The following is a 144179-nucleotide window of genomic DNA, read 5'->3' as shown; positions in this document are numbered from 1 at the left end:
ACAGGGGACAGCCCGAGTTTGCGCACACAGCTATAGACTCCAAGGACTTATTCTGCTCCAAATGGAGCATGTATATTGGCCAAGGCTGCCAAAAGCCATACGGTTCATTAGCTTTTACTACAGAGAGAATGTGCCAGGTCTGGTGCTAAAATGACATAAGGAAGCACATTTGACAGCAATGGTCAAAGGAAAAAGCACAGTGGGAGCAGAACTGCTCTGTGGGCCACTGCTCACACCTTTGGAACAGGAGAAAAATACCTCTGCCTCTCCATTTGGAGGCCCAGGCTGGTTGGAATCTGACAAGGACTTATTACTTTAGAAATTTTTTTCAGGGATTTGGTTTCTTCCCCTGGATTCTACTTGCATGGTGATGGATGTTTTTTCCCTGAGTATTTTTGATACTATGATTATTTGTGTGGTTTGTGAGTTACATATTGGGAGAGGGTCAAGAGACAGAAAGGAACATAGAGAGAGAAAGCACCAGAAAGAGACAGAGAGATTGAGAAGGTTAGGAGGAAGAGAAAGAAACATAATTTCAAGTAGAAGGAAAAAGGCAGAGAACAGTAGAGAAAGGTGGGAGGAGTCAGGTAAGGGTAGAGGGAAGGAAAGCACCAGGCCAAGGTTCCTCCTTCTTTTTGGTTCCTTATACTCAAGGATGGTCATTGTATCCTTCAAAAGGTACTTACACAGGACACCCCTTAAGCCCTACAGGAGGCACAGAACTAGCCTGCTGGGTCCTGCCCTCAGCTCTAATCACTCACTTTGTGTTCTCACATTGAACTCTCACTCCTATGTTGTTTCTGCCACCATCACTCTCACTTTCTGGCTCAGGTGCATTCACATTTTATGGGTTAAAACTCAGTAGTGGTTGGAATAATCAAGATCTAGTCTCTTAGTAAGCTTAACAGTTACAATAGTGTTATCTATATTCGCTACACTGTGCATTAGGTCTCTAAGGCTTATTTACTACTTGCTTCAAATGTGTATCCTTAAACCACATCCAACCTACCCCCCAACCTGCATCCCCTAGAAACCATTTTACTCCCTGTTTGTACAAGTTTGGCTGAAAAGAAATGATACTTAATGACAGGATAGAGGTGCTAATTATAGTGCCCTACAGTGGCAATCATAATAGGTAGTGTTTGAAGTCAACATGGTGCACATCTTAAAATCACACAGTGTTACATGTCAAATGTATGTCAATAAACAAAACACTTCCTCGGGCTATTAGAACCCCACTTTATCTGATCCTGCTACGCTGAAATCTCCTTACTGAGTTCTCCCCATGCCTTCAACAATCTTCTCTGCCCGCAGCCTGTGATAAGATCTCAACCTGTGCTTCCCACACCTCCCCAACCCATCCAAGGTTTAGATACCACATGGGATTTTACCAATAGCTCCCTGTTTCCCAAAGTGTGTGCCCTGGACTAGCTACTTCAGAATCACAGAGGCAGGAGTAGAGGAAGAAGGGAGGATTTTTTTTTTTTTTTTAACCTGCAGGTTCCTGGATCCAACACCCCACACTACTGAAACACACTGGGGAGGAGGGACTTCAGAAAGCTGCATTTCTAATTTCTGACCCACAAGATTCTGATATACAGGATAGTTTGAAAACTTCAATAAGACTAGCTTGGGGCACCTGGGTGGCTCAGTGGGTTGGGCCTCTGCCTTTGGTTCGGGTTGTGATCTTGGGGTCCTGGGATCGAGCCCCACGTCAGGCTCTCTTCTTGGCGGGGGCGTGCTTTCCCCTCTCCCTCTTTGCCTACACTTGTGATCACTCTCTGCCAGATAAATGAATAAAATCTTACAAAAAAAAAAAAAAAAAAAGACTAGTATTGCAGGCTTCTCAAGTTCTTCCTTCAAGACTCAAAAGATCAGAGACCACCCTCCTCCTTTCCCCCAACACACAGGGTCCTATCCTGAACCTGGGCAGACACACAAATCACCGAATCCCTCCAGCCCTACATTTTCTCATCTAAGAACAGGAGGCGGCATCTAAGTGAAGAGAAACAGGGGAGGACAGATAATAAGCACAGGAGTGCAGTGAGCCTGATGGGAATTAGGGGAAGCTAGAGGATTCAGGCTCTGAGGGCACCACTGCTCCTCTCCTCCATCACAGTCAGTCGTGGCTGGGTGGAAGTGCTACCCAGAGATGCAAAATATTTTGAATTTTTAAGGGATGCCAGGAATTTAGATTTTTATATTAACTTTTCTGACTTTTAATTTCTGGCTAAAAATGTTACGAGGCCAAACAAATACATGTGGGGCATATTCAGGCCGTGAGTCCACATTTGCACCCTCCAGACTAGAGCTCTTCAGGGTTACCTTTAGCACGAGAGTACTGGGGGATATGCTGACCCTGAACTTCCCTGGCTGAGTTAAGTTGTTCTGTGCTGGTTGGCGCATCTCTGCTGCCCTCTGTCTTTTCCAAGAAAAAACAAAGTTTTTTACTACCCTGGGCCCAGTACATGGGTATCTGATTTTTGGAATGTGCTAGACCAATGGTTCTCAAACTTTAGCACTCACCTGGAGGGCTTGTTAAAACATAGACTGCTTGGCACAAGCTCCAACAATTGTGATTCAGAGAATCTGAGGTAGGACCTAAGAATTTGCACTTTTGACAAGATCCTGGGTGATGTTGCTGCTGCTCACGGTCGGCACTTTGAGAACCACTGCTGTAAAGCCCTACTTACTACCTAACATGTGTTCTTTCCCCTTAAGTTTAGCACTCAGTTCTTAGCTTCTCTCTCATTCCTGAGTCACTTTATCAGCAGTCACTTTGAGCATTTCTGGGGTTGCTCCCATGATCAAGAGCAGTTTGACAATTGTAACTGTCACTGTTGAGTGTTTGCTGGGTGCCAACCAATCGTCTGAGCTCTTCACTGTATTAGCCTTAATCTTCATCATGACTCTCTCTCTCTCTCTCTCTTTTTTTTTTTAAGATTTTATTTATTTATTTGACAGAGAGAGATCACAAGCAGACAGATTAGGCTCCCCGCTGAGCAGAGAACCTGACACAGGCCTCAATCCCAGGACCATGACCTGAACCGAAGGCAGAGGTTTAACCCACTGAGCCACCCAGGCGCCCTCATCATGACTCTCTTAGGAAGGCATTATCACTCCCAGTTTCTACAGGAGGAACTAAGGCCCAGAGAAGTTAAGTCACTTGCCCAAAGTCACACAGTGAGTGGCAGAGTGGGCATCCAAACCAAAAATATCTGACTCCAGACTCTGTTCATTCTAGTATTCACAAACCAACCTGGGAAACTTTTGAGAGCAAAAGGAGACCCTAATAATCATTACATCTAGAAAACAGGGATAAATCATGACTCTCACAGGCAAATTGGGATATAAGTTTCTTTGTACTCTGTCATTCCAAATGTACTCTTTGAGTGGTCTACAACTTCCTGAAAAGGGTACAGATTTTGCAACTATTTACATTCTAGCTCAACTGAGAAAAATGTGAAAGGACCTAGCTCAGGGCCTGCTACATGGTAAAAACCCAATGTCTGTTTCCTTCAGTAGAGCTTCTAAATCCTTCCTGGCGAATATGGGCAAGTGTACTATCTGATCCTGATTCTTGAAGCCTTCAGAGTACAGTGGATAGGAAAAAAAAAAAAAAAAAAGAATCTCAAAGCAAACCCTTAAAAGATCATACTAAGACTATGGGCGCCTGGGTAGCTCAGTTGGTTAGGCAACTACCTTCAGCTCAGGTCATATCTGAGAGTCCTGGGATGGAGTCCCACATCGGACTCCCTGCTCCACAGGAAGTCTGCTTCTCCCTCTGACCTTCTCCTCTCTCATGCTTTCTCACTGTCTCTCTCTCAAATAAATAAATAAAATCTTAAAAAAAAATCATACTAAGACTAATAATCCATGACTCCGCATAACAGTTCAAAGAGGGTGACTCCCTCAGGTCTTAAATTTTTAGAGTGGGGTTTGTATTGAGTTTTGAAGACTGAGAAGAAGATAGGACGTGTAGAATCAGAGAAAGCTAGAGAGAGACAAAAAAGTTCATGCAGAAGCTAAAGAAAGACTGAGAAGCATTTCTGTGTTGGAACTCTATTGGATATTTTAACTCCATCCAAACTTTGAAATATTCCAGACGACAAAATAAAGAAATATCTTTATTTTATGTATTTATTTATTTATTTTTAGTTTTGTATACTCTGTCATTATTTTGCACCCACTCAGAAACCCCTAGAGAACCCAATGAAGATTTCATTCTCCAGGGCACAGAAGTACAGACAGAGAAACTTCTGAGGAGAATTGGCCTGTGGTTTTTAAGAACTTATGAATTTAGGGATTTTGAACCAAATCCTGCCCATCACAATGATTTTTACAGTAAGAGCAACAGCTGCTGGGTACTTAGTCCTCCTGTTTTATGTAAAAAGGAAGGGCAATTTCATCATACTTTCTCTCAGTTCTAAGAGCGGGAAATTCTAAACAGGCTCAATACTGCCCTCTAGTGTGCGAAAGGGGCAGAGGAGAGGATCATAGAGCATTTGGTTGCGCCAAAGCCAGCTGGAAGACTGGAGGAGACGAAAGAGACGTTCTTGTATCTGCAGAAGGTCTTTGAATTAATAAATATATCAAACTGCCCTAAAAATACAAATAATAAGGTCTATTATGGTGTTTCCCATAGAATATAATGTTCTGTGAAGCACCAGTCCCCCATGATAATCCATTGACACAGCCCCTCCCAGGGCTCATGGTTAACTAAGGAGTTTTCTGCACATAAGTGTCAACTACAGAGGTTGTGTTCAGTAAAGCCTCAAACAGCAAAGGCTCTGGGAAGTTATGCAAGTGATGAAATCCCATTTCCCACACATATGTGACCACTGAACATTTTTCTGTTTTGTTTTCTTATAAAACTATGTCATTCCTTTGGACGGCTGCTCATGGAGCATATTTTGGACAGTGTTAGAAGAAAAACCACACTGTTCTTGCCTCAAGCTCTCTATACGATGAAAGAATTCCTGTCCCTTAGGCTTGCGAAGATAGAACTCAGTAGTAAATCAGTAGAGCTAAGATACAAAAGGGCAGAAGAACAGGTGATGACAGAAACCAAATACCTAGTCCGTGGCACCAACGACTGGAAAGTCCCACAAGAGGCTGAGAGACCATCCAGTTCCTTCCTAACCGCCACCCTATCTTGGTCTTTAGGTAGGACACAAAGCTTCTCACAGTTCTCCTAACGTATCATACTCATTCTCAATCTGAGTTCAACTGAGGTTGAGTTCAAATGTCCCCTTCTTCAAATTTTCTCATGACTTTAGGCATATCAAACACCTACTATGTGCACAGCATAACACTAAGAATACAGATCTGAAAGACAAAGAGCATACTCTCAAGGAGCTCATAATTTCTACCGTTGGAGAAAGACGTGAGGTGCAGAAGACATGAGTTCTGTTCTAAGGAAAACCTCAACAGATGAAGAAAGAATATGTTGCAAATACATTATCTTTTAGAACACATCCAACATGGTTCTCTCTGTGATCACATGGAATTCCTAGAATAAACAAAGCCTTCCTCATGGTAAGCATTCTGAAGATATCAGCTTGCATTGTTGTTGTTACTACTGCTATATCATATGTTACATTTATTTGGAATTACTTCATTCTCATTTTGTTGTCCAAGGAAATAGAAGGGTAAGATACTAATCTACTCCACAAGTGGTTTAGTTGGTGAAATCACTTCTTTACCCAATACCAAAAGCAATGAGACTTGAGTTCTCTATGTGTAAAATGATGCTACCAATAACTCTATTTTGGCTAAGTCCCTTGATTCATCATTTTCTTCCTTCATTCATTTAACCAAGTACTTATGGAGTTCCCAATATATGCCGGACTTTGTGCCAGGGTTAGGGAATACAGTAATAAATAAGACAGTTACGGTCTCTGTCTTCCTGGAGGTTGCTATACTCCAGGATTTTGGAGAAGATTTAAGATGACATTATGTCATATGAACATATTTTGTGAGATGTAGGTCTGGATAAATGTAAAGTATCATTATCATTTAACAACTTATTAACTGCTGTTAAGCTTTACCTCCTGTTTCTGGAATAGAGCATACCATTGGGCTTACTTGGCACTATGGTTTCACAGGCACCTTCAGAAATGTCTGCTGAGTGAATTAATGAGTGGGCGAATTAATTAAAAGTATCATTACTGAAATTCCATTTGCTGCATAAGTAGTAATAATGATGAAAAGAAGGGAAATCAACAAGAACACATATGAATCCATGAGCTCCTCTTATGTGATAAATATGACACCAAGGACTTTATAATCATTGGCATCTTAACATTTGGTATCATATTCCCATTTTAGAAATGAGAAAAAATGAAGTTCAAGGATATTAGGTCACTTGCCCAGGGCCTCAAACGTGTAAGCATGGATAGTAAAGGGACCAGTGACCTGAGAACACATTCACATTTTCCTTCCTTTTAAGGGGAAATTTCATTCTTTCCTCAGATCCCATTTATTATTGGGGAACACAGTCTTCTTTTTCAAACTAAACTTAGAAAAGATGAAGCAGTGCATGCTACCTAATATGTTGCAGCTGGAGAGGAGTACCTTGGCAATTAGCTGAAATTAATTTCCTGAAGGCAATCCTTACCAGCCCCAGTCTAATAGGAACCCAGGGCATCTCTGATAATGCAGTCTTGATTCCTTTCAACATTTTTCCCAATAAAGTGAAACAAACAACAGATTCCTTCATACCAAAAGGCCAGGAGTCTCTGAGATGAGCTGAGACTTAATGCAGAACTCACAACTCTGGGGCTGGAGAACTCACTCTTTGGAAAGTCTGCTATATGTTGAGTTGAAACCTGCCTCCTGTTGCTTCTACTAATTGGCTTTGATTTGGGGGCCGGTCATCCAGGACATCTGATGTGCTATTCACATGATTAGTGTTTCCATATTGTTCTAATGTCACTTGTCATACTACACACTAATACTACACACTAAGACACCTATGTTAATCTCAAAAATTAAGCAGTAATATGTGTGAAATCATTGGTTTGATGTGTTCACTTCAAAATTTTCTAATAAATATTAATTGTACTATCAACATTTTATTAATTAAACATATTATGTGTATTATGGTTTTGTTAAGTATTAGTGGCAGTATAGCTATCTCATTTTGAGAAACACCATACATGTGCCTTCTCTACACAGTAATTCCCTCCTTATCCATGGGGGATATGTTCCAAGACCCCCAGTGGATGCCTGAAACAGCAGATAGTAATGGACCCTATATATACTTTGTTTTTTTCTTATACATACCTACCTATAATAAAGTTTAATTTATAAATTAGGCACAGTAAGATACTAAGAATAATAATAATAACAAAGTAGAGCAATTGTAACAATTTATTGTAATAAAAGTTATGTGAATGATCTCTGTCTCGAAATACTTCATTGTAATGCGCTCACCCTCTTCTTGTGATGATGTGAAAAGATAAAATGTCTATATGATGAGATGAAATCAAGTGAATGACGAAGGTATTGTGATGTATGTCAGCCTACTACTGACCTTCTGAGTATATGTCAGAAGGACCAGCTGCTTCTGGACTGTGGCTGACTATGGTAACTGAAATCATGAGAAACAAATCTATGGATAAGTGAAAGATACTGTGTATATACTATTTGAAAATAACAGATGTTTCATTAGAACAAACATACCCAGTACTTTCAATCACATAATATTATTAATATACCACCCTGGTTATTTGCTCTAGTTTTTTATGCCTGTTTCGGTTTGGGGAGGCCAGTCTCATATAAAATTTTCTCATTATATATGGTTGGTTTTATTAATACAATCTGTGTTTTCATTACCTTTCCTAGTCATCCAACGACTGCATGTATTTCTAAAGAGTTCACTGGTCCTTCCAATCAAGAAATGGGCAGAAGACATAAACAGACATTTCTGCAAAGAAGACATCCAGATGACCAACAGACAAATGAAAAAGTGCTCCACATCACTCAGCATCAGGGAAATACAGACCAAAACCTCAATGAGATACCACCTCACACCAGTCAGAATGGCTAAAATTAACAAGTCAGGAAACTACAGATATTCGCGAGGATGCAGAGAAAGGGTAACCCTCCTACAATGTTGGTGGGAATGCAAGCTGGTTCAGCCACTCTGTAAAACAGCGTGGAGATTCCTCAAAAAGTTGAAAATAGAGCTACTCTATGACCCAGACTACTGGGTGTTTACACTAAAGATACAAAATGTAATGGCTATTTACCCTAAAGATACAAATGTAATGACCCAAACATTTATAGCAGCAATGTCCACAATAGCCAAACTATGGAAAGAACCTAGATGTCTATCAACAGATGAATGGATAAAGATGTGGTATATATATACAATGGAATACTATGCAGCCATCAAAAACACTGAAATCTTGGGCACCTGGGTGGCTCAGTTGGTTAAAGCCTCTGCCTTTGGCTCAGGTCATGATCCCAGGGTCCTGGGATCGAGCCCTGCATCGGGCTCTCTGCTCTGCAGGGAGCCTGCTTCCTCCCCTCTCTCTGTCTGCCTCTTTGCCTAGTTGTGATTTCTCTCTGTCAAATAAATAAAATAAAATAAAATAAACACTGAAATCTTGCCATTTGCAATGATGTGGATGGAACTAGAGGGTATTATGCTGAGCGAAATAAGTCAATCAGAGAAAGAAAATTATCATATGATTTCTCTGATATGAGGAATCTGAGAAGCATGGTGGGGGATTGTGGGAGGTATGGAAGGAAAAAATGAAACAAGTTGGGATCGGGACTCTTAATCTCAAGAAATAAATTGAGGGGTTTGCTGGGAGCTGGGGGGTAGGGATAGGGTGGTTGGGCGATGGACATTGGGGAAGGTATGTGCTATGATGAGTGCTGTGAAATGTATAAGCCTGATGATTCACAGATCTGTACCCCTGGGGCAAATAATACATTACATGTTAATAAAAATAATTTTTAAAAAAGAGTTCACTGGTCCTTAAATCTTTCAACCTTATTTTATCCATGCTAGTGTTATAACATCTTTTCTCATCTTGTTCATTTTTTTTCCAGTAGAGAATCTTCTTTCCCTGCCCTAGCTTGTTTTTTTTTTAATTTAATTTTTTTCAGTGTTCCAAAATTCATTGTTTATGTACCACACCCAGTGCTCCATACAATACGTGCCCTCCATAATACCCACCACTAGGCTCACCCAACCCTTCACCCCCCTCCCCTCCAAAACCCTCAGTTTGTTCTCAGAGTCCACAGTCTCTCATGGTTTGTCTCCCCCTCTGATTTCCCTCAATTCACTTCTCCTCTCCATCTCTCAATGTCCTCCATGTTATTCCTTATGTTCCACAAGTGAAACCATATAATAATTGTCTCTCTCTGCTTGACTTATTTCCCTGCCCAGCTTATTGAGATACAATTGACATATAATGTTGTGTAAGTTTATGGTGTACAATATTTGATTTGATATACTTATAGCAAAATGATTACCCCCATAACATTAGCTAACATCTTTATCACCTCACATAATTATCATTTATTTTTATGGTTTAAGATCTACTCTTTTAGCACTTTCAAGTATATAATTCAATGTTGTTAACTACAATACCCATGATGTATATTAGATCCTCAGAACTTTTCTCATACAACTGGAAGTTTGTATCCTTTGATCAACATCTTCCCATTTCCCCCATCCTCCTAACCCCTGGAAATCCACCATTTCCTCCTCTGTTTCTATGATTTCAGCTTTTTTAGATCAACATGTAAGTGATATCATACATTGTGTCTCTCTTTCTGGTTATTGCACTTAGTATAATGCCAAATTGAAGAAGATACAAAATAATAAAAAAGATATTTTGTGTTCAAGGATTGGAAGAAAAAATACTTAAAATGTCTGTATTACCAAAAGCCATCTATAGATTCAATGCAATTTCTATAAAAACTCCAATGGCATTTTTCACAGAAATAGAAAAACAATTCTAAAACTTGTGTGGAACCACAAAGATCTTGAATAGTCAATGTAATCCTGAGAAGGATATCGAAGCTCCAGGAATCACACATCCTGATTTAAAATTATACTACAAAACTATAGTAATCAAAGCAGCATGGTATTGGTACAGAAATAAACAGGTAGACCAATGGAACAGAATTGAGAGTCTGTATATGTATATGGTTATGTATATGTATATGGTATGTATGTATATGGTTAACTAATGTATGGTTAACTAATATTTGACAAAGCAACCAAGAACACTCAGTACAAAAGTCTCTTCAACACTCAGAGGGAAAGTCCCTTCAATAAATGGTGCTAAAGAAACTAGGGCGCCTGGGTGGCTCAGTGGTTTAAGCAGCTGCCTTCGGCTCAGGTCATGATCTCAGGGTCCTGGGATCGAGTCCCACGTCGGGCTCTCTGCACTGAAGGGAGCCTGCTTCCCTCTCACTCTCTCTGTCTGCCTCTCTGCCTACTTGTGATCTCTCTCTGTCAAAATTAATAAATAAAATCTTTAAAAAAAATAAAAAAATAAATGGTGCTAAAGAAACTAGATGTTCACATGCAGAAGAATGAAATTTCTCCCTATGTGATACCATTCACAAAAAATAACTTAAAATGCATTAAAGACTTAAACATAAGACTGGAAACCATAAAACTTCTAAAAGAAAACATAGAAGTTTTTTTCTTGATTATGTCCCAAAAGTTCATTTTCACTTTTGTTTCCCTTGCCTTTGGAGACATGTCTTAAAAGAAGTTGCGGTGACCAATGTCAAAAAGGTTACTGCTTAGGTTCTCCTCTAGAATTTTGATGGACTCCTGTCTCACATTGAGGTCTTTCATCCATTTTGGGCTTATTTTTTTGTATGGAGTAAGAGAATGGTCGAGTTTCATTCTTCTGTATATAGCTGTCCAGTTTTCCCAACACCATTTATTGAAGATACTGTCTTCTCAAAAGATGGCTAAAATTAACAAGTCAGGAAACTACATATATTCATGAGGATGCAGAGAAAGGGGAACCCTCCTACACTGTTGCTGGATATTTGGATATTTAGATATATCCAAAAAATTGGATATTTTTTCCTACTTTGTTGAAGATTAGTGGACCACAGAGTTGAGGATCCATTTCTGGGCCTCTATTTTGTTCCACTGATATATGTGTCTGTTTTTGTGCCAGTAACATGCTATCTTGGTGATCACAGTTTTGTAATATAGCTTGAAATCAGGTAACATGATGCCCCCAGCTTTGTTTTTATTTTTCAACATTTCCTTGGCAATTTGGGGTCTTTTCTGGTTTCATATAAATTTTAGGATTGTTTGTTCCAGCACTTGGAAAAATGATGATGGTATTTTGATTGGGATGGCATTGAAAGTATAGATTGTTCTGGGCAGTGTAGATATTTTAACAATATTTATTTTTCCAATCCTTGAGTATGGGATGGTTTTCCATCTTTTTGTGTCTTCTTCAATTTCCTTCATAAGTTTTCTGTAGTTTCTAAAGTATAGACCCTTTACTTCTTTGGTTAGGTTTATCTCAAGGTATCTCAAGGTTTTATTGCTATTGTAAATGGAATCACTTCCCTAATTTCTCTTTCTACAGTTACATTGTTAAGTGTATAGGAAAACAACTGATTTCTATGCATTGATTTTGTATCCTGCCACATTACTGAATTGCTGTGATGAGTGCTAGTAATTTGGGGGTGGAGTATTTTGAGTTTTCACATAAAGTATCATATCATCTGTGAAGAGAGAGTTTGATTTCTTCTTTGTCAATTTGAATACATTCTATTTCTTTTTGTTATCTGATTGTTGCTGCTAGGACTTCCAGTACTATGTTGAACAATAGTGGTGAGAGTGGGCATCCTTGTCATGTTCCTGATCTTAAGGGAAAGGCTCTCCAATTCTGCACAACAAAGAAAACAGTCAACAAAACAAAGAGACAACCCATGTAATGGGAGAAGATATTTGCAAATGACACTATAGATGTCATTTGCTGGTATCCAAGATCTATGTACTATGGTGAGTGCTGTGAGATGTGTAAGCCTGATGATTCACAGACCTGCACCTCTGGGGCAAATAATACATTATATGTTAATAAAAATAAATAAAAAAAAGAACTTCTCAAACCCAACACCCAAAAAATAAATAATCAAGCCAAGAAATGGGCAGAAGACGTGAACAAACACTTTTCCAAAGAAGACATACAAATGGCTCACAGACACACAAGAAAATGTTCAACATCATCAGCCGCCAGGGAAATGCAAGTCAAAACCACATTGAGATCCATCTTACAACAGTTAGAATGGCAAAAATTGAAAGGAAGGAAACAAGAAATGTTAGAGAGGTTGTGGAGAAAGGGGAACCCCCTTACACTCTTGGTGGGAATGCAAATTGGTACAGCCACTTTGGAAAACAGTGTGGAGGTGCCTCAAAAAGTTAAAAATAGAGCTACCCTACGACCCAGCAATTGCACTACTGGGTATTTACCACAAAGATACAGATGTAGTGAAAAGAAAGGCCACATGAACCCAATGTTCATCACAACAATGTCCACAATAGCCAAAGTGTGGAAGGAGCTGAGATGCCCTTCAACAGAAGAACGGATAAAGAAGATGTGGTCCAGGGGCACCTGGGTGGCTCAGTGGGTTAAGCCGCTGCCTTTGGCTTGGGTCGTGATCTCGGGGTCCTGGGATCGAGTCCCGCATCGGGCTCTCTGCTCAGCAGGGAGCCTGCTCCCCTCTCTCTCTGTGCCTGCCTCTCTATCTACTAGTGATCTCTCTGTGTTAAATAAATAAATAAAATCTTAAAAAAAAAGATGTGGTCCATATATAAAATGGAATATTACTCAGCCATCAGAAAGGATGAATACCCAACTTTTGCATCGACATGGATAGAACTGGAGGAGATTATGCTAAGTGAAATAAGTCAAACAGAAAAAGACAATTATCATATGGTTTCATTTATTTGTGGAACATAAGGAATAGCATGGAGGACATTAGGAGAAGGAAGGGAAAAATGAAGGGAGGGGGGAATCAGAGGGGGAAATGAACCATGAGAGACTATGGACTCTGAGAACCAAACTGAGAAGGGAGAGGAGAAGGGGGATGGGTGATACTCGTGTTGAGTATTGATACTTGTGTTGAGTATTAAGGAAGGCACAGATTGCATGGAGCACTGGGTGTTTTACACAATGAATCAGGAACACTACATCAAAAACTAATGATGTGCTGTATGGTGACTACATACATGGTGACATAGTAAAAAATTCTGCATTTGCAAAACTAATACATAACAGCTATCTTGAAGAATATCAAATCCACTGCTAAGCGATTTGATTCAGAAACACTGAAAACCTTAGTCACAGTATCTGCACAAAACAGAGGCTCATATAGAATGAAGATGAGGTAGACTTTGACCTTGTGAGGAGTCTCACTGTGCGCACTAGAGTGATACTTCTAAAGGCTGGTCTGCTAAGCCAGAAAATAGAAATTTAAATGAGTTTGTCTTTAATCTTTAACTGTAGCACAATTCCATTGGAAGAGGAAACAAATGTTTTCTGGATTGATCCCCCAATCCTGCAACTACTGCTTCTGTAAGCTACCACTATCTTGTTTCTACTGGATGAGTAACACAATAATGTCATCTCTAACCACTGGGCTTCTCCAACCACATTCAAGGACACATAAGAAATCCAGTTCCTTTCCCTTAAGAGTTGCTGTCCTAAAAACAGGGATACGATCTTCTTCCCATCCTACAGAAAGTACAGAGGGCCAATCAGCATGGGAACCATTTCAAAGTGATGTAGGAGACTGATGGCTCCCAAAGGAAAGACAGGCTGCTGGTTGTGCCATATGGACTTCAATTCCTGGACATTCATTCACCCCTTTGGGAGAGAGTTGAGATGGCAGCTTTTCAATGGGTACAGCCTTTCTGCAACCTTGGCTTTATTTCTTAGCTCTTAGAGGGTGGGTAACAAGCAAACTTTTCCAGTAGAAGGCTGTGTTTCTGGTTGCCAAAAATGCACTTGGACATGGAACTGTTGCAGAAGGCCTCTGGGGGAGCCTCTGTGTTTTTGCATGGTTGTGGGTTGCTAGGTCTGGGATAACCTGGGGCAGGCTGCATTGCTCACCAAATCCTTAAATGAAGTGCATCGGCAGAGGAACACAGAATAAACTTCCCTGGCTTTTCTGTCATGGTTGGCAAAGTCAGCTATAGGGCTGCCATGTCAAAGACCTCATGTAAGGTATGTCCAGCTGAAAGCATGGAACGACTTGGTCAGACCAGATGGCTGGTCAGGGTGGGAGAGAGCCAGTCATCTACCAATGCTTGTTTAAGGTAATTTGAAACATTTTTTAATAATAATTTTATTAAAACAACTTTCCACCTGCTTCTAAATAGCAGAGAAGCCAAGTCTACATAACTAGGGAGAATTTCATTACAGTGGAAACTGTTTTACACACATTGTTTTCTTTTGCAGTCCAGTAACTCTGCAGAGACATCAGGCTGAGACTTCCCAGGATGCACCACATCAATGATGCTGGATTCTCAGAGAACCTGAAATCTGATTTGATTTATAATGTGAGCTTCTTGGTTGCTAGAACAAACAGAACGTCTTCCTGCAGCCCTAATGAAAGGCTTATGTCAGCATCTGGATATACCCTCTGGATATAGTCCCTCTACCCAGTAAAGTGAATCTTCCCTGCATTGGATGGAGGCTTCTGAAGACACCAGCGTGTCTTAACAGTGGCTAGCTGACTCAGAGAACTTTAACTTGTGGGAATTGTTATTTGAGGTTCCAGATCTGTTCCCGACCTAACAGCATGGAAAGTCTATCTCCACAGCTGCCCAGTGTGCTCTGATGAACATGGAAATAAAGGTGTATTTAGATGTCCACACAATACAATGTATACAATAATTGTGTTATTTCGCCAAGTGGCTGTTTTGATGCCCTTCCCCTTCTCTGGATGAATTACTGCCACAATCTCCTAATGATGACCCTTCTTCCCCCCACCCTTAGTCTGTTATCAACATAGCAGCCAAAGTCATGGTGTTCAGACCTAGGTCAGATCATGTCACTGCTCTGTTCAGAACCTTCCAAAGGCTTCACAAATCACTCAGAGTAAATTAAAAGTGGAAGAATAAATGAAACAAGACGGGATTGGGAGGGAGACAAACCATAAATGACTCTTAATCTCACAAAACAAACTGGGGGTTGCTGGGGGGAGGTGGGGATGGGAGAGGGGGAGGGGGCTATGGACATTGGGGAGGGTATGTGCTATCGTGAGTGCTGTGAAGTGTGTAAACCTGGCGATTCACAGACCTGTACCCCTGGGAATAAAAATACATTATATGTTTATAAAAAAAAAAATTGGAAGGGGAGGCGAATCATAAGAGACTATGGACTCTGAAAAACAACCTGAGGGTTTTGAAGGGTCAGGGGTGGGAGGTTGGGGGAACAGGTGGTGGGTAATAAGGAGGGCACGTTTTGCATGGAGCACTGGGTGTTGTGCAAAAACAATGAATACTGTTACGCTGAAAAAATAAATAAATTTTAAAAAAAGTTAAAAAAAATGGAAGTTCTCGAGCTAACATATAAGACATTGATTCTAACATCATCTCCTGCTGTTCTTCTCTTTCATCTTCTCTGCTCAGTTACACTGGCCTCCTTGCTCTTTCTGGGCACATTCCTACCTCGGGTCCTCATTCTCACTTTTTTGGGGAGGGGGGATCAATCACGCGAGTTGCTTTAGATTTGCTTCAATACAGTCTTCTCAGTGAACCCTTCTCTGACCCCTCCTAACCTACTAGCACCCCCCTCTCTGCTTCTTTGCCTAATTTTTCACTCTGGTATTTATCAATGTCTAATACACTATAAATTTCACTCATCTGTTTCATTTATTGTCTTTTCTGGACAAGTAATCTCTGGGAGCAAGGATTTTTGCCTAATTTATTCTCTGTTGAATCCCTATGATCTAAAGTGTGTTTGATATAAGCACTCAGGAAATATGTGTTCAATAAATGAATTCTATCACTTAATTCTCTCAAAAAACATGTGAATCAGACTCTGCTATGTTCATCTTACCGACAAAGAAAATAAGGCCTAGAGAGGTTAAGTGACTTGCCCAAGGTTACATTGGTTGTCATCAATGTTTCCTTGCCCTGTTCATTTACTGTGGGGTACCATTATACTGCTTCTCCTGGCAGCATGCATACTATGCAATATTCCTAAATTCAGTAGCTTTCAGATATAGTCCTACCAGCTCTAACAATACCTAGTTGCTTCCACACCAGTTTCTAGAGACTAAAGTTATAAGCACTTGACCATAATTTCTCTCAGACTTTCCAAAGTAAAAAGCCAAACATTTTTTTTTTAATAAAATGAGCACTCTTTTTTTTTGTATTTTTTTTATTTGTTTATTTACAGCATAACAGTGTTCATTGTTTTGGCATCACACCCAGTGCTCCATGCAGTACGTGCCCTCCCTATTACCCACCACCTGGTTCCTCAACCTCCCACCCCCCCCGCCCCTTCAAAACCCTCTGGTTGTTTTCCAGAGCCCATAGTCTCTCATGGTTCATCTCCCCTTCCAGTTTCCCTCAACTCCCTCTCCTCTCCATCTTCCCATGTCCTCCATGTTCTTTGTTATGCTCCACAAATAAGTGAGACCATATGATACTTGACTCTCTCTGCTTGACTTATTTTGCTCAGCATAATGTCTTCCAGTCCCGTCCATGTTGCTACAAAAGTTGGGTATTCATCCTTTCTGATGGAGGCATAATACTCCATTGTGTATATGGACCACATCTTCCTTATCCATTCATCCGTTGAAGGGCATCTTGGTTCTTTCCACAGTTTGGCGACCGTAGCCATTGCTGCAATAAACATTGGAGTACAGATGGCCCTTCTTTTCACTACATCTGTATCTTTGGGGTAAATACCCAGCAGTGTAATTGCAGGGTCATAGGGAAGCTCTATTCTCCACACTGTTCAGGAATCTCCACACTGTTCTCCAAAGTGGCTGCACTAACTTGCATTCCCACCAACAGTGTAAGAGGGTTCCCCTTTCTCCACATCCTCTCCAACACACGTTGTTTCCTGTCTTGCTAATTTTGGCCATTCTAACTGGTGTCAGGTGGTATCTCAATGTGGTTTTAATTTGAATCACCCTGATAAGCCAAACATTTTCATGTGGTAGCTCATTCTCTGTCCACAATGGAATGGGAGAGAATGCTCTCTTTTAGCCCAGTCCAGTCAGATACTAAATAGAAATCACAAATGAGAGCTTCTAACTAATACTTTCTATAACGTATTGGTTATAAAATGTACTTCGTAAAGCTTTCTTATTGTGCGTGCTTCCCAACCACTTCAGGTAAGAATGTTGACCTTAGCCTCAGAAATTCCCACTTCAAATTTCAATTCTGCTGTATGTTAGCTGAGTGATCAAGGGCAAACTACTTAGGTATCTGTTTGACAAGACTTCCTCTAACTATTTAATATTTTTTTAATATTTTATTTATTTATTTGACAGACAGAGATCACAAGTAGGCAGAGAGGCAGGCAGAGAGAGGAGAAAGCAGGCTCCACAATTGAGCAGAGAGCACGATGCGGGGCTTGATCCCAGGACCCTGAGATCATGACCTGAGCCAAAGGCAGATGCATAACCCACTGAGCCACCCAAGTGTCCCTAACTATTAAATATTTAAATATAAAATTTATAGTACATCATTAGTTTTTAGTATAATGTTCAATGATCCATTAGTTGCATATAACACCAGTACTCATGACATTACAATAAAACAAGGAAAACAAACACAAAACACAAGACTTCCTAACCACAGAGGATGGTTTTAAGTAGTGAATGAGATTATGTTCCTGAAGCACTGGTGAACATGATGAGAATGCACAGAACATTCAGATATAATAAGGACATGGTAGCATAATTATCCAGAGTAGGGATCTAAAGAAGACCCATGGCTAGTGGTTTGTCTCCATTTCATGGTTAGAGCCACACTCTTGATCCCAGAAAACCTATTTAATAAATGAATCTACTACTGATACATTAGCCCAAGTTAGAGTGTGTGAAATAATTCATTACTATGGCTAAAAAGAAAAGAAAATCTCAAATCATCAATCAATTTAAAAAAAATGTTAACAAACTTCCATTATGTTCTTTTCATTACCAGGTCCTGGGCTTAAAAAAATAAATCCACATAAAATACAGTACAGTAGTATATTTGTGGAGATGAATATTTGTAAGGGAAAAAAAAACTAATAGTACCCTCCAGTAAGTAGGTACGGCCAAAAATACCCCAGTGGCCATCAGCATTAAAGAGGTACAGATCCTTCCCAGAAAAGGAGGATTCTGAGTAGAGGTGAAACTTTGGGCTAGCCTTACACGGGAGCTGGATCTGAATAAGTAGCAGGAAAGCAGATGTATCTTTAGAGAAATAGGCTGGCCTGAGAGCTGAACCTGAAAAGAAGGATAGGGTCAGAAACTAGAAGTCCTTAAATAACAGTTGAGGAACTTTGGCCTTGATCTTACAAGCAATGGGAGAGTGGGTCAATGTTTAAGAAGAAGAAAGACATGGAATCAAAGAAAGCTGGAATGTTGGAGCTGGAAGTTGTCTTGTCCAGTTCAGCCTCCACCAGGGAATGAGGAGGAAACTGAGGACCGAGAAGTGAAGTGACTTGACCAAGAGACCATGTCAGTCAATCCTTGACAAAACCAAGTCCCACTCAGGTCTGATTCCTAGTCTGGTATGCTTTCTACCATGTGATCTTCATAAAAAGGCAGCACATCCATGACTAATTTTAGAGCTCATAAAACAAACAAAAAAAAAAGTCTTGTATTACTCATCCTATCTCCTTATGTGTGAAAAAACCATAAATATACAATGTACATTTCCTGTTGCTAAACTTTAAAATCATTATATGATCTAAGATAATTAGGTCCAGTGTTCTAGCGAGCAAAAGAGAGGAACAAGAGTTAACACAATTATCTATGCTTGTCCTTCCAATAGCCTGAAATCAAATGACACTTGCTTTTTCTTCGCATTTGATCCTCTTCCCTTGAAATCTCACTTCTTCCCTTTATCCATTATTCAATCAGAAGGTTATTATTTTTTTTAAAAGTATTAATCCCAGATTCTGTCCCTTGTCTGAGCCTTGCAACTAGGTCCCGGCGTGCCAAGAGCCAAGTTGTTTTGCTTCTGGTTTTTTGGGGTTTTTTTGTTTGTTTGTTTGTTTGTTTTTTTAAGAAACTAGAATTGATTGGGTCTTAGTTGGAATAAAATTTGTTTTTAATTTACATATTGAAATAAAATTTAAACTTCTGCCTGGTGTATTGAGAGGAGTCAAATAACATATTGACAGTGAAAGTGTATGCCTTTTTGCATTGTCTATGTTCTTATGCCTCATACTATATGCCATACTCAGAGACTACACAAAGTATTAGCTTATTAAAGGCCCCAAGAAGTTCTACGATAAATAAACTTTGCTCAAACAGCTGTTGCCCAAACTTATTTGATCATGGAATCCTTTCTTTTCCCTTAAGAAATTCCTAGTCTGGTTTTCCTAAGTTTGTAATTTAGACAACAATGAGTGAAAAACAAAAGAATAAATACTGTAAGAACTTGTCATATTCCTTATCTGTTCACAAAGGAACATGACTCAGTAATTCATGATAGCATTCTCTATAGAAGAAAAACACAAAGTGGTAAATATGATCTGTAATCACATAGAAAAGGCTACATGAAGGGATAATTATGGAAAAAGATAAACATGACAAGTTTTGACTTTCAAAAAATGATTCCAGAACTGCTCACCTATTGGCTTGTTACAATAATGTTATTTTAGAAAGTCCACATATTCTGAAGGTAAATTTCTATATAAAACAAATACTATATTTGTATAAATACTTTCAAATATAATGAAGAATTCACAGCAGAAACACAAAAGTCATGTAAACTCCCTTTAGTATCAACAACCCCCACTTAACCATGTTTTCAAGAAAGTCTCTTCTTACACATTATCATATTTGAGTCACTCAACTATTCTGATTCTCCAGTTTATACATAAAGAAATGAAAACTCAGAGAAGCTAAGTATAGGGGATGTGGTATGCTAGCCACATTTCCCTTAGCACCAAGTGTCCCTTCTTCAGACAAAATTGTAGGCTACTGATGGATCCTGGCTGAGCCCCGCCCTAGAAAGGAAGTTGATTTGTAGAAAGTCAGGTCCCCTACCCAAGATAACCCTCATCTACTGACCTGTCAGGATAAGGATACAAAACTTCATCCCCTTGCCTCCATTCAGAACATCTCTGAAGGGCCTTCCCACATTCACTGTTTCTAAACTGTAGCAACTTTGCCACAATTCCCTTTTACCTTACACCATTTCTCATTCCCTCTTTGGTACGGGTGTTTGGGCTTCCCCAGTTAAAATTCGGCATGCAAATCTCCACCACAGTGCCTGGTGCCTGGGGAACCAAACCTAATGTCTCCAACTAACCTGACTAAAGTTACCATACTAGCAAATAACAAAAACAGAACTTGAATGCAAATTCCATGCTCTGTCAGCACACCAATCTGCCATGTGGCAGGTGGACCTATGAATGGATGTGACCTCTGCCCCCACATCTCCTGCCATAAGGCACCTCATTTGCTAACTTCAGTCACACTGGCCCCCTTTGCCTTCCTTGAACATGAAGCCATACCCAATCCCATCTTAGGGCTTTGCATTACCTCTTCCCTCAGTCTGGAAATTTCTTCCTCCAAATGATTACATGACTGGTTTTCTCATCATTCAGTGCTCAAATCCAAGGGCGGCACATCAAAGATGCCTTCCAAATTAGGTAATTTACCTATTTTAGCCTTTCTTCCCTAGCACACCACACTGCTGTATATTAGACCTTACTACTCTAGCTTATTGTTTTATTTGTGTAATGTTTTCTCCCCCAGTGCTTGATCTCCAGAAAAATGTCATTCCTATGAGAGAAGGGACTTTATGGTATTTTCAGTGTTTTGAATAATGAATCTCAAAGTGTGGTCCATAAAACTCTGATCAAATTATTTTCAGAATAAGACATTAAATGTCTTTTTTTTTTTTTTTACTGTGTTGACATTTTGCTGTGATTATGTGAAAGCAATCGTAGGTAAAACCACTGGTTCCTTAGCACAAATCATGAAGTAGCCATAAAGCTGTACAGATAGACATTCCTCACTGTAATTTCCTTCCAGCAAAATAAATGAATAAAAGAAAAAGTTTTTTAAAAAGATTTTATTTATTTATTTATTTAACAGAGAGAGAGAGAGCACGAGCAAGGGGAGTCGCAGAGGGAGAGGCAGAAGCCAGCTCCCCGATGAGCAGGGAGTCCCATGTGGGGCTTGATCCCAATACCCTAGGGTCATGATTTAGCCAAAGGGAGATGCTTAAACAACTGAGCCACCCAGCTGCCCCATAAAATAAAAACATTTATTATTAAAGAATGTTCTCAACAAAACAACAAAAATTGTTTAAAAATTGTGACTTTGGAGTACACATCCCTTTTATATTCTATGTGATAAAAGGAAAGCACCTATACAGCATACCCCCTCAAAAATGGAGCATAATGGTTACCTTGAGGAAAAGCATTTCTGCAATTGTTTGGTTATAAGCAGCACCAGCTACATTTTTCATGAAACCCAATTGCTGCTTGAAAGAACAACAAACAGTCAAATTATGGTCATTTACATTTGGATATATGGTAGACATTTTCTCAAAAATGAATGAAAATGACACTTTAAGGAAAACAGCTAACAGTATAGTTGTTGATGATAAAATTGAAATTTTCCCGTGAAAATGAGAATTTTGAAAATCACATCTACCACTATCATTTTGACAGCATTGAAATACTTAAAGACTTTTTTGGGTATGATAGTGATGTTAGCAAATGTGTGATTTAAAAATATACATAGTCTTTTGTAATGTGTCAACTTTTAGACTATATGGATAACTCAGTGAACTATCATTTTCCAAGTGAATGACGGATAAAGTTACAAAATTATGCATGGTTAAAGGGTCAATTTCAAGTGCCACAATAGGCTAATGCATTTTAATGTAACAGAGTATGAAAACATAATTGATATGGTTTCAAATTCCTCCTTGCAACTAAGTTTTTTTTTTAAGACGTATTTATTTATTTATTGACAGAGAGGTTGAGAGAGAGCACAAGTAGGCAGAGTGGCAGGCAAAGTGGGCAGACAGAGGGAGAAGAAGAAGCAGGCTTCCCACTGAGCACGGAGCAGGATGCAGGGCTTGATCCTAGGATCTGGGATCCTGACCTGAGCCGAAGGCAGCTGCTTAACCAACTGAGCCACCCAGGCGCCCTGCAACTAAGTTTTAAGAACTTACTATGGGGCGCCTGGGTGGCTCAGTGGTTTAAGCCGCTGCCTTCGGCTCAGGTCATGATCTCAGGGTCCTGGGATTGAGTCCCGCATCAGGCTCTCTGCTCGGCGGGGAGCCTGCTTCCCTCTCACTCTCTCTGCCTGCCTCTCTGCCTACTTGTGATCTCTCTCTGTCAAATAAATAAATAAAATCTTAAAAAAAAAAAAAGAACTTACTATGAATTGAGTTTTATTTTAGCATCAAAGAAGATTATCTACAATCATCTGAAAGGCTATTAAAATACTTTCCCTTTTCCAATTGCATAACTATATGAACAGATTTTCTTTATATACTTTAACCAAAACACATATCACAACAGATTGAATGCAGCTATCAGATGAATCCAGATACTAAAGAAGTTTGTGAAAATGTAAAACAATGTCATTCTTCTTACTATTTTTTTGTGGTTTTGAAAAGCAAAGCTATGTTATGATATTTATAAATGTTATTTGTATTAACATGTTATTGATTTATTATTGATAAAGTCAATTGATCAATCTTTAAAAAGTTTTTGGGTTTTAACTTCTACATTGGTAAATACTGGTAAATGCTGACATAGACATGACCCACATAACAGAAGTTCTTTGGGGTCCTCATAATTTTTAAGTGTGTAAGGGGATCCTAAGACCAAAAATTTTGAGAAACTCTGGCTTGGAATCAGTGCTGGCATAAGATTGACTTCAAAACTATTTATTGAATGATTCCAATATTTGTAAAAGGAAATAGGTAATAAAAATACACTCCCAGTTGGATTATAGATCAAGTCTCTGCACATTACAAAAATAGAATATTGTATTCATCTGAGTGAATGAGTATACTATCCTCGTAACTCAAATTAGGTAGCTGTCAAGAAAGAGCATATCCATCCCAAGTTTGATGGCCTTGAAAGGAAATCTCCATTTCCTACAGACAGCCAAAATCTCAGGTATTTTTAGAATGCAAGAAGTCTGTCGGCTTAAAATTAGTTCTCATAGGCCTTGCCTTGCCCAGTAGTGTTCTTTACACATAGACAAAGAACATTTATGAAAGGGAAGAATTCATCACAGTCCCAGACAGCTAATGAGTTCATATCTATTCTCTACCCATCAGATTGCCTAAAGACATGGCGGGAAGTGCTGTTTGAACAGGAAGTGTGCTTTGGGGACCCAGACACTTGAAGTGTCTCTTTAATGGAGATGTGTCAAATCAAATTTATGGTCAGGACCACCAAGCTGCCCTTTTTCCTCAAGCTACCCTCCCAAACTAGGGCATGATAACTAGAGGGAAGAAAAACAACAACAACAATAAAATTGGGATTATCATCTGAATAGGGGACTCTTTGGCAGTGACAATGTTATGAAAGCTAAAATTAATGAGCACTGAAGGGCGCATTCTGAATATGGAGACTCAAAGATGACAATGGGGATTTCTGCCCAACATTTCCTGGAGCTGGCCTGGGGACTTTTAACAGTTTTAAAGCAAGATTTAGAAACAGATTTTTTTTTAAAGCAAGATTTAAAAACAGATTAAAAACAAAGCATATTTTTAGCAATAGTCCAGACCAGCCTTCATAAGAAGAATGCAGGAGACTTGCCTCAAATTTTGGGACAAGAAGATTGCTTTACCTGAATTATAGCAACACCTTAATTAACTAGAACCAAAACAAGAAGATCTTTCAACTGGACACTTTTTAAATTTTTTTGTTATGATGTTCAATTAGCCAGCATATAGTAGTACATCATTAGTTTTTGATGTAGTGTTCACCAATTCATTAGTTGCGTCCTACATTTAAAAAATGAAGTGATCAGAAAACCTAGAGACATAAATAAATTTATGAGGAAAGGACTACTTTCAGAGAGTATCGGTGGTTAAATATTCTTTCAACTCAGTCTTCTGTACTTTCAGCATTCAGTGCAATTGACAGAGTTGCAATTATGGCTCAAAATGATGATTCAGAGAAATGAGGCACTCACCAACTCCTTATGCATCTTACAAAGTTAACAGACACAATTTATTATTGAAAACTTCTCATTATGTCTTGAGATAACTGGGAAGCCCATGAAGTTTTAAAAGGCTAGACTACAAATTAGCTAGACATAACACAGTTACACTGACAGACACTATTAGTTAATAAATGGTTTGTTACTAATAATAGCTAAGATATTAAGGTGGATACAAGATCATCTTTATCATACCAAAACAGAGATAATAATTTTTTAATGTGTTTTACTCTCCTTTCCTTCTATGGACTTGACCTTCACTCTGCTTGACCTGGTCATTTATTTGATGGGGAAGTGGGGATGTCACAAAGGAGTTCACAATTAATGTTCATTCAAAATAAGATTTCAAAGCAAGAAATAAGGTGTGGTATTGGATTTTTTTTTAAAGATTTTATTTATTTGACAGCTAGAGATCACAAGTAGGCAGAGAGGCAAGCAGAGAGAGAGAGAGAGGAGGAAGCAGACTCCCTGCTGAGCAGAGAGCCCGATGTGGGGCTCAATCCCAGGACCCTGAGATCATGACCTGAACTGAAGGCAGAGGCTTAACTCAGGTGCCCCGGTATTGGATTTTTTGTTCAGAAAGTTTTCCAATCCTTTTATCTCCTTTTTACCACGGGCCATTCCCAGAAGATTCAGCCCTAAGACTTCTGTGGAGTGGTGAATATACCCCTTAATTTGTTACCGAAGCTTGGAATTCATAGTAATAGGGTATGATATAAAAAAGTACAAGATAAAAGTCAGATCTTTCCCTCAATATGCTCAGGCACCAATCTCAGGAAAAAAAGGAAGGTAGAGACAGAAGGCAAAACGGATAGATTACATGTCTTGATATTCTCTTCTCCCACCTTTGGCTTCAAAAAGGGAAGTTACTTTAGGAAAGTGGAAAAAACTCGGAAGAAAGAAGGGGATCTCCTATCTCTCACACCCCTTTTGAGGCTCTGGAAGGTGCCACAAATCACAGGCTTCCCCATGGCATCTGAGCATAGTCACATCAGAGCAGGTTTGACAGCCGTGTGGTGAGGCTGAAGGTGGCCTTGAGTTGAGGTTATTATTAAAGATTCCTTTTGTACCCATTTAGGGTAAATGTGGTATTGAGAGCCTAGAGGACTGTGGTAGAGTCTTTTCTATGTCTAGTGCGTGAAATGATCCTGCAACAGATGCTAGGTGGGCCTTTATACCAGAGGAGAAAGAAGAAGCCAAGTTAGCAAAGAGGGAAATGGACAGTCCTCCCCAAGAGCACTGACCAGGTCAAAGAATGCTCAGCATTAGAAGCCAGCTCTTTGCCTTCTCACAAGGTCACATGAGTCATCTCATCCTTCCATCCCCCTATATACCTAGACTCCTCTTGCAGAATAATCAAGGAGGTGACCAGAAAACTAAAAACTCTGAGACACTGAACACTGTCTAAAGGTAGTATTTCTGTGAACAAGTGTTACTGAAGTGTTTAAGTAGCTAGGACTAAAATTTATTTTACCCCCTGCTATCAGAAATAGTTTGGAATTAGTTATAGATAAAGTAACAAAATTGCATTTTCCTTACACATTTCAGTTGTTGGATGAGTGAATTTGTGGCCAGCTATGCAGGTGGAAGCATGCTGAAATCAACTAGGATTTCAAGGGTCTGTGGATGTCCTATACCTATATCTTAGGAAGATTAACAAATGCCCAAATTAAGATTAGGGAGACAGATGTAGAATAATCAGCAGATGGGCAGAACAAGATAAGTTATCATGAAGCTCTTTCTTGAATTCTGAAAATTCTAAAAGACTAATTGTTATCCCACAAAAGAACCCTCCAGTTCTTGTTTGGACTCAGACCACTAATTCACTGACCTGAGACATCTTCTAAGACACTGTGGAGAAAATGACAGGACTCTATAACAAAGTCAAAAAGAATACAGGTAGTAAAGCGGCTGCCAAGACCTGCTTAAGAAATCCCTGAGAAGCAGAGTGAAAGCCACATTGATCCTACAAGGGCTAACTCATCTAGTACCACTTTGTCACTCAAGCCAAGCAAGCAGAGGTTAGGAGGGGGACATGATAGATGATTGGGTAGAATTACCAACAAACAAGCTACTCACTCCCAGTGCTGTAGGACCCACTGTGGTTCAGCTCTGCTGAGTATACTTTATCTGCTCCAGTGGTGAGCAACTTGGGGGAGTCATGGAGTCAATGTCAGGAGATCGCCAAACCTCTTTGGGGCTTGAGTAGTGACCCCTAGTGGTAGGAAGTGATCTAACAACACCAGGGTTTACCAATGCAGAATTGGAGGGCTTGGAGGATGGAGAGAAAATTAGATATTCAATACAGACCTGGGGCAACCAACTTGAAAAAGGTGTCTCTTACACGTAAGTGAAAATTATTTATGAGTATGTCAGAGTTTACCAAGGAAGAAATGAAATAGGGTACTATTTTGAAAAGAGCAGTGTGTTTTACTGCTGCTTTTCCTGGTGCATGGTTCAGCAAATCCATCTGCAGAGGGGAGAAATTAGGAATGCTGCAATTAGAATGCAAAGAAAAAACACATTAATGATTTTCAAAATTGGTCCCTTTTATAATAGCCTCCCTCTCGCTCATTTGCATAACAATGTGCTTTCTGGCTTGTGGAAGGGGTGGAGTCTGGGTCTCAGCCGTGAATTACACATATATTATACATACCCCACAATAGAGCTCATCTATTTCACAGTGTTTGATCTTGGCACATCTCAGGGCATCTGTCAAAAACGCAAGTGACACCCACCACCTGTGCTTTGGCAGGAAACGGATTCAGAACGACTGCTTGAGACAATGAACCTGTGGTTTGGATAATAGGCAGCTTGGAGGACTATTAAGACTGGTGTGGGGCACGTTGGGGAAGACCGAGCAATGGGCATGTGATCTGGGTCCAGTAGCTTCACCTCTCTGAGTTTCAGTTCTCACTTCTCTGGAAGGAAAGAGTTGAAGGCCATTTCTAAGAGACTTTCCAGAGGGAAGAACCATGAACTCTTCAACTCCTCAGGACATGGGATTGAATCCCCTGAGGAGTTTCCAAGGATACCAGAAGAAACATAACCGTGTCCTGGTCTATAGAAGGGACCCCTAAGAAGGGCTTCACTGGGTCCCACAGGATGGCTTGGGGGGAGGATCACTTAGTTACCTGGCCTCTGGCCTCTGCTTTCTTCTCTAGTTCCTCATTACTTTCTTCCAGCCCCCACCTCAAATACGACAAAGCACTCAAGATGTCACCTTCGCAGAGACACCATCCTTGAACAGCCTGAACTTGAAGTCCCATCCCCCAGTTATTCTTTGACTTTATTTTAATTTCTGCCTTACACCCACTACTCTGTACAGTTATTATATTCACATAGGTGTTTCATGTTTTTCATTTGTCTCTCCATAAAGCAAGGAAGCTCTGCCACCTGGCTATATGGTTTACCCAGCTACTGTCAGAGTTTCCACTAGAATCCAGGTTGCAGGTCTAATTTAGGTGCCTTTCCTCCCGTTTACCCAGAATGTAAGTTGGGTGCTGCAACCAGCCAGCCCTTGGCCCGCATCCTCATTCAGCTTCCTGGTAGCCCAGTGTCACCAATAAAGTCATTCTATCTCTGAGCCTCAGTTTCCTTGTCTGTAAAATGGGAGCAGCTATATCTGTCTCACACAATGCTTGGAAAGCACATACTGTGTTGTAAGGAATCAGCAAACATTAGTCATCGCTAATATGACTGCTATTGTTATCCTCCTATTTCAACTCCAGAATATTTTGCTTGGCTTACTCCAAATTTGCATACTGAATGCTGAATTTATTTTGTGAGAGCTCAGACCCAAATCTATGCCTCTCAAGCCCCTATATACTATTTCTACCCTAGCCACATGCAGCTCTGCCACCAAACTTCCTAAAGGATGGCTGACCTGGCCAGAGTTACCCATGGTTCCCTAAAGTAAGTAGATCTCTAATACAGTGCTTGGCGAAAGAATTACTTCTCTTAGCAATTTTATGATGGATTAGTGATCTCACCAGAGAAACCCTCTCTCAGGGTCTTATGGACAATCCTATTAGGAGTCTGGGGTACCTTCCTGCTTTGATGACACAGAGGTGAGGGGAATACTGTTGAATTGTAGTGATTCTGAACCTACAGTGTAAAAGGGGTTACTGTGAACCTGAATTGTTACAATTATGTCCACTGTTGTTAATCTGAGCTGTAGACAGGATTCTAGAAATAATGACACTAGGAGGTTAACGATAAACAACCCATTTATCAAACCCTGACACCAGCTGTCTCCTCACTCTTACTTCTTTCGCCTAAAAGTAAAGAAAAAAAGGTGTCTAGTTAACTAAGTACTATTACTTACCAAATTTTCATTAACTGAGTTTTACCATCATTCACACCAGGCAAACCACCTCTTTCATCCTTTGTCTGAATCAACCTTAAAAAAGGGAAAAGAATCTATTTTCGTCACTTGATTATCAGTGTGTGTTGACCTGACTTCCAATGGTCTGTGGACTTCACCCTCTGTGTCTGTACCCAAGGCTCTGGGTTAGAATCTAGAGTCCACCTGAAACATTTGCATTTTTGGATCCCAGCTAACAACAAGTGAATGTTTCAATTGTTCAGTTATGCAATTTTCCATATTTCTGAAACAAGAATGTCCTGCTTGCCAGAGAGGATCCATGTGGACAGATAGTCGATGAAGGAGTCTAGAAGAAAGGGAGAGGGATGAGGCAAGGTGGCAGGAGGGTCAGCAGAAAGGCAACAAGGGCAAGAGAAATGATGGGAGAGCTGACCAAAGCACTTGGCTGGGGAGAGCTTGCAGTGTGAGCACAAGGTTTCACTCTTGGCCTAAGAAAACCTTTGCAGGGGCCTAAATAAAACTTTTTAACTTAAAAAACTTCAGCAGTAATGAGTTCCAGCTGTGTGGCAGAGTATATTCCCAAGTCCGAATAGTTTCCCTAGAAAGAAACAACTGTGTCTGCCCCTGCCTTCTTAACTCTTTCATCCCTGTGGGAGAGACTCTCTCAGGTCTGTTCTTTGGTTCTTGGAGGTGGCATGGGTTGAGTGGCTCTGGCGTCCTTTGCAAGGTGGGCCTGAAGCAGGTTCAGGTAGCTTCTCCCATGCCAATGAGATCTCTCAGGCCGAGGCTTTGCCCACTATTTGCCTCCAACCCTTTTACAGCCACCATCTCAATCAGGAGGCTGCTGGCCAAATCCTGCATGTTGTCTGTTGCCTGTTTTTGTCAATAGAGTGTACCGTACTGTGGCTAAGGTACTGTCTATAACTGCTTTCCTGCTACATTGGAGTTGAGTAGTTGTGAAGTCTAATATATTCACGACCTGGTCCTTTACAGAAAAAGACTATGGAGTCCTGATTAAACAAAATGTACGTTTACCCGAGGCTCACTTGTCTATATCAGTATCAAAGCTTCAGTCTTATTTCACCATTGAATTAGGCAAACAAGTATCTTCAGAGATCATAGAGTTCAATCCATTTATGATAAAAGCTAAGGTTCTCAAAGTAAAGGGGCTCATCCAGGGTTAGGTAATGGTTGAGTTGGGGTTAGTATGAAGTTCCCTTCCCCAGCCCCCTGACTCCAAGACCAGTACCCATTCTGTTAAAAATATGGCGGCTTCCCTAACATGGGAGCTCATTCACACGCGAATGAACCAAAGTGATAGACAGGACATTGCTTTCCATGACCAATAGCAAAATACCCACACCAACCTGGTTTTCAGAAGGGACATATGATTAAGATCTTTATGCTGTTTTCTCATGGAAATACTCCAGTGTTTGCTAAAACATATTTTGTAACTTGTGTGTGTGTGATGCTTTGGTCTTTTAATAGTTTAGTATCCGTATCACTAAATCCAACAGAAAAAAAAATGCTCTTTGCTCATTTGATCAAATACTATGAACAGTGGCAAGAAATTACATAGTAATTTTAATGTGCTACTGCACACATATATCAAATACGGAATATGATATTTTTTCCTTTAAGTTTAAAAATTTTTTTTCCTACAGATCTTTCAAGGATAAATTTTGCCTCTGCCTAATGGACCAAAATTTCTTAAGAAAGCAAGTAACAGATATTTTGAAATACCTGCATTCCTTTTAGCTTTATTGGAATTTTGATGGTATACTCACACAATAAACTTACAATTGAACTGGAGTCAGTCTAAGTCAGAGCTCTTGAACAACTGAAATTCAGTTTTCCGGACCCCTTTCCCATCACAACATGTAGGGAAAAGAACCTCATAGTAACAAAATAAATGGATGTAAATTTAGTTTAAGAATTGACAAAACAACCTCTGGAAAATGTCTCTAGAGTCAGTACAGACATGGAATGGGGAAGATGAGTAATTTCCTGGGGTCCCTACAGTTTGTTAGGTATAAGACCCTTGGGGGGCTGGGGCACTGGATTATGGGAAGCGGCCAGTAGAAAAGGTAGAGTTACCAGCTGGAACAGACCAAGAAACAAGACTTGTGTTCTTACAACCAGCCCTGAATCATATCATTCCAGGCATGAAAGCTCCTTTTAACTCACACCCATGGGCTTCTCCAGGCTTGTATCTCACTATCTCTAACCCCAGTGTTGAGGATCTACCCAACTGGGTTCTCGTAAAGCATCCATTCTCTCAAAAGAGAGGAAGAGGGGAGTAGTATGAACTCAGTAGCTTGATTCTCTGGGTTCAAAGGCTAGGTCTATTCTCTACCTGTTTTGTAACTTTGAGCAATTTATTTAATCTCTCAGTGCCTTTGTTTCCTCATCAGGAACATGATGTCCTCTCATGTCAGTGCCTGTCTCATGGGGTGATTATAAGGTTTAAATAAATAAATACATGTTAAGTGTGGAAGATACAGCTTATTACCTCCAGTGTTATAACATGCTGTTCCTTCAGCTTGGAACACTCGCATGCTACCTGTGCAGGAAAGTGATTTTTACTGACTCTCCCACCTTGTCTGTTCCCATAAAAGCCTGGGTTACATTTCCTGTCTCTGGGTTCATATGAAACCCTACACTAGTATATTTTATCTACTTGTCTGATTCTTCCATTGTACGTCCTGAGTACCCTGGCAACAGTAATTTGGTCTTAAGCATCCCAGTGTCAGGCACAATGTCTAGCACTAACTATACACCAAAGTATACTTTTTAACCCGCTGAGCCACCGAGGAACTCCCAAAGTATACTTTTTAAATGAATGCATAATGTACAAATGAATGTATGTATGAATAAATCAATAAATAAATAAATGAAAACCAAATTTCTCTTCCATTGATCTGGACCCTAGATTATGTTCATGATACTCACCTATCTGGCTTTGAGTGGGTTAGCATGAAGAAATTTCCTCCTCTAGACATTTCACTTCCATCTCAAAAAAAAAATGGTATAGTACATTGATTTTGATAGAACAAAGCATTTTACTGACATCTTCCAGAAATTCTTAGTAGCAAATATATAAATATATAGTGCCTCTCATGTCAGTGGTACTCCCTGGGGTTGTGAAGGGTCAAACCAACACTGCACATGGTGGCCTGGCTGTCCTTCCTAAGGCAAGAAGCCAAACTCATATATTCAGAAATAAGTATTTTGCTACCTTTAAAACTTAAAAATCAGACTATTCTATGAACCTACTGCTTGGTCTGGATGGGTACTCTTCTGTGGAGAACTGAGAATCTGTCTAATGCCACACTGGGACACAACACGTGTCAGTCTCTTCATTTGGTTTATCCATCCTCCTTGATCATCCTTACTCTGGGACTTCTGTAGGCTTTTCCTCCCAACAGTGAGATATGCAATAAAAAGAGCATGTACTGGAAGCCAAGATACTCAGTTTTTGTTTCCGGCTATACCAGCAATCACTTGGGTGATCCTGGAAAAATCTCTTACTTGATCTGAATCTCAGTTCCATCCTTAGAAAATTAAAAATAAAACAATCTGAAGACCACAAAACTCTCTGGAAAGATAAAGTACTATCATTATCAACATCATCATCAATAATAATTATTATTAACAAAGAAAAATTATATTATTATTTGGTAACTAATAATTATATTTAAAATATTTAAATGTTATTTAGTAATAAGTGTGTTACTAATACTAAGAATAAATGCACCATGAATGCCACATTTTACATCAATTTGAATATTCTATAAATCAGGTTAGACAGCATATTAGTTCAGGGATGTTATCTAATACCATCCTTACCTCAGAACAGAGAGCCTAGGAAGGAGTGACACTTCCAAGTGTTGATCAGTAAGAAAGAGAAGAAGAATATGTAATACCTCCATACCAGAACTTGAATCAGGGGAGCAACAGGAAGGCATGGGAAGCCTAAAAATAGATAGTAATCTTGTCCCAAAAGGATTGTCTCAGTATTTGGCACAAGGATTTCTCTGGACACGGTGTTCAGGGCCCTGAGTTTTTTTCTAATGGAAAACTCAAAATTGTGTTGTGCACTATAACTTGTACATTGTTTGTGAACCAAACACTTCAGTGACCCTATTGATCTCAAAGGGTCAGTCCTAATTCTGGTTAAGGGAAAGATTATAACGAGGGCATTGTCTAAACAGAAATCTCCCACTTAAGACAGAAAGTTCCAGATCTTAGTGAGACCTTGGTCATGCTTTGGGGTTCAGAACAATGTCACAACCTTACAATTAAGATGCTTTGATGTAAAGATACTAGTGTCAGGACCGAGAACACAGATAATGTAGCCCAACAACATTTCTCCTAGAGATGAGGAATCTTAGGTAACTTGCCCAAAGTCCTACATCAGATCAGTATAAGTTACCCCAAATTGATATATTAACCAGTCACTTTACTCCAAACATCTATACACCAATGAAGAGCAAATAAGAGTTCTTTAGGAACATCTGCACACTCCATTAACTGGAGTTTTCTGAATGCTTGTATCCAGTTGCTCCCTGTGTAGTCACACAGACCCTGAGCACCCACAGTTTTCCCCTGAGGTTTGTGACTACATATTCATGATGTAGCAATATAGACTGACAGGTGGGGGAGGCAGCAAAACAAAGACAAAGAACATGATGGACTGAAAAAATGATGTTGGAAATAATTCTTATGCAGGGTCTTTAGAACTAGTGTCAGGGTAGGGAACAGGCACAGAATTCTGGCCAGTGCTAGTCCTCTTTCTTGTCCCTCCTTCCCACTTGTCTTTGGGAGAAGAATATACCACCAAGTGGATGTTCCTTTTCACTCCTATATGTGCAAACTGGGGCTCACCATAGTTCTAAGTGATGTTCTGTTTTTTGCTGGGACAATCAGCATTCATTGTTACTGGTTTTATGATCTCCCTTGAATCTCAGGAGCTGTAAGCCAGAGAACTACATTTCCCAGACTCCTTTGCCTCCAGTGTTATATCCAGTGTGATTGATTTCCAGTGTGCTAGTGAGATCCACTGACTTAAGAAGTGGAAGAGAGGTTGTAGCCATCATTTGCTTCTGGAAGGAGCAACTTGTGATGCCATGCAGACAGGAGGTTTTGTAGTAGGCTCCTGAAACTTACATGCCTCAAGCCTGGGAAGGAGCTGGTTTCCAAGCTCTGGACAGCTTCCAAGTTCTATGACTCTCGAAACCACAACTTAAAAGCTAGCGACAGTGCTCCTGACTCTTGCCCTTTCAGCCTTAAATGGTTTTGTAAGTGCTTATTTCCCCCATGTTAAATACTTTTTTACTTCACAAATCTAGAGTGATTTTATTTTCTTTTCTGAATTCTACCTGATAAAACCAGTCTGCCACTTATCATTGTGTGATTGTGAGCAAGTGACTTCTCCATTCTGAGTCGCAGCTTCCATTCTGTAAAAAAGGGTTTGGAGGGTCTAACCCTTGAAGATTGCTTCTAGTTTTAAGATCAGTAAAACTCCATGAAACTATAAGTTCTCTTTCATAGGTTTGTGAGAAAAGGGGAGAAGGGAAGAGAAACTTGCCTTTCAAGAATCTAAATATGTCCTGCAGGTTGAGGATACAGTCCTCTGAGTAGCCACAGAATATCTCCAGTAGCTGAAAGATATCCAGGTACTACTTATAGGCATGGGTTTGATACAGACTACTCAGTTGGTGGTACACTTCTCTCCTGGAAAGAATACTAGTTGCATTATCACTCCTTTATGAACGTGAGCTCATCTTACCCAGAATCCCAAGAAAAGCTCACATATCTGCCTTATCTAAACAAAACTCATGTGCTCCTTTCCACCACCAAATCTCAACTTCCTCTCTTATTTCCCAACCTAAATATGAGAGGCATTAATTTGAGTTAAGGCATTATTCCACCTGAGCTCTTCTTCAGGAAGTCAGATCTCTAAGATATTTGTGGCAAATGTCATCAGCCATTTCACTCTGTGAGATTTAGGGTGGTCATTGCTGTCAGTGCCCCACCCACAATCCTTCAGCTTTCCCTATTCAATGTGCCCAAGTTACCTCCACATGTAGGCATCAGCATTGCTTTGCCTGAGTTCTTTCTCTAAAACAGAAGAAAGCCAATATTCCCATGTGCAAGAAAGTCTAGAAGTGCTAAAGAATTAATACCTTTCAATTAATACCCTTCAATCAGTGACTGACAAAGTGGTGTATAAATCTCCCAGCTCTCTTGTCCCTGGGTGGGATAACTTGGAGTAAGGTGGCATATTTCCCAGAGTTTTTCAGAATCTCCACATGGAACTTGCCTACTGTAAATAACTCATAATACACACTTTATTGGTTGTCTTCCCTTCCAGTTTCTCTTCTCAAGTAAACCACATGAATTTGAATCCTTGCCTCAGGCTCTGCTTCTGAGAGAACTCAACTAAGGCACTCAGTTTATCAAATTATTTTCTTCATGACAGTCAGTTTCATCAGGGGACTGTGATAGTGGGATTTTTTATAGGTAAAGAGAGAAAGTAAATTCTGGAGTTAGGGTTGGAGACCAGCCTGTGTCAGAGGCTGTAGCAAGCACTTGGATGCCCCCAAGGGACTGTAGAAAAGCCAGATTAGAACAGGAAGCAGGTTGAAAAACATGTAACACTTCTTCAGTGTCATCACATAAAAAGCTCTGATATGTAACAAGGGCTCAGAGTGTTCATAGTCTTACTGGGTAGTCCACTTTCTGTAATCCAAGCCCTGAATATCAGATTATTCATTTCGTTCCTTCATTCATTGATTCTGTCACATATTCACTCATTCAACAATCAAAATCATTTCTTAGATGCTTTTGTTGTGTTAGGGGCTGTGTTTAGTGCTAGGAAGAAAAGATGAATAGGACACAGCCCCTGCCTTTGAGGTGTTACCAGTCAAAGGGCCATGAATGGAAGTCCTTACTAGAACCAAGGATACCTTCCCATTCAGGCTTGCTTAGCTGGACCCTTTGTAAAGAGGTCTTTGCTTGGTTCTGGAAGGGGTGGGCTGCACACTATATTTTGCTCATTCAAAGCAAATAAGCAATAATGTAATGGCAGGAAGCCTCATAAAATGGTTATTTCTATTCCCGGACTGCTCTGGGGTTCCATCTAATTTATAAACATTGTTTTATGAAAAATTGAGATCATTCTTGGAAGTGCCTGGAGAGAGTGACCTTTGCTTGTTTTGGTGCAGTGTTTGTGTGTGAATGTGTACACAGCTATTGTTGCTAAGGAGGCAATAGCCAGCCTGGGTTAATGGCTGTCTTTCCATTCTGCACATTTCCTTAGTCAGGGCGGGTGTGACTGATATCCCCTCCACACCCAGTTCTCCCCAGAAAGAAATGGAGTCAGCAGCCTGAGTGCCCGGAGAGGCTGGCCTCCTTATGGCACAATAAGGGTAAATTCCAACAATGCCTCTAGATGTTTTCAGACCCAGAAGTCTTTGGGCACATGAAACAGAGCTTCTATCAGCTCTGAGTTCTGGAATTTGATGCAAACCCCCACAGACAGAGCTTGGCAGAAGCTTAGGATGGTGGGAGACTATGGCTTATGTGGGGGGAACAGAGAATCAGACTCAAGAGAAGTTTAGGAATGTTTAGTCCCAGAAACAATTCACCATAAGAAAGAAGAGTGCTTAGGAAGAATCACCTTCCAGCTCTGCCACTTAACTTGCTATGTGGCCTTGGGCACATCTCTTAACCTCTCTGAACCTGTTTCTCAAATGTCCCTAAAAATACTTGTCTTCTATTGTATGAACTAGTTCAACAAATATTTATGAAGTGTATAAAATAGCAGCTCGCCAGGCGTTTGGTAGGGCTCTTTCCTTTGTGTGGAACGTTCTTTCCTCAGATATCTGCCTAGATCACCACCTCCCTTCATTTAAGTTTAGACTCAAATGTCTCTTCAGGTAAGAAGTCTCCCTTGCCCCCCAGGTTGATGAGCAGTCCTGTTTCTCCTTATTCTGTAAACCTCTTCTCTGTTTTCCTTTTCTTCAAGGACTTATCATTACCTAAAATTATGTCATATATATCTTTTTAGATTAAATAGTTTATTTTTATTTCTGTCTTCTCTAACTAGAATGTATATACCATGAGGGCAAAGACGCTCTGTTCAAGCTTGCATCCCAGTGCCCACAATGTTGCCAAGCACATAACAGTTGCTCAATATAAGTTAAATCAACAGCTATTATGTATTGCTATTCCTTCCTATATGTAACCCAGAGCGTATATTTTGGGCCAACTTAGTAATAGGAAGCCCAGATTAAACGTTAATGTTCATAAAAATACCCCATCAGAATTTGCCAGGCTCGGTTAGGCTTGTAATTGGAAGAATGCATATTTTCCCTTATCCGCAAATGTCACTGTCTTCCCATGGGTATCATTCTATCTCCTTCTTCCCACCAGTCTGCCACCACAGTTTGTTTTAGCCCTGGGGCTGTTTTGGAAGTGGATCTTTTGACTCTGGGTTTATTTTTTTCTTTTTATGGACCAGTGACACTACAGAGGAAAAGCATCCTGCCGCCACTCCTCTGAAAGCCCTTGGAGGAGGTTGCAGTAGGCTGCACAGCTCCCTGGGGGCTTTGCTGGAGCCATCACACTCATGAAGTAATGGATGTGACCCTCTCACATCGCCAGAGCACGTAAGAGCTAATTTGGAGAGCAAATTTCAAGAAGGGGTTGAAGTAATTGGCCCCAGGGGTCCCTGGGTGGGGCCGTGCGGAGAAGACAGCCTTTTCACTGGGCTTGCATGGCCTAACTCAGAATTAAACAATAATTAATTGGCAGGAATACAGAGGAAGACAGAAGCAAAAATGCACATGGTAGCCCACCACTCTCAAAGACTATTGGTGTTTCTATAGGGGTACTGCTGAACTAGATAGAACTTAAAATAAGATGGTGGGAAAGTAGCTGATCCAAGATCATACAGCTTGTTAGTGGCAGAAATAGAATTAAATTTTTGTTTGCTCTATCCTGGCTAGATTATAAGCAAATTTAAGACAAGACTGTCTGACTTATCATCATGGATCCCTCAGCACCCAGGACAGTGCTTGGCACTTACATATTTAGAACATTCTATATGTCCATATATTCACCATTTTGAACTAATGTATTTAGAGAAAAAGAAGTCAAAAAGGCAGAGAGACCATAAGGTTGAGTGGCTGCAGTGGTTATCCCTGAGGATTTATTATAAAGTCAGCATTTCTATCTCTGTCCTCTGTTCCACTCCATCGCAGTTGTCTCCCAGCATCTTGGGCAGGAAGTCCAAGGTTCTTCCAAGAGAGCTTTGCTGAAATCTAAGCATTATTGTTTATTCATTCTAGGGTCATTTTTAAAAAGGAAATCATTTGGGGCGGCTGGGTGGCTCAGTCGGTTAAGCAACTGCCTTCAGCTCAGGTCATGATCCCAGGGTCCTGGAATTGAGTCCCACATCAGGCTCCTTGTTCAGCGGAGAGTCTGCTTCTCCCTCTCTCTCTGCCTAATTGTGCTCTCTATCTCTCTGTCAAATAAAAAAAATCTTTAAAAAAAGGAAATCTTTTTAGACTTATGTCTGTATTACCAACAGGTTCTTCAACTCACTGGTGGCTGAATGGCCCTACCACAGCTGACTAGCTAAATAACTAATTGCAAAGGGGAAAAATGATAGGCAGCACTGTGTGGGGATTCATGCAGATTCATGGGTTTGAGCCTGAGAGGTTCTAATTCAGTAAAGCCACTGTATAGCCTATGAATATGCATTTTCACAAGCATCCTTATGAATCTGAAGCAGCTGAAACATTGGGTGCAAAAGCCCTCAGGCAGAAGCCAAGAGATAAAAGTTCTAGTTGGGGATATGTCTCTAGGTGACTATGATCACTTACCCAATTCACTTAACCTCCCTGGACATGACTTCCTCATCTGGGCAACAAGCACATCATTTAGGGCTTGCAAACAGGCAACTTGGTGACTCAAAATGGCATCCAGAAAAGTTTAGTACTGGCATTTTTTTTCAGGGCTCTGGACACTTTTATTCTTGTAGGCCCATCAAATCTGTCAAGCATGTTAAAATCAATCATATTCCACATTCCAAATGAAATGTAATATAGCTACAAAACAGCTGAATTGCAGTTCGTTGGTTAGTTGGTATGCAAGATTTTATAGGCATCTAATTAATACATTAACTTTGATTTTGATATTTTATTTTTATGTTTTGAAGCATATCTATCTACCTAGATAGATACGCTCTAAAATTCTTGGATCTAGATACTATGTCCTCAGTAATACTAATGGATGAAAGGGTTCTAATTTTGTTTGGCCAATAGAGTATTTTTTTTTAAGATTTTATTTATTTATTTGGCAGACAGAGATCACAAGTAGGCAGAGAGGCAGGCAGAGAGAGAGAGGAGGAAGCAGGCTCCCCGCTTGAGCAGAGAGCCTGATGCGGGGCTCAATCCCAGGACCCTGAGACCATGACCTGAGCCGAAGGCAGAGGCTTTAACCCACTGAGCCACCCAGGCGTCCCCCAACAGAGTATTTTAACAAGCAATAAAACTAGCTGGGAGCTAGCCTCATAAGGATACAAACTACTTAGCCTCTAGGGACTTATGCACCATTCCTTTCACACATTTGTGTTATCTACCTGGCCTTAGAATTGTTACTCATGATCTTTCATGAGAAAAATTTTAAGATGCCTTCTAGCCCCAATTCTTATTACTTCTTGACTTGTGACTTCCCTGTCTGCAAAGCATACCTCTAGGGCATAAACTGACTAATAGATCTGAGAGAGACAGTTGGCTCTATTTGATCATTTAAGATTATTCATTTGTGATAGAGAATAAGTGTTAGGCTAGATCCAAGCCTTAACTTCTCTACTCACTTGCTTAAAATTGCCAAGGGTATTAACACATAGACCGATGAATTCTCCACACCTACATAGCAGAGGCATCAACAAAGTCATACAAGTAATATGTTCACAATGAATCTAGAAACTCTCTTCATGAATTGTGAATCCAATATCTATAAATAAATGAATGAAGAAAAAGCAATAGAGAAAATGAGGAAGAAAGGAAAGGAAAAGAGAGGGAAGGAAAGGGAAGGAAAAAGAAGAAAGAAAAAAAAGAAAATGAGGTGTATTCATCAAGTTGAAATCTCCTCGGTTGTATAATTTAGTCTTGGAAAGGAATCATCACTTGGAAAGCAGGGAAAAAGAGAAAACACGTTTTGTAAATATGTGATTTAGATTAATTTCCTCTCACATGGGTACTAGAATTTAGTACCTTAATTTTGTATCTTAGTGCCTGGATTATCTGGGGAATGCTCTCATGAAGTTGTTTTCTCACTGATGAAGTTTTCTGATCCTAGCAAGCCTCACCCACCTAGAATTTAAGTTCAGTGAAGGCAGGAACCACATCTGTCTGGTTTAGTACTACATCTCCAGGAGCTTGCCAAGAGTGAGCTTGCAATAAATGTTTATCACATGAATAAACATGAGTTGCTTTAATAATATTTGTAGCGCTACCAAGTGGTAATAAAGAAAATAGTTTTTTTTTTTTTTAAGATTTTATTTATTCATTGAAGACAAAAAGATACAGAGAGAAAGCATGAGCTGGGGAGAGGCAGAGGGAGAGGAAGAACCAGACTCCCCACTGAGGTGGGAGCCCAACACAGGGCTTGATCCCAGGACCTGGAGATATGACCTGAGCCCAAAGCAGATTCTTAACCATCTGAGCCACCCAGGTGCCCCAAAATAAATAGTTTCTAAGCCACCAGAAAATCTGAAAATAACATTACCAAAAGAGACAGGTATATAATTCTATCCAGATTAAATAGACATTTATTCTATGTATCTGAAGTCTAGACAGAAAAGTTATTTAGGTAAATTTTTGGTTTGTCATTATGTGACTAATATGTGACTATCATTGTTCCTGATCTGGGCATGGACTGCATCACACTATCCCAATTCTAATTCAATATCAACTTATTAGAGATATAGAACTGATATTGGATAGTATTGCTATGGGAAGTGCCTTTTGTTTTTATCAAATAATCTGCTGGTTAATATTTTGTTGGAACAGCTTTACTTTCTGTGTTTTAATTTCTGTGTCAAATGCCAATATGGAAGAGTGTTCAGTGCCTTGGGTTATCTTTGAATTGATGAAATGCCGTTTGATGAAGTGAGCTTTGTGGTATAGTAATATATCTTGTACTTGTTAGAAGCAAAAGATGAGTTTTTAAAAATTCAAAACCAGGGAGGCCTGGGTGGCTCAGTCAGTTGAACATCTGACTCTTGATTTCAGCTCAGGTCACGATCTTGTTCTCCTGAGATTGAGCCCCACCTTGCACTCTGCACTCAGTGGGAAGTCTGCTTGAGATTCTCTCCCTCCCCATTTGCCCCTCTCCCAATCTCTGTCTAAAATAAATAAATCTTTAAAAAATGCAAAATTAATTTCTAAACAACCATAAAGCTAATGTTAACACAAAGCTTCCATATAGAGTGTCATAGATAAACTATCCCAAATAAGGAAGGTTTTTTTTTTTTGGTTTGACAATTTATATCAAGTGTATTTGGTGTTTTGTTGTCGTTATTAGAACCAAGAAAAAGATCATCTGTTTATGAAAGTTAGATTATCTGTTTATTCAGTCACTGTATTAAAATATAATCAAAAGAACAATTGGTAATTTAGAACACACAAGGAAAAGTATTTGAAATTGTAATGTCAAAGTGACAACAGATTTCATCACTCATTTTTAGGCTTACTCTTTAAATTTATTTTTACTCTTAACTTAATCTCTATTCTACCATTTTTTTTTTCACATCATGGCAGGTTTTTAGCCTTTAGAAAAGCATTTCCAAAGACTGGTATTCATACCACTTTAGATGGATCACAGATAATTATTTTTAAATTTATATATTAGAAAAAATATAATCATTTTTTAAAACCATGAGTTCTCAGATATTAAGCTCTTTGAAAAATAGATCTGTACAAAGGCATAAGACAGTTTATAGAATATACTAGATAAATAACAGTAGGTTATCCTAATATGAAAAAAAATCATGAAGTTAGTATGTAAATGACTAAATCTTGGAAAATTCTGCTTAAAATAGCCACCAGGCTTATCTGGCATCCAAATACCCAGTAGATTATTCCTTAACTCTTTTAACTCTGTTCTGAAAAGGCTGAGTTGGTCAGAGATCTCACTCTTGTTCCAGCTGTAATTCTTCAACATTATTTAGAATCTCAGTCTTATTTTTGGACTTCTATGAAAAAGTGAACATTTCTCCCATTTTCCCAGAACATTTCACACTATCATTGGCTCCCTGGCAGCTTACAATTCATACCTTGCAGTTTACAATTCATACTTCATTACCCCATACCTTCTTCTCTTCCTCAGAAGAGCCAATTCTGACTGCTATTTAACATTAAATACAGTCAATAGTCTGGATTCACTGGCAATTGTTTTGAGAGCAGAGATTAGCATAGCAGGAGCCTTCCCATCAAATGACAATTCAACTGAAAGTTAACCATTCAATTACATAATGGGCCTGTGGATTTATATTTCCAGTTAAATTTTAAAGAGGGATAACATTACTAATCACATGATGGAAGCATTTCTCACAGTGTGTTCTATTAAACATTAGTCCTCTACATTGATCAGAGGGAAGAAAAGAGTTTCAAAGCCAAATAAATTCAAGAAACACTATTAAATCCCCCCTCTTGGCATTGGATATTGTGAAACATTATAGGAGAGTGGTCAGATATGCAAGTTCTGTAACTAGCCGGCTTGGGTTTGAAACTCAGCTACCATTCAAGGTCTCTGTTCCTCTGTTTTCTTCATTTGTAAAATGAAGAGTCGTATTAATGTTCCCTCATAGGGTTATTATGAGGATTAAATGGGCCAATAATAGGTGAAGCACTTAGCACAGTACCAGACACAGTGTGAGCGTGCCTCAGTATTGATTTTGTACCACAAAAGCCTATCAAAGGTTCTGAGAAGTCCTATGGAGAGTACAGGTTTTAACTTTGTTTAAGCCAGAGAGTTACCCAGAACTTATTTGACTATCGAACCATTTATTCAAGTATAATTCTTCAGAATTAATATTTGTGGGATCAATCATTTGAGAAACACTTCTCCAAAAGCTTGTGCTTGAAAGCTAGGAATTCAGAAACCCTGTTGTTTCCTTCAGGGCGCCCTTCTACTTAAGGATATACTGCCCTCCGGTGGACCGAAGGGTCTTGGCCAGAAACCTAGGAAGAACCAAGCTCTCCACAGGTGCAGTTAAGAAAAATGAAACAAACAAATGATTTTAAGATGTGTTTTATGATGTTAAGATGTGTTTTAAAATAATTTGAAGAAGAGTTTTTCTATTAAAATACTTAAGAAGGGCACATACTGCGTGGAGCACTGGGTGTGGTGCATAAAGTGAATCTTGGAACACTGAAAAAATAAAATTAAATTTAAAAAATATTGAACAATGAGAAAAAAATACTAAATATAAAACTAGATACTACTGGGCAGAAGGAACAACAGGAGCTAAGGTTTTAAGTTGTCCCTTATGAAAAGACACTGTCTTGGCATTCTTATATTCCTCAACTAGAATACGACCCAGGCCAGCACAGCATAGGTAGTTGACATATATTTGCAGAATAAATGAGTGGTTGATTGATTTCTCTACAAAGAGGGACAGAAAATTAAGAGTGAATGTTGTCTTTCCAATCAGCTCTTAGGGAAATGCAGGTAGACATAAAATTCTAGATAATATGGTTTGGAATTTTTTTCTCTGGGATGATGCAGTACACGCCAATGAATGAAAGTAAGCTAATAACATTTTTTTTATATTCTTGCCTTTATTTTTTTATTTTATTTTTTCAGTGTCCCAATATTCAGCTAATAACATTTTAACAAAGAGCCAACTAGGATTAAAATTCAAAGGTGCTTAATAGTTAAACAACAAATGTAATTAACCAAAATAGCCAAATCCATAAAAATTACAACCTTATACTTAAATTTTTCTTTGAAACTGCAACATAAGAAAGTGGAAGGTGGGACCAATTGTTCTCAACAAAATCATGTCAAAGATGTTCCTACTTGCCATTCTTACTCTTGTCCTTTTTCTCCTCCTCCTTTCCCAACTCCTCCTTCTTCCCCTTCTCCTTCTCTTTATTCTTATATAGGAGCTCTTGTTGAATACAGGTGGGAATTATAGATATAAATGCAGTGATCTATTAGTAATGCTGAGAAAGATTAGGTTGACAGAAAAAACTTGGGCTTTGTTTAGTTAGGGTCCTTAGGGTTGCAAGCAACTCTAAGTGACTTTGATTGGATTAAGCAGACATAAGGACCTTATCAGAAACATCTTATGGAACTGAGTATCCAATGTACAGAATGAATGGAAGCAGAAAGTTCAAGATTCTTCAGCAGGAGAAATTCATGGACATTCTGTCATGAACCATGGACAGTTTCTAATGACAGTTTCTGCAGCTCTGTTTCCAATTTAGAGAGAGAGGAGCTGATGGGCCAAACTGAGGTCAGATGTGTGCTGAATATTTTCTGTTTGCTTCTCCAGGTCCATTCTCCACCCATATACCCTTTTCTGTGCCCCAGGGAGGTAACCTGTATGGGCTGAAATACTTCCTATGCCTTTTGGATGTCCTTACACCTTGCCCTCTTTGTACCTGGTCCCAATATTAAATTATCCCAATTTACTCCACTTGAATATTTCTTCTGTTTCCTCTGGAACATGATAGATCCCAAGATCTACCACAGAATCCATCAGGCAATTATTTAACCTCTCTGGGCTACAGTCTTCTTTGCTGAAAGGTCCAATCAATAGCACACAGGGTAATGGTGAAGCTTAGATGAACTAAAACATATAAAGCTTGGCCCATTAAAAAAAAAAAAAAACCTTCAATAAAATTAGACTCTTGTCATCAACATTTTGTCTTTGCAATGAGGTTATTAAATATAATATGTAAATATGATCTAAAATGTTATCTTTGTAAGGTTTTCACATAAGCACTTTTCAAAATCAGGAAAAATTTATGTGAGGCCAAGTGACCACATTTTGGGGAGAGGAAACTGGATCACAATGGTCTGGTGCCTTTCCCAGTGGAAGCTAAGTAGCACATTCTTAGCGTTATGGATTGACTCATATTAACAACTTAGAGATAGCTATAAATACCTCTTCCACCTACTAATTGCCCCCCCCCCACCCCGCTAAACACAATGAGAATAGGTCTTCAGAAGAACACCACAGGCAGATGATGCTCCTTCTTTCCTTGGAAGAACACACTACCTGCTGACCCATTCTGCAGGAAAAAAATATTCCCATGAGGAAAATCATTCTTTTTCCAAGGGAAAGCTCTGGACCTAGAAAGTCTGCCTGGGGGGGGGGGGGGGGGGGGCTTATTTATTTTATTTGTAGCCCAGAGCCAGTTCCACAGTGTCTTCTCTAACTTCAGTACTCCAGATCTATATTACTCTAGAAAGGAAAAGACTAACTGAGAAGGACCCATCCTTGGAATATGGCCCCATTTGTTCATTAAGGGTCCCCCCCCCTTTTCTAAAGGGAAGTTACAGGAGTAACTACAGGAGTAACATTAAAGGCAGGCAGCATGACCCAGTTGACGAGGTTTGAGGTCTAAACAGAGAAACCTGGCTTGAATCCTAATTTGTTTAGTTATTGGCTGGATGATCTTGGGAAAGATTTGCATCCTTTCTGAGCTGAAAGTGAGGGATACTTCCTATTTTTGTGGGATTCTTGTGGGGATTAAGTGAGAGAAGATATAAAGTGCCTATAATGGTGCCTGGCATACTCAATAAATAATGGCTATGATTGACAGGCATAGTAGTAGTTTTTACTTATTCTTTGTTCATGCCCTTGCTTGTCATGCAGCATAACCCCAAAACATCTTGTAGACCCATAGACCTTCAGTTAAAAGGGGACAAAAGATCCAGCTACTTCAACATCCCCATCCCCATCCCCACTCCCATGCCATAGAAAACTCAACAGAGCCAACTGAGCAGAATGTAGGGATCCTTCTGAGACTTCCAGCTGGCTTAAGTTTAGACATATAGTAAATAGTATGCATTTATTAAGATTTCACTTTATGTCAGACACTGCACTAAAACATCTATAAACATTTTCTAAAATTAAACCTCAGAATAATCTGTTGTAACTTCTACTGTTGCCCCCATTTTAGAGATTATGAAACTAAGGTTCAAAAGGGCTAAGTGACCTTAGACCTTAGACCTCATTTATCTAGACCTCACTGAGAGTGTCTTATTTAATTACTCTGGGGTGGATTCTGGGCATGGACATTTTTTTTAAAGATCCCCAAGTAGTTCTAATGTGCAACCAATGTTGAGAACCACTGGTGTAGACTCTCCTTGCCCTTAATGGGCACTCGATGGTGTCACTCAGTCATAGAGCGTTTTGGAGGCCCTTAGAGATTTGTTTACCTTGACATTCAGTTCAGAACTAATTAGCTGATCCTCACATACTAGGCAATAATAAATTGTGTAAATTCTGATTGGGACACTGCTTTGCATAGAAATATAAAACTTTCCAAGGAGAACATTTTTCTCTATTACTAAGAGTAGTCAAGTTTCCTTTGGAAAATGGCAACAGCCAAATCTTTCCCTACTAATCATGTATTACCAAAAACTTGCCTTAAAATACTGCAAGAGAGCCAACACCATTCAGTAAATTACACCATGTAACTGGCTTAGGCCTCATTAGGCTTGCCCTCTTTGGCTTTGTTAAGGGAACAGCCACTTCCCTTTGCAATCTCCCTTCTGGGAATGGATTTCTTCACTTTTCCCTGAAAGGTCAGGACATCCCACTTTCCCTGAATCCCTCATCAAGCAGTGGCAGCTCAGCCTTTTGCTATCTTCTTGCGCAGCTCCCTTGAGAGTGAATTTTGCTTACAAATAAGACATGTCCGTAATTTTGGATAGTTTACATTTGAAAAAGAGACAGAGCAATTTTATTTTGAATGAGGATCCTTGTAGTGAATCCTGTTAGATATCTATCCGGCTTTCCCCTTCCCCTTTCCTACCGAGACAGGATTTTTTAGATACCACTCCCTTCTTCCGTACACCCAGGTATGCTCATATTCACTTGAGCTCACTATCCCACTAGCTCCTTCAAATGCCACTTTATCTTCCTCCACTCTGGCCTAGAGCCTGGGTGCTTGACCTGGTGATAGGTATGCATTCGAGCATCAATGCTCCCTTGCACTGTGGCTTTCAGCAAGTGGTACAACAATAACATTGGAGCATTTATTCTGATGGCATCTTCCACTGTTAAGTAGTTGCAGGGTGACAGCATTTTTCTAGGAACGGAGAAAGAGCCTCTTGGGCAACCCTCTCCATTTGATTCTCTACATGAGTGTTCTAGTAACAGCTCCCTCCTCCTTGGTCTGAGGATTAGTAATGGCTCCCTCTTGTTGCTATTTCTTGGCTATTCCACCATTATTGAGTTCCCAACTTAGCCTACAACTTTAAAAATAATCACTTTATTAAATTCTCCTATTTAAGAAAATGGAACCTCTAACACTGTTGGTGGAAATGCATGCTGGTGTATCTACTCTGAAAAGCAATATGGAGCTTCCTCAAGAAGCTAAAAATAGAGCTATCCTAGAACCCAGCAATTGCACCACTAAGTATTTACCCGAAAGATACAAATGTAGTGATTCAAAGGGGCACCTGCAAACAATGTTTATAGCAACAAAATCCACAATAACCAAACTATGGAAAGAGCCCTGATGTCCATAGACGGATGTATGGATAAAGAAGATGTGGTATATATATACATTGGAATATTACTCAGCCATCAGAAAGTATGAAATCTTACCATTTACATCAACGTGGATGGAAATGGAGGGTATTATGCCAAGCAAAATGTGTCAGTAAGGAAAAGACAATTATCATATGGTTTCACTCCTATGAGGAATATAAGAAACAGTGCAGAAGATCACAGAGGGGGCGCCTGGGTGGCTCAGTGGGTGAAGCCGCTGCCTTCGGCTCAGGTCATGATCCCAGGGTCCTGGGATGGAGTTCCGCATCGGGCTCTCTGCTCAGCGGGGAGCCTGCTTCCCTCTCTCTCTCTCTCTGCCTGCCTCTCTATCTACTTGTGATCTCTGTCTGTCAAATAAATTTAAAAAAAAATCTTAAAAGAAGATCACAGAGGAAGGGAGGGAAAAAAGAATGGAAAGAAATCAGAGAGGAAGACAAACCAGGAGAGACTTAACTATGGGAAAGAGACTGAGAGTGTTGCTAGAGGAGAAGGGGTGGGGGGATGTGTTACTGGGTGATGGGCATTAAGGAGGGCACTTGATGGATCATGAGCACTGGTGTTATATGCAACTGATGGATTAATGAACTCTACATCTGAAACTGATTATGTTCTATGTGTTGGATAATTGAATTTAAGTAAAAAAAATAAATTCTCCTACTTAGCTAGTTTTAATATATCATCTGCTTCCTGCTGGGATCCAAATACATCACGTGACTCACATCCCCAGTTTCAAGGCCTGGCTCCTGATTAGTCTAGTCTAGTCTGGTCCGGTCTGGTCACAGTATCCCATTTGGCAGCAGCAATCATCTAAGACCCCAGCATTAATATAATCAGTGCATGGTATTCCCTTAAAAAATGTTTTAGATATAGAGATGGGCACTTGACTTAAGTTGGCCAATTATACGGAACCAACTTTAGTACATTCAGGCTACAGTAACAAAACAGCACAGACTGAGTAGTTTATAAATAACATAATTTATTTTTCACAGTACTGGAGCCTGAGAAGTTTAGGATCAAGTCGCCAGCATGGTTGAGGTCTGGTGAAGTCCCTTTTCCTGGTTCGTAGCTGGCACTTTCTCATGGTCTTCACATGGTGGCTGGGAAGAAGGATCTCTGTGAGGTCTCTTTTATGAGGATATTGATCCCATTCCTGAGGTCTCCACCCTTATGTCCCAAGAAACTCCCAAATATCCCAGGTCCTAATGCTATCATTTTTGAGGTAAGGGTTTCAACACATAAATTTTGGGGGGATACAAACATTCAGACCATAGCAGAAGGGAAGCACCTAGCCCCAGCTTTTGCCAGTAACCATCCTGTGATCATGAAGAAAGTCACTAGGAAGACAAAGCACATGCATAAGGCAGAGCCCAAAATAATGACATGGAATCCCATGTATGGACTGACTGTTAGGGGGAATAGAAAATTTCCTTATAAGTTAAACCAGTTTTAGTTGGGTTTTTTATTTTTGTCTTTCTGCAATTTGCTCCTAAAATCACCATAACTAATATAGTTTCATCAGCATTTCCTTCATTTTTATAGCAGCCTTATGCTTTAAAACAAATCCCATGTATTGTTCCACTTGATTTTTTTTTCAATACCCGTGTGAATGATTGTAATAGTGATAGCTAAGGTAATAAGTAATAATAATAGCTATGTGCCACATACTATTCAAAACACTTTATCTATAAATATTCATTTGGTTAAGCATCACAACTCTGTTCAGTATGTACTATTATTATACCTATTACAGTATGACAGGGGCAGAGAGAAATGAAAAATATACATCAGGTACCTAGCTGTTAAATGGCGAAGTTGGACTTTGAATTCATGCAGTCAAATTCCAGATTATGTGTTCTTTATCACTATATAATACCACATTGTGGATTGGAAAAGGTAGGTAGGTATTCTTAAAGCTCATTTTTCAAGTAGAGAAACCACTATTCAGAGAACCAAAGAAATAGACTCTGGACTCACATTAGATCTATTATCTATTCTCCATTAGTTCTATTTCCACTGTGACACATTTCCCACCCGGTCAGATTTCCATCCCTAGGGCCTTTCTAGCAGTTTATGGAGCAATCAATGCAAGTAAGAATTCTTTACCCCTCCAAATGGTCCTTGAAGTGGAACTGGGACAATGTGTGAGGAAAGACTCCCTCTAGAGGCCACTAAGCATGGTTGCAGCTCACAGATGGCCCAAATGGTATTCAAACCTATTTCATACACTCTCTGAAACAATTTTGTTGAAAAATTACAATTTTATAAAAAATTGTATATGTGCTTATATATTTTTTTATCATCTGAAAGTGTTTTTCTGTTTTCATCTGAAAGCGTTTATAGTATGTTGTAATCATCTGAAAGTGTTTTGTTATCATCTGAAAGTGTTTATAGTATGTTGCAAAGAATGTAATTCCTGGTGTATTAAAACATTGACACTTAAAACTGTAGGTCATTCTGTAGGTATCCAATGAAATCTGAATTCCATTGCAATTTGATATTCGCCATAATCCGTTCAAAATATGTGGAGAAACACTTTGATAATCATTAAAAATTTTATAATTTTATGATCCTATTTTCTTAAATCTTATTTCCATTCCAAACCGCACACAAAATTTTATCTCTATGCAATATATTTTATTTCTAAAAGCAATTTATTGATCTTTGCAACAAAAATATAAATATAAATTAAAAGTAAAGTTTAAAAAAATCCCTGTTACCATAAGGCCCTAAAGGTTAAAATATTTCTTTTGGATTGGTAAAATTTACAAATATTATTAGTATATAATTTATGATTATTAACCCCAAAAAGTACTCTTTAGTTGCAAATGTATTTATTAATTAGATGTACATTTTTAATCTCTATTAACATATATGATTTATTTACAATGAGACTAAGATAGGAACTAATGCTGATTCTACTATGGGTGATTTTTAAATTTTTTTATAGTTGTAGTTGTTGAGAAATCTTATTGACATAAATAAGAATGTAAGGTTTATTATAGGGATGTCACTTAATTCTTTGAATACCTTCAGATTATTTGCCAAGAGTACACAGTGATCCATCATTGGGAATTATTTTAATGAGTAATCCAGATGTTTGTTTTCTTCACATCCCTTGTCACACAAAATAATTATTTTCTTTATTTCTTTATATTGCATGGCCCTTCCTGCCTCCCTGCCCATATACCAGGATGCAGGCTTCACAAAATTTGGACCTTTACTTCTATTCTTTGGAATAGTGTTTGGCACATGATGGGCAGTTAACAAATATTTGTTGAACAAATGGCTGAAGCCATCTGCCCCCAAAGAGAAGGTAATCCTAGTGATTCTCTTAGGACAAGAGGAATGAAGGAAGATTGGATGTGTAGGTAACTGAATTCTCCATGAGCTCAACTGTTGAGCTTCCTTCTTTCTCATGAACACACTGTTGTTTCAGTAGAAAAGACAATCTTTTTCCATCCTCAAATAGGTAGCAGGGTCATCTCCCCACTTCTATATCACTGTCCCCAGGGACCCTAGCAGCAATCCCTCTATCCTCTCCTCAGCAGGATCTCTTAATAGATCATCCAATAAAGTGAATAAGCATCTGTGGTGTCCTTGGAGAATTTTAGTGTGTCTGTTGTCTCCATCAAACTTTGTTCATTCCCTAGTTGTGTGCAAAATAAGAGGAAGCTTCTAGAAATCTCCAGTGGTACCCTGGTTTATAGTTTCATGCCATTTGAAGACCTACAAATTAAATTTTCATATCTAATTTTTATTCTTTCCTTAGCTTTGTGTGGAGGGCATCCCTTAATTTAATGGTGAGAAAACTGGGGTCCGGGGAGATGGAGAAACATGCCCAATATCATAGGTAGGTGGCTGAGTGTAGGTTTGAATAGCTACTCTAGAAGTAGTATAAATTTGAATTTAAATCTGGCCTGTTTTACTAATTTAATAGTGTGACCATATGAAAGTAAGTTGGCTTCTCTGAACTTCAGTTAACTCAGTAAAGTAGAACTATTAAGGACTTTTGATGTCAGGAAGAAATTACTTACTAGGTTTACAGCCTTAGCACTCAACAGTACATTGCCTTTCCTGCCATGAGGAGGTATTATTATTATTCCCACTCCCACTTTAAAGATGAAAAAACTGAGGCAGAGCACGGCAGAAGAGTATCATCACGAACAATGTGTGCTTTGGAGTCAAGATGCCTGAGCTCAAGTCCTGGGTCCATTTTGAACTAACTAAGTGATTTTGTGCAAGTTACTTAATACATGCCTGGCACAAGGTAAAAGTCAATATATGTCAACTAATATGAGGCAACTTTTCCAAGGCCATAAAAAAACACTGGCAGTGCTAATTTCAAACCTAGTCAATCTTATTCTAGAGGCCATGCTCTGACCCATCACACTATATTATTTTTAGAGCCAGAAAGTCAGAAGATAAAAACATAAATGTGTGTGCATGTGTGTGTGTGAGAGAGAGAGAGAGAGAAAGATGGCTGAGGTTTGAGAGATACAAAGTACAGGAAAGAGAAAGGAGAAAATTTTATAGAATATAAAGATACTTTTCTGTGAGGAGAGAAATGGAATTTTCCCTTAGATTCCCTTCCCAAATATTCCAGTAAAGAATTAAATTGCTCAAGGGGCGCCTGGGTGGCTCAGTGGATTAAGCTGCTGCCTTCGGCTCAGGTCATGATCTCAGGGTCCTGGGATTGAGCCCCGCATCGGGCTCTCTGCTCTGCAGGGAGCCTGCTTCCTCCTCTCTCTCTGCCTGCCTCTCTGCCTACTTGTGATCTCTCTCTCTGTCAAATAAATAAATAAAATCTTTAAAAAAAAAAAGAATTAAATTGCTCAAAAATGCTTCTCTGTCATGAAAATGATGCTTCTTTAGAAAGCAATATGGTGATAAGATAGGCCACAAGCCAGCATGACTTTGTTAGGGTTAAAGTTTCTGAAAGAGTTCCAGCCATTCACTCTGGATAAGACTTCCAATTTGGGGGCTTGGAGATACGGAGCAGAAATTTCTAAGGCAAATGCCGAAGTTCATGTCGGCAGCAGCAATGTAACCTGCATACTGTGGGATATTAATTCTATCCTGAGAAGCAGTCAACTGGACAATCTAGGTATCAAGCCACTGAGAGTGTTTAGACAGAAAGTATGCTCCCTTCTCTGTCTCTATGCACTTCCACCTCAGTGCCATACTAATTAAACTCTTTTTACCCCCTGGCAAACTGAGCCCAGGAAATCTTCTTCCAAGATGCATAAGTTCCTGTCCGTATTCTTGGCTTAGAGAAAAGAAATGTTCCCCTATTTTAAGCTAGTTTTAGGTGTTACCTGTGGCCACCTTCCAGGTGACAATGAATAGGCTTTGCACTGATCTATAACCTTAAAGTCTTCCAACAACCAGTTCTCCCCTTTGCTTGTAGTTCCAACAGCAACACCAATACCATCATACCTAACAGGTAGTGAGCAATTATTGCATTTGTTTTCTGAAACCAATTGTGGGTTCTGTAGAATGTTGTTTCTATCTTACCTCGGTTAGAGGATTGCTATCCTGCAAGATGTCTATGATGTCTTTTTGGCTTCCAGAATCTATAAATTTTAGTGCATACTATATGGTGCCTTATGTTTCCTCTTTCAAATGTTCTTGTTGTTATTATCAGTAGGGAAAATGAGGGTCAATTCTTCTTGGACTCTTACTATATGCTGTTGTATTAAGTACTTAATATACATTAGCATATTTAACCTTTAGGAAAAAACCTGTGAGGTATGTATGTGTATATGTATGTATATATTCTTATCCTCAATTTGCAAATAAGAAAACCAAAGTTTAATGAGATTAAATGCCATTTCCAAAGGTTACACAGTAGTGGTGAAGGAGTCAGGATGGGATCCTAGCTTGTCTAAATCTGTCCTACCCACTCTACCATGTGAAATTTCTCCTTCCATGATACTCATGAATAGGAGAGTTCAGTTTACCTTTTTCTATGTATTTGGGGTTAGAATTTTTGATTTTCCTATATGCCTTGTGTACTAGCCTAAATCCACATTCAAATTTCTATTCTTTGAAAAGATATGAGTTTGCCTCTCAGATTCCTGTGTGACAGTGTGACAATGATGGTATTTACTTTCAGAGCAGTTGAAAAGCCTACTTTGAATCCTCTCTTGGAATTTCAGAGAGTGTAAATAGTAAGTCATAGAATGGATTTCAGATAAACAAGGACATTTCACTTTCAGGGAGATAGTGGTCCAAATTGGGTCCATCCGTGATTGCAAGATGGTGGCAGGTGTCAAGATCTTATATTTTCCTAACCAGGGAAACATAAAGAAACTGAGTTAAGAGAGAACAAAGAAACATTAAAATTGATAATTGCTTAGTATTTGGGCTTCTGAGTGGCAATCTTGGAAGGACATAATGCAGAGGCTTGTATGAGCAACAGATGCTGCCATCATCATCACAAAACACTATGTACCTCTGTCCTAGTTCAGGTTCTCCCAGAACCAGTCCTTGAGAAAAGAACTCTAGTACAAATAGTTTAAGAATCAAAGTAAGAAAAGTAGGAAAGAGAAACAGAGAAAGAAAGGCAGTAACTAAAGGGAGTGTTATCAAGCAGCTATTATTGTGGGCAACTGAGCTTAATCCTAATCAGGAAATTCTGGGAGCCAGTGTCTTGGTAGAAGACTGATAGGAGGTTATTAATTTCCAGACAATTTTAGTCTACCATTAGGGCAGGGAAAGTGCTTTGAATCAGATAAAACTTTCAGAAAGAGAAATTCGGCAACTGGCCACTGGAAGTTAGCCTTCTGCCTGGAAGTAGTGAGGGTAGAGAGGCGGGGTCACTGATAGCATCTGAAGACAAGCAGAAGCTAGCGTGTATTGAGTACTTAGGATTAATTTAATTATCACAGCTACCATATAAACTGGGCACTATTATTGTTGACATTTTGTAGTTAGCAAAAAGTAAAGGAGGGTAACATAATTGTTCATGCGCAAATATCTGGTAAATGGTAAAGCCAGGAGTTGATTCTGGAGTTCTGAATCTTAAAACATCACCTTATTCCATGTAAGTATGCAGACTGTAGCTTCAAGCTCCTCAGTCTATTCCCAATTCTCCAGCTCTATTTCTTTTGCCCACAGTAAGTGTTAAGTTTTGTTTTGTTTTGTTTTTGTTTATTTGTTTGTTTTGTTTTGTTTCAGAGAAGATCCAAGTTGCTCCTAACAGGTTTCCACTGCCCCTTGATTTACATTTTCTAGGGAGAGTTAGTGATAATAACTACTGACACTTCACATTCTTCTAAGTTTGACAGGTTTTTCTTAGTTAATGCTCATACCTTACCTATGAAGTAGGTACTATTATATCCCCACATTTCAGATAAGGGAGCAGAAGCACAATGTGGTAGATAATTTGCTGGAAGTCATTGATTCAGTGAATGGGAAAACAGCAGTTCCATCTGATTTCAATTCCCTTGCATGATCATTGTGTTCTTCTGTATCCTTCATCAGAAAGTTCTAAAAGAGCAAAGCTTTGAGTAGACTGTGGAGCTGGGCAATTCCAGGAACAACTTTTAAAAGGAAACAAGGTTAGAGAACATAGCAAATCCAGGGAAATAGTAACACTTCATCTCTATTCAATTTTGATTTATGAAGTCTTAATAGAAACATAGGATATTCTTCTTTCTTCTGGATGAACATGCATATCTCTGAAATCTTGTTTTAAGGTATCAATAACCAGGCTGACAGTAGACTTAGAAATGTTATATTCATGCAAATTCCTAGCTGGGACAATGTACTCTTGTCTCTGGGAGCAGATATTTATTCTAGATGGTGGATCTTTGTTTCAAAGTACTAAGGGGAAAGATGGATCAGTAATTGACACCTTCATGTACCTGTTTATTTCTGATCTCATTAGTATATTTTTGTTACAGAATATATTACAATATGGGGTGCCTGGTTGGTTAAGCATCTTCCTTCAGCTCAGACTGTGATCTTGAAGTCCTGGGACAAATCCCCATGTCAGCCTCTCTGCTCAGCGGACAACCTGCTTCTCCCTCTCCTTCTCCTCCCTGTCACTTGTGCTCTCTCTCACTCTCTATCTTATGTAAATAAATAAATTCTTTAAAAAGGAAAATTTTGAAATAAAGAAAAAAACAAGAGAAAAAACATAATTCAAATTATTTTAAATCACATCATTTTTCTTCTCTTTAAAATAGAATATAAGGGGGCACCTGGGTGGCTCAGTGGGTTAAGCCTCTGCCTTCCGCTCAGGTCATGATCTCAGGGTCCTGGGATCAAGCCCCGCATTGGGCTCTCTGCTCAACGGGGAGTCTGCTTCCCCCTCTCTCTCTCTGTCTGCCTCTCTGCCTAGTTCTGATCTCTCTGACAAATGAGTAAATAAAATCTTTGGAAAAAAATAAAATAGAATATAAGGTAAAGAATGAGAGTAGTCTCCAACCCCCATTCCAGTCCTAGTAGTAACAACTGTCAACAATCTGGTCCTCACCAGTCTTTTCTTTCTTCTGTGATTATAGAAACATACCTATAGGCCATGTACATATCTATATATCATTGACAGCTTTTTTTAAAAAAAATAAAATTATGATCATGATTTTTTCACTTAACGATACCTCCTAGATTTCCTTGATATTCAGTATTTACAGATTTTACCTCATTTTATTTTTAATTCCTGTCCAACATTTCATTATACAGATTGTAATTTACCTAAACGATCTCTTACTGATAGACATTTGACCTGTTTCAAAATACTTGCTAATAAAAAATTGCTGCAAAATTCATCTTAGCATCTTTTTACACTCTCCAGGTGGTGTCTTTTTAGATCATTCAGCATGAAAGATGTCAGATGGTTGGGATTTTCTCCCTTTGAACTAACAAGGTAAATTCTAACTGAGCAGTTTTCTGATTCCCAAACTCCATTCCACTAATATTTCCTGCTTCTAATTCTAGTTTAAATGCTTGCAACCATTAACAATGATTTAAATTACGAATCCTTAAAGACAATAGTGTGTCTGCGTTCCCATTCTAATACCCAACCAAGAGGAAGACCTGGTAGGCTCCTTCCTCCATCTTCTCTCCACCATCTCCTACCTCCACCAGGTGTAGCCTTCCAACATGACCATTGTTTTCAGGGCCAGCCCTGAGTCTTTTCAAATTCACAGAGACCAAAGCCTTGGAAGCTGTTGCTCAGCTGAATTGAAATATGCTTTCCATCCCTTCCCTTCATCCCCACCATGCCCACACAGAATGTCCAGCTTCTTGAACAAAGGCTGTATCTGAAATGTTTCTTCAGTCCTGGAGAAACAGGAAGGCTTTTTCTCCTTGCATGCTGCCTCTACATTTATAATGGAAACCGGGAGAGAAGACTAACTTGAAGCAGAATAATCTCACATTCTCTCTTCACTTTTCAGCAGAAGGCAAGAGCCCTCAGGCCTTAATCCCAGCTTGGCCCTGGTCACCCACCTTCCTACCAGCTCTTTCCACAGGACCTGGAGATTGCTGGATCCCGAAAGAGGGGATGTGGGGAATGTGGAGACTACCCCGTGTCTGGTGAATCTGGGACAATGGAAAGGGGACTATGAGTAAGGGCATTACACATTTGGCCAATCCCTCCCCCCAAAGAGCCAGTTAGGAAGGGCTGGAGTTGGGGCGTGGAGGGAAAAGCAGAGAGTGAGTTTATCACCCTGGGAAATCTCAACCCCACTGTGCTGAGTCTTCTGACAGGTCTCTCTCCCTTATCCTTCACTTTGAAGCGAAAATGGACGTAAAGTAAGAAGCGGTACCTCGACGACTTAGGTTGATTTAAACAAGCCAGCCACCCCCGGGGGAGAAAAAGCAAGGTCACCTCCGCCGGGTCGACTCCCAGGGACTCCACGGCTGCCTTCTCTCCGCAGTCATCTTCTGGGTGCTGCCTTTCTGGAGCTGAAGCTGAGCTCCCAGGGAGCTGAGGACTCCGTCTTCCTAGGGAGCCCCATTCTTGGTTCTCTGGCTTTGGCCCTTTGTGGGCGCCTAGCTCAAGGACAAACCCCGGGATCCTAGAGAACACCCAGAGGTGGCTGGGGAGGGAGCAGAGCCAGAGGCGGCCGATCGGGGCAGACGCACTCCCTGTCCTCTAGGGTGGAACTGGAGACTGCCCAGCACAGGAGAGGCACAGGGACCTCGCGGCGGGAGCTGTCCGTGGTCCTGGCCTACGTCAACGCGTGGATATTTAAGGCCAAGAACAGCGCGTCCGTCTTCCACTACAGCTGATGAAGAAGTCCTGGACTGTGGAGCTGGAACTGATTTTAATGAACCTGCTCGCATGCAAGGTCTGAGAGTCACGCTTCCGCACCCTCCCGAGCGTAAGTCATTGCCTGGGCGAATGTGAAAGTTTCTTTTCACGTTCCCCTTCTGTGCCACCTCTCCTCTTTGTATTTAAAAGACCTTTACTCTTTTGGCGCTTCCCTTCCTCTCACACCGCCCCCTCCCGGAATCTCTTCTTCCTCCAGCTCGGTCTCCTGCCAGGAACTCATGTCATCTTTACTCCTGATCCCCAAGCCATCAAGCGGATCCTGACCATTTCAGGGCAGGCTGAAGTTGGATTGGCTTAAAAGCCACTACCCTGGCCTGTATGTGGAGGGGATGGACCTTTAATGTCGTCAGATAGAAACTGGATCTTTGAAACAATGACGTTTAATCCTCTTTAAATGAATCGTGTGCTTGAGGTTTCAGCTGAGATGATTCTGAGCCAGGACTGTAAAATGGAGATTGACTCCCTTTTAGTTGGGACACTTTCAGGGGAGGGACGGATAAAAGAGGCTAAAGAATGAGGTGGTGCATAGGTGGAAACATAGATCTGCTTAATCCGCTCTGGTCAGTGGGACCACTGAAGTGCTGCTGCGTCGCCCTCACAGAAAACATTTTAATGCTCCAGGTCTCAAAATCAGCAAGAAATAGACAAACAATACTTTTTGAGTTAATCCCAAAAAGTGTAATAAATTGTTATTTTAATCATTATAATTTAATTGCTCATCTCTTCTGCCTATCAAACTATACAGTTGATGCCAGATTTCTGGCGACATTTTTTCTACAATCCTTTAATGAATGGGGATGGAGCAATACTCTTACAGGAACAGGATTCCTTCTTATTACATCGACTTACTTGAAGGACTAATTTGTTCTAGCCTATTTTGCAGGAATCTTTATTTCCATTTTGCCATATACATTGGCTTTGTATAGGGTCAGCTTTGGAACAAAGTGCTCAGAAGGGGAAATGGCTTGACCCACAGTTCCAAGGACATTTATTTCTATAATTGGTCTCCACTTCCTGCCCTTTGAAAGACAAATAGCTTCCCAAATCTCGTTTCCTTTTTTTTTTAAGATTTTATTTATTTATTTAAGAGAGAGAACATGTGCACAAGCAAGGAGAGGAGCAAAGGGAGAGGAAGAAGCAGACTCCCCACTAAGCAGGGAGCAAGGCCGGCAGATCCCAGGGCCCTTGATCATGACCTGAGTAGAGGGCAGATGTTTAACCTACTGAGCCATACAGCCCCCCCCCCCCCCCCGCCAAATTTCATTTCCTAAGGGGGTCTTAAAATTAGGCAGCAAAGTGAAGGCATTGTTTTCCTTGTATTTGTTCCTTAGTAAAACAACATGTCTGGAGAATGTTCGGTTTTTAAATCAATCTTGTTTATGTTAACTATTTCACAAATTGAGCACATGATATTGTCAGTTGAGAAATAGTGTCTTAAGCACCAGAGCAAATGCTGGCTTTTTTGACATTGTGATTAAAACTATACCAGTAATACTATAGCTCTGGAAGAAGGGAAATGCTTAATGGTGTCCGAATACCAGAAATGAAAGTGGAAAGTGACGTTCTATTGCCTTTAGCTTCAAGCAGGACATTTTCATTTCAATCTCCAAAGTTGTCTTTTTTGCAATACAGTTTTAGCTTCAAGTTGATGCAGATTACTGCTCACAATATTAATTTATATGTACATATAGATATGGACTGTGTTGAAAGGTTTAAATTCTGCTTTGGTCAAATTCTTTTCTCAAATGAAAGCCAGAGAGTCTTTATGCAGGGCACTTCAATAACTGCCCATATTTTTTGGAAAGAAGAACCAACTGAGATCATATTGCTGGACCAAGATGTACAAAAATATAGTAACCAATTATTTGGGGAGCTCATTTGTGCTTTATAACAGAATAATAAACATTTGAAATTGCTAGATACTGCTGAAAGTGATTGAGAGGCTTCTATGCATATGATATGCTATTTTATCTTTGTGACAATCTTGTGATGTAGGCATGCATCTTCCCTATATTACAAAGGAGGAAATGAGACTAAGGGAGAGTAAGATTCTGACCAACTAGGTTCAGCTTGATGGAAAAACTGGCATTCAAATCAGCATTGTCAGAGCAGTACTACTGAGAAATATTACACCCTCTCAATTCAAATAGCCAAAATTTATTAAAAGTCTGCAGTGAGCAGAGACAATTATCAGAGTCGTGTTTCCTGGCCTCTGTACTAACATCTTAAGGACCTTACCCTATCCTGAATTTTGTTCCAAAAAGGATAGGCTTTGGGACTTTACCACTCCCTTCCATGCCAGTGGTACCATTCTGACTGTCCACGGTGCTAAGAAACTCTGCTCTGAGAGGCGTGAATAGTCCTGTCTTCTCACTCTTCTCCAGCCTCAGCATGCTCTCTTATGAGGCACTTCACATCATAAAACCACTATATTCTAATCTCAGTCTAATCTAATCAGACTGCTCTCTGCTCTAGGAAGCAATTTTTTTTCCCAAGGGGGACTCAACATGGGGAGCCTCTTGTCTCTCTGACTTTCCCAAGGACATTCAGGGAATGGAAACTCTTGGAAAGATTGTTTTCTCCTTCTCCATCCAAAATCTGACGTTTTGTTAGGCCAAGGAAATGGAGCTCATCAGGCATCACAGCTTCAGGGCTCATGGCAGAGAGCAATGTTAGGACCCTGGAGGAGATAGAAAGCCTTCATAGTCCAACAGTTACCCTTTGCAATTAATGCCATTGTTCTAGGCTGATTCTCTACTCCTGGGTGGTGCCAATCCCTGAAGACCCTCCAAAGAATGGCTTTGACATACATTCTCCCACAAACAGGGTGGTTAGAGGCTTATGGGAAAAGCTAGCTGCTCTGTGCCTATTTTGGTGGAGTCTTCAGCTCAGTTCCAAATCATCTTGTGGCTTCTTGGAGGTCAAAGGGATGGTGGGTGTGTGTGTGTGTGTGTGTGTGTGTGTGTGTGTGTGTGTGTGTGTGTGTTTGGTGTGATAAGATGAGTGATTTCTCAAAAAAAAAAAAAAATCTCAAACCCACACTTTAGAGACATAAAAGAAAAACTCAAAGACACAAATGAAGATGCATTCCTAATCCCTCTTTTCTAAATCCAAACTCCATTCTCCCCTGACCACTGGGAAGCAATAGTGGAAATCTGCCCTTTGTCGCAACCCTCTCCATTTGCAAGGTGATTCCATAAAAGGACAGGCTGCAGCCGATATTTCTTTGAGAAACTTTAGGAATAAAGAGACCTCAGGAAGGACTAAGTATATTTCTTTTTAAGTAGATCTTCCTTAATTTACTTCTAGGAAGAGTGAATCATAGACATCCAAAGTATGCACCAATTTTAATAAACTCAATACAGGATACTGATACACTTATTTTATTTAGACATCACCTATCTCCAAAGAATGATCTGAGAAAAAAAAGCTGTGGTTCAAGCTATAATCATTTATCTTTTCTCTATTTAGGCAAACTGGAAAATAAGGAGGTGTTATGCTCCCTGTAGTAACATCTTCAAATTGGAGACTTAAGAAATCCATCCATCTTTTAGGGAGGTATATCTTTTTTTACAAAAATTATTTATTTATTTTAGAGAGAGAGCATGCAAGGGGAGGGACAAAAGGAAAGGGAGAGAGAATCCCAAGCAGACTCTGCACTGAGCACAGAGCCCCATGCGGGGCTCGATAGCAGGACTCAGGGAGGTATATCTTTTGTCTTTTCTCCCCCGTGAATTTTCTCTTACTTAAAGACTGTTGTCATAAAAGAAACATACAAAAGAAGCATTGTTGAAGAACAACCCTGAACCACTATAAATCATATTGTAGAGAAGAGTTGTATGTACACACTAGAGGGTTAGATTCAATCTTCTCTACAATTACTTCTAAATTTATTCTTTAAGCTTACCACACATGAGAAGGTAAACTGTTTCTTGGAGCTAGAAGAATTAAAAGTTAAGATTATAAATGAGAAAATTCACAGCACAAAAAATATTAGAGCCATTACTAGCATATATCAGGTCTACTACTGCTTATAGTTATTGAAACTGCACAAGAAAGCTATTAAAAGACATGGATCTTGTGTGTATGCTGGGGGTAGGATGGATACACTCCACTGGAAAAAAACTGATCATTTTTTTTCCTCTTTCCTTTACAGAATCCATTTTCATAGTCTTTCCTATTTTGTCTTTTCTATAATTTTTTCAACCATTAAGCAAATCACTCATTGCTTTATGATCATTTCAGCCCCACCATGGATAACTGAAACATTTTATTGATGCAATTTTGTTCCTTTATTAATTAACAAACATTTATTAAACACTTTCATATGTCAGTTATTGTTCAAGCAGTATAAACACAAATTACCTGGCCATGATCTCTTCTAAAGGCACAATATCTTTTTTTTTTTCACAATATCTTTTTTAATCATAAATTACATTAAGATGCAAAATGTTCTATAGCATTTAAAAGGGAAAATTGCAAATTTAGTTTTTTCTCAACTTTTTCTTTCAAAATAGCTTATTTGCAGGAGACAATCTTCACTACACTCCCTATGATTCACCTCACTCAGAAATTTTCTAAAGATTATTAAACACCTACTATTACATTAAGATGCAAAATGTTCTACAGCATTTAAAAGGGAAAATTGCAAATTTAGTTTTTTCTCAACTTTTTCTTTCAAAATAGCTTATTTGCAAGAGACGATCTTCACTACACTCCCTATGATTCACCTCACTCAGAAATTTTTTAAAGATTATTAAATACCTACTATGCTCTATATGCTAAGGCTTTTAGAGGTGAAGACAGGAAAGCTTCATGTTTTATGAAGTTGACATTTTAGTGTTAAATTCTTTGATAAACAGTTAAGTTATATAATTTAGGAACCTAGAATTAAAATTTAAATTGATCCTTTTAGAAACTTATTGAACACTAATACTAAAAATTTATAATGTTTATATATATTTCTCTTTTTTAGATGCAATTGGCTAGTTATCAGTAAAGCATTACTATTTTTCTCTAAAAAACAGCTCATTCCTGGAAAACTATAAACTCCCAAAATTGAACCAGGAAGAAATTGACAACCTGAATAGACCAATATCTAGTAATGAGATTGAAGCAATGATCAAAAACCTCCCAAAAAACAAGAGCCCAGGACCTGACGGATTCCCTGGGGAATTCTACCAAACTTTCAAAGAAGAAATAACACCAATTCTCCTGAAGCTGTTCCAAAAAATTGAAGCAGAAGGAAAACTTCCAGACTCTTTTTATGAAGCCAGCATAACCCTGATCCCCAAAGCAGGCAAAGACTCTACCAAAAAGGAGAATTTCAGACCAATATCACTGATGAATATGGATGCAAAGATTCTCAACAAGATCCTAGCAAACAGGATCCAGCAGCACATTAAAAAGATTATCCACCATGACCAGGTGGGATTCATCCCTGGGTTACAAGGTTGGTTCAACATTCGCTAATCAATCAATGTGATAGAACAAATCAATAAGAGAAGAGAGAAGAACCACATGGTCCTTTCAATTGATGCAGAAAAAGCATTTGACAAAATCCAGCATCCGTTTCTGATTAAAACGCTTCAAAGTATAGGGATAGAGGGAACATTCCTGAACTTCATAAAATCTATCTATGAAAGACCCACAGCAAATATCATCCTCAATGGGAAAAAGCTTGCAACCTTCCCGTTGAGATCAGGAACACGACAAGGATGCCCACTCTCACCACTCTTGTTCATTTACTGAATATTAAATAGATACAAATAACACTTGAAAACATGTTGAATCCATTGCTCTAGGTTGGGTTTTTACATCCAGATAAAAAGAGCTAAGTACTGAGTAACACATTACTTTAAAAAAATCAAAGGTTATCTTCTAATCAGTATGTAATTTTTTTCTGCAAAATCACAACCTAAACCTAAGTTTTAATTTCAAACACTCTAAATTATTTTCAGTAAGACTAAGAAGCACTACAAAATAAAATATCCAGTCTAAAATACTATAAAATATTTTGGTTCCAAAATTAAGAAGTTAATATAAAGTAAAGAAATATTTATCAAAATAGTCCTTTTGCAAGGTGTTTGTGGTCTCAAGAAACAGATAAAAGAACATTTCCACTTTTAGAATCAGCATTTGTCAGTGGGTTCTACAGAGGCATGAGGAAATAAATACAGATGTGAAAACCCAAATTCAAAGCAATGAGATCTCAGACACAATCAGACCAAATTCATCTTTCCACCAGGCAGCATAGTTGGGCTGGTATTATTACACACTGTTAGTGGGTCGGGAACATCGGTTTAAAGACACATGTTAGCATTTGAATTGTATTTCAAGGCTGGAAGAAACCTTGATTCATCCAGTTAAACTCCTTCACGGTTCAAGTAAAACTGAGATCCAAAGTAAATTATGCAAAGTGACATAATTGGCAATTGGCAGAACCGGCCACCAGAAGTAAAGTTCTCTCAAACTTAATGTACCGATAGACTTGGCTGGGCACTAAAGAACAAAAACAAAAGCAAAAACAAAAAAACACCTGAGGTACTGAAAGGTGCAGATCCCTGTGGTCCATCTCCAGATATTCTGGCTGGATAGAGCTGGAATGTCCCCAGGATTTATTGTTGATGATGATACAGCTGGTCTGAGAATCACTCATGAACAAATCCTAGGCAAGTCCTCTGAGATTTAACTACTTCCAAAGTAAAATGATAAGGTGGTGTGAAAATTTCAAAACACAGCTTTAAAGCTGCTGTTATTTTTTTCCTACTGTTTCTCAGATAGTCCTGCATTTGTGTAAAATGTACAGCCAACAGAAATCAAAGTCTGTTGACTATCCAGACATAACTTTGATTATCACAGTGAACTCTGTGATGGGTTGGAAATCTGAGACTGATAATTTTTTTCATGCCACAAGATTATCCAGTTAATGTATTTCTAAGACAATGGAGAGGAATATTTCCTTCCAAGAAATATTTGAAACTGTAAAATTTTCTAACCCCTAGACTTTTTAAAACATAACTAAAATTCTCACTTTTGTTGAGGATTTGCTATTTAATAATATATTCCATTATTCTTTCACTGAGTATTTATTAAATATCTACCAGCCAAACCTTCAGTTAACATCTGTTGCATCACATGTGTCTATAAAATATCTACAAAAAAGTGACAATTAATTGGAAAATGATATTGAAAGTTGTGGGAGTCAGGTGAGGACTTATATTACCTTCCATGGCAGTATTTATGATTACAACAAAGTACACAGAAGTGCTTCAATATTATGTTATGAACTTCAATCTTTATAACTATTTTAATGAGCTCTTGAATTAAAGGAAATTGCATGGGTAAAACATTAAATCAACAAATTCAATTCTAATAAGAGGCTTGTGTTTTATATTGAGTGATATGTATTCCTTTAGGAATTCTCTATGGCCAATAACAAAAGCATATATGAAGCTTGAGTAAATCAGTTCCCAATTTTAATTAACGTTGATGAAAAGTGACAGATTATTGATTTTAACTGAATTGAGAGTATGGGATTATCATCTCTAAATCACAGATGACCCCAAAAGATTATGCTTTTGGATATGTATTAATATGCTGTCATTTCAAGTTATTTTGATTTATTTGTTCATCCTCCATCTTGTTCCGAAAAAGATTTAAGGCTGTCAGTTCAAATTAAGGTTGACTTTTCAAACTTTTTCAGATGAAATGAAATTTCCATCAACAGATTTCTATCAACAGATTCTCAGTTGACAGGTTTTGTCCATGGTTTCACTTTATTTTCTGGAGGGCACTACAAAGGATTCCAACTTCACCTACAAAGAAAAAAAATGGGCCACTCATACCATAAGAAAACACACTTTAAATTTCAACAATGTGTAACACATTAGGGGATCAATGGGATGTATAGATATGTTGGGTACCATCCCAACCTCCAAGGAGCTTACAGATTAGTTATGGTGATATGATTTGGGCAGTTATAGCATAGGGACTTACACGTTTTAATGTAATTAGCTTCCTTTTTCCATGGAAGGAGTTAACAATTTTCTCTCCTTTTCTTTTACAGGATCACCTATAGATATTTGTAAGGACTTAAGCTACGAAACCTAAAAGTGTGGTTCACAAGAACCCCCTGTGTCAGAATCACATAGAGCCTTATTACAAATACAAACTCCCAAGACTTATCACAATTTTAGTAAATTTAGTCTGGGACTATGAGTCAGGATTGTTAATTTTTAACTAGCTCTCCAAATGATTCTGGTGTACACTAGGTTTGAGAATGCATGGTCTAAGCAGATAAATCAGCCTAGATTGCTAGACCATTGGACTACAATGGAGCTGCTCTCATTCATGCATAGACCAAGGGTCCACAGAAACAAATTTACTTCAAAGAAGTGGAAGGAGCTCTGGAGATGGACAAGCAATTTCAGTGGAGTATTAGAGCGACACTTCAAGCTCACCTGCCTTTTTGGACTTTGTTATTGTTACATAAGGTAGGAAACTCCACTTGACCTAGGATTCCTCCTTTTAGGCTGTTTACCCATTTGGTGGTTTCATTCATCCATTTAATAAATCTTGAGGACCTAATATAACTTTTTTAGAACTAGGGCTAGGTAACAGGGATTTGACGGTGAACCCAACCTGGTTCTCTACTCGGGTGTTGTTGGGAAGTGAGACAAGTAAACAATTACAAAACAATATAGTGATATGGGTTCTGAGAGAGGAACCTGTGGGAATGCCAAGACAGAGGACGGACACTCAAACTAGTCTTCCCATGATGTATCTATGAAAGACTTAAAAGATGAACTGGAATTGGGGACCTCCAAATGAGGATGGGCATGAGAGCATTTTATTTATTTATTTATTTATTTATTTATTTATTTATTTACTGAGAGCATTTTAAACATAAAGACCTGCATAAGCAAAGACCAAAAGTAGGGGGAAGGAGGAGAAGTGAAAGCTGGTCAGTGTTGCTGGAGGGAAGTATGAAGCCCTGGAAAGAGGATCCAGTGAAAAACAATGTAACACTCTGCTTTGTTTATGAGTAACTACTAAAATATCCTCACTGTCCTGGAAGAGTGGTAACCCCATGGATAAGCCACTAGATGGCTAATAAAGTAGCTAGAACCTGTCTTATAGGGGCTGAAGTTCCAGGCACAGCAATATCCATTGGGCACTTAGAGGTAAGAGGGTACAGAGGCAAAGGAGAAAGAGGAACATGGCAGTGAGAAGCCAGGGTGGAGAGCTGGTATGGTGCTGGGAGTAGCATGGAATCTAGGAAAGTCAAAGAAGAAAAGACCCTCAAAGCAATTCTGGCCTTTTTGCCAAGCTTTTTTCCCTTGACAAACAAATGGCTCACCTGGAGTTGCTTTTCTCCTTAATTCAATATTTGATAAATTTCCTATTGTTCCTATGGAGAGGGTAAGAAAAACCCAACTCTCTATTTCTGGTAAAGAGAGTGGCCTCCTGGGGTGTGAGTTACTTACTGTTGATGGAGTCGGCCAAAATCTTAAGCTGCTGTGTATTGTCCAAGACCTCAATCCTTTGAGTGTATGGGTCATAACGAACTGAGAAGGGCCGTGGGATTGTAGCAGCAAAGTTCCTGAAACCAAATCCACAGAGCTTAGTAAAGGGCATAATTCAGGGGAAAATAATTCTAAAAAAGATTTCTCAGTGGAATTTCACTTCAATCTCACTAGACCAAGGGTTTTAGAAACCAGGCTGAAAAGAGAAATGGAATTTTAGTAAGATCCTCTTGGGTAGACGTTGTGTGCTGTGTATGTGTCTAGGTGTGTATACAAACACACTTTGGAACATATTTATTTAGTTACCTACCTCCAAAAAAGAGATATGAAAATAAAAGCACAGAAGACATTAAAGCCAAAATTCTTACCATTAAATAAATTCAAAAAAGCAAGTAAATCTAAACAAAGAATGCTATAGAAAAAAAAAAATAAGCTCTGAGATGCTTGGAAATCAATGCAAGGAGGGAAACACAGCTCTCAAGAACAGAAGAAAACACTATGTTATAAATGAAATTTAACATGAATTAAGTGCCATTTATGTACCAAGAACTCTGTGAAGTCCTAATTGTGCTATTCTCTTTACAACTATCATCCCCAATTTAATCTTCATAGAAATCGTAGAAGAAGGTACTATTACTATCCCTATTTTACTGATGAGAAAACTGAAGCTTGGGGAGATTCAATGACTACCAAGTCATACTGGCAATAAATTGTGCAACTGAAAAGGGACCCAAGTAGTCTGACTCTGGCCTGTGCTCTTCACTTATTTGCTTTCTTGATTCATTCATTACACCTGGGTCTTAGAGGAATGTACCAGGAGGGCCTTATGAGGGACATCAAGCAATGCAACTAATTAGATACCCCCAAATAGCCTATAAAATGCAATGGCATCTGAAATGATATTTCTAATTTGGCTTCCGGTAAGAATCAAAGTTGCCATACTGAGAAGACACAGTAAGGAAAACTAGTGGGCTCTCTCCAGGTTTGCCAAGAGTGGTGGATCATAGTGGCTGGAAACCCAAGTTCCAGAGCCAGACACTGGACTCAAACCTTGTTTCTGCCAATGACAGCCCTTATGGGCTGCACCTTGGTGTTCTCATTCCTCTATAACTGTGGAACAAGAACAGTACTACCTGAGAGGGTTGTAGCAAGTGCTCTTATAGTATGGAGTAAATCCTACATGAGTGTTAGCTGTTATCTTTCATTAGTGACTGGGGACTCCAGAAGAACAAATAGTTAAGTATGCCTCTCGACCGCTACTTCTCTGAAAAGAACTTTCTCAACCCCACTGGTGACATGAAGCTTGCAATGCATGTCTGTGGTTTGGCCCACTCTGAGTCCCTTCCCTCTTATTCCCATAGTTGACCTCATCTTTACTTTGGAAAATCTGCCTCTATACCATTAGAAGTGCTTCACCTAGGCAGTCAGTCTCAGGGCCCACCTCTCCTCCAGACAGGGAGGGGGCACACAATCACACTCAGCATGTTTTTTTCTACCTAGAACTTGAATTTTGAAACTGAAAATGGTTAAAAGTCGTTTCTCTTAGCTGGGAGGCTTTGAGAGACTCCCTTCCTTTTCTGAACCCTGTTTTCAGCATTCCCTTTGTCTCTGTGAGTTAACCACTCAGCAGGATGGGGTTTGTGTGGTAGTCTCCTCTGGGCTATGGGCACTGACAGAGTGGGTGGGATTTCTAAGGCCCAAGAAATCTAGGTTCTGGCAAGCTCTTCTCTGTTGGTCTGGGACTGATCTCTTCTTGGGTTAGAAAGTCATTACCAGGAAGTCCCACTTAAATGTGACCCTGGTTTGACAGAGAGGTTATGAGTACTGTCTCTGAGCCCCACTTCCTGGGTCCAAACCCTAGGTCAGCCACTTACCAGCTTTATAACCCTGGGTGAGTCTCTTACCCCTTCTATGCTTCTGAACCCCATCTGCAAACTTCATAGTCTTATCTGAAGAGTAAATGATTCAATACATGAAAAACACTTAGAACAGTGTTTAGTACATAGTAAGTGTTAGGTATTTAACTTGCTGCTACTACTGATTCTTCTTCTTCTTCTTCTTCTTCTTCTTCTTCTTCTTCTTCTTCTTCTTATTATTATTATTATTATTATTACCCAGGTGGGGTAATGCACAAAACCACTCAAATATGTAACCCCAAAAGGGTCCCAGAAATGGCAGAGAGGAACCCCTAGGGGCTAGAGGAAGGCTATGCTCCCAGTAGGGGATGGAGATTTAGGAAATAATTAGAAATGAATAACTGAAAGAACTTGAAGGCCCTGGAGAGATAGGAGGAAAGGAGACATCTTAGGCCAAACCATGTGGACTTGTGGACAAGAATTCTACCTTCCATCACTTAAGCCCAATGCAGGGGAAGCTGGCATACCCAGCTTTATGGGATCCCAGGAACCTGTATATCTATGTCTATCATCCCTTATGGATAAGAATAAAACAAAAGAAACACTGACTATCAGGATAGCCATATCTAGGTAGAGCCTCTGCCTGGCCTGTCTCTTGCTGGGAGGAGAGTCACTCAAGCAGATTATAGATAGGACTTTCAGCTGAGGGGGCTGAGAATCTGAGTCTTGCTAGCTTTCCATCTCTATCAGCCTTTTGCTGGACTGCCTCTGCGATTGACGTATTTGCCTATTAACTTATTGCATGATCACTCTGTATCAGGCACTGTTCCAAAGACTGAGGAAAGAACAGGAAAAGAGAAAGGACAAAAATCCCTACCCAAATGAATCTTAAATCATGTAATATATCTAACATTAGCAGGTGCTAAGGAGAAATAAACTGCAGAAGGAGGCAAGGAATGTAAGGATGGGGATGGGTAGGGATTATAAGTAAGTCAGTTAGAGAAAGACACACTGAGAAGGTTAAATGAGAGTGAAGATTTGAAGGAGTTGAGGGGTGAATTATGCAGGTATTGGAACAATTAAGTGAGTCCCCCAGGTTAGGAGAATCCTAGGAGTGATTTGTTGGGGGACTTCGTGGCTGCTCTGTATATAGGGGAGTTCAGTGCCTGGACTTAGTGACTGAATTAAAGCAAGGATCCAGTGGCAGAATTATCTGCGTAGGTCAGCATGTCCAGACAATAATCTGTGAAATGGTGTCCCACTAAGGAACCCCTCCCAAACAGAAAGTAAAAAGGAACAAGGGTGGGGAGGCTCTGTCTGCTGCACACTCTTACTATAACCATTGGAGTCCACTCTCCTGGACAACCACCCACAGATCAATGGCACCAGACCAAACAGGAGACCCCAAGATCTTCTGACCCACCTTGGTCACCACCTCACCTCACTTTCTCCTTTGCATCATTAAAACTCTCAGCCACGTAATAGAGGGGCTGGAACTCTGTGACAGTGTACTCCTGGGTGGCTGTCTTCTCCAACTCCAGGGGGAGGAGTTTTGGCTTGCCGGACAAGCAGTACTGCAGGTAGAAAGGGGAAAGTTTTCACAAGTAAGTCTGGGTCAGTTGTTCCTGTTGTCTTCATTGGCTATTTGTGTACCTTCTCCCATCTCATGCTGACTCCTTCCACACCCCAGACCAAATGCATTAAACTAAACTATTTCACATATACTAGATCTTACCCTCATAGCCCATCCTAAAATTTACAGTCAAGATAAAAAGGAGTAATTCCCTCTAGCCATGATCAAAAGAGGATACAAGAGCCAACTACAAGGATTTACATACATCTGTATGCACAGGTCAGCCCTGGGATCTGGAGGCCCTTCTGTTTTGTAAATCCGGTGTACTTGCAGTTCAATTTCCATATCTAACACCCAAAGTCATGAACAAATCCTAGCTTCTAAGGTACCAATTATTTGAGGATTAACCCCTGGGTTGAATCTCAAAATGGATATTAATGGGGTCGTACCTGTAATTCACCAAAAGATGACAGGAGTCCAGCACCATATGCCTTTATGGAGTCTCCTTGTTTGCAGAGGCCAAACTCTATAGTAAACCAGTAAATCTGGAATGGAATGTGTAGTTGAGAGCACACACCAAGGAAGGGAAAGGCAGCAGATGCCCCAGGGCTAAGGACAGGACTGTCCAGGTGGGAGTTTGTACAGGTCTCTTCTCTGAATCACCATGACCTGGGGTCACTTCTCTGTGTTCTGTGTCTCACTCTATCAAGTCACTGCTTGAATCAAGAGTTGGATGAATGTAAGAAATGATAGGAAGCAGAGAGGGGGTGCTGAGGAAGCCCCAAGAAGATACCACCAACAGGTAACTCTAAATGACAGGAACTCCTCAACCCCTTTTGCTTTGTTCTCTGTGGCATTAACTAGAATGAGATGTTCCGTGTAGTTGGCCAGACTTACCATGCAATCCCATCAAGCTCAGTCATGGGAGGGAGGAGATTGGGTAGTGATAAAATCATTGAGGGCATCCTGCTATCCATGCTAAAACCTCAGCGGGTTCTGATGTACTGCCAACAATTGCACTTATCCTCCTCAAATAACCAAGTCCTTTTTTAAAACAGCTCCCAGTCCAACATGTCCTAGATGCCTGGCCTGGGGAAGGTGATCCTGGAATTTTGGCATAACTTTACTGACCAGGGCCAAGAGAAACCTCAGGTCCAGTTAGCTGCTGCAGACAGTCACGGTCTTGGAGAATTAGGGATGGATTACTAGTTAAGTCTGTTTATTGCACTACAGAATGTGAAGTTTGTAAGCTTAGTCCTCCATAGACCTTAGTCCTACATAGACCTCCTCATGTACAGATGAGGTGATTTCAGCCCAGGGAGGTCAAGCTATATACATCTAGTTATACAGCAAATCAAAGAGCAAGAACCTAGAGCTATTCCCAGCCCAATATATTCAATAGTAAGGTTTTGTTTTTGTTTTTGTTTTTTGAGAATTTAGGTTGGTGATAAGTACTTTTATCATTGTCATAGCAGGTAACATAATGCTCTGAGTTCTGAGTTTGTTTTCTTCCTACAAATGAGAAGCTGCTTCTTGCATCTATATAGAATCTGACATTTAAAAATCCATGTTCACACACATGTAACTCTTCAGACCCTTATGATATACTTTTTAGATGGGCAGAATATAAACTAATGTAACCATTTTTAGAGATGAGGAAGCAGAAGCCACTTGCCCAGGGGCTCAGAGCAGCTGCTCAGTGAGAAAGAAACTTCTGGAAACTTTTGCCCTTCGGATAAACTGAATTCATAAACTTCTAAACTGATACACATCAAATTGTAAGAAATGTGACTCAGATGCTGGAGAGGGATAAACTCAAGTTGGAAAGGAGTCTGTGGGAAGAAAATCCCCTGCTGCGCAGAGTTGCTGATTCCACGCTTCAGCGGATGAGTGTCATCACATTCACTGGAGAAAGGGAAGTGTTTGATAAGACGAGGAAAGCCCACCCCCATTTCCACCTGTGTCTAATAAAGGAAAGATCCAAATGCTGGCTCCAGGGCAAAAGAGGGGTGTAAATATTTCCTCTTCAGAGCCATGAATCCAGGCTATTCCCCTACCACACGCACACTTCATGCCTAAAGATTCTCAAGAGCTATCATTATAGCCCATTCGTGTTTAAGATACTTTGTTTAAAATTACATGTAAACATTTGCATGCAGCTGATTTCAAAATCAGACTATTAAGGAAAAATCAAAATGTGAAATTTTACTTGTGTGAATATAAGTCAGCACATTCTGATATTTCCCCCAAATGACCTGGCTTTCAGGGAGGGATTGAAGCTTTGAAGACCTGAGGGCTCTAGCCTATTGCACTATCCACCAGAGGCAGAAGGAACTTACTGTGGCGAGTTTCTCAATGTACTCATCAGGGGCACCCAGAGAGGCAAGGCCAATTTCCTGTAATTGTAGAGAAACAGAGTCACTGGCATGGCTAGGGTCTACATAACTTAAAACTTCACCCTCAGCTCCCACCTTGCACTACAGCACAGGAAGGGGATGGGTGACCAGAAGCCTTCAGAAGGGCCCAGATAGACCCTGATTATTCTGTTAAGTCTTGTCTAGCCACGCATCATAGAATCATAGATCCCTAGAACAGGAAAACTTACTTCATCACTTGGTCCTTTATATTTACTTTACAAATGAGAAAAGTGAGGCACAGAGAAGGGAGGTGACCTACTCAAGGTCACACAGTAGGTTATGTCTAAATCTTCATTCCTTGATTCCAGCTCAGTGGTTATTCTCCCACAGCTCAAACAGAACATTCATGGAATACAAGATAAGTGTCTTCATCAAGTATCCTCAAGACACCACAGGAGAATTATAGAGAAATGCTTGACATCCACCCAGGTAAATACTAGCTAGAGAGTCTGAAATGCTATGGACCACTTCTCATTCCAGCTCCAATTGCAGGATTCCCCTAGTGGTCTCTTTTTCTTCGTCTCTTTTATAACATTTGCTCCAGCTTGCTTTGTATCAGACAGAGTATATATACACAAATAAATATATTTGCTTTCCATACTATATGCATGTATTCATTCCAAAATGTTTATTGAATGTCTTCTATGTAGTTGGCAGTGTACAGAATCAAAAAAGATCCTAGACCTCATGGTGTTTACATTAAAGGCAGACAATAAATAATAAGCATATACATAGGTATATTAGAAGGAATACGTTATTTGAAAAGAAGAAACAAAAGAAGAAAGGGACAAGGGTGAGTGAGAGTGCCAGGAGAACAGGGGGAGGCTGCAATTTTAAAAATAGTTTCAGAGCAAACATCATTGAGAAGGTGATATTTGAACAAAGACTTGACAGAAGTGAGGTGGTTGGCTCTGCTGACATGTGAGGGAAAAGCATTGTATAGATCACATGTATAGCCCATGAAAATGTTCTCTAAGGAGGAGAAATGTCCGTAGGTTCAATTAACAGGGAGGGACCAGTATGGCTAGAACAGAATAAGAGTGAGGAGAGAGGCAGGTGGTATCAAAGAGGGATCTGGGACTCAGTAATATAAAACTTTTTTGGCATTTTAGGGTTTAGGATTTTCTTTTCAGTGAAATGGTAGTCACTGAAAGGTTTTGAGCAAAAAAAGCGGCAAGATCTGATTTACGTCATCCAAGATTTACTCTGGCTGCTATGTGAGAACAGATTGTAGGGGATCAAGAGTAGAGACAGACCACTTAAGAAGCTACCACAGTCCCCAGGGTGAGAAACAATTATGGCTGAGACCAGCTTGACAGCAGTGGAAATGATGGACAATGGTCAGATTTTACACATATTTTGAAGGCAAAATACATACAACTTTCAGAAAGATTGGTTATGGGTATTTGAGAGAGAAAGAAGCTAATAATGGCCCCTAAGTGCTTTTGGTTTGAGCAACTGAAAGGATAGAGTTATCATGAACTAACATAGGGAAGGCTGTGGTTGGAGAAGGTTTGGACAAGAAGATAAGGAATTCAGTTTTGGAGAGGATGAATATAGATGTCTAATAGACACCCAGGTGGAGAAATTGAATAGGTTCTTGGATACATAAGTCTGAGTTTGGGGGTTGAAGGTCTGTCTTCAGGACAGAGATGATATTTAACACAGTGAGTTTGGGTGAGATAACCAAAAGAATTGAGGTAGACAGAGAAGGACTAAGGATTGGGCTTACTTTAAAGCAAGAGGCCACATGGTCTTCATCTCTGGGCCAAACTCAGAGCCTGGCCCATATTGCATGCTGAGAAAATGCTGAGGTAGAGTGAACTAAAATCAGACAGCTTGGCTCTCCTTTTTTGCCCCTCTCCCCATCTCAGTCCATCCTTCCTGTCCAGACATGCCACAGTCTAACAGAAGCCACTGAAACAGTGCTCTGTTCTCATGGTCACCATTCTTTGTGAACCCAAAGCTTGCCTTAAAAAAGGGTCCCAAGATTTTCCTATGCTTAATTCCCATCCCATCTTGCACTCTAGTGGGAAGCAAATCCTCCTTTTAGATCAAAAAGAATTTGCTCAGGAAACTTTCAAAATTACACCTCCTTTGGGACTGTCCAGGTCTAAGTTGGAGCCAAGTGACACTTATGGCCCAGTAGCATCTATCTGTTGACTCAGGTAATTGTCCACTCTTCTGGGGGACTCCCCCAAAGGGAAATGGCTTAAGGAGGATTGTCACTTAATCTCTGACTGAGCAGAATAGCTTCTGGTAGTGAGAATAAAAAGTTCCTATTCTCTAAAGAAATAACTGATTGTTCTTTGGCCAGAGGAAGAAACCCCAGTTTTAAAGTTGTTCCAAGCAATCAGTGACATCTTGACAGCAGGAACCGTGCTTCTGAAAGTTAGCCAGTCAACAATAGCCTCGGTCAAATGGTGATACTTACAAGTTAAGTTCAGCTAATCCCCACTCAACTCATAAAAGTCCAACAATCTCTAAACACCACAGTTCCCTAAACCCCACATAAAAGCAAGTTTTTTGTTTGTTTGTTTGTTTCAGATATTAACTGATAACCTCTTCAATCAACAGTGAAAGTATTTATTTCTTCCAGCTGAGGGAAAAGACATAAAATTCACACACAATCCCATTACTCTGAAATTCATGTTTGGTGCAGTATTTGCTTATGACTCATTCCATTTGATATTTATCCTTCCCTGTGAGGAAGATTTTTGGCAGTCAAAGCTTTGTATTGATTCTCATTTGTGCAGACTGATGCACACAGGTCACACAGCTGGTTGGTGGCAGGGTGGGATGTATGGGTGCATCATTCAACTTTCCCATGATCCCAGCTACCCAAACATGGCTTAGCCTCTCAGTGCCCTGAAGGAATTACTAGGATTCTTTCTCTCATGCAAAAAGCTCACCACTGTGATAGAGGAATCAAGGCATAGTCTGTTCCATGGATGATAATGGCAAGACATTTGGCACTTCAGTTTTTGCCAACTAGGAGCTGGGTTATTGGAATTGGATTCTCAGCAAATATTATCTTAATTAATTAAAGCATATACAAAAACAACCGCCTGACAAGGTGGGAAATGGCAAGACCCTAACGAGGAATGGAAACGTGTCAGGAGAACTTGGAAGAAGGTAAGGTTACTTCTATGTGGGGATCAGGCAGGCTTTCCTGGATGAATATGCTCTTAAACTAAACCTGGTGATATTAGCAAATTCAACAGCACATATGCAATTCAGAGGATGAGTGGCTCACTACCTCCATGTTGTGATCCCTGGAATGGGTATTTAGCCATCTCCATAGGACCATATGCCCATCTCTGGCGGGATCACAGAACAGTATCTGGTTTCTACTCTTGCAGAGGACACAAGGGCCCATCCATAGATTCAATTCACGTGAGCAATCTAGGTCTCAATCCTATAATTAAAAGGCCAAAAGCATCCATTCCTCACCTGGGAAAACTGAGCAAAGCTGCGATCTGAAAACAAGGGTACGTGTCCCAGCAGTTCATGGCAGATGTCACTGAAAGAGAAAAGGCACAGAGCTTGGAGGTAAAGATGGTTATAAGCCAAGTGGGACTCAATTTTTCTACATGAGAAGTGGACAAGTAGAAAGGAAGTGAGCCATTACAGTTTAAGACCTCATTCCCAACAAGAAGTGGTATGTAAAGCTTGGGAACAGATGAGGCAGGGTATAAAAGAAAAAGAGGAAGGAAAGTAAAGTAAGGGGCAAGTCAGGGAACAACAGCCAGGGGGTCTTAGGTGTATGCTCAGTAGGGTGCAGAACAGAAGAGCCAATATTCCTATGGACATTCTCCTATACACCTCAGCATGTTGAGTCATGAGCACTTCCTATCCTAAGTCTTCATCTTGGTATTGACATCCTGGGCATCTTGAGCAGATGAAATGTTCTCAGTTATTCCCCATAAGAAGAAAAATTAAATTAAAAATAGTGCTATTGTTTTCTTATTCTAAAGGGGGGCAACAGTCATTCAGAGAAGAAAATTTACATTTATTTAATACATTATGTGTCAGGTTCATTAGGAATAGGTCTTTTCTGATTTGTAGTTATAAACTTTGTGGACAGGCTGCTAACTTTTTGTATAAATTGAGTAATTCTATTTGATTAATAAGATGGTGAAATGCCATCTGTACCCCAATGTTTATAGCAGCAATGGCCACGGTCGCCAAACTGTGGAAAGAACCAAGATGCCCTTCAACAGACGAATGGATAAGGAAGATGTCGTCCATATACACTATGGAGTATTATGCCTCTATCAGAAAGGATGAATACCCAAATTTTGTAGCAACATGGATGGCACTGGAAGAGATTATGCTGAGTGAAATAAGTCAAGCAGAGAGAGTCAAGTATCATATGGTCTCACTTATTTGTGGAGCATAACAAATAACATGCAGGACATGGGGAGATGGAGAGGAGAAGGGAGTTGTGGGAAATTGGAAGGGGAGGTGAACAATGCGAGACTATGGACTCTGGAAAACAACCTGAGGGTCTTGAAGGGGCAGGGGGTGGGAGGTTGGGGGAACAAGGTGGTGGGTTTTAGGGAGGGCACGTATTGCATGGAGCACTGGGTATGGTGCAGAAACAATGAATACTGTTACGCTGAAAAGAAATAAAAAAAAAAGATGGCTAAATACCAACATAAGGGACATGATGGCCAGCTATTCTCTACCTTTAGACAAGACACATCTAGACATAAAAAGATTAGAATCATCTAGATGTATATTCTGGAGGTATTGAGGTACTTTGGCCACTACTTGTTCCTATTCTCATTTGGGACATCATAGTTTTGACTCTTAAAATCCCTTTGGAGCTTGACTGTGACTTCTTATTCCCATGACCCAGGGAGATCTGAATCTGTGGTTCACGACATGCCCAAACCTCCAATCAGTATGGTCTATTAGACAGAGAAAATACCTAAGAGAGATGATCTCTTTGTGCTAATATCAAACCATCCAGAAAATGAGTCCTGTGGATCAGCCCTTGATGAACCCAAACCTCATCCTGGAGCAGTGAGAAATGGCACTCACTGTGGTTGGATACTAGCAGCAGGAGCAGAACACTCACGGTTCAGGTGTATACATGGGTTTGGACCCATGTCTGATGTATTGAGTGCAGTGGAAGACTCGGAAGGCCAGGCCACCCAAGAAATCCCGAGAGGAAAGCAGGCCAGCCACAGGTCGGAGGCGGAATCCCGTGCAACCTGCAAAGCAGAGAAAGAAAACTCAAAGCTTATCATGGCAGAGCCAGAGGCACCGGAAGTCCTTTAGGCAGGAAAGCAATACTCCCAACTGTCTAGCAGCAGGGATATTGATGCCAAGTAGACTTGGGTTCACATCTCTGCATCTTTATAGTTGGGCAATTTGAGTCAAGTAACTTCATTTCTCTGAGCCTCATTTCCTCCTCTGCAAAATGTGGATAGATACTTCCTAGGGTTATTCCAAGAATCATATAAACTAATAAATATAATGTACTTATCATAGAGCCTAGCACACTGGAGCATTTAATAAATTTAGCTTTCATTACTAGGATGAAACATTTATTCCTTATTTCTCGTGTCTCTAGACTGGGGAGGGAATTTTCATTCTACTTCCAGAAGGAAAGAGTATGAAAGGAACACTTCTAGCTTCTCTACTGTCCTTCACACACTACACCCCAGAAAGAGCAAGGACTTCTCTGATTGGAGCAGTTGGGAAGAGAAAATGAATATTCTCAGTTTGACCCCTTTGGTCCTTTCTCTCATAACTGTCTGCCCACAGGGGAGCACATTCTGGTCTGCTCTGGGTCATGCAATAGAATATACACTTCACCAGTGTATATTCTGAAAAAGTTACATAATTCAGAGGTGAAATACTAGAAAATCCATTTTGTTTGTACATCCATACCATATTCTCTAAGTAGTTTTATCAGTAATAAAGTTGATATTTTGATCCTCTTTCTGGTTCCTATATCTGGATCTCAGTTTGTTTCAAACTTGTAGGAATAATAATCACGGTGATAATGGTGATGATAATGATGATGATGATGGTAGCTAACACTATATACTGCCCACCATATGTCAGACAGCATATGTTCTAGACACTTTATAAATACTAACTAGTTCTCCTAATAACCCTATGAGGTAGATGTTCATATCATTTCTGCTTTACAGATGGGAAAGCTGAGAACAAAGAGTTAAAGTTCTTGTCCAAGGTCACAGCTACAGTCATTCTGGCTTCAAAGTCTATTCCTTAGTTACGTCTCTATAACTCCCCAGCTGTTATTATTACTGTTTTATTATCTCACTATTGGCCATGTAAACATGGATAATTGGCCAGAGAATGTCTTTAGGACCTCCTTGCCCCTGTGCCATGTTCCCTGGACCTTCAGGCTGAAATTGACTCTGCTTGGCCTCTCATCCCCCTCTTTATCTGATAGGTAGAGACTGTCCAAAAAGAAGGGACTTGAAATGTCATCCAGCCCATCCCCAATCCATACCAACTGCCACTTTTCTCCCTGCCACATAATTTCCCCTGCCCCTTGCCCCAGAGTTGACCATACCATCTCCACATAGCTCAGAGGCATAGAAGCTTCTTCATTTCTGTAAAGCTGTGGTCTGTCTTTCTACTTTCTTTAGTTCTACCTGACACATACGGATGTTCAATATGCATTAGCTGATAGTCTTATTTCACTTTTGCTGAATTAATGCCTCCTGGCAGAAAAGAAAATACTTATCTCACTTGGAAATGGTGTGCAGAGACTAGTCATCCCAATAATGTATTTCCCCACAGAGTTGCTCAGATTCTAGTTCAGCCCAAATTCACTGAGCACCTATTGTATATGTAGCACCATGTTGGATGTTTTCACTTGCAATGTCTTATTTCATTCCCATAACTTCCCTAAGAGACAGTCTCCATTTGACAGATGACTAAACTGAGGCAGTTTACCCCAAATAGAGAGGGTCAAAGCAAGATCCATACCAGTTGGATGCACAGACTTAGAGTTAAGGGCTCTTGGCATTGCCACAAAGAGCACATTTCTTACACAAATGCACATTGGAGCCATCTCACAACACAGAAGGAACTACAAGGAGAGCCCTCTCTGGGCACCTGGGGCTTTGAGTATGGGGAAAAGTGCTTTTCAGAGACGTAGATATGGCAAAACCCACACATGATGCCTTGTCTTGGATGAAAGTGGATGAACATAGAAGTGAGCGGTGAGGCAGAACAAAGCAGAGAAATGTTTCTCCAAGAATTATCCTGCCTGCATTACCACAAACACACTCGCACTGACCTCGATTTACTTTCTTCTCAATCCCTTCCTTACCCCTCCTCCCCTTTTGTCCCTAAGGTGGACTTACTCTGCAGAAATTGAGAAACCTCTTCCAGCTGGGGAATGTTATCTTCACGGAAGCCACAGTACTTTTCCAGAAGTGGGAAGATGTGATTGTGCTCATAGCAAGCATGAGTTTTATACAAGGACTTCAGGGTCCTGAATACCGTCCCCCATGTTTTCTTTTCTTCTTCCGTGTATTTCACTTGAGGGATGGGCTGACCACTAGAATACAGGCATGAAATATTTGTCTCCAACAGAGCAAATGTAAAAAAGAGGAAGAAGGCGCATTAGCAGAGAGAGACAGATACAGAATCTGTGAGCTGCAGCCACCCGAACTACAGGGGATTTCACAAATTATTTGAAAGAGGAAAGCACTATTTCGTGATATAGGAAACATTCATGCAGTTTGGTTAAGTAATGATACAAGCTCTCAACTCACCTGCACACCAAACTTTGTTCTCACTTTGGGAAATCACTTGGCCTTTCTGCTCCCCTCTCTCTCCAATTATTTACCCAGGGTGGAAATTCATGTAACTGCAGGGACCCAGCAGGTAACATAAATGGGTAAAGTAGCAAGTATGGACAATAAGAGGGTGAAAACCGAGACAACTGAAAAAGGCATCCTCTTTCTAAACGAAGGCATCCAAGTACAAATAAAGCAATATCATGTTTTGTACTGTGTCAACTAACGTAATTATATCTGTGGGATAAAGTGGATCTAATTTGTGGACTATGAGTTTGAGACCCTTTTTTGTGGGCATGCACTTGCTGGATTTGATATTTCTGAGCTTAGGAAGCTATAAAGGTATTTAAATGCAGGATAGTATATGATCCACTTATGCAGCATTTCCACTATGACACAACAGAACTATAGGGAGCTGGTTAAAGTACGTGTGTTGGACCCTGCCCCATAGATCCTGAATCTTTTGGGAAGGGAAAGCCAAGGCATCTATTCCAATACGCTCCCAGGGGACATAGTATAGTTTGAGAGTCATTAGTTCAATCTTTTTGAAAATTCTCTAAGAATGAGCTGTGTTCTCAACAGTAAAAACAAATGAAAAAACAAAGCCTGACCTTAAAAACCAGTGACTGTTCTTTGCACCGCAGGCCTGTTTCCTAACAGGGTACACAGTGTCTGGGGACAAGGCAGCACTATTTACTTTGGAATTATGGATCATCTTCAGGCTCCAAAGTAGGTTTCTCTTGCCCTTTCAAAGTTGTAGCTCATCCAAAGTCATTAAAGCAAAGACACTGTATGTTCCCCAGAAAGGTGGGCAGAGATTAAGGAAAAACGATAGAGTTTTGGTGAAGAATTGGAAATAGGACAACTTCAGAAGACTCTATAATGACCATTAGGGATTGTGAATAGAACATCAGGTAAGCTCCTGCCTGAGGATGCACCATTATTCTGGGCCACGAGCTAATGGAAGGAAAAAGCAGGCTCTGATCATGGACAGAGATGGGTTCATTACTTGGCTCTGCCAGTTCCTAACTGGATAGCCTCTGGAAATTTAATAAACCTCTCTAAGGCTAGTCTGTGCAACTATTATATGGGTTAATAATAAGTAACTATTTGGAGGGTATAAAGGAAAATTAAGTGAAATACTGTGTATAAAGTACCTAATAATTGTGCTGACCAATAATACCACTGGATAATGGATAGTTATCATTATAACTGATTCTTATTTGAAAAGAAAGCTATTTGCTATTTTGTAACAAATTCTTTTTTTTTAAGATTTTATTTATTTATTTGACAGAGAGAGATCACAAGTAGACAGAGAGGCAGGCAGAGAGAGAGAGAGGGGGGGTAGCAGGCTCCCTGATGGGCAGAGAGCCCGATGCGGGACTCGATCCCAGGACCCCGAGATCATGACCTGAGCCGAAGGCAGCGGCTTAACCCACTGAGCCACCCCGGCGGCCTTTGTAACAAATTCTTGAGAGATAACAACATCCCAAATATTAAGATGTCTCCCTGGTTGGCATTTGCTGATCTAGGGGTTCAATATCCCTTCTCCATTCTTTCAGTAAAGCACACTCTTCCCCTCCCAGGCTGAGACTCAGGTGGGAAGAAACTCTGCCACTGCCACCTGGGCATGTGACCAGGTCTGGCTAATTAGACTGTCTCTTTTCCCTGGTCCTAGAGACTGGCTGAGAGGTGGGCCAATTTCCTAATCAGAGCCAGTGAGACTCAATGAGAAAACCTGTGTGGACTTTGTTGAAAAGAGCTAGAACCTCTGATTGAGTTGGGGTTTCAGCCTGGTGGCACTGGGCTCACCTCCAAGAGATATGAGACCAATGCCAGAGACTAAGGCCAACATAAAGGACTCCAGAGTCAGAGAGAGGGAAGGAAGTGTGTGGGACTCTGAGCAAGTTATTGCTACTTTCTGGGCCATATGTATATTCAGTATAGAGACAATCAAATTTACCTTATAATGTTGTAATGGTAATCAAGTAGATCGTATCCAAAGTGTTACCTGGATATAGCAAATATTTCAGATTTTTTTTTCTGTCTCTCACACACACATATACACTAACTTCCATGGTCTACTTGGGAATTAAACAAAACACATTTTATTCCATCTTCTATTTCCATTAAGAGACCAGAGGTTCTATAAGATCCTTGGTCTTTGAAGAAATTGTCAATTATTTTTACCAAATCATCACATCTTTAAGTAAAATAAACTAAGATATTTTTAGGAAGAGTGTCAATATTTTTTAAACAAAAAGGATATTTATAGTTAAGCCAATTAGAATCCTTCTTCAAAAAAATGTTTTAAGTAAAAGGCATTGTTTCTGAATATTCTGCCAACCAAATATGGCATTCAAGATACTCCAGGACCTGGCATAGCCTTCCCTCTCCTTGGTGTCTTATTTTACTTCAGGTCCTTCCTCCCACTCGTGGAATTATTAAAAGACAAATAATTTGGTGTCCCCAAGCACAACTGTACCCTCCCTTTCTCTTTGGTTGTAAATTCTAACTCAATCTTTAATTCTCAGCCTAAATTTTACATCTGACAGACCAGTTCACTCAATCTACATTTAAAGTTCTAATGATATGGTCTCATGACACCTGAGTTTTTACTTTGGTAAAAACTATCACATTTATTGCTAGTATTGCCATTGTCATCCTCAGTGGTCCCCCAGAGGACATGGACTCTGTTGATCTTGCTCTTGGGTAGGATCTGGAACTTAGTAGACATATTTTATCACCTGATCAATATCCTATGATTCTATGACTAGTGATGCATGAGTCTGTGCTTTATTCCCTTTGTGGAATAATGTTTGGGAAAGTGCCAGAAATCTTAATGTAGGGGCTATTGGCATAGAGGGTGGCAGAAACCAAGGAAGAGGGCCAAAGTTGAGTCCTAACAGACATTACAACTTCTGGAATGGATTGAACAGGCCATGGAGAACTGAGAAGGAGCCTCAAAAAGGCAGGAGGGAAACCAGTAAAGAGTAGAATAATTTGATACATTCAACTCTCATTATATATGGTAGTTATGCTAGGTACAGTCATCATGAACCCTGAACATTGGACCACTAATCCAAAAGGAAACCATGACTAGAGTCCCATTAGCTTCTGGTCACATTTTAGTCAAATCTTACTTTGTGTGAACTTTTATATAAAGAAATCTTATTTAATACATACGGCTGAGTCATCAACATTGAACTCAACAGCCCTGTAACTCATGCCTGAAAGAGGCTTACCTAACATGTATTTTCTATACAAGGCATATCTCAGCCTTCTTCCACTTAGGAACCACACAAAGCACTTCACCACCATCCTGGGTGGGGGAGGGCATTTTTTTAAAAAAGATTTTATTTATTTATTTGACAGACAGAGATCACAAGTAGGCAGAGAGGCAGGCAGAGAGAGGAGGAAGCACGCTCCCCACTGAGCAGAGAGCCTGACGCAGGGCTCAATCCCAGGACCCTGGGATCATGACCTGAGCTGAAGGCAGAGGCTTTAACCCACTGAGCAACACAGGTGCCCCGGGGGAGCGCGTTTTAAGCAGCAAAATTGCCAATGAAAAGTATAAAAATTTGGCAAATGTGGATCTAATCTACATAGATCACAAAAACAATGGTTGTTTACAGTATAAGAGCTGGAATAAGAAGGTGGTGTCACCTTGTTCGACCTGGAAACTTGTGTAACAAGGCAACACAAATTTTCCCCATTCTGTTCATGTCTGGGAATGATCACAGAAGTGCCACAAATATTGATTTGGAGGTCTCAAATAAATGTAAGCAAGTAATCCTTGAATAATGAGAAGCCACTGTGCCAAATACTGAGCTAAGAGACAATTTCAAAGAAGAAAGAAATGATTAAAAGTTTAAAAAAGGGTAGGTAAAATGCATTCTGAAATAGGCTTTAAATTTGAGAACATATTCAACCCTACTAGCCACATGACCTTGGCCACATCACTTAACCATCTGAGATTCATCTGTAAAAATTGAGCAATTGACTAGAAGATCTCTAACTTTCCTCAGAAAGCCAGCCATCCATGGACGGTTTTCAGCAATCCATTTTACTTACTTGATAAACATCCAGGATGGTGAAGCATTCAATCAATTCCATGCTTCTTCATTAGGTTTAACATTTTTATGTAAAGGAGGTTAGGGGATCAGTTTCTTCCTTCAAGTCCCAACAGCCAAGTAGTAACTGAATATACTTCCTAAGGAGCTCCTGGATTATATGGCAAGTTGTGATCTCCTGGATCTGAGAATCCTAGCACTCAGGGAAGAGGGCGAGAATGCTCTGGAGTTAAAGAAACCCGAATTCAAAACTGGATGATGCCACCTACAAGTTAAATGATCTTGGCAAGATACTTAACTGCATGGAGCAATCCAATGTGAAAAATAGGGAGTTATTATTAAGACTAGATGAAATCATGGAGGCAAAGCATGTAGCAAAGTCCCAGACTTAGCAAGGAAATAATAAATATAATGTATTTTTGTTGATTACCTGAAAAAGGGCTCGTGTCTGCCCCTGATTGATGGTGTTCACCTGACAATGCTAAAGCAAAGACAGGGACAGGGGGTGGCCATGTTCTGGGATTCCTGCTTGTCACAAGCCAAGGCCCAAAAGGGCCTAGATTTAACCAAAGTCAGCAAAATTCTGGATCTTTCCACCGCCGGGAATCATCCAGAGAAGAAAATTGTCTTATCTTCTCTGGAAGTCTTTCTATCTGGAAGGTAACTTTGTCTTCAGTAAACACAGCCCTATCTTCTTCTTTATCTCCCTCATATTCCATCAAAGCTGTTCAAGTATCATTCCGTTAGGGCTCTGGTCAATTTTTAAGTCTCTTCTTGAACCTGTCTTATCTCTTATCCTTAACTCAGGAATGGAGCTCAGGGCTTAGTCACTAAGTTCCTCATGGTAACATTTCTATAGTTCCTAAGGACTCAAAATAGCAAGAACAGTTCTCTTTCCAAATGACATCTTTGATATTTGCATTTTCCTTTGGCTAAAATAGGGTAGAATCCCAGACAGAAAAAAATAAACTCATCCAAAAATTGCCCTTCGCAGCTGGGTCAGATCAGATAAAAGTAGAACACTGAGGCAGGGCTCATCTGAAACCTCAAATGATTCATTATTTCAGTAAAGCAGCCAACTCCTCCTTGAATGTAAATGATTCTCTTTTTCCTTCTTCCCCGTTTAATGTGGAGAATACCAGAGGCTGTTTTATTCAGGGCTGAAGCCTTTTATAATTGCTTCAGACATTAGTGTGTAAGGACGCAACAAAGCTGAGAGAGAGCTGGGCCCCTACTCGGTGGGTAATTTTGTTTTGTCTAGCAGCATTTTTTTTTTTTAAAACATGTGTTATTAAAGGGAGGGTTTCAATACAGACACGCACACACACACACATGCAAGACAGGACTCTCTATGCTAGTATTTTCCAAACTTGGGTGAGGAAAAAGTAAGCTAGGAGTGTGTTCCTCCCTCTTCCCCCAGACAAGCAAAGCAGACTTACTGTCGGTAGTTGTAGGCAATGTCAGCAAACTGTTTCCGTCTTGCTCGATACACAGGATCTTTAAAACCCTAGGAGAAAGGAGACACATGAATTCTCAAAGCTTGAGCAGAGAGGTTTGGCATATTTATGCATGATTCAAATGGGGGGGCTCGTGAGCTCTAACAGTCCAGCTCTCCTTCCTCAAATTAGGCCTGGAAAATAAGTTTACAGCGAAACTACATTAGGCAAGCTCTCCCACCAGGTATGAATGACACATTATTAGCAACACCTTCAAATCAGTGTGGGCCTCTCTGCTATGGAATTCCAAAGTACTAATGGTGTACAAGTTTTTAAAAAATCTCATCTACAACATTTCTAATTTGCAAACTTGACTAATTAGGCAGTTAGCAGGATAGATGTCCATGATAGAAATATACAGCATCCACTAAATTCCTAGCTAATGGTATGTGTCTAGAACTGCTTCCTCACTTCTTTTCTTTTTTTTAAGAGTTATTTATTTATTTGAGAGAGAGAGAGAGAGATAGCACAAGCAGGGAGAAAGGCAGAGGGAGAGGGAAAAGCAGACTCCCTACTGAACTGGGAGTCCAACTCAGGGATCCATCCCAGGACCTGGAGACTATGACTTGAGCTGAAGGCAGATGCTTAACCACCTCAATCACCCAGAAGCCCTTCCTGACTTCTTAAGAAACAAATAGGCGCATACTTTGTGCTGTTGCAATTTTTTAAAATACTATTCATTAGTGCTTACTATGTGCCTATCTGTGTGAACTAGGGACTCATTTATCTATAAGTCTCACAAAATCTCGTAAGATAGATCAGTATGATTATCCCCATCCTTCTAGAACAAACAGTGGCTCAGGGGAAAAGGAGTCAAGCAAAGATGAGGCCAGGGTTTGAATCACCCAGTTTCATGTTCTTTTTACCACACTTCAGTAATTGTCAACCTTTGTATCAGGGCAAGGGCTCAACTGAGAAATCAGTCCAATACGTAAAAATGAAGATAATCATTTCTCCTCTGAGACACACCTGCAGGCAGCCTTTCCCCCAACAATTCATAAGCAGCATATTTATAAACATTAAAAGGTATCCAAGAGTGCCTTTCAGGGTTAGTACAACATATCCTTTAGTCAGAGGTAAGCCCAATTGATTGAAAGAGCCTTTTCCCTGCACATTCTTCTAGGATTTCTATGGTTTAACATCTTGCATTTACGTCTTTAATCCAGTTCAAGTTAATTTTTGTGAGTGGCATAAGATAGGTATTTAACTTTGCCCTTTTTGCATGTGACCATCCAGTTTTCCCAACTCCAATTACTGAAGAGACCATCATCCTTTCCCCATCAAGTGTTCTTGGCTCCCTTGTCAAATATTAGTTGACTCCCTATGCATGGGTTTATTTCTGGGCTTTCCATTCTGTTCTACTGATTGGTCTGTATGTTTTTATGCCAATACCACACTGTTTTGATTTCTATAGTTTTGTAATATAATTTGAACTCAGGAAGTGTGATACCTCCCTCTTTGTTCTTGTTTTTCAGGATTGCTCCTTCATGTTGGTTTTAGCAAAGATTTTTCTGGATATGATACCAAAAGCACAAGCAACAAAAACAAAAGTAAACAAACAGGACTATATTAAACTAAATTCTTCAGCACAGCAAAAGAAACAACCAACAAAATCAAAAGGCAACCAATGGAATGGGAGAAAATTCTGCAAACCATACATCTAATAAGGGGTTAATACCTGAAATATATAAGTAATTCACACAACTCGAGCAAAAACTTCCAAAAACAAAATTTCCAAAAATAAAAAAACTCAGTGGAACTGAATAGATATTTTCCAAAAATGAAATACTCATAGCTGGCGTTCAACACTAATCATCACGGGAATGCAAATCAAAACCACAGTGAGATACATCTCACACCTGCCAGAATGACTGTCATCAAAAAGGCAGGAGATAACAAGTTTTGGCAAGGACATGGAAGAAAGCTAATCCTCATGTACTGTTGATGGGAATGTAAATTGGTGTAGCCACTATGGAAAACAGTATGGAGATTCTTTAAAAAAATTAAAAACAAAACTACCATATGAGCCAGCCATCTTACTTTTGTATGTATCTAAAGGAAATTAAAAACAGATATTGAAGAGACATTTTCTCTCTCACTTTCACTGCACATTTCTCACAAGCCAAGGCAGATGTTGATCAAAGGGTACAGACTTCCAGCTATAAGATGAATAACTTCTGGGAATCTAATGTATGCACAGTTATTATAATTAATAATACTGTATAATACACTTGAAATTTACTAAGAGAGTAGATTTTAAGTATTCTCATCTCTTGCACACACACGTATACACAAATATTAAACGTGTGAAGTAATCAAAGGCATTAACTAACACTACTGTAATAAACATTTTGCAATATATATGTGTATCAAATCATCATTATAACTTTAAACTTATACAATGTGATATGACAATTATATCTTAATAAATCTGGAAAGTGAAGTATTCTACAAAAAGAAAATGACTGTAATCTGAATTTTACAAAGACAAGAGACTAGCATCATCATTATTGGATTTGCTTTGTTCCTTCCAAGCATTTCCCCATAAACAATAACATCTGCCCCTTTAGCTTGCTCAGAGAGGAGCCTGCTTCTCTCTCTGCCTATAGTCTTGCTTGATCTCTCTCTCTGACAAATAAATAAATAAAAGTGATCTGAAGAGGCACGTTTATAGCAGCAATTCCCACAATAGCCAAACTATGAAAAGAATCTAGATGTTCATCAACAGATGATGGATAAAGAAGATGTGATACACACACACACACACACACACACACACACACACACACTGGAATACTATGCAGCCATCCAAAAACTGAAATCTGGCCATTTGCAACAATGTGGATGGAATTAGAAGGTATTATGCTAAGTGAAATAAGTCAATCAGAGAAAGACAATTATCATATGAGGAGTTTGAGAGGCAGGGTAGGGGGTTGTGGGGGGTAGGGAGGGAAAAAAATGAAACAAGTTGGGATTGGGGAGGGAGACAAACCATAAGAGACTCTTAATCTCATGAAACAAATGGAGGGTTGCCGGGGGGTGAGGGTGTAGGGATAGGGTGGCTGGGTTATAAACATTAGGGAGGGTATGTGCTATGGTGAGTGTTGTGAAATGTGTAAGCCTGATGATTCACAGACCTGTACCCCTGCGGCAAATAATACATTATATGCTAATTTAAAAAGATAAAAAAAATCACATCCAAAAAAATTAAAATCAATCAATCAATCAATCAATCAGGGCCTGCCAGCATTTCCAAAGAACCACGTGTGTGTGTGGTGCGTGTGTGCATGTGTGTGCCTGTGTGTGTATGTAAGTGTGTATGTGTGGGTGCATGCGTGTATATATATATGTGTGTGTGTGTGTATAATCTGAGAATCTGTAGCACAAAGTCTGCCATATAGAAAGAACTACAAACAGTTGTTGAAAGACAAAAAGAAGGAAAGAGGAGGGAGGGAGAGAGGGATGAGCAAAGGGAAGGAAGAAAGAATCTCTTAGTTTGTTTATTAAGATACATTTTGAGAAAGAGAGAAATTTAAGTGTTTCATGTTGGAAAATTAAAATCACCATGAATTTTTATTCCAAACCTATATCTCAAGATTCTATGACACAGTAACTACAAAGAATAGCTCTTCACTTTTCCTCAGAATACTAAATGGTTTTGAATCATTCATTACAGGTAGGAAGGCTTAGGAATCTAAAAACTTAAAGCTACCCTTGGTGCACTTCTGCTGGGTGAAGGTAAGTTGCCTTAGGATGGTACAGTCAGGAAACTGGGCACCATGATTTGATTTCCAAGTACCACTAAATGCACCTCTTTAGGAACCTTCCTACGAGACTAAATGAAGGACACATCTCCATACTTAAGACTCAAAATGTAAACTTAATGCTTGCCATTCATTAAGATTTGATCATCACAGTTCTCACCTACCAGCCTTATTTAATAGTCAATAATAAATGGCTCTCTCCAGCCCCTAAGTGTATACACCAATTTACATTCCCATCAACAGTACATGAGGGTTAGCTTTCTTCCATATCCTTGCCAAAACTTGTTATCTCCTGCCTTTTGATGATAGCCATTCTGACAGGTGTGAGGTGCTATCTCATTGTGGTTTTGATTTGCATTTCCCTGATGATTAGTGTCGAGCACCAGCTATGTGCATTTCTTTTTTGGAAAATATCTATTCAGTTCCACTGCTCATTTTCTTATTGGGAGTTTTTGGTTGAGTTGTATGAATTACATATATATTTCAGGTATTAACCCCTTTTTAGATGTATGGTTTGCAGGATTTTCTTCCATTCCATTTTTTAAAAAATTTAAAATCAATTAGTCGATATACAGTACATCATTAGTTTCAGATGTAGAGTTCAGCAATTCATCAGTCAATGCACTTTGTCTAGGTAGTTCAAAGATATTTCCATTAGGGGAAAAAAAAACTTACTGTAAGTTTGCATATCCAGTAGGTATCAACTCTGTCAAAGGGAATATACAAATGAAATAATGGAAGATGCATACCAGAATCTAACAAATGTTATGAAAATGAGAAACAGTAAGTGTGTTATTTTTCTATACTATTTATGTTTTGAAGTTTTGTAATGTAAGTGTAGATTTCTTTTGTAATTCGTAAAAAAGTAAGAGTATTATAAATCCAAATCAAACCATTATTAAGTAACAGAAGATTCACACACTGAGTTATATCAACATACACACACACACACACACACACACACGTAGTATACTGCATGGATCTTCCATAGGGAAAGTTTCTGACGACAGTCCTTTCCAGCTCAAAAGTACCTAAGAGGTTCATTATCGGTCTTCAAGAAGCCTCCACTGGCCAGGCTGCAAGGGCTTCTGTCCCTCAGTTACCAGCTAAAGAAAGCCGTGGCCTCAAAGTCCATCTCTTGCTGGTTTGGCCTTGTATCGGTTGGATTCCAGATGACCACAGGGCCTCTGCAGCCATGCAGAGTACACTCTGAATGAAGTACACTCTGAATTAAGCTTCCCTTGATGATGACTAATCATCCTGTCTCAATTTAGACTAATAGCAGCAATTTCAGTAGCACTGCATGTAATTTATTTATAATCACCCTGTCTCAATTAAGCTAATAGCAGCAATTTTGGTTGCACTGCATGTAACCAAGTATGTTTTGACAGGAAAATATATTGTTGGTGAAGGAGGAGTGGGGAGGAGGGAGAAGAGGGGAGGAGTGGGAGGGACAAAATGGAGAGAATTTTATAGGATGCAAAGTTATAACATCACCTGCTGTCTGCATGCAATCACTTGCTTTAATCTCAGAATTGTTGCAACTTGCTGTTGAAGTGTGTGGCTTTGTTTTTGTGGGGATTTGGGGGACTGGATATGGTAAAGTCTTCTGGTTATTCTAGACTGAGATTTTTATTTTATCCTTTTTATGTCATGGCTGAGGTTAAACCTCAGAAATGCCATCTTTAGACTAGTAAGGAGAACAGGGGATTTCAAGCCAGACAGGCTGGGTGGCTTACTAACTCCAGTCACCAGGCGCTTGACTTAAGGTTAGTTAGTTCAACTCTCAGATCCTATGTTTCTTCATCAGTAAGATGAGACTGTTGGCTACCTCACAGTGTTGGGTGAGTTAGGTCAGATAACGTAGGCAGGGCACCAAGTAGTATTCTGAATCAGAAAATGATGTATTTGTACAAAATGGTGGGAAATCCAAAAGCTGAGAAATCTGGCTCAGAACACAAAAAGGATAAATTCTGTAATGGGTCACTGAGCCCTGTCACCCAACCTTGGGCCTTCTAAACAACATCTGTAGAATTCTTACCTTACAATTTCCATTTCATATATGCCAATAATGAGAGGCTGTTTGCATTCCATAGGTCCCACACCAGCTAAAGGAACCATGCATGGTACACGGGAGACAAGAGGTTCAAAGTGGTACAGTTATCTACCAATACCACCCTGAAGACACTGGCCGGAGATTTGCAAACCAATAGACCAGGGTTGCACTGACAACAGCCCCACCCCGCCCATTCTCTATTGCTGGCCTTGGCCACCACTAATAAGGCCAAGAAGTCTGTTTTGGGGAGGATTATCAGATACCTGGTTGTCCAAGCCTACAAGCTGGGAGTCATTGTGTTACTTCTATCTTCCTTCATATCTGATCATCAATTTTTGTCCATTCTTCCTCCCAAATATCTTAAGTCTATCTTTTTTTTTTTTTTTACTTTATTCTCATTGCTATCCCTTACGTTAGGTCCCTATCACTTGCCTGGACTACCATAACTGCTTCCCAAGTGGCCCTTCTTGGGTTCTCTCCATGTGTCCCCCCTCACACAGCCCAAGTAGATTTATAAAGCGCAGATCTGGTGGGGTTGCGCCCATCCTTAAAAATTTTCAATGGCCTCTCATCAGTTTTAGGATAAGGTCCAAAATTTTTAACACAGTCCACAAGGCTTTGTGTGACTTGGCTCTGCCTATGTTTCCAACTCTGTGTAGAACTACAATTGTAGTTCCGTGTACTACATTCCAATTCATCCAGATTGGTCTTATTTTAGTTCTTTAAACACATCACGTTTTCCCCGAATTAAGGCCTTCACACATGCTGTTCCCTCTTACTGGAATACTCTTAACCACTCTTCTAGACCAATAAGCTATAACTTCACCTTTCCATCCTGGTTAAACTGAATTTTTAGAGACCTTCTTTTGCTTTTTCCAAAGTTTATTGGTTTTCCTCTATAATACAATTTCTCAATAACCTGAGTGTTTCTCTTTCCAGACAATCATTATGCTTGTTACTATCATTAAACTCAGGACTCTGTTTGTTTCACTTATCATTGGATTTTCAGTGCATGGCATAATCAGCATACTTCTGAGTAGGAGCTGTTAAAAATTATGCCAAAAAATCAGATCACTGCCTAACAAACTTACTGTACACTCAAGGGGTCTGTGTATTTGTTTGGTGTGCGATTTACTACTTAGTAAGGCCCAAACTCTTAAGGTAAGATGCTGATTTATAGAAGACAGACAAGTAGCAAAGTACTTATTTTATGACCAAGTTGCAAGTGATTTCTGTCCAGTAGAAAAAATGAACATTTGTGGTTATGGCTTTATTGCCTTCTAGAACATTGATCACTTGTATAGCAATCTCTATTATCTTACTCCAACACTCAATTTTTCAATGACCATCCACAATTTGGTCTTTTGTAGCTTCCTTCACACCAACGTTGACATCTGGCTGGTTTCCTCCCTACCAAGTTAATGGATTTTTGACAAATCTCAACTATATACCTGTATGACAGTTGTTTTTAACTTTTTGAAAATTATGCTTTGACAGAGCAATTTAGGAGGAATGCAACAAGTCTTTGATGACTAACATCCTTAGAACAGACTCTAACGGGGCCTGTGGTTGGAGAAGTTTGAATGGGAGAAAGGAAGAGAAGAGAAGCACTAGAAATATAGCCCTGCTCTTGGGAAGGGCAAATATCTTTCTGGAGAGAAGAGAAACTCAATATCTATATCTGAAAGACTGAAAAGCAGTCAGAAAGCTTCAGATAGTAGAAGAAAGGACAGTTGAGTTAACTAATATTTTCTTCCCCAGAAAGCCCACCAGTGCAGATTTTCAGCTTTAGACACTGGTGTAGGCACAAAGGGATCTGGAATAGGGAACTCTGGGGTTAAGGTCTGTGTGGCAGAGGCTCTCCAAGATCTGCATCTCATCCTTCTTTCAGATAACACTTCTCAATCACTTTTCTCAGCCTTCTCTGAAGCTCATAGTGACCTTGTGACTGGGCTGCAGTCAATGAAATCTGAGGGAAAGATATGAGTCCCCTCCAAACCTGGCCCATAAGACCTGGGAGTGATTCTCACTCCATTTTCCCATGTGCTGGCAGAATGAAAAGGGCTTTGAGGACTTGGAGGAAGGCGCAGACCTTAAGTGGAAGGGACTTAGTCTCTGAAAGACTGTGTGGAGCAATTTCCTTATTGACCTACTCTAGAAATAACCATCCAATGGGCTAAGCCATGGAGCTTTGGGGATTGTTTGATAAGCAGTTAGGCTACCCTAGTTGTTAGAGGGCTCAACTCACATTTTCGTCTTTCCAGAAGTCCTCTCTAACCATTCCAGTCCACAGTGACCTTAGAACTGATAGCACATGCCATCTGATTCATTAAACCATGATTAAACCTGGTGTTTAATCATGTACTTTTGTGTGTTATGACTTAAACTCTATATTACCCAAACTGAGTTCCATGGAACACTACCATTTAAGATAATGTTACTAGGTATTCCATGAAAAGGGAGTTCCATAAGGAAAAAAGTTTGATAGACATTAGGAATGAGTCTCATGTTCACAGGACTTGTCAAAGCCCCTAATGAGATAATGGGGCTTATATATGCTTAAAATGGGGTTCAAGAATATAGTGTTTCTCACTTTGATAGTGAGATTTTTTTTTGTAGATTACAGTTTGGGAAGCATGCCTATAACCCTTTCACTTGTGTGTGTGTGTGTGTGTGTGTGTGTGTGTGTGTATCTATATATCTATATCTTATGCCTTCTATAAGGTTACAGTTAATGAGGAAGTGACTTTATTCTTCTCTGATGCTCTGTGCTCAAAGTACGAAATACCACACACACAGTTCTATAGTATCAGCATTAAAAACTTGGCTTGGGGAAGAGGTAGGTAGAAGGCTTCAAGGAGGCCAACCATGAGTTGGGCCTTAGGAAGTGAATAGAGGTTTTGCGGCAGGGATAGAGCAGGTGAGAGGATAAGGAAAAGTATCCCCATGAAGGAGACCACACAGGCAGTTCCTCCGAGGCTGGGGAATGGTCAGAGAAAAGAGACTCAGTTTTAGAATGGAAACCAAACAGACCACTTGGATTCTGCCTGTCAAACAACTGTACAGTTTACCACTTTATAAAGTCGTAACCTATAAGCTGTAAAGTTATAACCCACTCACCTCTGGCACTCCCCTCTGGAAAGAATAGATACCACTCCTCCCTGTATCCCACAACTGGAGGCCCCTGAAGGACAGGGGTCATGTCTTAAGAATCATTTCAGCTCCCATTCCTTTACATAGCCTGCGACACAGCTCACAGGGCTTCCTGTCTGAGATTTCTCCTCTGAATGTGAAAACACAACCCTCCCAGGATGGCTATCACACTTAAATTTTAAAAATGCTGGCAAAGCATTTAGTACAGTGACCGGCGTACAGTCTATGCTCAAGAAATGTGAGCTGTGGGTATCACTTGCTTAGTAAGTGTTTGGGGAAGGGAGGAAGGCATAAGGGAAGGAGGGGGGGCAAGACACTGGCAACAAAAGAAAGAAGGCCAAGTGGAATGCAGTTATCCTATTTCATTCTCCCACTTGGTGAGGGCTGGGAGGGAGATGCCCTTTACCCTCTGTTTCAGGAACAATCCTTCCTTGGCTGCATTTCTCAGAGTGGTTGTTTTGGAGGCTCTGAAGTGAGATACTGAGCTAAACTTCAGCGCACACTGCCAAGAGGAGGGAGCGTACTGCGCCAGGGACAGAGCGGAACAGAGGGTCCTTTGGGGAAGAACACCCGCCACTCCTCACACTGGCAGCCAAGGCCTGTGCGGCCTGAGGGAGTGTGGGGAAGCACTCCAGAGGGTTTACTTTGTCCTTGGCGCATGGGTTCCCAGGCTCTAACGAAGGAACAGAGAGAGCCTGGCCTCCTCCGCGGGAAGACCCTGTACCTGACAAAATTGTTCTTTTAGGGTAAAGTTCCTCAGAGCGAGAGGCCTGGGAACAGAAAATGTGGGCTGGGTCTGCAAGAAGAAATGAATTCCAGGGAATCTGAAGACCAGCTCATCTGCGTGAGGAGACACAAGAATGAGAGGAGGGAAATGTCCACGTCTGTGGCCTCTTCCCTCTTTCCTCTCTGCCCCAAGTGAGCAGCAAGTGTGGCCAATGGAAAGGTCTTGGGTCAGGCCAGAAGGCCTAGAGACTGGTACGAGGAGGAAACACTCTGATGGCAGTTCCATGGGCTGGGTCAACATGGCCAGATGATTTTTCCAGAGGAATGATCTCTTTGCAGACACTTTGCTCCCAAGGCCCACAGCCGAAGAGCTGTGGAAGGGGATCTGGGGCTTCGCCCAGAGCATGTCTACTGCCCCACAGGAGAAGGCTGTACTATCCCCAGGAATGATACAGCCTTGAATGGGGATGAAAATCCTCCAACCTTACCTTTAGTTTTTCAGGGTAAAGATACTTAAAGGTACTTAAGTGTGTATATATATATGACTGAAATATGCTTCCTAGCCTGAGCTAAGTAGTTTCACAAGTAAGAATCAAGGAAGCTATGGGACATCCTTGTCAAGAAGTGCAGGCCAGATAACTACTGTAATAGGCAGACTAGAAACATATTTGCCATTGGGGGCTGCTTAAGAAGTTATGGCAATGTGTAAAAAATTATATATGATAATTTTCTGATATACATAATTTAATAATTTATATTAGTGTCTAAATAATAGAAGGAGAGGCAGGGGGAAAGACACGGGGAGAGGAGGAAGGAAACATACCAAAATTAACACCTATTATTTCAGGACAGTGTGAGAATAGGTGATTTTTTTTTTCCTATTTTGACATCCGGGTGTCAGGAGGGAATTCAACTTTGTTTCTGTTAATGAAATAGTTTCTCATTGTAAAAAAAGAAATGCAGAATACCAAATAACTGGAATCCTGGGTGATCTTCATTTTCTTTCTCATGCTTCTCTGTATTTTTAAGTCTACTATAAGGGATTTACTATTTGAATGAGAATAAGCAACATGTGTTCATATTTTAAAAACCAGGCTACTCCAGAAATAACTCTCTCTTTGTTTCTGAGAAAGTTCTGGAATTTCTGCTACTGGCTGGACCCTTGTCTTCTGGCTCTGTGAGCACTGGGTTAAGAGTCTTAAGGCCCAAAGATTAACACAGAACTTTAGAAAAGTCGTGTATTCTCACTGGGCCTCTGTGAATCTATCTGTGAAATGGAACATCTGCTTTGCTTACTGCAAAGAACCTTTGTGAAGTCAAGTTCACAACTTACTCAACTGTAAAGACCCACAGAGATGTAAGAAAACAGACTCCAGATACAATGTAGACACTCACTGAGTTACACTAAACCACTATAAATGAAAACAGCTTCCAAGTCCTTTAAAGGTTAAGAAGCCATTTGCCTGGACAGAAAGTAAGTGATGGGCCATGGGTTAGTGGCCCTTTTCACCTAAGGAGGAAGGCAGACCTAGCCCTGGCCTGAGTCCAGCCTGTCCTGCTTCTCTCTGGAATCCTTCGCCCCACAAAAAATAGTGATTAATTTCCCCCACCCTGGTCTTTTCAGAAACCAGTGGGGGACCTGCTCCCCTGCCCACCAGACACAGGACATGGTTTGAGTACTTTGTCTGGTACATCAGAACTTTAATTTTTTTTTTTTTACTATTTTTTAAAAGATTTATTTATGTATTTGAGAGAAAGAGAGCAAGCACAGGGAGAGACAGAGAAAAACTTTAGCAGACTTCTTGCTGAGTTCAGATCGGAGCCCAGAGCAGGGCTAGATGCAGGGCTTGATCTCATGCCTCTGAGATCGTGACCCTGAGCCAAAACCAAGAGTCAGATGCTTAACCGACCACACCACCCAGGGACCCCCCCTCCATCAGACCTTTTAAAATCTGGCCCTCACACCTAATGCAGCAACCAGTCATTTCAAAATATTCCAGATACTTTCAGGACACCGAACCTTTGCACAATACTGTTCCCCCAGCTTCTTCTCAGGTTTTAGGATCCAAGTCCAATGTCACCACTGCCCCGCTGTACCTGGCAGAGTTGTTAGTGGGTTACTGTGTCTCCAGCTCCTGACTTAAACCTCTACAGTTGTATGAAAACAGAAAGAAAGACAATTTACTTATATGTGTGTTTGTGTATGTGTGCATACATACATACACACATATATATGTATAAACAATAGTTTCCAGAGGCCAATCTATATTTGTGCCAATAATAATAAGGACCATGATAACTATGGCAGTGATGCTGTATAAGAAGACAGCCTACAAATGTCTGTCCTACAAGCAAACAAATGAAGACACATTGCTGGCGATCAGGGAGTGGAGTAGGGTCAGGAAGGGGAGGACTGAAAGGGTCTCGTGGGAAGGGGTGCGGACGTGGGGGACTCACAGGATGGTCTGCATCCAGTTCTGCTCCATAGCTGAGAATCTGATTGGCAAATCTGTCCAGTTCTTGAATGGTTCTTGGGAACCAGGGCACTGAAACACAGAAAGGGCAAAATCCTGAGCGGAAGATTGGCAGGACATAGCCAAAGGTCTCAGCAAAGACAGAAGCATGGATCAGCAGCCCCAGTTAGACAAACCAGTCAGGGGGCACATAGGGTCCCCTATAACCCCCAGCTTATTCAAATTTTCCTTGGAAACTAATTTTTTTAAATGTTTAGTTTTGTTGAGGTATACCTGACAAATAAAATGATAAGATATTTAAAGTGCACATCATTGTGATTTGATACAGGTATACAATATGAAAGCATTTTCCCATCTAGTTAATTAACACACACATATGTATCTTTGGCAGTTAGTAAAAACATTTAAGTTCTAATCTGTTAGCAAATTTCAATTATACAATACAGTGTTATCGCCTATGGTCACCATGTCTTACACTAGATCCTCAGATCTTACTCACCTTTTAGCTAAAATATATCCTTTTATCAGCCTCCCCCTCTTTTTCCTAGCCCCTAGGCCCTGGCAATCATTTACCTACTGTCTGTTTCTGTAAAATTGATTTTTTTTTTAAGGTTCCATATATAAGGGATACCATGCATTATTTATCTTTCTCTGTCTGGTTTATTTCACTTAGCACCTCAGAAAAAAACTAAATATCTTCCCAGATATATTCTCTTTCCTGAAGATTTTCTCTGAGTTATCTCAAAATTTACCTAGTACAGTGGGGTGGTTTTTGAAGATTTTCTTTAGTAGCAGAGTATTACATGTAATCCCAGAATATACATCAGATAAAAGCAGAGCTGTTCTCTTTTAAGCAAGGATGAGCCCATGAGACCCTATCTTTTTATCACATATTGCCCTCCCAAATATTCCCAGGCATCATCCTGACAGAATCTTTTGATGCCCAAGCCAATTTGAAAGTCACAGATGAAACAGAATGGAGTCAAGCAGCTTAGGATTTTACAGTATCTTATAGTACCTAAAGAACCTGCAGGCTTGCTTTTGGAGTAACCTAGTGGGGAATGAGATGAGGCCTGAGCTGTGTAGTCTATGGGGAAGAAGACACACGGGGCGTGGGGGTGGGTGGTGGAATTGTCCCAGGAATTAACAGAGACTAAGACATTTTGGACTACAAGGTCCATGAGGGCAGAAACCATGAGTGTATTGTAGTTCATGTGTGCAGAGGGGAGGGAGGGTATGGGGGTGGAAGGCAAGAAGCAATGGAGGGAGGAAGGAAGGAAGGAAGGAAGGAAGGATGAAGGAAGGAAGGAAAGAAGAAACAAATGAAATCTGGTTATGCTAACTTGTAAGGCATTCAAAAAGTAACTACCCTCCCTGGAGCACCAACTCTGGTCTAGTTGCTGTTTCTGATTTCTGAAGTATCTCCAAAATAAGGAAGACATTATGACCCCTATTGTACGGATGAAAAACTGCAGCCCTGAAAGTCTAAAGAACTAGCAGACGGCCACACAGAAAGTAAGAAAGTGAGAGCTCCAGGAAAACTCACTGAACCTAAGGAGACATGGGAGGCTGGGAGGAGCTGTGAAGGGAGGCCAAGGCGTCCAATGCTTCCCCTGAAACGAGGTTTAGAGTAAAAGATGGTGAACTTGGAGTCAGTAAGTTCTGACTTGAAATCCGGCTGCATCTACCTTGTGCTCTGGGCTTCAATCCTAACTATAAAAATGGGAATAATGGCCACAATAACAGAAGAGTCGCAGATGTTTTTGAGGCCTTACCACGTGTCAGCCACCGTGCTTACCATATTGGTGGAATATCTGTTTTAATCTGAGTATTACTGTGAGGAGTAAGTGAAAATGTAGGCAAAAGGCACATCCCAATGTTTTGCCCATAGAAGGAAATTTCCCATCTCAGGCAGGTAGTTTCGGATTCTGGCCCGGCCTAGTGGGTCGGGAAAGCACACGCTTGCCATCTAGTGGCCAAACTGGGGAAGCGCCATCCGTGATCTCGATATAGGAGAGGCAGGCGAGAAATCAGCCACGTTCCGCAAAAATGAGATGCTTATTCCAACAGCATTAACAGAGGGCCATTTAGAGCCTTGTTTCCATAGCTGTAAGGTGCAAAGCTGTCTGCCCCATATGTTAATGATAAAAAGTAACACTGAGTGCAGTTCTAAATATTTAACCTGCGAGGTAGGTACTATTGGTCTCCCCAAATCACAAACGTGGAAGCTGAAGTACAGAGAGGTTAGGTGGCAAACCCAGATACAGGGCTTCCTCTGCTAGGAAACAGAGGAGTCAGAATTCAGACTCAGGCCCGGATGACTTGGTGGTTTCCACGGTGACCATGAATCCGTCCTGCCACTCTGGGGAGTTAGAGTACATTGTTGGCTGGGCTCTGGAGCCTAACTGCCTGAGTGTTCTTGCTGTTTCCCACCTAGAGGTTCCATGACCCTAAAGCCCAGCCCACTTCTCAAGGTTGACTCTCTGTGGTCAGAGTCACAGGAACAGACCTTGCAGCTGTCAGCTAAGACTTATCTAGCACTGGCTTACTGACAGGCACCATCCTCCCATATTACATTTACCCCCTCACCCAATCCACATAGCAGCCCAGGAGCTGGGTGTTATTACTATCCCCATTTCATAGACGAGGATGTGGAGGAACAAGGAGGATAAGTCTCTTCATAGACCTCCTGGGTCCCAACTGTTAGACTTTGGAGTCTGAGATGACTCAGCACCAGACTATTCACCTAGCATGGCACCTGGCTTCCCACTTTGTCTCCAGAATGTTTCTCCAGGCTTTTCTTTCTTCTTGAGTCTACTGCTTTACCTTGTACCATGGACCCCTGTAGTCAGAACTGAAAATGGGGGCTTTTCCTTACCCGGGTTTGGAAGGACTTAAGAAAGGACATCTACTGTAGTCAGCCAGGACCCAGGATCCCCTCTGAGACCATTCTGGCTTCCCCAGAATGTCACCAACCCAAACCTCTCTTCCAGGGCACCCCTTCCCCATTCACTCATTTTCTCTCTTGCCTGAGAATCATCCATAATCCCAGCAATCACGGTTGCCCCCAGAGACAGGGCAAGCCAGCCTTGTCTTGCTGCCCCCACCTCTGACCTGGGGCACTCTTCATCTTGTCAAAAAAGATTCCATAAATAAGTGTTCAGCACCTACTACTAGGGCGCTAGATATTGAAGGAGTCTTCACCGCCGTGGTGCTTACATTCTAGTGGGGGTGGGTGGCCAGAAAGTAACAATAAATACATTTAAATAGATAAAGTGCCAGGACATTCTTTTTTCAAAGATTTTTTTTAAAAAATTCATTTATTTGTCAGAAAGAGAAAGAGAGGACAAGCAGTGGAAGCAGCAGGCAGAGGGAGAAGCAGGCGCTCTGCTGAGCAAGGATCCTGATGTGAAACTCCATCTCCAAGACCCTGAGATCATGACCAGAGCCAAAGGCAGATGCTGAACTGACTGAGCCACCCAGGTGCCCCTGCCAGGACATTCTTGAAATAGAAAGTGGTGTAAAGAGATGGAAAGTGAGGAAGATATTATTTCATATATCATCCTGTGACTCCAGATCCCAGAGGGAGCGTCTTGGCACCTTGACACTGCCTTGCCATAGTTCAAGGGGATCTGGGATAGCCAGGGTCCGTCCTTCATCCAGAACGGTCTCCCTGTTTGTCTCAGGGGGAGTCAGTCTGGCAATCTTCAAGACCCAGTGCAACAGAGCTGGCCAACTATCGGCTCAAATGCTGTCTCTGTACTTATTATCTGTGGCACCCAGAACAAATTATGAAACCTCTTTGTGCCTCAGTGTCCCTAACTGTAAAAATGGGAATAATAATAGCACAATGCAGTACTGCTTGATTGGAACACTACGAGGTTAAACCAGTTAATAGGTGTGTTCACTGAGAACAGTACTGGAACATAGTAAATACCATTATTGTTCACCGGCAAGCTCCAGGGAATTTTTGTTAACTCTGCCCTTAGGTTAGCAAGCAGAGTAGAAAGCCTTCAGGCAAGACTAGAAAGTCTGCTGCTGGGACTGGAAGAAATTATGCTGAGCGAAATAAGTCAAGCAGAGAGAGTCAAGTATCATATGGTCTCACTTATTTGTGGAGCATAACAAATAACATGGAGGACATGGGGAGATGGAGAGGAGCGGGAGTTGAAGGAAACCGGAAGGGGAGATGAACCCTGAGAGACTATGGACTCTGAAAAACAACCAGAGGGTTTTGAAGGGTCAGGGGTGGGAGGTTGAGGAACCAGGTGGTGGGTAATAGGGAGGGCACGTACTGCATGGAGCACTGGGTGTGATGCCAAAACAATGAACACTGTTATGCTGTAAATAAACAAATAAACGAATAAAAAAAAAAGTCTGCTGCTTATTTTGTTGTGTAATTGAGCAAGTATTTTATCTCCTAGAGCATTAGTGTTTTATCTACATTGTAGATTAGAATCATCTTTCCATATTACTTCATTTTTGCATGAATTAAATACTATGGCAAATGTGATCTATCTTAGCACAGTGCGTGTTCCTCAGTCAGTGTTTTTCCGTATTAACCATGAGGGTGAAGAAAAATTTAATAATGGTGATAAAAAGGAAGAAAAAGCAGGAAGAGGAAGAAGAGAAGGGGGGAGGGGAGGAAAGGAGGAAGAAGAGGAGGAGAAGGAGGGAGAGGAAAAGGAAGAGGAGAGAAGGGAGACTGGAGTCAGAAGCTCGTTCACAGTTAAGGTCCGATACTAACAGGCTTTCTAATCTTGGGCATCAGTTTCCCCTTGGATTCACTTGTTGCTGTAATCCTTTTCGGGTTTTGTATTTTCGAGTCCTACCAGAATGCTGTGAAGGGCTGAGGCTGGCCAGAGGGCATGTGAAAGATGTGCTTCTAGTTCATGCAGTATGCCCATCTTGCTTGCTTCTGGGAATACTGAGCACAAAATGCATTGCTCCTCCCCTTTCTCTCTCTCCTCTCACGGAAGGAACAAGGCTCTGTTTCACAGATACGGGATTCAGAGCTGTGTGTGCGGCCGTCTCCCTACTGAACGCCAGAGGGCAGCAGAACCAGCGTATTTTCAGCTCGGGGTGTTTTTCTGTTTTGATTTTTAGCTCCTCCAAAGGGAGAACACTAGTTGGACCAATGGGTTAGTTCAGACAAACCCAGAAAAGAAAAAAAAAAAGTCAAAAAATATGAGAAGATTGCAAAACCTCAAAGGATTCCAGTCTTGAGGAGACGAATGTGGGAACAGCCCACCAAGCCCCAAGTCCTTGTCACAGAGACTATGAGGGACCCCCCAGGCAGCAATGCAAGACCGTGGGGGCACTAACCCCTGTCCAGGGAACTCTGGTAGTTTCGGAGCCTTGTCACCAACCAGAAAAGACCCAGAACACAGCCAGGCTGGAGAACTGGCAAAGCTTGGTGGCTAATTATACAGATTTCAGAGCCAAATCGCCTGGGTCCAAATCTTGCCGCTGCTACTTGGTAACTTTGGGACTTCAGGAAAATTACTTAACCTCTATCCTCCAGTGTCCCATTAGTAAAATGACTATAACCATAATATGGCCTTCAGAGTACGTGAGTAGTAAATGAGCTAATGGGTGAGTAGTGCTTAGAACCATGCGTAGCACACAGCAAGTGTTTTTAAGTAATTGGTTCCATTATTATCATTATTATCATGTAGAAGGCCAAGTGACAAGGGGTGACAAGCGTGGTACACACTTTTCCCAGACAGCAGCCCTACCTTTGGATCTATTCACCTGTCCCCTCTCCAGACCTCACCTGAGGCTAAGGCATCCTCTCCCAGAGGACACTGTGTAATGTCTATGTGTCATCTGGGGTAGAAAGAAGACTCAGGCTAGGCTCACAACTAAGAGAAGGAGTTCACCAGCCATCACCTTGGAAAGCAGGGCAAGGCTTAAAGAAATGAGACCCAAGAGAGGCAAGTTCTGGTTGCTGGGGATGGGGGAAGCAAGGTCCCTACATGGTTCACTTCCTCAGTGTGGCCAAGAAGCACAGGAAGTGACCCAGGCACTAAAGGAAAGGAGACCAATGTTTATTGCAGCAATGGCTACGGTCGCCAAACTGTGGAAAGAACCAAGATGCCCTTCAACGGATGAATGGATAAGGAAGATGTGGTCCATATACACAATGGAGTATTATGCCTCCATCAGAAAGGACGAATACCCAACTTTTGTAGCAACATGGACGGGACTGGAAGAAATTATGCTGAGTGAAATAAGTCAAGCAGAGAGAGTCAAGTATCATATGGTCTCACTTATTTGTGGAGCATAACAAATAACATGGAGGACATGGGGAGATGGAGAGGAGAGGGAGTTGAGGGAAACTGGAAGGGGAGATGAACCATGAGAGACTATGGACTCTGAAAAACAACCAGAGGGTTTTGAAGGGTCAGGGGTGGGAGGTTGAGGAACCAGGTGGTGGGTAATAGGGAGGGCACGTACTGCATGGAGCACTGGGTGTGATGCCAAAACAATGAACACTGTTATGCTGTAAATAAACAAATAAAAAAAAATAGAAATGCCATTTGTAGCTCACAGACCATGTAATGGAGGATAGTTGGAAGAATGGCAGGCAGGGGCTAGGGGCCCTATCCCAAGATTAAAAAAAAAAAAAAGGAAAGGAGACTACGGAGGACCCCAGACAAAACAAAACAGGGCCAAGCATTTGCCTTTTTGTATGAAGCCTACACTTTGTTTTAGAGCCTATCATATTTATTTCTTCCAATACTGCACATACATTTACATACATATATCATACATATTTATATATGCAGGTAGGTGTGTGTCTCAGAGTTCAGAGAAGCCAAAGTACTGCATGTCCCTATGTCTACATATCTGTATTTGTTTCTATGTACCTGTAAGACCATTAGTCTCCTGTGTGATGCCGGAGCTTGAAGTCCCCAGAGCAGGAGACAGAAGGGAAGATTGGGGTAAAATGGAGGAGATGAAGGCTGGAACCCCCCAAGGACAGACAGATGGCTACTCTTCAGAGAACAGCAGAAGCCTACAGCTGGTAGATGCCAGTCCTTCTTGCCTCCCCACCCTTGATGGAGCAGGTGTCCTGCAGAAGGCAGGGCCCTTCATCTGCAGTTGAAGATGGACCCGGCCCAAGAGCTGGCGAGGCTGAGCATCTCCTGGGAAGGTGGATTGGTTGCAGGCCCAGCTGCAAAGCTTACACCTTATCCTGTGCAAAGTGTGTGCACATGAAGCCAGCAGGTCTGTGTTCATTTCACCTCTCCCACCCACAAACTCTGTGACTCTGAGCAAGTGACTTGTTTCCTGAGGTTCTTGGCTTCTCCTCTGTGAAATGGGTGAGGCGGCCAATCCCTGGCCTGCTTCTTTGGTTAGGGTGAGAAGCGACCGACCCGCACACAGGAAGTTGATCTCCCAGCCTTACACTTGAACCTCATACAGAAAACCCAGAAACACTTCTCTGGTTAAGTAGGGTCTCAGAGGCCACTGGTGGCAGGGTCAGAGTTCGTACCTATCAACCTGGGATCTTCTAATTTTGCCAGCAAAAGGTATAGCTATTTTTTTCCCTTTGAAGTCAATTTTTTGAGAGCGTAGGATGCACCAGATATTATGCTAAGCGTATTACTTCTATCGTTTTAATTCTCAAAGCAATGCTAGGGGGTAGACGTTATTTCTGCTTTTCTGATGAGCAAACTGAGGCTTGAAGGCAGAAGGGACTTGTTAAGATCACTGTGCTTACTGTGAAATGAGGATTCTGAAGAACCGCTCCGCTAGGTAGGCTTAGAATAAGGTGGGGGGCAGCAGGAGGGTTGATTTTAGATTCCTGATCTCCCACCTGGAGACAGAAAGGAGGTCACCGACCAAAGCAGGAATTGATCCAATTTTAGTATATGTGCTGCCGAAGCGAGCACCCAAAGCAGGAATCGAAAGTGCTTGGAGAAAATCCCTAGAGGAGCCCCAGGTCCTCCCCACCGTCATTCCATCTCCATCTCCCTTCCCAAGCTTCCCTGGGTTTAGGGGTAGAAACTTCACATTTCCTTTCTCTTCTTCAATGGCAGTGGTGGGCCTCTCCCCCACCCTGGCACAGTGCTGGGAAGAGAGACTGACCCCTGCGACCCAGGCCTTCGTCTTGAAAAGTTTAATCAGATTAGCTCATTAATGACCTTTGCAAATATCTCTGCGGTGGGCTGGCTTCTGTGGGCCCCTCGACCGCCTCACAGGCCGCTGGGCTTGGCGTTAATGAATGACTTGGGCAGGCTGGGGCAACAGAGGCCCTCTGTGAAGTCAGAGGCACTGGAGGGGGGCAGATCATTAATAAATATTGATTTGGCTCCAAGGGAAGCAGCCTGCAGAACAACTGACCCTGGACACCCACGTTGTGGTCTCATTAAGCCGGGGTCAACTGCTCAGCCTGGACGCCGAGGGGTGGCTAGCTTAGGAGTGCTCCTGAGTAAGAGGCCCCCACAGGCCTGGCAGAGCCTGCTTCCTGATCAGTGGGTCAGAGAAGGCCTGTTAAATTTATAGCAGTTTAAGGTGCAGGCTGAGTCCCATGAACCCCCTCCCTCCAGCAGACATCCGCCAGCCCCAGGGGCTAGCCAGCAAGGCACCCAGACTTGCCCCAGACTTCTGCCTCCAGCCTGTTTCAGGGAGGGCAATAAATCCTTCTTTCCTGGGCCCAAAATAGAAGGGTGTTCTCACTCCCTCTTTCCAGGCTCCTGGATGTCTCCTCTGAAGCAATGGCCTCCAGCCTCCTGGAGAAGCTTTGGTGTGCTGATCCCAACAGCTTCCCCCAAAGGAGAAGGGTAGTGCACCAACAACCTGCAGGTTGAAGGCTTTTGGCAGTTTTATTTCTCTCTTTTAAGGAGCTTCTGTTTTTCTTCCAGAGAAGGGAGGCCCCTCAGGAAGGTCTTGGCAAGAACGGGTGAACCAAATTCTGGCTGTTGGTGTCAAGCTAGTTCCTTCCTCCTCCTGGACAGAGCAGAGGAGTGGTGGGTTCAGGGCTTGCTTTTATCAGTGATGCGACAGGCAAAGCATTTGATCTCTTCATCCACATGTTAAAATAGAATGAGAACCAGACAAACACAAGGGCCTTAGCCTAAAGTGAAGAGATAAAAGTGTGCTGAAATAAATTGATGGTGGAAAGAATGAATGGGTATGTGTGAAATCATGAATAATATCATGAATAAAATCATGAAAAAAATAAAAGATTGATCCGCAGCATCCTTCATTCCAATCACCATCCTAAACTGGAACTATCCTCCCAATATCCTTGTGAAGATGTCACGTATCTTATAAACATATCTACTGGCAAGTTGTCCACTATATCTCCAGATACCAAGTTCTGGTTTCTGAAAGCTTACATTGTAACTTAGCCTGAGTACCTGTCACTTACAACCAGAGTTACGGACGATCTACATGAAGACAAACAGAATACATTGAAAGCCTCTTGCATATCACGTCTGTCTTCTTCCAGGTGTCCCTCCCTGACCCTGCACTCCCTTCTCACTACCATGCCCAACAGTGTACCTCCTAGGTGCTCCTGTTGCGACCCATACTTTCCTATTCCTGCGTGTATCATGCCACATAGAAACTACCTACTAGATTATAAGACACGTGGGTCTAGGCACCATGTTTGGTTTTTTTCCCTACTGCATCCTTATCTTGTGGCTGACACTGAATGGGTACCCAATGAATGTAAGTTACACAAATGAGTGATCAACTGAATTAGAACATAAATGTGGATGAAAGAGAAGAAGGTGGGAAAGCTGACTATGGTCTTTGAGAGGGAGTACTAAAAGAAAAAGAAAGAAACCCTCAAAAGTCAGGATTTTAATAAGTAAGAGCAACATAATTTATAAAATACTAAGGAAAGAGAGAATTCCAGGGGTATCATGGATTAAATCATTAATCCATGGCTAAATGCTATAAAAAATGATTAATCCATGGTTAAAAATGGATTACAAAAATGTCAAAGAGAATGAAAACAACAACAAAAAAGAGGATACTGGCTTGGGTCATGGGTGTTGCCAGAATGGTAAGGAAGAGGAGAAGAAAAGAAAGAAGTAAGTGAGAAGCGAGGGAGGGAGGAAGAAGGAAGGAACCTACATGAGCAGCTGGCCTTCTATCTTTTAGACCAGTACTATTGCTAATACAACACATAGACAAGTTGATAAGCATATGCTTCAAAAGCATATTCACAGGAAGTAAGATTTGGAAGTGACCGGTCATTCCCAGCACCCCTCACATCATCCTACACATGAAGTTGTATCCCCATTTGCCAGGTAAGGTTGGACCCAGTGAGGGTGTGACTGTCACCAACTCCTTATAGATTAGCCTAGTCACGGTCCATACCTACACAGCTGGTGGTGTCAAATAACCTAATAGTTGGCTGGTGTTGTGGATCATAGAGCCCCTCCCCACTGAGGGTTAAGGATGTGTAAGTTCAAGGGCTATTCAACTCAAGCAAGCTCAAGCCATCAAACACCATAACCTTCAGAGTATCTTGCATGATCTTCCCCATAAGCCTTAGAAAGTGGCCAAGTTGGTCTTAGCTCTATTTCACATATGAGAAACAAGAGATAATGAGGTCACCGAGCTGTCAGGTGGTCAGATGGGATTCAAATCTAGCTGGCAGTTCAGAGAAGAGGAGTCCAAGTCCTAATTCTTGACTCTAAATTCCTGGCTTTTTCTGCGTCACTATGGTGCTCCCTCAATCCAACATGAATGGCAAATCAACATTGTTACAATGTTACAATTACATATTCTTTTATTACCTCCAATCACACCTGTCGCACAGAGAAAATATATTTAACAGGGTAAACCTGAAGGGCCGCATGGACTGTGGAAACCTCACTGTTCCAAGGAGCACTGTGTCTCCTTTCCTAATACTGAAAATGAGAATACCATTATCTTCTCGCTCTAGCTATCTGAGTTGGCTGTTGCAAAGCTTAAACGAAACAACCGAATAGAAAAGAACTTTGAAAACACAGGATTGGGCATGCAAATAAGGGATCCCTCTTAGAAAGAGAGACCACTTATAAATTTATGATCTTCCTTAGCTTGAAGCCCTGCGACCTGGCAAATGGAGTGGGCTCTAGAAATAATGTTCGCCTTGGATCGTCCCTTGCCAGTGAGTTGAGCTGCCTCTAACAGACTGCAAGGGAGCGAGCCCCATACCAACAATACCAACTCTGCTTTCAGCTCCAGGCTTGGTACACACCCCCTGCTTTGGTTTATCCTCTTAGCTGTGGGTCTGCTGAAGCAAAAGTCTCATGCCCAGCTGTCATGACTTATGATATCAATTGCACCCAGCAAGCATCCAGGTGGACTGAAAAAGGCTGTCAATCCTGGGTGTTTTTACAAACATGCATATCCTTGGTCTCCTGCAGGCCCAGGGCCACAAACAAGCACCTTCAGCCCTGAGAGGTGCCCTTGGGGCAAAGTGAAATGCACAGGAGTAGGTTTGGAACCATGAAGAGGACAAAGGGAAGATGGCAGCAAAGAACAGAACAGCAGAGGCAGGGAGAGAGGAAAGGTGGGCACGGGCAATGGGAATGGGGAACCCGTCCCCTCAGCCATCTGGAAACCCCTACAGCCCTAAGCAGCTTCTCTCTAAGGGTCTTCAACTCCTTGGGAACTATGATCCCTTTGAAAATCACTCTTTAAAAATATGCATGCACAGATATATGTACCATCTTGCCCACAATCTCCAAGGAATTCTAGTCTTCCTCCCCCAACAACTGATCTGAGACTGCAGCCTTATCCAGGCCCTGCCCATCAGGGCTGGACTGCCGGGCTGGAAGCAGGGGGAAGGAATGAATGCCAGGATGCTGCTCTTGTCTTCTCACAGTAACTATTTCCCTCAATCACTGCTTCAGGAATCGATCCAATAAAAAAGACAAAACTGGGGCACCTGGGTGGCTCAGTGGGTTAAAGCCTCTGCCTTCAGCTCAGGTCATGATCTCAGGATCTGGGATAGAGCCCTGAATGGGGCTCTCTGCTCAGCAGGGAGCCTCTTCTCCCTCTCCCTCTGCCTGCCTCTCTGCCTACTTGTGATCTCTGTCAAATAAATAAATAAAATATTTTTTAAAAAGAAAAGAAAAAAAGACAAAACTGTAAGTGCCCCCAGGCCAAACAGGTAGAAACATAGACAAACAGACAGACAGGTAGACAGATGATAGATGATAGATAGATAGATAGATGAAAAAATAGATAGCTAGCCTTCCACCCCCCACAGAAAATACGATCATACTGGCAGTGTGGACTCCCTTTGCCTCTACCACAGGACTCTTATAATTACCACAGCTTGAACAAAATCCACCAGATGTCCATTTGCTCTTGGAAAAATAATTCCAATCGGATAAATTTCTCAAAAGGTGATAATCCTATACCTCTGTCTAGCCAAATCAGTCTGTCCGTCTGCTTCTCCTGGCTGCAATCTGCCTCCATGTAGGAATTTTCCATCCCCCTCTAAACGTAATGTCATGCAGAAGACTCAAAGGGAAAGGTAAAAGGATTAGTAGATTGATCGATAGAAGATATTAATGCTCTTTCATGTTGGGTTGAAGAAGGATTTGAGGTCATCAGGAGAGAGGGTAGCAAGAGAATAGACCTCAAGTATTCAAAAGACTCTCTGGATTAAAATCCTATTAAAGTCACATCAGCTTCTCCAGGAGGCATTTTAGAAAGTTGGGATTTCTTTAACATGTCACCATAATTAACCTTCCCTTAAGCTGTTTTGGGTGGGGACCTTTAGCAATTAAGAAACTGGAAACTTTCATTTTCTATCACCCACATGGCCTTTTGAATGGTTTAAAAACGAGAGTGGAAAGTGGTTTAGCCTAATTGATTCGAGGGGTTCAGCTCTCCCACTTCAACCTGCTGTCAAACTCGCTCCTGATATCTGAGCCCCTCAAAAGAAATGGCATTTTTGTCGAGTGAAAGAACCAAAGGTTCAGATCTACCATAATGATATTCTTCCTCTAATTATTCTCACACTGAGTCCCATGGAAAGAACAGTTCTGCAAAGGGATGGTTGTTTTCCTTTGAAGGATCTGCTTCTGGGCCCAGACTCCAGGTGACAAAACCAAGAAACCCAAAGAACCACCCCTCTCTGCTGGGGCAAGACTGTGTTGTTTCAGCACCGTTCTGTTCCATGGACACTGGGGTCAGGAAACTGTGTCAGATGTGGACAGCCAGTAGGGGCTGGAATGATCAACCACATGAATAAATGAGATGAGACACGTGTTGTTTTCAAGGGTTAGTCTTACCAGGATTGTCTTCACTAAGTCATGTGTCAACTCAGTTGACATCTGGCCAGCCCCCTGCCAGAGTCCATCACCTGCCCTCATCACACCTGTCCCTGGACTATTCACCTGGGTGTCTCCTCACCCTTGTTAGCCTGTGAACACCTTCAGAATGGGTAGTGTTGAGCCTTTCTACCCCCAGCCCCTATCACGATGCCTGGTGCAGAGTGGTGCTTGACACAGGCTTACCCGTAACCATACAGAATTCACTCTGTGCCTTAAGGCAAGTCATGGCCTCAGTCTTTTACAATGAAAAATTAAAGGGTCTGTTGGGCTGCACGACCTCTGAGGTCATTTGGCAGTTCTCAGAATCTCTGAAAAAGTTGTTGTGTACAGGCTGGCTTTTCACGGCTCCTGTGCTGGGGTCATGATTTGTAATAACAATGAAGATAACGGTAAGAATAGAGAACATCTATTAAGCCCTTAATCACCATCTGCATGGTTCTCGATGCTCCACCAGAATTATTTCATTAATCCTATGAGGCCGACTCTTGTTTCCCCCATTTGAAACAGTGGGAGATTGCGAACTTCAGTCATTTGCCCAAAGTCACACCCAGTGTAGTGCACCTTGGCTCTGGAGTCTGGACTCCTAACTATTCTTGCACGTTTCCATTAAGAACTTCCTTTCTGAGCCTCCAGTTCAGGCTGCCCGCCCTTCAGTTGATCTACATATGTCTTCCCTGGCTCCCCAAGGAGCTGCCTGCCTGCTCGTCAATTGCTTTGATTTCCTATCCCAGGACCCCAGCTGGCCCAGCCTCCACCTGCTCTAAGCAGAGGCAGAGTTTGCCCCAGGATCCGGCAGGCCCTTTGTCCTGAGGGCCTGCGGCTCCTGTTGGGAGCAGGTGGCCGGAAAAGCAAGAGAAGGCGTTCATCAGTGAAGCAGCTCGGGAGGTGGAAGGGAAGGAAGGCAAATACCGTTGATCTCAAGAGGAATTCCAAGTGCCTGCCCTTCAGTGACCTGAGCCCGTGGGCTTGGCTTTCTATGCTCTGCAGGGGCAGAATCCGGGAATAAACTTCCCTGTCTTGGTAACAGCCACAGGAGGACAAGGGGAGGAAGAGAAGAGAGATCTCCTAGGAAGGCTTTGCAGGTATCTTTTAGAAAATGTTTCAATGGTCTGTACAAAGAAGTGGGTCTTCTCTCATTTTAAGGCATCTCTGCCAATTAAAATCTTATTTTCAGCTACAGAGTTTGAAATCATCTTAGGTCCCAGTCTTCACTGTTCTGGCAAAAAAAAAAAAACTTTAATAGTAGAACAAAGTGTTTTGATTATTGAGGAAAAAAGAAAACAGTTCATTTCAGCAATCACACTACTAAGTATTTACCCATATGAGTTAAAAACCCATATCCACACAAAAACCTATATATGAATGTTCATAATGGTTTTATTCATGATTGCTAAAATTTAGAATATATAAAATTACAGCAAGAGAAATAAAATTACTAATAGAAGGAATAGTTACCTTAAGGAAGTGGGGAAAAAAAGCACATTTATTAAATGTCTAAAATGCTAGGTACTCCTTTAGGTCCCTAACATACTTCCTCCAGCTTAGTCCCCTGCCGTGGTCTACAAGAATAGACACTACTTTTGCCAGTACTTTTTTTTTTTTTTAAGATTTTTTATTTATTTATTTGACAGACAGAGATCACAGGTAGGCAGAGAGGCAGGCAGAGAGAGAGGAGGAAGCAGGCTCCCCGCTGAGCAGAGAGCCCGATGCGGGGCTCGATCCCAGGACCCTGAGATCATGACCTGAGCCGAAGGCAGCGGCTTAATCCACTGAGCCACCCAGGCGCCCCTTGCCAGTACTTTTTGAAGAGAATGTCAAGTTGCTTGTGTTGCAAAATCCCTCTGCTCCTTACCTGTGTCTTTTGTCTTATCCCGAGAAAGCTCATGGACAGTGGCCCCGATGTCATGCCTCAAAATCTTGATGATGTTTGCCAGGACAGGCATGCTACGTTTATCCAGATAGGTAAAAAATTCATATTCATCTTTCTTTAGGCGTGAAGGTCTGGATTCAATGTGGGTCAGGTTTATATCATTCTCCTGGAAAAGAGAAGTGGGAGTGTGAAGGGGACAGTCACTGGAATTAACACAGGCAAAACACACACAACTAGAGGAAGGCCTGGGTGGCTCGGTTGGTTAAGCATCCAGCTCTTCATTTCAGCTCAGGTCTTGGTCTGAGGGTCGTGAGTTCAAGCCCCATGTTGGGGCTGGAACCTACTTAAACACACACACACACACACACACACACACACACACACACACACAACCAGAGCAAAACACGTAACACAATAAAATGCAGAGAGAGAAAGAACAGGACTTTTTTTTATATATATAAGAGTAGAAGAAAGTCCTTAAAATAACAAAAGTTATTTACTTGTCTGTGCAAAACCAAGTAATAAAAGGTGGAGGAAAAAGTGCAAATGCTACAGAAATCTGCTAAAGGCTTAGAGTTGCAAACCTAGGGTTTTGGTTTGGTCCAAATGCCTAGGGCAGAAGTTGGTAAAAATGTATACACAGGGAAACCTCCTTTCCCAAATGAAATCCCCTGGAATCTCAATAATAATATCTCAGTAAATTAATAATACAGAAGCAACATTGCCCAGCTTAACTAGGATCCCCAGGAATCAGGCTTATTGGGTTTAAATCAGAGTTCTCATATGGATGATAAGATTAGACAATTTACTCTCATGTTTCTAGTGCTCAGTTTTTCCATCTGTAATTTAGCAGTATTAATGATACCTGCTTCATAAATGTGTTGGGAGCATTGGTTGACATGTGTATGCATAACCCCAGGTATATGGTAAATGCTCAGTAAAAATTAGCTAGTATAAAAATGGTAGTATAACTATCATTCATATTTTTATATAATTAATTTTTATTCAGGTTATACAACAAATATAGGTAGTACCTCCCAGGTACTGATCATCCTTCCAGGTGGTTGGTATATATCAATGAGCAAAACAGACCAAGATAGTTTCCCTTATAAAGCTTACATTTAAATTGAGGGAGACAAATAACAAACATAAACTATAACTAACTGATTTATGTATTATTTTGTAATGATTGTAATGAAAAAGCCCAAGGGAAAAAAAACACCAAGCAGAGCATGGTGAAGGGGCTAGGCAGTCCTGGGGGGGGGGGGGGCAGTGAGGACAAACTGTAGAACTAAATAAGGTGGACACATGAGGCTTGATTGAGAAGGGAACATTCATGTATATGTGGGTTTTATTAAAATAGCCGCCGCTAAAGCTACTCAGCTTCCATGTCTTTGGCTATCATGTTTTAGCTATCATCAGTTTTGTCATGAAAAAGAAAAAGTCATTTATGTAAATTGATCCTCAAATTTAAATATATGGTAGTCGTCTGCTTCTTTTTTTTTTTTTTTATTTGTTTATTTACAGCATAACAGTGTTCATTGTTTTGGCATCACACCCAGTGCTCCATGCAGTACGTGCCCTCCCTATTACCTACCACCTTGTTCCTCAACTTCCCACCCCTTCCCCCCCACCCCTTCAAAACCCTCTGGTTGTTTTTCAGAGTCCATAGTCTCTCATGGTTCATCTCCCCTTCCAGTTTCCCTCAACTCTTATTCAGAAAGTCTGATTTCATCTACAGACTGCCCTTTGTGAAGGGAACCAAGGAATATGCTCTACATTTTCTTAAAACAAATAAATAATAGGGGTTATCCCAAACATTTAAATAAATAAAATAAAAGAATCAAACTTGATTGATTCTATAATTCCAAAAAATGAAATTCATGTATCTTGTAATTCAGGAAGTATATTAGGGGGGTGGGCAAAGGGTAAGGGAGAGAGAAAATCCCAAGCTAACTCCACACCAGTGTGGATCCTGATACGGGACTCAATCTCATGACCCTGAGATCATGACCTGAGCCAAAATCATGAGTAGGACGCTTAACCAACTGAGCCACCCAGGTGCCCCAGGAAGCATATCTTTATCCTTGATCGTTAAAGGCATGTGGTTGAAGAGAAAACATGGAGAATTACAATGATGACACCTTTTTGTTTTGATTATCACCTCACAATTTAGAATTATGCTCCGTGGCCTTCCTAAAAAGGCTTTGAGGAGGTTAAGGGAGTTGTAAAATGTGAAATCAGAGATGATGATGCTTTTCCAGAAGTGGCTGGAGAGTGTTGGTGTTCTGACCCACAATGCCTTCCTGCCAGGGATATCATGAGAATTTTGCAAATATCAGCTTTTATCATTATTATTACTAGTGTGCAAAGCACAACAATAAAAAGTTCTGGGTATGGCAAACACAATAAGTAACCCCACACATGTACTCTTACTGTACTTTCTTCCTCATAATCCCTGAGGGCACATGATAGAGCCATTGTTCGTGCACACCAGCTTAAGAGAACCCAGCCTGGACAGTGATGGCCAGGAAGCCCAATGTGAGGGTCCCAACTAGAGAGAGAGTGTGTGTGGAGGAGGGAAAACAGGAGAGATGGAAGTTGCTCTGAAGCTTTCCATAAAAACAGAGGTAACTCCCTAAACAAAGCAAAGAGCAATGTCATCCTTCTTGGCTCAGAAAGAAAGAGAAGCTCCACCTACTATTTGCCCAGGTTGAAAGTTTAAAAGAAGGGATAACCTGTTCCTGCCTTGTGTAAAGCAGAAAATACAGCAAAGCCAAGAACCAAGAGTGGACACACCTCCGGCATGCTTGTTTGCAAGAATAGAGCAGATGGTGGAAGGGGGGTGAAAGGTAGGAGCCGGAGAAAGGGCTTGAAGACAGACTATAGGCTGCTGTGTTCAACACCAACCTTCTGCCCTCTGCAAAAGCACTTCCAGAGAGAAGCCTCTCACTTTAGGAATAGCCATAAAACCACATAGGCCCCATGACTCAGTTTTTATAAGGCTGGAGATCAAACTTATGGGGAAAAAAATTCACCAAAATTCATAACCTAACCAAACTCCCCACAAAAGGGGAACAATTAGGAAAATTATGGTGGAATCACTCAGTGGAGAGTATGCCACCTTTGAAAAGCAAATAACATTCACAAATCAATCAATATGATACAAAATGTTTAGAAAATTAGAAGCTTCCACCTGTTAATCCCCTTCACTTATTTCTCCTGTCCCCCAACTCCTAACCCTAGGAATAATAATAAGTCATGGGCATGTAATGTACAGCATAGGGAATTAGTCAATATTATTGTCATACCTTTGTGTGTGACAGATGGTATCTAGACTTATGGTGGAGATAATTTTGTAATGTATAAAAATATCAGAGTCCAGAGTGCTAACTGTAATGTATAAAAATATCAAATCACTATGATGTAGATCTGAAACCGATAGACTGTTGTATGTCAATTATACTTCAATTTAAAAAAAAAAAGCTTCCTCTGCCCTTCAACCCCTCACCCAACTCATGCTCTCTCTCTCTTGCTCTCTCTCTCTCTCTGACCAAATAAATAAACAAAATATTTTATTTATATATATAAATGTAAATTATTTATAATGTAATTTCATATGATATACAATGGTATTATGTATAATATAATTATATGTCACATATAATTATAAATTAAATATTTTATTTATTTATTTGGTCAGAGAGAGAGAGCACAAGCAGGGGGAGCAGCAGGCAGAGGGAGAAGAAGGATCCTCGCTGAGTAAGGGAGCCTCATGCAGGACTCAATCCCAGGACCCTGGAATCATGACTGGAGCTGAAGGCAGACTCTTAACCGACTGAGCCACCCAGGGGTCCCAGTAAATAATATCTTAAAAAAAAATAGCAAAAACATGCTTAAAGCAGTATCAGTAATCACTCTAAAATATGTTAACAGTAGTAGTCTATAGACAATGGGCCTACAGATGATTTTTGTTTCTTTCTATTTTTTTCATCATAGTTCAACTTTCCTAAAAACAACACTTACACTGTTACAATGAAAAATTAATGTTGCTTCTTAAATGGTTACAATGACAACCACTTGGGAAAATACTTACAATGCATTTAAGTATGTGATAATTATAACATGTTTTAAAAAAACTATGCCCAGGTCAAAAAAAAAAAAAGAAGAAAGAGAGAAGGAAAGAAGGAAAGAAAAAAAGAAAGAAAGAAAAAAGAAAGAGGACTAGAATAAAATGCATCAAAATGAGTCATTATGAGATTATGTACAACTTCTATGTATTTGTCAAAAGACTTACAATATTACACCTATAATAAAAAGAAAAATATATCTTTTAAATGTGAGCAAAGTTTTTGGCTAAGAACACTCTGCCAAACTCTCTAAGCTATTTCTTTCCCATTTGAATCAATTTGTCAATAATTAATTCTCAAGTTTGGCATGCAATTTGCTTATTGGAGTTTTTCCAACTTAGATACCAATAATCTTGGTTGCTAAGAGAGACTTTAGAAATCAACCTTCAAACCTGATTATGATCATAGTTACCTTTTAGTAAATGAATTTTTATTTTTAAGCAAGGGGTCTGGGTAGGTTTACAAATGGACCCACATACATTCACCATATTTTTGGGTGAGGGACAAAGAAAGAACTCTTTCTGTTACTGACATGGACATCAGGGTGGAGGCAAGAGAAGTTTAAAGCTAAACATTTCGAGGACAATTTCATGATTTGTCCCATAGCAAATCTACATATAAAAGATGACAGTGTAACACCTTAATTAATTAGGACTCTTGAGCAGAGAGTGTAGAGACTCAGAGAAAAATAAACTGAAATGAAAAGCCTCTTTTAATAAGGATTGCCCACGGGGTTCTTGGGTGGCGCAGTTAGTTAAGTCTCTGCCTTCAGCTCAGGTCATGATCTCAGGGTCCTGGGATTGAGGCCCGCGTAAGGCTCTCTGCTCAGCAGGGATCCTGCTTCCCCCTCTCTCTCTGCCTGCCTCTCTGCCTACTTGTAATCTCTCTCTCTCTCTCTCTCTGTCAAATAAATAAATAAAATCTTAAAAAATAATAATAGGGATTGGCCAGAAATCCCTTTCTGTTCCCATCCTTAAGAAAAACTTTTCTACAGGGGCCTTGGTCAGTAGTGAATAAAACTGCAGATACACAGAATTCCCAGTGGTGGAAAATGGACTTGCCCTTCTGGATCTCTTCAAGTTTGGGGTCCATTCTTTCTTCTTCCATTTCATTCCTCAAGAAAAGGGGGAATGGTACAAAGAGGAAAGGTGGGCTTTGGAAACTAATCTGAGTTCAACTTCTGGTTCTGCTGCTCACCACCTCCGTATACATTCGCTGGTCATCCTGAACTCTTATTTATTTATGTTTAAAATAAAGACAATAGTATTACCTGGTAGCTCAGTAAGAAAAAGAGAAAAGCAACTCACACCATTTTGGCTTCGTTGATGGATACCCAATAAGGACTTATGATACTTTGCTTCTCTCAGCTTGGTATGGATATACATGTCCCTGACAAGGAGGCAAAATGCATTATGTTTTATGAGCTCTTTCACCCTTTATTATTTGCTTTACCCTAAATTTTTCTCAGCTTCTTTCCTGAAAGCATGTTTTAAAAAGGAGAAGGAAAAGTTGAAGATATTTTCAGATGGGATGAGGCTGGAAAAGGAGAGAGCTTCTGGACCACTCCATGCTGTTGCCTTAGAATAAACTTCAAAGAGTTGTGTTCTGACCTATTCCAGAGGTTTCTGGGGGCAAATCAAAGACATTCACAAAGAATGTCCCAAATCATTGGTCTGAAGTAAACAGGAGCTTTCAGTAATTCATTCATTCAAGTACCTTCCATGTACCAAACACTGTCCCAGTGCTGGGATACAACAGTGAACAGAATGGGAAAAATCCATGCTCTTCTGGAGGTCACATTCTCAAAGCAGGAGACAAACAGTAACTATGAAAAACAAATAGAATATACAGTCTTCGGATGGAATGGAAAAAATCCAAACCAAAGAAGGATTAGATATTCTGGGGGTGCCATGAAGGTGCTATTTTAAACAGTGTGGTCAAGAAAAGCTCAAGAAATAAACAGGTGACATTTAAGCACAGATCTGAAGTCAATGAGAGAGCAAGCTGTGAGCAAAAGAGCAAGTGCAAGGGTCCTGGGGCAAGACAGTGCACAAGATGACTCAGAAACACCAAGCATGCCAGAGTGTCTGGAGCAGAATGAGCAAGGCAGAGGGCAACAGGACAGGAGGAAGAGCAGTAACTGACAATGACCTATCAGCCATTATCTGAACTTAGTTTTTCACTCAGAGTAGTAATAAGAAGATACCTACAGTAGGTAATGAGGAAGAGAAGGTACATTTGGGGACTCATGTTTTGAAAAGAGCACTCTGGCAGCTGTTTTAATAATAGACTGTAGTGGGGCGCCTGGGTGGCTCAGGTGTTGAGATTCTGCCTTCTCCTCAGGTCATGATCCCAGGGTCCTGGGATCAAACCCGGCATCAGGCTCCCTGCTCAGCGGGAAGCCTGCTTCTCCCTCCCTCTCTGCCTGTTTGTGTTCCCTCTCTCCCTGTGTCTCTCTCTACCAAACAAATAAGCAACATCTTTGGAGAGGAAAAAAAAAAAAAAAAAGAATAGACTGTACTGGGTCAAGGGCAGAAGCAGAAGCAGTCTGGAGACCCCTACAATATTTGGGGTAAGAAATGACAGTTACAAGGATTTGAGAAGAGATTTTACAGAGATGCAGGTAGGGCTTCTTATTTACTGATTCCCTTCTATTTTACTGATCTCCTCTTGGGAGAGGGCCAGGAACAGCCCTGGTTGAGCAAGAATCTGGAAACTGAACCCACTGGGATGAACAGGAAACCAAACACATTCAGGAAAGCATGGGAAGCACAATTAAATTCTAGAGTGGGCTCCAGATTATTCCCCACCCTGCTCTGGAGGAGAGTTCTTGGTCAGGTTCAGCCTGGACTGTCAGCTGGATTAACACATCCTGAAGACCATCTTTTGGGACATGATGTTGCTTGATCTGGAAGAACCTTTGTTGTAATCTCTGGGCCTTCTCTTCCCTCTGTCTTCTCCCTCTTTGTTAGATTATTTCTTCTCTGCCCTCCCCTCCATTGGGTTGGGGTTGCATCCAACTCAGAGGAGACCCCTTTCTGGAGAGATCTGGTGTAGCAGCTTAATCTAGGCTCTTTTCGAGGCTTTGGAGAGTAGACCATTTTTGTTCCTGTGTTCCTCTTTGTACACCTTTTCTTGCCGACAGGATCATAAAATGAAAAAGGACATGTTTCAGTCCAGGGCTCCTGAAGAGCAGTCACAACTCATGGACCGTCAGGGGGGTCATGGCCTCTTTAAATTTTCACCACTTGAGAAATAGCAGCACAGAGCTTACTGTTTGAACTTTTCTGAAGGGTTTCACAACTAAAAACAGTGCCATTTTTCAATCTGAGGTTCTTCTAGTCAATACATAGTCACCTGACCTGTACAGAAAGTTAAATGCATCACCATCTGTATGGGCAAATAATGAAGGCAACCTAATGTCCACCAACAGGAGAGGATCAAGTATAGTCACACCATGAATGTGCAGAGGGGGGAATAAATGAGCCAGAACACTAAGAACTTGAGCAAATCTCCAAAGCAACATTCACCACTCTGTCATCAAGAAGGAAAGTACAGATGAGAAGTTACAATACGATTCCAATTTTACAAAGAGTCAAAGCTTGCAAAACGAGGCCATACATTGCTAATGGGTAACTAAATATAGCAAAGGCTAAAATGACATGTGGAGTAACATCGAATTCAGATTAGTAGCTACATCTAAGGAGGAAGCGCATGGAGAAGGGTATCCAGGGACTTGGGTCACTCATGCAATGTTTCATTTCTTAAGCAGGGAGTGAGTTGTGTGGGTGTTCTTTCTATCATGATCAATAGTGGGGGCTTGAAAGAATATTTTTTAAAGATTTTATTTATTTATTTATTTATTTGTCAGAGAGAGAGAGAGGGAGAGCGAGCACAAGCAGGCAGAGTGGCAGGCAGAGGCACAGAGAGAAGCAGGCTTCTCGCTGAGCAAGGAGCCCAGCGTGGGACTGAATCCCAAAACCCTGAGATCATGACCTGAGCTGAAGGCAGTGGCTTAACCCACTGAGCCACCCAGGCATCCCTTGAAAGAATATTTTAAAAGTCATCTGTGTTAGAAGATTTTTTTTCCTCCACTGGAGGTCAAAGCTCTTCTTATTTTGATTAAAGCAGCAATGTTCCTGTAAACACTTGTACCGCTCACGACTGTTCGGGACTTATGGCCAGAGGGGTAAAGGCAACACTCAGGGGTCACAGGCAGGACCTTAAAGTCCAAACTTCGGGTAGTAAACATGGCACATGAGCCTAGATGTGTCCCTGCCTCTTGCAACCCAGACTCAGTCCCCAGAAACGCTGAGGTTGGCAGACAGAAAGGCTGTGAGGATTCTGTTACCTGACCACTTGTTTATTCTCTCCCTTCAAGTTATTTGTTTCTTTGTTCTGGAATTAAGGTTTCCCTTCCTCTCGCCTGGTCATCTTCTTCAGGTTTCAACTTAACCACGACATCTGCAAAAAACCTTCCCTGGCCAACACTGCTTCATGGAACCCTGAGCTTCTCTCATTTTTGTAGGGACAGAGAATGGCTATATGACTCACCTCAGTCTCCCCAGCACCTTTATAAGGTCCGATAACAGTAGATACTCAAAAAATATTAACTGAATGCATAAATGAGAGAGATTGAACTCACTGAATATCCAATGGGGAAAAGGCATGAGTCATCAGGGGACAGGGAGAGTATAGGAAGTGAAGATGACCAATATTGACTAGGCATTTTCCATTTGTTTCCAAAAGCCCTGCCCGCTGTGAAAATGGAAAGTAAACTCTGAAGTGGTTTTGGCCCTAAGTGTCTAGCGTTAGGCAGCTTGCTTAGTCAGAACCTCCGTGTCCCCATCAATTAAATAATGCTAATTGAGCATACCCATGAACTTCAGCACCCTGTATATTCATATATTTGCTTGTTCCCTTCCCTAGAAAATCTATAGTAAGGCGACTCGTGTAATGCTAGCAGAGGGAGGAAGACTTCTTCTTTGCCACCTCCCCAGGGAGCTGGCATCTAATTTTACAGTCCATTACTAAGGCACTTGCAGCAAAAACTGTCAGGGGACTATTTTTCTAAGAAGGTGCAAGACATGAGCTAGTAGAGCTAAAAATATAGAGAGCTACAGACAAAGTTTAGATAAAAGCATGAAGAATTGAAAATTAGAACAACCGAGGACAGTGGGATATTGGCAGATTAGCAGGTAGAAGTTTGGGTGTATTTCTAATTATTTGACCCCAAGTCACTAAAACAACTGCTTCACTGTCTCATCACTCAGCCAATGCATGCAAACACAGTACTTCTGTTTATCTCTTATAAATACTAAACTGATTGTGTTACATTCTGATGTATCTACTAGCTGAGGTTGACAAGGACGCAAGTCTATTGACAGGCAACATTGTCCCTTAAGGGGATGGTGACTTGGGTGTTAAACATCTGAGGAAAAGAAGGGCTCTCAAGCAGGGAATGAAGCCTGACCATGCTGAGAGAAATCTGCCCTCACTCTGCAGATTCCACGTTTTCTTTGAGGAGCTAGGATGTCTGTATATGCTCCCGGTGGCTAGGGGCTAAGAAAGCTCTCACCATATGGAGTCAGGCCAGGGGGGCCAGATGGTCCAGGTTCACGCAACTGGTGGTATTTCGTTTATTACTTGGAGCATGTATTAAAGTTTAGTTAAATGTCCCTGTTGCCTCTCCGCTATGCTGCAAGCCATCAAAGCATAGTCTTGCTCGTTAAACATAGATAGAACCACAGTGAGAGATTCATAGGGTACAGGTGCTTCTCCCATATGGAATGTTCTCCTTCCATTGCCAATCTTGGAGGACCTGGATAGATTTGTATCCTTTGTCTCTATTAAGGATAAGTAAGCTTGTTTATACCATAATTTTGGTTTTGATTCTGCCCTGCTTTTTGCTGGCTGTTTTCATAGTACTAATACTAGAAATCAATGACTTCTGGCACCCTTCTACAGTAGAGACATTGCCTTTAACTGATTTGAAATATGCTCCTTGTAATTTCTACACCTCTATTTCTCTATTTCTACACCTCTATTACCTCTAAAGTAATAAAAAGTAAGTAGTATTTTTCTCCCATAAGAGTCCTTTAAATATTTCCTTGCCCCATCTTCCCTCTTCAAGACATACAATCCTAATCCTTTAACTCCTTTTCATATTGCTAGGAACTTAAGAATCCCTGAAGTTCTATGACCCTCTAAAATTGTGGTGCATAGAAATAAAAATAAACGTTTATTTTTTAAAATATTTTATGTATGTATGTATGTATGTATGTATTTGACCCAGAGAGAGAGCACAAATAGGAGGAGTGGCAGGCAGATAGAAAGGGAGGAAGGAAGGAAGAAAAGGAAAGGAAGGGGCACCTGGGTGGCTGAGTGGGTTAAAGTCTCTGCCTTCAGCTCAGGTCATGATCTCAGGGTCCTGGGATCGAGCCCCACATCCGGCTCTCTGCTCAGCAGGGAGCCTGCCTCCCCCACCCCCCGCCTGCCTCTCTGCCTACTTGTGATCTCTCTCTGTCAAATAAATAAATAAAATCTTTTTTAAAAAAAAGAACTACTCTTCAGAAGTTATCAACTTGATCTATATGTATCAACAAGTATATATCTCAAAACACTGTATTTAGAAAAAAAAAATACATAGCAATTCCTCCTGAACACCTCATGTGTAACTAGTCTGAGGGTTTTACCTGCATTAAGTCATTTAATCCTCAGAACTGCCCTTTGAAACTGATGCGATTATTATTAGGAGGAACTGAACTATAGAGAAGTCTCGATTTTCCCAAAGCCACAGCTGTCTCTCCAGAGTCTGTGCTCTTGACAGATCTACTGAATTGACACAAAGATTCTGCAGAACAGCAAGCACAGCCCAGTACTTGCCAATATCATTTTTATGTGTTCAAAGACTGAATATAGGAAAAAATATACTAAACTCACAATAAGGCTGCCTTGGCCACGAAGTTCACAGCATGACAGGATTGAGGGGAGACCAGAAAGGACTACAGCAACATCTTTAATGTCGTGTTTTTTTTTTAAGTAACAGTATGTTAATTTGCAATTTTTGAAACCAAAATCATACCTGAAGAAAAATGAAAGTGAACTTGTCAAAATGTTAACAGTGGCTGATGTGGATGAGGGGAATATGGGTAGTTATTTTTCTTGCACTTTGGTACACGTTTCAAGGAAAGTAGGAGTACCTAGTGACAGATTCCTTTCCCTCAAAGACTAGGAGGATGGGGGCCATGATATTTGTATTGAAAAAAAAAAAAAAAAGACTCCAGAAGTATCCAGATGCACTGGGACAAGTGTATCTGGCAGAGATACAGTGGAGTGCCAGAGAGAGCTCACCACTGGCAAATCCAGAATCCCATCACCAGCATACATTAGCTGTGTGACCTTGAACAAATGACTCAGCCTCTCACAACCCCTTGCTTCACACAAAATACAGTAATACCACCTCCACCAGCTTGAATGGGGACCAAATCAAGGATCCTCTGTGCCTGATTTATTGGGTACTATGGTTCCACAGACACCAGAATTTGATTTTCTATCTTCCCTCAACACTTCGAATAAGTATAACTTAACTCTGTATTTTGCCAGTCTGTTAAGGGTAGAAAGGATGCTGTTCTATACAATGTCTAGGGCAACTTCTGAAATATATTTGGAAAAAAACGCAACACACACTAACAAGAAACACTTCACCAATCCCGATACAGTGACCTCTGTTTCCTCCTCTGTCAATGTGCATAAAAATGCCACTTACTGACCAGAGCAGTTGAGTTTTGAATAATGCTTTTAAATGTTCACCCAGAGTACACACACACACACACACGCACACACACACACACCCTCTGAGTGCATTTTATCTAGTCCTAGTAATTTAGTTACTTGTGGTTTATTTATTAGGTTGAAAACATCCTGTTAATTTACTATTATTTAATTTATTAACTGATTAAGGCCTGACCTCTCAAGGGGAAAATGCTGACTAGCTGTATAATACAAAGGCTAAGATGTTTCATAGGAGCATCTTACGGATACATTCTTCCTTCTGAATAGTTCCTCGTTCAGAGAGTCCTCTGTCTCTCTTCTCTGTGCTCATTGTTTGCTCTCATTCCCCTACCCACCCCCACCTCCTTTGGAAAGCCAAGTTCAACATTTTTAAAAACAGACTTTATTTTTTAGATAGATGTTAGATTTATAGAAAAATTGAGAGGATAGTATGAAAAATTTCCATATACTCTGCACCCAATTTCCCTATTACTAACATCTTATGTTAGTATGGAATATGTGTTATAATTAATGCACTAATACTGATGCATTTTCAGAAAATAAAGACCCTCCTGTATTTGAATTTTTTTTTAGTTCATATCTAATGTCCTTTTTCTGTACTAGGCTCCCATTCCAGACCCACATTACATTTAGATGTTATATCCCTTTAGGCTCCTTCCTTGACGGTGACAATTCCTCAGACACTTCTTGTTTTTGGTGACCTTGATAGTCATAGTTTTGAGGAATATGGGTCAGGTATTTTATAAAATATCCCTTAATTGGAACTTGTCTGATGCTTTTCTCATAGCTAGACTGGGATTATGGTTTCAGGGGAGGAAGACCACAGAGGTAAAGTACCATTTTCATCAAGTCATATCAAGGGTTCATCTTCTTACGTGAGTCATCACTGTTGATATTGACCTTCACCGCCTGGCTGAGCTACAGTTTGTTGGGGTCTCCACCCCCTTTCTAACCTATCCTGTTCGGAGAAAAGTCACACTGTGCCATCCACGCTTAAAGAGTGGGGAGTGGGGGCGCCTGGGTGGCGCAGTGGGTTAAGCCTCTGCCTTCAGCTCAGGTGATGATCTCAGGGTCCTGGGATCGAGCCCCACATCGGGCTCTCTGCTCAGCAGGGAGCCTGCTTCCCCCTCTCTCTCTGCCTGCCTCTCTGCCTACTTGTGATCTCTCTCTCTCTCTCTGTCAAATAAATAAATAAAATCTTTAAAAAAAAAAAGAGTGGGGAGTGGTGCTCTTCTTTGAGTATAGAATATCTACTTAAATTATTTAGAACTCTTCTGCATGGGAGATGAGTCTTTTCTCCGTTGACTTATGTATTCAGTCACCAGATACATTTTTTTAAAAAGATTTATTTATTTATCTGAGAGAGAGAGCGCATGCAAGAGCGGGAGGTGGGAGAGAGATCAGAAGGAGGAAAGAGAAACCCAAGCAGACTCTGCACTGAGCCCAACATGGGATGCCAACTCACAACCCTGAGATCAGGACCCCAACTGAAACCAAAAGTCAGATGCTTAACCGACTATGCTACACAGGCATACCATGAGATATAATTTTATTAAAGAACTTGGGGTAAAAATTAATTGGTTCAAAGATATTTCTTCCTAAAATCCAGGACCAAAAAGAATGAAGCTTAATTTGCTTTGCTTCTATTAAATTTAATTCCATTCTTAATTGAACATTAAATATGCATAAATCTGGTCTGTAGAGGATATAAGCCTGACTGAGCTAAGATTCCCTTCCTGAAAAAAAACAGACCCAGACAGAAAATGTATATACATAACAAGGCAGATAAGTACTACAGTTAAAAGTAAAGTGTTTTGGGAGCACTGAGAAGATAGTAACTAATTCAGGGAGAGCTTGATTAAAAAAAAGTCTGAAACCGGGGCCAGCTTTCTGTGCATGTAACCAGTGATTCTGAATGATTCTGATTATGAACAGAGAGCAGCCCTGATAGAATGGAAGGCTTCACTAAAGTCATACAGTTGGTTAATGCCAGCGTCTGAGCTGAAAATGAATTCTTCCAGTTCCGGATCCCATATTCCTCTTGCTGCATTCAATTAGAAAATAACCCAGAAGTCTGCGATGCATTATCCAAGCGGAAATGGAATGACATGGAAATTACCTCAAATAAACGCAATACTTTGGCCAGGGCACCAACTTCTTCTTTGAGTGAGAAGATTAGTGATATGGCACCATTTTGACTGGAGTTGTCTTCAATATAGCTTGTTTCCTGTAAGATGAAGTGTTCTTGGTTAAAATGCTTTTCTATAAAACCTCCAAGGAAGAGGTTGGCATGAACTCTCTCTTCTAGTCAAGACTTAGAATACAGTAAGCTAAATATATTCTACATAGAAATATAAAATTTCTGATGGAAAATAAGGAAGTCAAGGGAAGTGATATTTTCAATAATGCTCTTAGGTCAGTATTCAATTTTAGAAACCTTTAATTATTTACTAATATCACCAGTCAACCTATTGCTTCAATACCTTTTAATGAGCACCTGCCAAGTGCTGGACACTATTAGGGCCCTGAGATCCAAAAATGAGTAAGACAATGCCCCATCCTTCAGGAGCTCAATATTTAGCTTAATAGACACATACACCAGACAAAGATCCTTTGAACTGTATAATACAGTTCAAAAAGTGTTCGGGAAAATAATGAAAAATATGGTGTGGAATGTACTAAAAATGGGTGTTTGAGACCAAAGACCTGGGTTGAAATTCTCTGTCATCCAGTTATCAGCTCAAACAGTCTAGGCAGATAGCTTGACCTTCTAAGTTTCCTCATCTGGAAAATATTTGTAATCATAAGCTCTGTCAAAGCTGTATTCACATGATGAAAAAACCAAAAAAGTTAAAACAGTTTACATATAAAAATGAAGGAAATCTAAATACACAGGAATGACTTCTTGGCCTTTGGCAAAGATCTCAAGGAAGCATCACACTCAGGAAACATTGTTCTGTATGTTAGGATCTAAGATACCCAATTACTGAAAGTCACAAAACACATAAAAGTAATACAAATACTCTGTTGGAAGATGGACGTCCTACACTACAAAGCAAAGTATGACAAGGATCTAGCACTTTCTACATGCACGTGACAGCAAAGTAAGGTGGGATTAGGGTTGGTATTGCAGAGTTTGCTGCAACCTTTAAAAATTGTATAGTCAAGTTTTACAGTAATATATAAAGTTCCATATGTGCCCACAAATCAATAGCATATACCTAAAACTAGGAAGAAAAACCCGTGCAGAACAATTGCTCTCTTGTGAGGAAGCTGATGAAATCAGTGGAATGGATGTTACGTCAGCTCAGTAAGAAGGCTGTGTTGGACTGCTCTCTCAGTGACTCAGCATAAGAAGTCTTGCATGAAAATTCATGGCCCCTAGATGAAATTCTTTTCATTCGGAAAGTTCAGATTTTCACAGAACCTCACCCAAAACAGAGGTGGGGGGCAAGAACCAAAATTATCAGCAGGTGTAATTAGATGGAGCTTCACATGACTTGAAGACTGAACTATTCTACATCTCTAAATGGACCATGATTTTCTCCTTCTTGAAAAAGCTTTTTCTTTTTAAAAAATTCCAGTATAGTTAATCTATCATTTCCTAAGAGCCTATAATATCCCAGGCATTATAATAAGCACTTGATTTGGATTATCTCATTTAATTTTGATACAATTTAGGAGGCAGGTTTTACTACCCACCAAGTATCAGCTTTTATTGACAACAAAATGAAGGCTTAGGGAAGGTAAGTAATTGTCCACAGTTATGCAGTCAGCAATGGAGCCAGGGTATGACCTCACACCATCTGACCCCAGCCACTCACAGCTTCTTCTTGCAGGACTACGTCCTGCCTCTCCCTCTTTTAAACCCTGCCAGAGATATGCAGAGGAGCCTCTGACATTAGTCTTCTTCCTCCCAGAAAACATTAAGGACCTTTGTCCTTTTTGGTTTCCTTGAAAAGATGAAAGATTTCCATTTCTGGTTCAATTGGCAACATTCTTTTCTGTTGGCCTCCAAGAAAAGTTACACATTCCAGATAGGCCTCAACAGACACCACCTATGACTGGGGCAATTCAGGCTTGAATGCACCCTTCCCCAAGATTCCCATCACCACCACCTTCCTGCTCCTGTAGGCCCGAGTCCTATCTGACCTTCTCCAGAAATGACCCGTAGGGTCATCCTTCTTTTGTTCCTACTGCTACCATGTTAATCCTGCTCTTAGTGATCTATATTGATCTGGCCCTAACAGAATTTTGCTTGTGTCCTTCTTCTACTCAGAATTCTTCAAAGGCTCCCTATGGCCAGCAGGATAAAATACCTCTTTCTGATATACAGGAGTATCTTGAGACCTCATCTCCAGAGGCCCGCCTACAGGAACCACCTCGCCAGCAAACGGGCTTTCTCCTTGTCTTTTCAGCTTCTCATTAAAACAAATGCCATGCACCACTCTCCCTCGTCCCGGTTCAAATATCTTAACCTGACTCAAAAGCTCTCTTTGGGTCTCACTTCTGCCAGGAATTGTATTCCCCAGCTGAGGTGAACAATCCCTCCAGGTTCTATGCATTCTATTTGGCTTCTGATGCCCACATAGGACTTGACTTGCAGAGCTGGCCCGTTTTTAGGGTTCATCTAGTTCCTCCCCCTTATTTTCCCTATTTTGTGCAGACCAGTTATTCAATATCTCTCTCAACAGCCTACTCTTACCCATACCTGTCCCTTTCACTTTCTCCCCATACACTTTCTAGACCAGAGATTTTCAAAGACTGTTCCTTGTTTCTCCACTTCAAAATTACCTGGGGATTCCTTGTTCAAGAGCAGATTCCGAGGCCACACCATAACCTATTAAATTTTAGTATCTGGGGTAGGCTCTTGGAACCCACATCTTCAAAAGATCCCAGATGATTCTTAACCACAAAAGATTTTGAAACCACTGATAAATGCACAGCATATATTTTTAATTATGACTTTTCCCAAATATGTCTGCAAGCCCACATTTGCCATATGATAAGGTACTACTTTTATTGTTATAAATATTAATAATAGGACTTGCCATTGAATGAATACCCACTATGTGCCAGGAGCCATATTGGTGCTTTTTATAGTGAATAGGCATCATCATTGGCAGCAACTAGCACTGTTACAAGAGTTCACATGTAATCGGTTCATCGAGTCCTCACAATAGCACCATGAGGTAGGTGCTATTATTTTGCAAGTGAAGGAATAGACTCTGCTAGGTTCAGTGAACCATCCAAAGACACCCAGCTAATGAGTAGCAGAGCTTGGATTTGAACATGAGTCCAACAATTCCACAATCTGTATTCTGCCTCCCAGTGACAGACCTACTGAGACAACAGCTCCCTTTTTCCAAAACTTGAGGGGACTTAAATGAAAAGAAGCTCATGGATGTTTGTGATATGGTGTGACCTTGGGCGGATAATGATTCCAGCCTTGCTATGTTCATCCCGCATGGGACCTTGGGCAAACCTCTCCCAGAATATATTTTTATTGGCTCATAATCTATACCTTATTTGCTTTCAAAAGGCATGTGAGTTGACTTAGAAATATGTATACCCAGGGTGGGTAAAGGTAAAGAAATAACTCAGAAACTAGATCGGAAGAAATAGGACAGGGAAAAAGAACTTTACTAACTCCCAAAAGAAAGAATTTTGATCATCGGGCAATCCATTTAACAGGAGAAATACATTCCCTATGGTTGTGTCTAATATACTCTGTTATCTTTGGAAAAGAGCATTTTTGAAAATTAGGAACAAAATTTAGCTAGGTATTCCTTTTGATCTTAGTGCTTTTTGGAGCCATGGTAGGAGGTTTCTATTTGCATGTGGGATTATATGCATAGACGTCCACAGTGGAAGACCACCGAAAACAAGATGTGGACATCCTTCCATGGACACGCTATAGCTCTATATTCCAGCATGTCTCTGCAGGAAGTGGCAGTGTGGGAGAGGGGTGCCCCGGGGAGTTGGAAGTGACATCTGTGTTTGAACTCTGGTTTCACCATTTAGAGCTCTGATTTCTGAGTTTCCCTCATCTTGTATTCCATTGGCCCATTCTATTTTTCTTCACAGCTCTTTTCTCTACATGAAATTCATGTCCATCTCATTCATTTTGTATTGTTTTTCTTATCCACTAGAATATGTTTCACTGGGGCAGAAACTCTGCTGTGCCTGACACATAGTAGGGGCACAACAAGTCCCTGGGTGAATGAATGAGCCAAACATCTATTGCAGAGTTGCCAAGCCTGTTGTGTGTATAGAGCACATAACCTATCACATGCTCTCCAGCCTTGTATCAGAATTACGTCCAGCATGAGCTGTTCATCTGGGTCAGGAGATTCGAGAAGGCATAAACCAAGTCTTTTTTGCAGACTGTCAGGAATCCTAAAGACTCTTCTAGTCCAAACCCCCCTCCCCACCACCACCCCAGTTTTACAGTTTCCTCCTCCTAGTTAGGTGACTTCCCCACTACACAACTTCAGTAAACAAAAAAACCAGAGTCACACCTCCTCGCTCCATGTCCAACATCCCTCCATGGTGTAGCTGTACCAAGCACTGTGCTTGACTCATGCTTGTCTCTCTTGCCATTGTTCCAGACACATTTTGTCAAGCAAACAAATAAGTTCTGGCTTGACACTGTGCTCCAGGAACTGTGCTAAGAGCTTTATAGACACTATTTCATTGAATTTTCATCCCAATCCAAGGGCATGGGTATTTTTATTCCAATTTTTCAAATGGACAGACCTGAAGCTTTGCAAAGTTTAACATCCTGCTTTCAATGCAAAGGTATTACCAGGCCTGCTCTAAACCCTCCCCTCTACCCTCAGTTATCAAGAGTAACAATCTGTGGTTCTCAATCTTCTAACTATTCTAGAAATAAAGTCTTAAGCTCCCATGTCTCCCTAACCAGATTGCTGTCCCACTTCCTCCATTGCCAATGGCACTGTCTCAATGATGACAGAGCCAGGATCTGTTCTGGGATCTGTCTGACGCCCATGCTATCCCTCCTCAACACAAAGTTCTGTTTACCAAGCACCGCAAACCTTTTTCAAAGGAATATTTTCTCATGGGGCTCAAAAAAAAAAAAAGCCAGTCCAAAGTTCTGTAGTCTCTCTGGTTATACTAAAATATCAACCATGCTGTCCTCTCCAGCCTGTCTGTTCTCCAGATGGCTCTCACTAATCCTGCAGATGACACATGTCTGTAAAGTCGTGTTATCTCCCAGGGCTGGGCTTGAAGTCTGAACCCTAGAGCCTAGGAGTGTGATAAGTCAATTAAAGAATGTATTCTGCAATTTTTCACCTCAAGAGAAAGGCAACAAATCCCAAACAGAATGCACCCTGAGCATTATTCCCATCCCAAGTCACATCTAGGGTTCTCTCACATTCCCAGTCGAGGGCTAAGCCTTGTTCATTTTCCTCTCTGTTTAATTTTCTCTTTCTCCAGGTCTGAGTAAGTCTGAGACTTCTTCATGCCTCCCTTTCTCCCAATGGTGAAAAAAAGGATTCAAATTTCTTATAATTTTGCCATGTTGATAGGTGGCTGAGAGCACTTCATAAGTATCACAGCAAAGCAGATCTAGAAGAATCCCATCTCCCATTCCAGATCATTACACACCAGCCACTTCAGGCTAGGCAAGAGAAAGCAGGCAACAGAGAGGGACAGTGACTTGTCCAAAGACACACAGCTGATTGGGGGCAGCCCAGAAAGCCAGATCCCCAACCCCTGAATAGCACTCTTTCCCTGAAAGCCGCACAGGACAGATGTCCTTCCTTAGGGCATAGCTGTTGAGGACCTGTGTTATCTGTTGCCTTCCTGGACATTTTCATCATCTTCAAATAAGTTCAGATTTCTCCGTGAGTTTAAGGGAGTAGGAAACATCAACATTCCTCAGACCCTTTACCACTAGGGACCAAATTCCCCTGCCTGAGCACTGGGCAGCGTGCAGCCAGGCCAACTCTGGCTCACCTGTCCATCAGAGAGTTTCCTGCTGGGGCTTCCGTTCTCCAGGACCGCAGCCGACATGCTGGCTCCCCTCGTGAGTGAGATCTCTGGTCGGTGGCAGGCAGTTTTGCAAATAGCACCTGCTGCTGAGGTTTTTAACCTGACGTTGGGAGGGGAGGACAGATTCCAAAGATGTCCCCTGCAGGTACAGGCCACAGTAACGCCCCCAGTAGGCGTTGTCCTGATGCAGTAGACTCCAGGTCACCCAGCGGCCTCCCACCAAGGGGAAGGTGAGGCTGAGGCCTGCAGGCTGGACTTGGCTGCAGGCCCTGAATGGAGCCTGGGGCTACCTGTGCGCTGGGGATTAAGCAGGGTTGGCAAGTCCTGGACTCAAGAGCAGGAGAAGCAGTTTCTCTGCAGTGCAAATAACCCTGAGATCTGCTGATGAAAAAATTTTAAGAAATCATCCTTTCTTCCCCCATTTGCCTCCCCATGGGAGCAGAGCTGGAATCCTGCTTTAGATTTCGATCAGGGGTCGGGGGCAGGGTCCTTTCTATTAACCATTAAGCCAACTATCTTTCTGTGCTTTGACTCCAGAAAGCTACATAGAGGTAGCATTGTGAACGCTGAGCACAGCAATAAAAAGCAAAGGTAAGGAGAGCACAAGCTGGGTTGTAATGCACTGACACGTCCTCGAGCTGTTTACGCAACTGCTGAGAGCGTAGAAGAGACAGAGGTAGAGCCACCTTGCCAGGAACGTGGGAGAATATGAATAAGAAAAGGTAATGCATTGAACATTTCATACAGCTCTTGCCATATAGCTGAACACTCAATAAATAGAAGATTACCGTTTAAAAGGATGGGACAACCAGTAATCACGGAGGACCTCTCCTGTGGGCCAGGCCGTGTTCCAGGCACTGAGGAGCAAGCAGTGAATGAAGTAGAGAATCCTGCCTCCCCGGCCAGCCTGCTGTTATGTGTGCGAGAAATTAAATTAAGAAATAAATTAATAAATTTAGTCAGAGCTAAGCTTTCGGAAGAAAATGAAACAGGAAGAGGCAAGGACTAAGCTGGTGGGAACAGAAGAGTGGACTCCTTCAAACAGGTAGGAAGATGTTCTCCTCCCCTGTATTCTCAGGTCGGAAATCTGAGATGAGGCATTCATTGCCAGTGCCTGGGGTGGGTGGGAGGGGAGAGTAGGGGGAGGACACTGCAAAGTCAGAGGTTCAGAAAAAAAATGTGAAAAAATCAGGGGCATCAAAGCATCAAAGCCTTGAGGGCCTGCCTAATTATATTTACCCAGGACAGAAAACAAGCCAATAACAGAGGTTGCTAGAAATCCACCCCTTTCCCTCCCACAATTCTCTGACGGAGTAACCAAGCATCTGCCAAAGGGGGGGATATATTCTCATACTTGAGATTCAAAACAAATGGACTAACTCCCAGTTCCACCACTGATGAGCTGTATAGCTTTGGTCAAATCCATGCCTCAGTTTCTTAGTCTTTAAAATGTGGGTTTTAAGGATTATTGTGTAGGACTCCTTGAGTTTCTGTGATGTGCCGGGCTTTCTATTGGCTGCTAAGAATATAGACATAACTAAGTCTATTTTCTGTCTAAAAGGAGTCCTTGAGTGTCTGATTTATATGTCCTATGGTAAATTGGAAGATCCATGTTGTTGAACCCAGAAGAGTAAACCCTGACTTCCACCCTCAGGAGAAATTGTATCCTTTAACTCCAGTATTTTTTTGTTTTTGTTTTTGTTTTTGTTTTTTTTTTAAAGATTTTATTTATTTATTTGAGAGAGAGAGATCACAAGTAGACAGAGAGGCAGGCAGAGAGAGAGGGGGAAGCAGGCTCCCCTCTGAGTGGAGAACCCGATGTGGGGCTCGATCCCAGGACCCCGAGATCATGACCTGAGCCGAAGGCAGTGGATTAACCCACTGAGCCACCCAAGCGCCCCTGTTTTTGTTTTTTTAGTGTAGCAGACATGAAATAAAGAGTTTCCTTGAGCCCCAGGACTGCCTGACAAGCACCGTTCATCCCATGCTATCACTGTCATATTGAGAACAATGGACAGGACAGCACCTGCTCTCTAAGCCCATGCAATAAATAAAGGCAAACAATGACAGCTACTTAGCACACTGTATGCTGGGTGCCGTGCCAACCTCTCCACGCACATAATTTCATTTATTCTGCTCAACAGCGCCATGCCCGATGCATTCCCTTCACAGATAAGGAAACTGAGACCCAATAAGTAGTCCCAATTCCAAGACACTGGCTCTTATATATTCTTTTCTTCCTCTTTGATACATAAAACAAGAGTGATTTTTGGAACAGCAAAAATAATAGCACATCTCTTTTCTCCTCACACCAGCAAAAAATGGAATTATTTATCCAATCTCACATAAGAATGCCCCAGACCTGGGTTGGGAGCAGAGCACACTTGATTTTCAGACACCTCAGTGAAAAACACTGATAACTTTCTTTTAAAAAATTATTCCAGCAAAAAGGGAAAGTTTCTCTATGCACTAAGATAAAAACTCCCATTGCTTGTGATAGAAATTTTGTAGACATTGTTTAAATTAACTTTTTGTCTAATTAGATGGAATATAATGTGTTGGTCTTACTAGTGAGGGCTGTGCCAGTCCTAAGAAAATTGCACTGGACCCCAGTACAAATCTAGAAGGAGCATCCGAGAATGCAACCTACAGACCCCTAAGGTACTGTGAATGGCCACACAGACTGGTACCATGTTGCAAGTGGTGTAGTTGGTACACTTAGAGCTGACCTTCACTGATTTGGAAGGTGAAGATTTCCCAACTACTGCAGGTTATCAAGCAATCTCTTTTCATTTAACCTCATTTGTGGAGGATCGAGTTAATCATAATCCATGATTTCATGGCACGTAATCAAAACCTACAAGATCCTTTCTTGGTTTATTTATTCATTCTCTTTTATCTTCATTCCCTACCTCCATTCCCTCCTCCCAGAGGTGATATCCCTAAAACTTTTAATACTCAGCCTTGGATTTTTAAAATGCCTGGAAATATTAGTGCATGTTGTACTTGCCATGGATATGAGTGATGTTGTAGTATAGTTTTACTATAGAATGTAGATGTACTATAGATTTCATATTTTTTTAACTTTTTCTTTCACCATATTCTTAAGATAGAACCATGTTATGAATGTACATCTAGTTCTTTGCTTTCCTAACCAGGTAGAGTCTCTCCAGTGTGTATCTACCACATTTGACTCCAATGTTCCCCTAGGCTGCCTTTAACTCTAACTCTCCCCATCCCAAACAATTCTGCGATAAACACCTTCATACTTGTTCCTTTAAAGACCTGTGTGAGAGGGGCACCTGGGTGGCTCAGTGGGTTAAAGCCTCTGCCTTCGGCTCAGGTCATGATCCCAGGGTCCTGAGATCGAGCCCCGCATCGGGTTCTCTGCTCAGCAGGGAGCCTACTTCCTCCTCTCTCTCTGCCTGCCTCTCTGCCTACTTGAGATCTCTGTCTGTCAAATAAATAAATAAAATCTTAAAAAAAAAGACCTGTGTGAGAATTTGTCTTGGATAGAAGGTTGGGATTCTGAATCATAGGGAATATGCATTCTTAACTGCACAAACTACTATCAGGTTGCCATTAGAATGGCTTATACTAGTCCAAACCCTTATCAAAAAGGCCAAATAGTTCCTATTGCTGGGGATCCCCAATATCTGGCATTTTTCCAAATGTCTGATTTTTTGCCAATCTGATCAGTTTGAAGATGTATGCCCTTGTTGTTTGTGTTTTGCATTTCTCTTATGACAACCGGATTTGAGCATATCTTTAAACATTAATGCCACTGAGATTTCCCATGCTGTGAATTTTTCATTATTACCTCTGCCTATGTTTCTATTGGGATTCCTGTTTCTCCCTGTTGACTTGCAGGAATAATTTGTGTAGTCCAGATATTAGCACTGGGCTTTCTCAGACACTAACCTATTTATCCTAATAGATCACTGCCAGTTTACCGTCAACTGGTGTTCTTCCTTGAAGGAAAAAAAAAAAAAGAGAGAGATAATTCCGATATAATAAAAATTTATCTTTTAAAATTTGGGGGGGGACATCTATTTAGGAAATCCTTTTTCATCCCCAAGTTACAGAGATATTCTCTTCTTCCATCATCGTTAGTTTTATCTTTCATACTTGGATCTTTAGTCTATCTGCATCTTTTTGTGGATGAGATACAATAATGACCCAGGGTTACTTTTCTCTCTTTCCTCTCTTCGTGTCATGAGTCAGCTTTTCAACAACACAGGCAAAGACTTTCCCTCATTGATTTTTTGGTCAGAATTTTCTGACTTGAGATGAAATGATCTCAGAGATACACAGGAAGAGATACCCCTTTGACTTCTGGTACCATAGTACAATTTTTTTTAAGATTATTTATTTATTTGACAGACAGAGATCACAAGTAGGCAGAGAGGGAGGCAGAGAGTGAGGAAGGGAAGCAATTTCCTTGCTGAGCAGAGAGCCTGATGTGGGTCTTGATCCCAGGACCCTGGGATCATGACCCAAGCCGATGACAGAGGCTTTATCCCACTGAGCCACCCAGGCGCCCCATACATGTACAATTTTTCAAATTGCCATTTAAACTTGAGTCTGTCTCTAAGATTTAATTTTATCACGTTGGTTTATTCCATTATGTCTCTTCTTGTGTCATTATCATACCGCATTTATTGATATTACAGTATGGTTTGGTAGTGGATCTTAATATTGAGTTGGCAAGTCCCCATTCTTTCCCAAAATGTACTTATTGATTAACACACATTTATTCCTTCATATTCCAGCTGAAATTTGGATTTATTTTGCTCTAATTTTACTGGCTAATCTGGGGACACCTGTGTTAAACAGTAGAAGTTACAGCAGACATACATGATAGATTACTATTTATTATGAATGCAGCCAAAATTTCTCCATTACAATTATACATGATATAGGGTTTTAATGTCTGAACTATCTTTAAATTTGTGAAATCCTCTCTGTCTCTAATGTACTGAGGTTTTTTCATTTTCATCACAGTGTTGAACTTAGCAAGTGCCTTTTCTGCAAAATTACATGATGGATTCCTTTTAGTTTATTAACATGGTAAATTACATTAGTAGAGTTTCTAAATGTGAAGCTCTTTTTGCATATTAAAATAAAGATTACAGTAGTCTTACACAAGGAGTTGTAAAAATATTTTGCTATTTTTATCAATTTTGGGACAACTACAGAAGGTAGAAATTATTTGTTTCTTGAAAATTTAGTAGGATTTATAAATACAGTGGATCTAGAATTTGAGGAGTTAAGAAAAGGAAAAGTTTATATTTCAATGTATTTAACTATTATTGGTCTTTTTATCCTTTCTGTTTCTTCTCATTCAGAAATTAATTCAGTCTGCCAAGGTCTCCACAAAACTGACATATTCCTGTTCATAGCATTCTTTCATTTTTAAAAAGTGTGTTGTCTCTGTATTTATTTTCTCTTTTTGTTCCATATTTTGTTTATTTGTATCTTCTTTCATCTTGCCAGATGTTTGTCCATGAAGTATCGACATTCATAAGACTGATCTTCCCTAATGTTTGTTTTTTACTGCATTTTCCCCTTATGTTTTCTATTGCATTTTCTCCCCACTGTTCTTTATTATTTCCCTGTTTGAGCATGCTTTGTTACTCTTCTCCCCATTTCTGGAGTTGAACCCTTAGCTTATTTGTTTTCAGTGTTCTTTGTTTCCTGAGAAACAGCTTTAAAATGAAATATTTCTAAGTACTATTTTAGCTGTGTCCATTAATTCGATGCAGTTAGTGTTTTTACTGTTTTTGGTTTTAAGTTTGGAATAAAATTTTCTCAATAACCCAAGATTTATTAGAAGTATATTATTTAAACTCAAGTTACTTGGGATATATATATATTTTTAAATTTCTAACTATATTACACTATGGTTAAATAGCCTAGTCTTCACGATTTTGATTCTTTGGAGTTTATCAAAGCTTTGTAACCAGGCATATTGTAGTCTATTTTTATAAATGTTCAGGTATGCTAGTATTCTTTATTTCTTGAAGATACAAATATATGTGTGTGTATGTATATATAATGATTTTTTTAAAGATTTTTAAATTTTTATTCACTTATTTGACAGAGAGAAAGAGCACGCACAAGCAGGGGAGTGAGAGAGGGAAAAGCAGATTCCCGCTGAGCAGGGAGCCCGAAAAAGGGCTCGATGCCAGGACTCTGAGATCATGACAGAAGCCAAAGGCAATTAACCACACAGGAACCCCTATATTTATGATATTCTAAAATTCCTATTTAAGAAATGAATAGATTGATCGGACAAAAAGTTGTAGAACAGGGCGCCTGGGTGGCTCAGTGGGTTAAGCCTCTGCCTTCAGCTCAGGTCATGATCTCAGGGTCCTGGGATCCAGCCCCGCATTGGGCTCTCTGCTCAGTGGGGAACCTGCTTCTCTCTCTCTCTCTGCCTACCTCTCTGCCTACTTGTGATCTCTGTCTGTTCTGTCTGTCAAATAAGTAAATAAAATCTTTAAAAAAAGTTGTAGAACATGTATTTTATACACAGATTACAAATATGTATGATTATATATATATAACTTGTATTTTTTTAGAATTAATTTATTTTTTATTGTGTTCAGTTAGCCAACATTATAATGCATCATTAGTTTTTGATATGGTGTTCAACAATTCATTAGTTACATATAACACCCAGTGTTCATCACATAACTTGTATTTTAATATAATCTAATGGCTTCTTTTTATTAGTATGGATAGGCTAAGTTTAGCCTATGAATTTTATTATAAAGACTTTTATGCTAGTACATATTTCTGCCATTTTATTTCATATTTTCCACTTCCCACACTTTATATTTATTTCACTTTCTCCTTTTTAAGCTTCTACTGGAGGGAGAGGTCAGTTTTTCTTTTGTTGATTTGAAAGTTTTCCTTTCTATTTTTATTCATTTTCTGATTATATGGACTGAAATATTTGTGTCTCCACCCCACCAAATTCCTATATTGGAGGTTTAATCCCCAGTGTGATGGTATTTGAGGACTTTGGAAGGTAATTAGGTCATAAGGGTGGAGCCTTTATGAATGGGGTTAGTGCCCTTCCAAGTAGAGACACGAGAGAGCTTGCTTCCTCTCTCTGTTCTCATGTTCATCATGTAAAGACGACCATCTGCTAACCAGAGAGGGAGTCCTCACCCAATGGTGGATCTGCCAGCACTTGGTCTTGGATTCAGCAGCCTCCACAACTGTGAGAAATGAATATTTGTTGTTTAAACCTCCCAGTCTGTAGTATATTTGGTAGAGCAATCCAAACTGCCTGAGAAACTGGTAATCTCTAAGTCATTTTTTTATTTAGATACAATTTTTATATCATTTATTTATTTTTCAAGAGTTAAATATTCATGTAAATCAAAAATCAAAAAGTTAAAATATAAACAGTGAAAATTTTCTCACCCTCCCTTATCTTTCAGGCACCTGAGTCTCTTCCCCAAAGACAATGATTTTAATTAAAAAAAAAAATTTATTGCGTTATGTTAGTCACCATAAAATACATCATTAGTTTTTTTTAATTTTTATTTATTTTTTATTTCTTTTCAGTGTTCAAGATTCATTGTTTATGCACCATACCCAGTGCTCCATGCAATACATGCCCTCCATAATACCCACCACCTGGTTCAACCAAACCTCCCACTCCTCTCCCCTCCAAAACCTTCAGTTCATTTCTCAGAGTCCACAGTCTCTCACGGTTTCTCTCCCCCTCCAATTTCCCCCAACTCACTTCTCTCCATCTCCCCTTGTCCTCTGTGTTATTCCTTATGCTCCACAAATAAGCAAAACCATATGATAATTGACTGTCTCTGCTTGACTTATTTCACTCAGCATAATCTCTTCCAGTCCCATCCATGTTGATACGAAAGTTGAGTATCCATCCTTCCTGATGGAGGTGTAATACTCCATTGTATATATGGACCATATCTTCTTTATCCATTTGTCCATTGAAGGGCATCTTGGTTCTTTCCACAATTTGGCGACTGTAGCCATTGCTGCTATGAGCATTGGGGTACAGATGGCCCTTCTTTTCACTACATCTGTATCTTTGGGGTAAATACCCAGTAGTGCAAGTGCAGGGTCATAGGGAAGCTCTATTTTTAATTTCCTAAGGAATCTCCACACTGTTTTCCAAAGTGGCTGCACCAACTTGCATTCCCACCAACAGTGTAAGAGGGTTCCCCTTTCTCCACATCCTCTCCAACACATGTTGTTTCCTGTCTTGCTAATTTTGGCCATTCTAACTGGTGTCAGGTGGTATCTCAATGTGGTTTTGATTTGAATCTCCCTGATGGCTAGTGATGATGAACATCTTTTCATGTGTTTGTTAGCTATTTGTATGTCTTCTTTGGAGAAATGTCTGTTCATGTCTTCTGCCCATTTTTTTATGTGATTATCTGTTTTGTGTGACTTGAGTTTGAGAAGTTCTTTATGGATCTTGGATATCAGCCCTTTGTTTGTAGTGTCATTTACGAATATCTTTTCCCATTCCATGGGTTGCCTCTTTGTTTTGCTGACTATTTCCTTTGCTGTGCAGAAGGTTTTGATCTTGATGAAGTCCCAAAAGTTCATTTTTGCTTTTTTTTCCTTTGCCTTTGGAGACATATCTTGAAAGAAATTGCTGTGTCCGATGTCAAAGACGTTACTGCCTATGTTCTCCTCTAGGATTCTGATGGATTCCTGCCTCAGTTGAGGTCTTTTATCCATTTCAAGTTTATCTTTGTGTATGGTATAAGAGAATCGTTGAGTTTCATTCTTCTACACATAGCTGTCTAATTTAATAAATGGGTGGATCTCAACTGTTATTACTACACACACACACACACACACAGAAAAAAAAGGAGAAAAGAAGAAAAAGTAAGTGGTCACTATGTGAAGTGATGAGTATGTTAATTAACTTGACCATAGTGATATGAATATTCAAGCATCCAGTTGTATATCTTTAATATACATAATTTTTATTTGTCAATCATACCTCAATATAGCTGAAGAAAAATATTATATGCCTGGGCAATCTCTGTCATTAAAAAAAAACAGAATTTCTTTCCTTGTTAGGAATACACTTGAGAAAAAAGTATGAAAAACAATTTAACACAACATTTTTTTCCTTTTTTGATAAGAATTTTGTCAAAGAAATGTATCAGAATTCTTGTACTAAATGGCACAAATATACAGTAGTTCTACAAATTTGAGTGTGAAGTGGTATGCTTTCAGCATCCAAATTATCAATACTAAAGAACAAATTTTAATCATATATTAAGGAAAAAAGATTTACCTTTTTATTCACTCTAAAGACACGATGATCAAAGAGTGTGCACCAAAAAATATAGAAATTAGTTACAGAAATTTATCTGACACTTAATTTATAAAAATATGTTAATTTATCTGAAATGTGTCACATTTTGCTAGCTTTAAATAATGTATAACTTGTATTTCTGCTTTAAAGATACATTCATTTTTCTATATAATATTTGTAACCATATATCTTTTTCCTAAATAGAACCCCAAAATTTTATAAGCTTCAGGGTCCCAAAATTTGAATCTGCCCCACATAGGACTTATGTGGTTAAGACAGGAAAAATATCCTGCCTGAATCCAATTTAAAGTCCAGTGAGAGAATAGACAATGAAACAAGTAGTAACAGCAGGTAAGGGGTAAGCTGGGTCAGGGCTGGAGCTATGGGAGAGCAGAGGAGGTGTCCTGCTAAGTCCAGGGTCCATGGTAACAGTTAGGAAAGGAAGGTATTACCCAAGCAGAAAGGTGAGGTGAGATGTCCTAGGTAGAAAGAACAGCCTGAGCCTCACATAGGAAGGGCATGAAATCTTCACTAACTGATCTAGTGTTCATGAGTTGCTTTTAATAAAACCTTTGATGACTTCTAACAGCTTGGGAACTCCTCCTCTTTTATTGCTTCCCTGAATAGCCTTTTTCCTTGCCCTCTTGTGAAAGGGATATCGTGTGAACTCTCCAAACACAGGAACTGAGTCTTTTTTTTTTTTTAATTTTTGCATCCTGGAGTATACGACATACTTGGCATATAGCTGATATTCAATAAAAGTTTTTGCAAATCATATTTATTCAGTTCCTGTTATGTTTCAGGCCCTGTTCTGGACCCTGGAAGTCACTAATAAATCGAAAAGACATAGTCCCTGCCCTCTTGGGGTTTACATTCTTGTGTCTATTGAGAGAATGGGTGAATGGTAGTGTGCATGCTAAAACAGCTCACAAAAAGAGATGTTAGGAAAGGGGATTGATCTAATCAGAGTCTGTCCCTACCAACCCCTATTCCTTAGTTCCAGAATTCTC

The 144179-nt window shown here is 40.6% G+C and overlaps 1 protein-coding gene across 1 annotated transcript; it reads right to left on the bottom strand.

The window, feature by feature from the left end:
• Nucleotides 1–65093: 65093 nt before the first annotated feature.
• Nucleotides 65094–134194, bottom strand: PAH (phenylalanine hydroxylase). The gene is made up of 13 exons (XM_046012589.1): nt 133806–134194; nt 127942–128049; nt 113881–114064; nt 98711–98799; nt 86498–86565; nt 80548–80744; nt 78276–78411; nt 76643–76712; nt 73112–73168; nt 71222–71317; nt 70640–70773; nt 67305–67420; nt 65094–65633 (listed from the first exon to the last, which is right to left on the bottom strand). Exons 1-13 carry the CDS (start codon nt 133860–133862, stop codon nt 65590–65592), a joined length of 1356 nt encoding a protein of 451 aa, XP_045868545.1. The 5' UTR covers nt 133863–134194; the 3' UTR covers nt 65094–65589.
• Nucleotides 134195–144179: the final 9985 nt, after the last annotated feature.

The sequence above is a fragment of the Meles meles genome, chromosome 7, assembly GCF_922984935.1.
Source record: "Meles meles chromosome 7, mMelMel3.1 paternal haplotype, whole genome shotgun sequence".
Taxonomy (NCBI): domain Eukaryota; kingdom Metazoa; phylum Chordata; class Mammalia; order Carnivora; family Mustelidae; genus Meles; species Meles meles.
This window is presented reverse-complemented; position numbering and strand designations above follow the sequence as displayed.

Excerpts from the sequence above, each read along its gene's own strand:
- PAH (XM_046012589.1), bottom strand. The coding sequence starts at position 133,862 with ATGTCGGCTGCGGTCCTGGAGAACGGAAGCCCCAGCAGGAAACTCTCT. Across the intron at positions 128,050-133,805 it reads GGAAACTCTCTGATGGACAG|GAAACAAGCTATATTGAAGA; the intron begins GTGAGCCAGAGT and ends TTCATCTTACAG. Across the intron at positions 76,713-78,275 it reads CCCATGTATACACCTGAACC|TGACATCTGCCATGAACTGC; the intron begins GTGAGTGTTCTG and ends TTTCTCTTTCAG.